The sequence below is a fragment of the Aphis gossypii genome, chromosome 3 (genome assembly GCF_020184175.1).
Source record: "Aphis gossypii isolate Hap1 chromosome 3, ASM2018417v2, whole genome shotgun sequence".
Lineage (NCBI taxonomy): Eukaryota > Metazoa > Arthropoda > Insecta > Hemiptera > Aphididae > Aphis > Aphis gossypii.
In genome coordinates, this window is record NC_065532.1 from 28,308,179 (window position 1) to 28,442,713 (window position 134,535).

General features: G+C 31.3%; 1 protein-coding gene and 1 long non-coding RNA gene across 3 annotated transcripts; both read left to right on the forward strand.

The window, feature by feature from the left end:
• The first annotated feature begins 22,246 nt into the window (after positions 1-22,246).
• LOC114129680 (zinc finger protein interacting with ribonucleoprotein K-like) lies at positions 22,247-110,260 on the forward strand. Of its 2 annotated transcripts, none has more exons than XM_050202858.1 (8): positions 22,247-23,072; positions 55,630-55,771; positions 56,032-56,187; positions 64,509-64,820; positions 65,674-65,843; positions 79,520-79,689; positions 105,649-105,732; positions 109,591-110,260. In XM_050202858.1, the coding sequence occupies exons 1-8, from the start codon at positions 22,860-22,862 to the stop codon at positions 109,592-109,594; spliced, it is 1,251 nt and encodes a 416-aa protein (XP_050058815.1). In that variant the 5' UTR covers positions 22,247-22,859; the 3' UTR covers positions 109,595-110,260. The 2 variants fall into 2 exon arrangements, with proteins under 2 accessions (XP_050058815.1, XP_050058814.1); XM_050202857.1 differs by having other exon boundaries at positions 22,248-23,072; positions 79,520-79,685.
• Positions 110,261-117,742: 7,482 nt separating this feature from the next.
• Positions 117,743-123,523, forward strand: LOC126551279 (uncharacterized). Its single transcript, XR_007605151.1, has 3 exons — positions 117,743-117,878; positions 118,107-118,213; positions 123,297-123,523. It is a non-coding gene; the product is annotated as an uncharacterized LOC126551279 (long non-coding RNA).
• The last annotated feature ends 11,012 nt before the right edge of the window (positions 123,524-134,535 follow it).

Here is a 134,535-nt window from a genome sequence, read left to right on the forward strand (position 1 = left end):
TACGCACCAATAATACGCGAAATAATAAAATTTATTTAATTGTAAAACATTTTGATATATTAGGTATAACTTAAGTGGTGTTTTAATTAAATCAAAATGATATAATATTATATTTTAATAGCACCTTTCGAAATACACGCTGACACATAAGTACTAAAGTACATAAATACCTGTTGCAATCGATATAAAGACTAAATTTGCCTGATTAAACACTGTATGACAGCTAAAACATCAACCGACACCAGACCACTTATCAGAGGTCTAAATTTTGTCTTATAAAATTAATATCACGTTCATCAATTGTCATCTGCTATGATCGAACCATAAATTATCAGCATTGTGCTTTTTGAGATTTTTGACAATAATTGTAGTATAATATAATAATTATTTCATTGAAACATTTAAAATAAAATATATTTAGATAACTTTTAGACTATAATATGGTTAATATGCATAAAATAATTAACTTAAAGGCTATGATCAAACTTTCAGTTATAGGTAATAGGACTAATTTTGATTTTTACGATATTTTAATTATTAAGCACGAAATTTCTGAGGATTTTTTAACGGTAATAATATTTAAGGTACTCATAACTTGTTTGATGCTTACTTAATTAAAATATCATAAAATAGGTATATAAATTACTAACACCGTAACACAGATAATATCCTTATCTATAAGTTTGACAATAAGTCAATTCCCTATAAATGTGCACTTTCGTTTTGAAATAATTATTATTTTAGTAAAAATGTTTAGTTAGCTCGAGATTACATTGGAACTTCAAAGAAATTAAATCTGTTTGTGAACGTGATGTGGGTATAGAGTTTTAATTAAAAACGATTGGATTGGATTTGTATCATCAAAACTTTTGGAATTTATAATCTATACATTATAATTCTACTTTACTTAAAACTGTTTTATATTGAAGAACATAAATGTTTAAGATTTTATTGTAATATGTTTAATGTTTATATAATAAAGTATACACAGATTTATTGTGAAACAAACATCACTATCTTAAAATTGGAAACATCAATTAAAAATGTAAAACATATGAGTAGTATGAAATTTCATATTTTACGAAGTATAAATATTTTGAATAAGTACCTAACAAAATGTTTAATTAAACGGGTCTACTTATTGTACCTACGGGATGATACTTCAACAACAGAAAATTTCGAAAAGTTACATATTAATTATTGAAATAATGAATGTTCACTGTTAAATTATAATAACCCCATATATTAATGTTTGTGTGGGTAAATTATTAACTCATGACCTCACAATCCTCGTAGAAATATATACCTTGTCAGTTACATTTTAAAACAAACTAGTGTGAGTTTATTTATATAATATTCATTGTTGTTTACCTTGTTTATGATAATTTTAGTTACTAAAATACATTTTTACTATTTATCTGCTTTATATAGTTTAAACGTAATACCGTTCGAAATCTGAGTGAAATGTAAATTATAATAGTTAATAATAATTACAATTATAAATACATATTATTTTTGTTTAATAAACAAAAAATGCAAACAGGAAAACACTGATACTCTGATAGTATACGATTTTTTATAATATTATATTTTATAATTCTATACTATAATATATTATATTATTTATCCATAATGCATGTGAAATAGGTTGGCAGTGGTACCCGGTAGGTACTATTACACTAACTCTGCTGCCGGAGCTTATTTTTGGAGACCCGTTTATATAATGTTATCAGTCATAACTCATCATTGACAGAATGATTGCCCTTGAGTATAAATCTATGTACATAAATGTAATGAATAGAATATTATGTTGTGAACACATTATAAGTCCTTAAATTTTAGTCAAATTATTAACTGAATTAAAAATAGTAGGTAGTTCGATATTAATCTTCATTCTTCACATTCTTAGATTAATATTATAGTCTTACTGTATGACAAAAAAAAAATTCAATAAAACTCATTACATAATATGTACCGTTGAGTAATAATTTAGTGAATAATCCCATTGATGTATTACTTTATTATTGTAGTAAATTAATTGTATAAGAACTATACAATGTGTCTTAAATCGTTTTAAAAAATATTATAATAATTATTATACTTATGTACTTTTATTTTGGTATATTTAAATTATGTATTTTATTTCAATGTATATGATTATTTTTCAGTTTTCTAGATACTTATAATGCCTTTTATATACCTACTCAATATAATAAATAAATAACTCGATGGATTTATAAATATAATTTTTATATTGCAAACTTTAAAGTAGGTATAAAAAAAATTATAATAAATTATAAATAATACTTACAGAAATGATGTTATTAAAATTAATTCAAGTTTGTATCATATTGATCAATGATTATTTTACTTTCTTGAATTATTATTTCTTTAATAAAAGTTTAAAACTATCATAACCTTTTGCACTTAAAATTTATTAAAAAGCATTTTTTTGTTGTTGAAAGAACTACATTATGAATATTATTTTTAATGAAGATAATATAATTTTCTAACGAATTACTATATGCCGTAATAAAGTGAAAAATATGCACATAAATACATAATAAAACCCTCTCAACCGTGTGGTTATTGTCATGTTTTTTTTATATAATATATTTACACCATATACTACAAGAAAATGTCATATGTAAATTAAAATATTATAAATACCTTAAAATATAAAATAATTTTAGTATTTTAGATTCTGGGTGCACCGAGAAATGTATTGACTTCACAGTGATGTTCTAACAAACAAATTTTATTTAGTCATTTAATCGGTACAAGGAAAGGATTAGAAAAAATTCGCGTTCGACGTAATAAAAACAGATTTAAAAAATAGGATATAAATTAGTAAATCATTGTGTTAAAAAGTACAGTTTAAATGACCAATTTACCAACAATCAACGAGTTACTACGATTAATAAACAAACACTGTTTCGTTTTCACTTTTCAGTACCATGCTTTTTGTTTTTGATATCGATTTGATAAATTTACTTTTGTAGTATTATATTATTGTTTACCTACTTATAAACTACAATAAAGGTAATAAAATGCCCTCTAGTTTCTGTTGAAGTAATATAATATATTGTTATTATTGTATTATTTCTTTTTTGATCAATTAGCAATAAATTCACCTACAGAGACAAAGTTTAGATTTAACATAATATGTTTTAACCACAAAAATATCGACTCTTATATAATACGTTTACCAATTTATTACTATTGTATAATACAACTCACAGCAGGAAGGCATTACGGGAATTACCACAGTCAGAGAAACGATTCAAAAATAATGTTTCTATATAAATATTATTATTAAAGATAAAAAAAAAATCCGCAACAGACATGATGTTAATGGCGTTTAAAGTAGACAGAATTTAAAAAGTACCTATATACTTATTATGTTATATAATAGTTTTATCTATATTGGTATAATACAACAGCAGTCGTTTTGTTTTCTTTTTAAACATAAACGACCGTTTCGACCGCATTATTTTCATTGAGTATTTACATTTTACACATTTCCACACGCATACTTTAGTTGTATACTAAAATGTATAGGTAATAACAGTACATAACAATAAGTTTATAACACGATCAGCCATCCAGAAATAATTTAAGATTTGAAAAAAAGACGCTGATATATTATGCTATTATACAAAGTAATCGAGTCAGAGACCAGAGTTAAGTAGTGGCGTCGTTTCTCGTGTCATTTGCTGAAAAGAGGGTAAAATTGTAATTGACCTCTTAATTCTTAAACTATTATTATTAATACATCAATTTTACTACTTTTAAACAAAAACATCTACCAAATATAAATACTAATAAATTATAATATGATCCATAGATACCTTCATGACTACATTCAAAGGTAGATATTAACTAGTTTATAGTTAAATGTTGTTTTAGTTTCTAAACAAAACGATGAATGTATTGGTTTTACAGTTATGAGTATTGTTTTATTGTGTATGTATATTGTATATATATATATATTTATGTACTTGATGTAATAAAAAAAAATACTTTTTCAACATCTGAGATGCTTTTTAGTAAAAAAAGTTGAATGTATTTGGTACTTGCAGAAGTAGATTTTTATGCAAAACAAGAATTCAATTAAATTTATTTTTCTTAACTTTATACTATATAAAAGAATAACTGTATAAACTCAAAATTGTCATTAATATTTTCTAAACGTGATATTATTTTCAATATATTTTTTGATATTAATAGACATTTTTTTTTTTTATTTATATAATATAGTATAACTATTGTATTTGAGTAAGAACCTTGACAATTCAATACAAAAATTCTCGAAGTTATTTTTACCTCAAATTCAAAAATATATATAAATATACAGTGAATTTTTTTTTATGAGTATTTAATAAAGTGCAAACTTTGATAATATGCAAATACATAATAACGATAAACGATTTATACTCTATAAATTTTTGTTATTATTTAAAAATCTGCTAATGCAAACCTGTTGGGCCGAGCTTAAAATGATAGTAGAGAAAATATCACTTTTTGGTGAATCATCCTCAACTGCACAACACCACTGGAGTATATCGACATATCGTATGTATAATCATACCAACGGCTCTTCGAGTTATTTAGAATTCGAAGTGACAGTAGATAGTGTATAGTATATCATCATATTACACATATATCACAACGCTGAGTCTGCGTGTTGTGCCTTGGAAAATGTCTACATATAATACTTGCCACAAGACCATCAGTTATTGATCGTATAATAATCGTATAGTGTAAAGAAATATCAAAATCTTATAAAAATCATCATTCACATATTTCATGACTGATTTCACAATAACTATAATAATATTATTGATACTGAATCTCAGACGGATATGGACAGGATCCCGCAGAGATTATCAGCCGAGCAACAGAGATTTAATGTAAACATTACCGAATGGTAACAATGGGGATTGAGGAAGATCCCGATTTGACCAATATTAAACACTATATAAAAACACAAAATGAATTTTGGAAAAACGTTGTAATAAACCTAACCTTACCAAACTTTGTATTTTGTACATATTAACTGCAAATTGCAACAAGTATTTCAACCCATTTGGACTAATTTCTAAAATAGCATTTTCCTTCCCATTTTCTACAGGTGTATATGACTGATAAATAGTGTTAGAATGATTAAAAAGTTATGCTAATTTTTCGTTTTAAAATAAAATTTTCCATTTCCGAATCTCCGATATTATTACATCGTTTTTGAAGAAATTAATTTTCGTTTTTTTTTCTTTAAAAGTTGTATTGCACTGTCGTGATTTTGACAAACTGCGAAAGCTTAGTACACATAGCTACATCCCCGCACATAGAAGTAGAGAAGTGCTTATGAAATAATGGAAGATAATTTTCAAAAGAGTGTATATACACACTGTGTTGAACTGCAAAATCATCTTTATATAGGTGATTATAATTTGGTCTAAACGGGTTGTTTTGAAATCGGTCGATATTTATAGTCACGTGCGTGTGTGTGCAGAGGGTTTATGCGGGTCTGTGTGTCGGGCGGGGAGCACAAGGGTGGATTTATGGTGGCGGATAATCGCGTTATCTGGGCCTATGCGCGATCGTCGTCGTGAAAGTGAAATCGTGGAAAAAGGCCGACCGGGAACGCGTGCGCGCGTGCCAACGATCATCACGGCGCAACGCTGCTATATATTATTTTACATTATGTATTTTTTTTTTATATTATTACGACGCAGTTATGTAGGCTTGGGCGTATATCGATTTTGGCGCGCGTGTCCGACCACTACACGCATTATTATACTATAAAATACTACTACCGCTACTACCGCCACCACTACCACCCTCCATCGCCACTACTACTACAACAATTACTACTACTACTACTACTACTACTACTGCTACTACTACTGCTACTACTACTACCATCACTACTACACTACTACTACTACCATCACACGCCGATGCTGCTACTGCAGACTGCCAACGCTCGTGTAGTACATATATGTATATATTTACAGGTTGTTGAGCAGATATATTTCGCATGAAGGAGCTGCAGGCACATCGTTCGATAATTTTTATAGTTTTAATAATAATATAATACAATACAATATACTACCCTTATTCGGGGGGAGAGGGGCGATATCGTGTATACACGATCGGTTCAAGGTCGTGGGTTCTGGCTATCGATGGAGGTAAACTTTAAACAACATTACGCTCTGTCATCTGATAAACAACTGAATACAAAATATTCCCTAACATATAGTAACAGATTTATCTGTTAGTTAGTAATAATGTATCGCAATATATAGTTTCATGTCCAATAATATTGCAACATATTATTAATTGTCAGACCTATCCGAGTGACGCGCATTTTGTTGGTGGACTGGCCACCTGTAGGCTGTGATACTAATGCAAAGTAAGCGTGAAGACGAAAATCCAGAAGCCGCAATAAACATAAGAAGGTATTCATATTATAATATTACAGTGTATGTCAGGGATGAGTAAATTAAATTTACCAAAAGTCTAGTTTTGAAAACTTAAAAGTACCACAAAACCTTTTTTTTTTACTTCTAAAAATTTTAAAACTTAGCACGGCCATAGGCCAGATAAAAAGGGGTACGTCGGCCACCTGTTGTTTTCGATTCTTATAGATGACCTATATTATAGTAATATAGAACCTATACGCGTAAGGTCACGACAACAGGCAAATCTATATTATTATAGTGCACAACCATAACATTCGGTTTTATGTTGTATACAATAAATCAGAAACAATTATGAAATCAGCAAAGACTAAATAAATCGTTTAGTTCGAACAAAACGTTATGCGCAATGACAAGATCAAGACAGAAGTTTCAATCATTTCTGCTTTTTTAAACTTAACATGCAGTGGGTGACAAAGAGACTAAAGTTAAAAAAAAAACCGAAAATTACACGCATAATGTATACCCTCTTTTCTATGACTATCTACATACATTTGAACAATATTACAAACAACGTAAAATTGAAAAAAAACATAAAGTTATCACGAAAAATTCGTTTGAAAATATTAAGTCGAGTAAACACGTATAAGATATACATGGGTATTATACGCATGCAATAATTAATATTATATAGTACTATATAATAGACATAACACACACACGCAGATCGGCGGCGACCTGCCCTTCCGCAAGTCTACGTTTCATAGGCTCGTAACATAAATAACGCGCGGTGACCCTAACCCATATAAAATGCAACAACCCTGACAGTCGCGGGGGGGGGGGGCGAAGCACGGCGCATATAATATCGCGTTGCGGTATATTTGTATAGATGATTGGTACGGCGATGAGGACACAGCGGAGAATATTACACTTGATATTTTATATATATATATTTCGTATTGTTTATGCATGCCGACAGTATACACATCACTGACGTCCGGAGAGATATCGAGAAATGAAAAAATAATAATCGCCTAGTTCCTGTACATAATACCTACGCGGTCCCGTATCATCGTCCGTGTCCGTCCGTCGCCGTTCTCGTCCGAGCCTCGGTACGACGGCGGCGCGTGCGGGGGGATAAAATACAGAGGATCGAATCTGACTTTTGCGGCGGCGGCGACGACGACGGCAGTGACATTACGCGGCGCGTTCTAGTGCACTCGGCGAAATCAATATACGACATAACGCGCGCGCGGTGGCTGCGTGGCGTCACGGACTTGTTGCTACGTGCGCGCGCGACCCCTAGCTGGTTAGCTGCGGTACGTTATATACCTATGTATAACGTATAATATCGAGCCGCCGCCGCCGCCGCCCGGCCGCGTCTCACCCCTTTCGATCGCGCACCCGCTCCCCGCGGCGATATAATATTTAATACCGTAACGACGATATTATTCGCAGGTTAGGTACATTATACGTATAATATAATATTATTATTATTATTATTATACTCTGTGCGACCCGGCGACGACGTTATCCCCGACCTGCAGCATTGTACCTGTATATATATATAATGTATGTGCGCGCGCCGTATTACACGATTATATTATTATTATGTACCTGTCCAGTATATATACATACACGTGATAAATATATCGACGCAATATAAAAAGTAATAACGCCGTGTAATATCGTCATCGCGGACGATTTTAGGTGCATCCGCCCCGACGGCTAGCCAGCGAACCGAGTGTTATCGTATTTTGTTATTTATTATAATATAATGCGGCCGCGGGCCAGGGCTCTATTGGCCGCTAAAACGTATGACACTCGCGCGCCGACAAGTAAATAATATACACGTTATATAATACGCATTATATACGCTTTCGAGAGTCGCGCGTTTATATATGTAGGAATATAGCTTTTATCCCGTCATCCGTCTGCGGCGAGTTATGTATATGTATTATAAAGTCTCTTCGCGATATACGTTTTCCACCGCCAACGCTACGACCACTTGTCTTTTGTAATTCGTTTTACCCTTAAAAAATTTTTTGTGTACCTACACAATACAGTCTTAGGGTATAAAAAATGAAACTGTATACATATAATATTATACACTATTTGTATATACGTTTTAACGACAATAATTATTATTATTGCGTGATGTTATAATATTATAATATCGAAAAATATATATTCAAAATATTTTCGAAAGTAATTATAAGCTGTGTACTTTCAAAAAAGTAAAAATTTATAAAAAATAAAAAATAAAACACGACGTAATTCTCTTGAAATCTTTTGAAAGCGATACATATATTTTTTTTATTTTAAGATGCTAAGAGTGATTCGCTTTGTATAGCTGTATGCATGTATTTTGATACTCGATAGTACCTAAATACAACGCTTATATTCATATTACAATATTAACAATATAGAAATATAGTTTTTAACGTATACAATTCTTTTTTATTCAAGCAATCGTGCCTTGTAAAATAAATTATCGAAGTATACTACTCGTATATTATTGGATAGCATTAAATAAAATTAAGTAAGATAATTTTATTTTATACTAAGTGTACCATTTATAATTTTTCGATAAAATGAGTATGGTTGTATGATCTTATTATTTATTAATAGGCAAAAGTGTTTTTCAATTATACAAAAAAAAATGTCAATAATAATTAATATTATTTATGCCAAATGAATAATCATAATGTTCAAGGAAAATAATGAAAAAAAGTTAAATTTTTAAAAGTTTTAAAAGTTTTATAAAACATAAAATATGCTTATAATTCAAAATTAACACATATTAATAATATCACATAAAAAATATTGTCTTATTGTACATGGTGTAAACATTTTTATTTTATTTTTTTTAAATGAAGCCATCAGAGTGATTCTTTTTCGCACGCAACCATTATTGTATAGTCTTATAATATTCCGCAACGATAAACAAACCATTGTTGGTTATTGATATGAAACTATATGAGAGTATGGAACCACTTGAAAGTTAATTTGAATTATTATTTAAATGTAGGTATACACCAAACTAATTATTTATCTATCTAGTAGTATATTTATTTTTTATTTGTTTTTATAAAATTCTATTTTATTAATTTATATAATATGTACAACTGTAACATGTAATATGATGCCATGAGCCTACATTCGAATTTTTCTCAATAAATATTTCTCTACAATAAATCAAAATTAAACTAATAAGTATTTTCAACATTTGATATAAACTGCATTTATACTATCACACCCTTAAAAGTCGTGTAAATGTAATTTTATTAATATATTAAATCAGCGATTTCCAAACTTTACACTGTGAGTATTTTCTTAGGTCACCGTGGTCTAAGACTCATAATAAATAATTCAAAATTGTATAGAATTTTACACCAGACCACCGTGGTTGAATTTGGTCCAAAAATGGGTATCAAGGAAAAAAAGTTTGAGAACCATTATATTACATTATTGAATGTGTAGGGCAGATCGGAAATATAACAATATTATAAATTATAATAAACATAATATACAATATGAAACATAATTAAATACTGGAGATATTGATGACCTGGATTGGCTGGATTGTTAAGATGGTTTGTCTGGGGAGTGAGATTAGGTTAGTGAGGTGGCACAGCAAATGTCTATAATAAAACTCTATAATTCGTATTAGTTTAAGTAAATATAACCTAAACCTAGTAAACCTTGATTTTTTTCATTTTTGGTAAGTGTGTAATATTATCTTATATGATAACTGTCATCCACAACAAAGCTATTTTACATTATTATACGATTTAAATTTACAAATAAATGCCATAGCCCATAACGGTAAATCGTACATAGGTATTACTGAATTAGTTGAACATAAGTAGATATAGTGTGCTCGACATTAGATATGCTCCTATTATAACTTCATACAGCAGAGATAAAGTAGTGGTGTGTTGATAACAACTGGAAAATCTAATTACGATTTTAATATTAATGTGTCGGTAGTTGTTGTTTTAAACTAGGTACTGTACATTTACCTAATTACGGTTGGAAATCATACGAATAAAATAATTCATTCTAACAATGACCTGGTGTGGATTGCAATACAAAACACGTAATAAATTATATTTTTTTGTTTGTAATTAATAATTATTATTATGCTAAAGTTCAAGGGAGAATAATATAACGGCCAGTGACCACTAAGTTCAAGTACTGTTTCGATTATTCATATTACATTTAGATTTTTTTTTAAGTACATTGTTTTTAACGAGTTTTTGTTTTTCGTGTCGTCAATAGAGCTGAATCGTTTAGAGTTGGTCGTGACAGCAATACGTGCAACTTATTAATTCGCTCGATTATATTATTTAATACTGACAAAACCGTAAAAAACGAAATCGAATCATTTAGTGAAGTGGTATCCGAGGCCGAGATTCGGCTGCCTCGACATAATTTCTACGAAGGCAAAAAGCCTGCACTGACACATTGTGGTGATGGTTTAACCGGGAAATGGATTCCGGAACGGATGCAGTAACCATGAACACGGATAAACTAAGACGTCGGTCATTGTGGTATAGCGGGCGGCGGACAAAGAAATTCGTAAAGCGCATGATTCGCTGCGCATAGTCCGAACGTCTGCTATTGTGGAGGTAACGCAGTGATGGCTTGTATAATATATACTACAGAAAATCTATATAGGTACAACAATAATTCTATATTGTTATTCAATAATTAAATAATTCTACAATGCTATTTATTACGCGTATTATACTTAATACATTATTGTTATTATTAATTGTATTTACTAGTAATTTAATATATATTATTAGTTTATAATTTATATTATGTAGATATTACGTTGATTAATCGTGATTTAAAATAAGTAATTTTTAAAATATTTACATAAATATTCAATACTAACAACGATGAAACCTCTTTATATTAGGTACCATAATATGGAAGAATTGAAATTGTTAAGGTGTATGGAGGATTATTATTTCACTTATACCTACCAGTTATACCTACTTATGATGGCAAGTTACTCTTTTGACAGTATTATTACGTTTGCTAAATGTTAGGTATTAATAAAATTCCCCTTAATCAGATGCTTTATCTCTATATAAACAATGAACACCAGTACAATGTTTATAGTTATGGAATAATAATTACAAGTAAAGTAATTATTTTATTATTGTACCTTAAACTCAAAAATAATCAACTTACTATATAAATTTATGATTGCCGAATATTTGTTATGAATTTATCCTAAAAATGAACAAAATGTCTTTTTTGTTTATTTTATTACATTTATTATACTTAGATTTATAAAAGGATATGCAATTGTATTAAAATATGGATAATTAAAAAATAAAAATTATGTAGCTCTACTAAATTAAAACTATATTAATCAATTTACTAAATTTTAGTGAGCCATATATGTATTAAAAAAGTAGCATATTCGACAATAACAATTTTCATAAAAAATAATCAATACCGACCAGAATCCATTACAAACATAGTTGTTACTAATTATCTAAAACATATTGTTTAAACATAAATAAAAAATAATATGTTAGATGACATAAAATAATTTATTTATATGATAAAATGTATTTGTATTGTTTAACTGTATTTCTTATTAAGAATATAATAAATTATAAACAGTTTTTGAAAAATTTAACTTTATGGATATTCAGCAAAATAAATTTAGTTATAAACATTCGTCGAAAACGATGTATATTATACAATTGATATAAGATACTCCTTATATAGCTTTTACACTAGTTCAAAGCAACGATGAAATCGACCACAGTTTCAATCAACATAAATTTAAGGATTTTGTTGTACGGTAAACCATATTATATGACTTGTTATTCAAGTTTTGTATTTATATTAAACTATACTAATTTATTATTTTATCTCTACACAAACGTTTTCTTTGATATAATTCAAATATTATATGGTACATGAATTAATATTTCAGATTATTCCTAGAACACTATATCAAAATAGTGTTGAGTAAATAATGATCGCTTACTGAAAACAACTAAATATATTACTTTTTAAAATTTTTTTTTATCTATAAATGAATTTCAAGTTATTTAAAAAAAATCTTATACATTAAGTTTTTTGATTATTTTTTTCTTATTTATAATTTTTTAAAGATATAACCCTTTATAAGTAAAATGCTAACCATCAAATGATAATCTAATACATTTAATAATACTATTTTTGGCCATCGATAATCCTAATATCAATAAATAATAAAGTCATGCCAATAAATTATAAGAAGAATTAATACAATCGTATGATAAACTGCCTCTTTTAATACGATATTCTAATTATACACAGTACATACCTTAGGAAAATCTCTAAAAATACCCTTCAAAAGTCAAAATTCACACGCCTCGTTTTAACACTTTCTCATAATCCCATATGATGGATGGATTGTTTTTAATTGACAATAAAAAAAAATAAATCACAAAACAATCAAAATAGTATACACAACTTACTAATCTCAAATTCTTGCTCATAGTCATATCTAATTCTTTTTCAAATCATAACGTCCACACTGATATCACTTTCAAGAAGTCACTAAAACTGCAATACTTCAAACTCAAAAGCCGTTGTCAAAGCACTATTCTTCCCCATTCAAAACTTCTATAACTTCAAAAATTCTCTCAGGAAAAAATAACAAGGGGAAATGACCCCAAGAATATTATATTACTAATTATTAATAGAACACACATACCCAGATGGCCACATATCCTTTTATACTAAAATACTGTTAGAATAAATTACCTGAATGCGACAGTTGTTCCTCTTCATTAGCTGTTTATCACCCAATGTTTATTGTATTACACATATTATTAAATAGATTGTAAACGTTTTTAAATAAAAATTTAAAAAATACGTTTTACCGGGAGTCCGATACGATTGGTTGATGGATTACTGCAGTGCAACTTGTTGCAGAAATCTACTGTAGAACTGTGCGTTTTATAATTATTGTAGTGCTAATGGGGTGAACGACCGAACCGAAATGAATACTTAGAATTGAATATTGTGATATTTTTAGATCGTTGATTAGTTTTCGTGGAAAATCGTCATATGATGACGTGAAATACTCGGAAATTCCAGTCACGTCTTTTGGCACCCGAACATTGTATATTATTTACAAATATACCTATAATAATATTCAGTGGCCAGATTACAAAGAATTCTTCTAACGATAGAACTCGCAATTAAATCCGATCGCAACAACAACCGTAATTTTATAATATTTACGGAATCAGATATAAAACTATTTAGCACTAAATAGTTTAATAAGCCTATTTGGATTTCGAATAGATTACGCGCGTAATGTAAATTAGACAACACAAGAAAAATGTTTTTGTAAAGAATTGCAAACGTATACCATAATATACTTTTCATATTATTATGAATGTTATTGAACTGGTTAGCGGTAATGATGGAGATGAGTACTGATCATAATAGTGTAAAATCGCCCTACGTATAATATAATATTATATCAATTTATATTACATAGGTACTAATGGTACTACAGGCATGATAATATTAATATTTAATAATGATATAAACGACGTTCGACTTGAAGTATAATAACTGATTTAAGTATTATTACCAAGAAATGCCATCGTTGTATGGTTCCCCGAGATAAGACTTTATGTAGAACTGTAGAAGTTTGTTTTACTCATAAAGTCATAACATTCATAATTATTATTTTCACGCTGCAAGTAAGTCAATTGGAAATTTTAATGGTTTACTAGATGACATTATAAAATTGATCTTGTTATTTTGAAAACGAAGAATACTTTATTATTCCTTGACGTGTATCTGGTAAATAGGTACCTACCTACTCACTAAATACATAAATAGTGAAAATATAATAAATAAAAACCCCTTTTTGTTATTTTCTAACGGCCACCGGGATTGTGACCGCACATCACATAATATATCAATATTTGTGTTATTATATTATTATTATTATTGTTACAGTATGCGATGAAAGTTATTGATTGTAAATACGTTTTCCTTATATTCTTATATATAAATAGTATGACGTAATATCTTTAATACAGCCTAAAATTGTTATCAAATCTACTTATATTAGATATGTTAAGCTGTAAAATATATATTAGATATATATTTTTCAATCAACAGATAGGTAATACAAAAAAAATATTTTGTTAATTGTTATTGCTTCTCAAGCTTTACCGCATAGGATATAACTAAAAACGCTTAAAGTAATGTGATAATAAGCCACAGAAAGTAGGATGGTGTAGATTAAGTTAAGGTAGGTATCTTTAAAAGCGATGGCAAACATGGTAACTGGGTTCATTTTTAAAATGATATTTGTTCTTGAACTTCGGATAAACCACCCAGTAAGCAAGCTTAGGTTAGATTAGATTATAATATTTCAATCCAGTTAAATTCCATTGATTCACTCATAATTCAAATTAATTTATACTAAAACATATAAACATTAATATGCCATATATATTTGGTAGCGGTTTTTATAGTTCCTGAAACAAAATAAATACCTATAGCTATAACAGTTTAACATTGTGGTGTTTCATAACACATTTGAAAATTGTTTAGACTTTATATTTATATGTTTAGCGTGCATATTAAATATGTTCGTGTTAAAGCCAAATTTTTTGAATTCAACACTGTGTTCACACATTTATTTTATACAATAATTAAAACATCAAACATGCAATACCATTTTAAATATCGTCCATTAACTATAGGTTTTTTAATTTGAGCTACAGTTGAGCGTTACAATGTGTGGCTCTATCTAGCGGTAATATTAAAACATTAATTTTTCTTTAGTTTATCTAACAGGACATCTAGTACTTTTTCTCATTTGATTATTTGAATAATATGTGATTATAATTAATTGTATTAAATATTAATTCTTATTGAAAAATCTAATTGATAATATTCAAGCAAAGCAAAATAATAGTGACATATTGTATAAAAGTCAACTTCATTTTTGAAAGTAGAAAAATTGCTGAGGTATTTGAGTTTACCGATTTCATAACAAAAGAAAAATCTGATAAGTGTACTAGTAGAAGTTTTGATTTAAATCTTACAAATTTCTAATTAAAACTTTCTTTTTCATTAATGTCATTGAAAAAGTTTGGATACATCTTTTCCTTTAAATTACGGTACACTTCAAAACCACCCAATCGTATAATACTTTATAAACTGTGTTGAAAATATTAGCAAAAACAGTTTTAGTTTATTGTGAAAACTTTGCACTAATTTTATACACGGATATGTGACTTATAGGAACATAAATGTCGTACCTTATATAGTAATAATAAAATCTATTTTTTTCTACACAGGTACAATTTTTTAAATAATTAACATTTTTTTATTCTTTAAACTACGAAATTGTATTAGATTATTAACTGGGTTAGAACTGAGTTAATCGCTGATTATTAAATTACAAGTTATCTCTTATATGTGTATGTATAGGTGTCTGATATTGGACAGCCAGTTAGTTAATCTTAGTTCATGATTAAAATGTTATCAATTAAATTTGATAAGATGTGGTCATTTATCGACTAAAGATACTTATAAACTTTCAATAACATATGTCTTTGTTAACTAATCATTGAATATACGATAATCAAATAACCGTACTAATATTCGGGGCGCATGCCCACTAACACGTTTTGTTAAGATATAATTTTAATGGAGTTTTTAACCAGTGTTGTGTGCAAAAACTTTTTATATATATTTTTGTTATGCCGACAATTTTTTGATAGTAAATATTTTAATAAAGCTGCACGATTTAGTAATATTTAGTAAAATAATATAGTTAGTAGTATTACCTACGGCATATAATATAATTAAACGATTTTAAACATTGATCTATAATAGACAACTAGAATGGAACACGTAAGTAAGCTTTATATTTGAAAACTTGATTATAGTTTACTCAACAAATGACGTATAATAAAAAAAGTTGTCTTAAGTTTATAGTGTTGGGTGATCTACGGGGATAAATATAGGCCACATATAATGCACACACGATTTGTGGTGTTTTGAAATACGGAAAAACAAACCTTAAAAACATACCTACACTATATTTTTATAAACATAGTGTCATAGTCATATAAGTAGTTATATTTACATTTGAACAAAAATAAGTATAAACTTTTAACTGTGATATTTCGTTATGGCAGTCATATATTAATTTAAGTTGTGTTACCGAGGTATTATATAGATATTTTAATGGATAATAAAAGTTTTAAATTTATAATTAATGGCTTTTTGTATAACTGTAAAAATGTTTTTTTCGTATAAATATAATATATCTTACGTTGTTAGACAGCGTAATATATTATAGGAAATAGAAGTACATTATTGTAACATTTATAAAATATTCAATTGAATTTGGGTGGAAGACCTCATCGTAATTTCATTCTTCATAACAATATTGTATTATAATATTATTCAAAGATGTATCCAGAATATTCACGCTCCAGTGCTGTTTTCTTTTATACCTCCTACTGTACATATTTACCATACACATTTATTAAATGTTGAGTTGGAACTTTTAAGTATATCTATATTTAAAGTCTATAAGTATACTTAAACATGTTTTTTCACATGATTTTTGAATTTCACAAACAGCTATTTTATTAAGGACTTATCAAAATTATTTGTGTTTGAATGACGTTTGCCAAATTTTTTTTCATTTAAGTTGGATTTCCACTACATCTTGTGGTGTCACATTCTGTGTATTTAATCATATGTACCTATAGGTAACAGAATGTCAGTGACACGTTACTTATAAATATTGCAGAATATTATATTTAAAGTTAGACGGCACAGTATATTATAGAAAACAGAGTTAAGACTGACAATATGGAATATATTTAAGTATCGTGATTATACGTGATTGTGTAAAGTGCTGTACTATGAAAAAGCCTTAGATAAACGCGGTCATCACCAACTTTTTATTTTGCTTTTGTTTTAGATCTTGTTGATCTCATCAGTGTTGATCTCAATCAATCATTTTTACATCTGTGTCCTCAAATATAAATCAATAATAGTGGTGGGTAGTATGAAAAAGTTGCAATGAAACGAATATTATACTTATGCATATCATTATTGTTACAATTATTATTATACAAAATAACATTACCATAAGTATTAAATTAGGTACTTAAATTAAACTATTACAATATAAATATGATATATCTAACTATAGGTTTTATAAGTTGTTTCTTATATATTATTAAGTATAAATTAAACAAATTAATAGTTATACACGAAAGTAAATCAATATGAAATAAATTATTAGATTCCATTACTCTGTTAATAAAAGAATTTTGACCATAATTGGTAGATTGGAATGGTACACAAAAAGTATTTGATTGTCGAGTACTACGATTAGAAATCAGAAAACTAAGGTTTGAAAGTAATTCTGGATAATATAAGTTTGACCATTAAGTGGTTTAAACAGTTTAAAGATAAAACAGAGATCTAATCTTTTCCAGCGATCCTATGTTTAAAAGGGATAACATTAGTTCGTAAGAAATGGGAGGTTTGTGTTGAATGTCACAGTTAAAGGATACAAATCTCAAAAACTGATTTTGTATCGGTAGTTCTATTGAGTACATCGGATCTACTCTAAACTAAATACAGAGTTGTGTTCCAAAATATTGTGTTATTGTTTATATATAACAGTAACATATTATACACACATAGTTTTATTAAATTATTAATTAACGCTTAACCTAGATAAAATAGTTATGAGAATACTTAAATATAGAATTTATAAATGAAAAAAATATATATTTAGGTACATTAATAAAGAGGGTCGATCGAGATTTACATACGCGTATATATATAACTTACACGCGTGTATATGGACGTATGATGGTATTGTATAATGATGACCACTCTTTGTAGTTAATGCCTAAAAATAGTGTCATCTTCAGAATTTCAATATATTAGTATATTTTATTGAATAAATAGTCACACAAATGCATATATTATAGACATCTGTGATTATATATTGTTATGTCTCATAAACAAACTATTCTATCCACTCGGACTGTACCCATCGACCATCGTCCGTATCTCGACCAGCGCACTCTCCTTGCGTATGCCTCCGGCTGTGGTTATGATGTGTAATGAATGGTGTAATATATATTCATGGTAATATTTTGTATTTCCAATGCAATGATTATATTCTTAATTAATACTAAAACCTATTTCTTACTCCTTAGTTCAGCTAATAAATAAATAAAAGCCTTCAATTAGTTCAGTTGAATTAGGGTAAACTTTTTACCATATAATTAAATTCTAATAATCTAATGCATGTATAATGTATTTGTACTTAGATGCATACACACATGATATTATAATTGATGTATATGTGAGAAGGTAGTAAACTAGAGTGTAAATATATATTAATATACAAACAGTAAATGATAAATTATATTTGTATACGATAAAATAAAAAAGGTGAATACGAGTACATTACGCGTACGCTCTATTTTTATATTACTAAAGTATTATTATTGAGATCTTTCTGCAGATAGTCGAATACGTTTAAAAAAGATTTTCAGTAACATGCATCGTAAAAACTAATATTATACACTACTTTTATCATAATAATATAACATCTAACCATTAAAATAGAAAAAATAAATTGCAGTAAGGAAAATGAATTATATTATTTAATAAGAAATAAATCGATATTCATTACATATATTAACTTAAATTATTAAAGTACCTAATAATATAAACGTAATGATCAATATAGGTGTAATATAGAAAAAACCAATTTTTAATAACTAGAAAGTATAATCTTAGTTCATAAAAAATGGTTAAAAAATAGTTATATTAGGTATATGTTAAAATGTATAATTATTTAATAACGTTTTTGTCTTAAATAAGTCCATGTAATAATATATTATCAAAAGTGCCACCTGGGGCGATCGTTTTCCTTCTTAATACGTCTCTGATTTGATCATATTTTGTGACATTATGTTCATTATTCTCGTCTTATATATAGTTACTCCTGCACTACAAAAATGCTCAATCCTCTTTTATATCCTTAAATAATGCATTTATTCATATTCTGATTATTAATTAACTATATTTCTTAAGCATATATATTAGGCACTTATCAATCACATTTTTATATTCATACTAATATAGATTATTTATACTATTAAATAGTGCACTGGTGATACAAATTATTGTGATCTATAAATTGTTAAATACATAGATAATTTATTTTTAAATTTTGATCTAAACATATATAATTTGAACATTTTGAACAAGTAGCTTCAAGGTTATTAAAATTGTTATATAAAACTGTAGAAAAATAATAGTTTTTAATAATAATAATATACATAAAATACAAAATATTATAGGTAGTTGAATTAAATATTAAGTTTATTACTTTTTTTAAAATTACAAAATATTTATGGATATAAATAAATATAAATTATACTATAAATTTCAAGTTGTCATAATAGTTAAATAGTATAGCCATAATCGACATGTATCTTCAATAAATCCAAAAAAAAAATAAATCCAAACCTATATGAACATATTTTCAATACTATACTATGTTAATTAACTTAAAAACTACGATTAATTTCGATTTAAATATCAAAATTTCAATGAAATCATAAACTTAATAATTTATAGTAAAAATATAAAAGTTTTCGATGAAAAAAAAATAGTTTTTATCTCTACAAGATACTGTTTTAATAGTATAAAAAAATAAATATATAAACATATGGCCTTTAAGTAGGTAAACCTAAACAATTTAAAAATGAGAATTCTAATTTTATATATTTGTAGTTTATACTTAGTATAGATACCTATTACTTACTATAATTACTTACCATGAAAACTAAATTACTTATACCTACAGAAAACCTAGCTGTTATTAAAACTTATATTGTTTTACATTTGAAATTAATACAAAACAAGGGTATTGACGCATAAACCAATGCTCATTTTGAGGCTAATAAAACGTTATTGACAAAATTATTGTAAAAGTAATTCACCAAATAAATTCAAAAACATCTATTGATAACATTTATTAATCTTTAATTTATACACCTATAGTGTTTATTTATTTAAAGCATTAATGTAGACATTTAAAGCTAAATATTTAAAAAAATTTAATAGGTAATCTACTAGATATACATACCACAAATATGTTATGTCCATAAATAAATGTGTTCTTCCTCCAAGTCATCAGTTTCTAAAATCATAACTTTATACCTATATTTATTAGTTTATGTTAACTTTACATTGCTTGATCTTATTGTAAAAAATGATGTTTACAGGTTGTTCAATTGCAGACAATTACAAATATATTATATATATATACATTATACGTATATTATTTTAGAAAAAACAGTGAAACACTATAATACCCATAACCTATAATATATAACATTATTATGTTTAAACAGTTAGAAGCATTCATAAGTCAAAAATATAAAAAGTACTATCTAATTATTCTAATTATTAACTCTACTGCAGCATCTCGGCGTGAATATAAATATTATTTCATCCGGATTACTTCTCGTCGAAATTATACAGATTATTGCGAGGTATGCCTTTATAAAACTTATATAGTTATTATAGGATGCTAAATTGATTCCATAATTTAATTTTTTTATTGATATTTTATTTTTATGTTATTTTCTTACTAAAATCTGTAATACCTATATAGATATTATTATTTTTTTTTTTTATTAATTATGACTCAGCAGCGGTGATGGTCATTGGCTGATATTTGACAATTATCTTTTTACATAGTTAACATTAGTTAGGTATTAGAATATTTTTACAATATGCAGATTTTCAATATTTATCATATTTATAAAATTTTGTATTTGCTTGATTGATGATACGTTCGGATCTACAGTGACTATGGTAGCTATAGAAATTCTGGAATTTTGTATTCAGTTCTGGCAGCTTCTGTTTGTCTGTATTGGACGCGCGAGTATATATGCTTAAAAGTCTGCAGATGGTCTTCATGCAATATATTTATCAATAAGGTATAAAAATGAAAAATAAAAAAATAATAATACAATATAATACATCGGACGCGAAGTAGATATTCCGTTATACTAGATATTCGATCTGTCGATTATTTATTTACATAACTGATACAGTGATTTGTGATTTAGCATAGAAATGTAAAAATATTTATTACGGTACATAATATACTATATACACGCCTATAATTCGGAGATAATATATAAGTGACCCGTAACGTAGTTATTCGCGTATCTATATATATGTGAATAAGACGTATTGCCCACAATCGCAGGAGATTTGTTGAAGTTAAATTAGTAATCAGTAATAATTATACTTCTTATTGTACCCCCACAGGTCGTAGGTACGTTTACCTAAAAAAACGGTGGAAGACCAGAAGCGATCGCATCCACCGAGATCGTTACGAGATGTGCGCACGAGGCGTACCTATAACTTTTTATCGCGCTGTAGGTAGGTAAGTATGGATAATTCATATATTATATTAATTAAACCTATATATATATAACATAATAATATCATATTTGTATCTATATATAGGTATCGCGATAATGATAATATCGTGTACCTACGTACAATAATAAGCGCGCCACCTCGGGCGCCGGGAGAACTCGACCGCGGCGCGCGGTTGGCCGAGACGCCGGCAAACCGGTCGAGGCCCGTCGATTGGCCCACCGGTGTCCGCGCCCACATCTTCGCCGTCTTGCCCTCCGGGGGTGGGGAGAGGGTAATGCCCACGTGCTCGCTCTTCGGACGCCGCCGCGGCCTTGCACTTCTTCAGTAGTCCGATAGCCGGTCGACCGACGTCTCGCGCGCGCGTTACCTCCTCCTGCAGACATCGCCGTTCTTGTGAAGTGGTATAGCCGTTGTTATTATATCATTATTGTTGTTGTTGTTGTTGTTGTCGTCGTCGTCGTCGTCGTTGTTATTGTCGCAGTGTGCGTGTACGTGTGTGTGTGCGTGCGTTCGCCAGTATAGCCGTTGCCGCCGCTTCAGTATAGTACGATTGCAGACGGGTTCGGTCAGTCACCGTCGTTTGTTTTTTTTTTTTGGTTTTTTGATTTCGGTTTGTTTACAATATTATCCGTTCATAACATAAACTCACGATAATAAGTCTATGCATATATATATTCTGTAAAGTATATTATTTTATATTATTGACAAAATATAACATTGAATCGCACTCGCACGGGACGAAACCGCCGCGCGTGGACATGGGACAAATGTTCGATTGACCGAAAATAACGTTTCCGGCCCTTCCGCCCCGCGTCGGTGCACCACAACGCGTTATTAACCTGATAAACTGCGCCTCGTGCGATTTCATATACGACACACAAACTGTACGTTTCGGTTTTCGGATCGCCGCACGCCGACGACATGGAAACGTGCGTGCTCATACCGAAAGAGCTGTCCTTGCAGGCGGTGCCCGTGGCCAGCGTGCAACGATCCAACAACAACAGACACCACGTGGAACCAGAGATCACAGTCATGACCAACGTCAACGTGCCCAGGGGCACGCTCATCTACCCGTTCCAGGGCACGGTTCGCATGGACAAGCTGGACGTTTTCTCGTTCCTGGACGACACAGACGTGAGTGCCACCTATCCTATATAATATAATATACTTTTACTTAATACGTATTAATATTATACGTAGGTACTATTGTGATATATGGTATGCTCTCGCTGCGATTTAAAATAAGTACCGATCACGCAAGCGCGCGCGATAGGCACGACCGCGACTGCACTACTGCAGACATTTTAGAGGACATTTTTCTATACCTATATAGGTAGGCGTTATTTAGGTATACTGTTTCAGTTTTTTTTTCTAATCTGTTTACGACGTTGGACGTTGATTATTAGTTATTACTCGACCTATTTAAGATTATAGACTGAAGTAAAAAATAAAAATAAGTTTATTGTTTATAATTCTGAAACATATTTTGTAAACTCATTATACTAATTTATTTTAAATACAATTTCCATTTTCTCAAATAAATAAAAATGATCAAGTCGTAAACCAGCAGCTATTGTCTATATGGTCATACCTATTATATAGGTATTTATAAATCAATTATAAAATATAAAATAATTATCTATAATTAAATTTTATATGGACAATTTCATGAATTATCTAAAATTGCATTTTTTTTTTTTTAATTTAAACACTAATCAATATTTTAAAACATATTAAAAAGAAAAAGAATTAATGAAAATTGTGTTATATAATTGTATTTTGCATTTGTATGCTGCAAATTGATAGGTACTCTCTGATGATAGATTGATGGGATCTTTTTCTCCCATGGGCCGTGACCTCCTAAATGGCACAGAATATACGATAATATGCTTATACAATTTTCGCGTAAGTTCATTGGAGTCGTGCCATTATTGTAAATTAATATTGGTATTAATTATAATTATTAATATCGTAGGTACATGTTAGTCGATACCCGTAACTAAGACCGCGTACAGTAGGTAAAATTATGATAGCATTACAAAAAAAAATTAACAAAACTAATACAACTATTGATATATGTTAGATGTCGTGATTATATTATTGTTCATAATTTATCATGAATTCAATATTAATTAGTTTCGTATTACCTACTATAGTTTATATATAAATACGGATATCGTTGGCCGTCTACCAACATCACAATCGGTTCGCGCGCACATTATTTGCGGTGTCATCGTCGCAGCGGTTCGGTGCGTTTCTCTACAAATACAGTTTATCCTAATGTAAAAATTATCACCTTACATTTAATACATTACAAGTAATACGTATTTATAGCGTATCGTTCCCCTATTTGAGTACGCGGTCATGGCGTTGTACACACACGGATTCCCCGTGATTAATTGGCCGTGGGATATGCGATGTTGATTCTGATGATGGTTGATAGAACAATGAAATTAATTTTAACTATAACACGCAACAAATACATTCATATATTATAAAAGTACATATTCATACGTTTAAAATGATTTTTTAAGTGATTTTCGCGCGGGGCTGGCAGCTGTATATTAAGCTGTTGTTAAAAATATATATTGTTACGTAGTTATATCTTATCTATATTCTTGATATATATTATGTATATTCGTAGCGGTATTGTAACATATTTTCACTATTTTATTACCCATGTATTTCTATTTACTTATATTACATCTTATCGCATATGGGTGCAATTATTGATGAGAAACGACCGAGGAAATTTCCTTGATAAATCTTTGTCGGAATGTATTGTCTATCATCGACCATGGTGTGACGCAATGTCATCTTATTGTGCTATTACTTACCTACAGTTTTTTCTCATATTAAAAGAAATATGAAAAAATAAACATGTGTTGTTTAACTATAAATAATATATATATCAATTGATTGATTCATGAGGAAACAACCGCGCAATGGCATTGTTGTGGTTAGAGGCGCTCCCATTTAAGCGGAAAACACGTTATTACCCGTTCATCGGAGACTTAAACGGTGGCGCACTATCATTACTAACGAGTCTTCAAATAATATCATAATAATATAATGATGTAAAATACAATTTATTACTATATTATTTTGATAATAAATTTCTTGTGTATCTATAATCATTACACAAAATGTTATTAAAATAATCCAGTTTTTTTTTTTTTTTTGCATTGAGATACTCTCATTAGTAATGCTTCTTTTAATAAAATATACGCATAATATCAGTAAACGAAGTGTATTAAAATTATTATAATCGTTTATTCATCACAAATTGTATATTTTAAGTTATTAGTTATAACTAATTATTCATAGTATGCATATTTCTTTAAGGAATATTATATATATATATATATACCTAAATGTTATAGTGATGTATGAATAAAACTCGTTTTATACTTGAAATTTTAATAAAAATAAATAAATATTTTTGAATCATTTAATTTTTTTTTTAATATTTAAGTACACACAATTCCATTTATATTTAAGTAAAAATTTAAACAGATCAATTAATTTCAAATGACAAGGTAGGTATAGGTACTGGAATATTATTATAATTATTTACAATTATTTTTATTAGGTACCAAAAAAAAAAAAATCCAAAATAATAATATAATCTGAATTCCTAATATAAGTCTAAAGATTTAACGAGCTGTTGAAATATTTATACATATTCTCATAATCATAAAATATAAAACATTATTCTAATAAAAGGTAAAATTCTTTATTATTAATTAGTCAAATGTCATAAATTTACATAGCAATAGCCAATATTATAGTTACTGAATATAATTAGTTGTATTTGGACATTTGGTTAATGTATATACCTATTATTTTTATGTTATAGTTTCCTAATTTTAATTAGCCTTTTAATTTAGGCATAGTTATTTCATAGTAAAAAGAGAAATTTATATTTCTATATATGATTTATCACATGGGTATTTTTATGTCGTCTTGATATAGAATTAACAAACTAGATATGTATATACCTATGTACTTAAAAAAATGTTTTCTCACTAAAATATTCTTTCGTTGTTTAAAATATACTATATTATAACTATAGTTACGCTTTAGTGTAGGTATCAAAGCATTTAATCCGTTAAAAAATCGCGTGATGAGCAATTTGAATAAAGCACACTCGCCCATATTATGTACATATATATATATCTGCAGCATATTATAATTGATGTGTACATCAAAATAAAAATGAGAAAGAAAGCCAAAATTAATTTTCCCGAAAACAATATAGTAATCAAGGATCTAGATGCGCGTGTTATGTGTGTTGTGTGTGTGTGTGTGTATAGTTATATGTATAGTTAACCAGCGAAATCTTACCAGTTTCTCATAATTCTCACACGTGATTACTGTTTTCACGTGTGTACACACTCCGGTGAAACCGCGGCGGTCATTGTAAACTCGAACGAGCAGTACCAATGTATTTTTTCCACCAGAAATACACGTAATTATACTCGACTTACACGTTTATGTCTTATGTGTCCACGTGTGTGTATGTGTGTGTGTGTGTTGTGTTTCGCTTGAGTTCACGCTATACATAATAATATATAACAGGTTGGTATATATTAGCTTAGTGCCTACTGTAGCAGGTACATGCGCACATTAGGGGAAGATCATTACTGAAAGTGTTTAATTCTTTTATCTAGTTTTCACACACAAGTTGCATAGATATTAATTGCTCCCCGCGAGGTTTATTATGAGACTGCAGCACTGTGAATTATTATTATTATGTATGTACGGCTTTCAACTCATGTGTGGCCCCGTCGCTGCCGCGTTGTTATTATACTTCCCGTACATTACATTCCCACGGCAGAATGTTATATTTTTGTCTTCTTCATTGTAATCGCGTATATATACTCATTATACATATACCTATGTGTGTGTTTGTGTATACATATAATAATATTATGAATCATAAAATAATTACAATTACACGTCCGCGTGTGTTGTTAATTTGCGCGGGTTGTCGGACATTGTTTTTCGACCAGTATAATATAATATAGGTATAGTGTTATGGGCTCAAAAAACTACACTCCTGTTATGTATAGGTATACATTATCTTTTTAGACATTCGGCAGAACTTTAACCTTATTATAACTACATAATTTTGGTCTTGTGTTTTCTATAAATTTCATTGCCGAACCAATAGAGAATGATGATTGGGATGTAATTTATACACTGCACTTTTTTTTTAAATGTTTAACATATTATTTTATAACTCTTTGATTCTTTGTCTATAAATATAGACTACCTTTATAATTTTTTTTTATATCTTGTACGATAAGATAGATAGGTATATGTGAGTCACTTACAAATAATAACATATTACATATAGTTGTTATGTTATATTATGTTAATTCTTTGAATTTATTCGTGATACCTGCCTATACTAATCACAATTTTTAATTGTTTTAAATTTGATTCTGCAGTGTTACATCCAAACAGTATTCACAATATTATAATATTATATTTAGTGTTATACTCGAAAAGCTTGTTTCTCATTATCCGTTGCACAGATCGTATAAATATTATATATATTTATATACATTGTGGTGTTGTGGTCAAGTGTAGTAGTGGTGCAGTTCGTGGTGATTGTCATCGGTTCCGGCAGCCATTAAAATACATCTCATAGATCGAAAATGGTCCAATTACCTCGGTATGGCACATTATTATATGTTCATGGCTATATATAACATATCGGATTTTTTTTCGTTATTATTATTATTCTTTTTTGTCGATGATCCTCGTGTTCTAAATATAGTGTGTCTTCCCTGCGCACGCGGACAATGATAAAATACAAAACACAACAAAAAAGCCGCATTGACTCGAATGTGCGTGTGTGTGTGTGTATGAGAGGTTCGATTTTTCACGGTCGGTTCGTGTACACTGTTGGCACGTACCGACACGCCACGTTTACTCGCGCGACGATCTCCCAATATACCTACCTACGTTGTTGATAAGAACGCAACTGACCAGAGAATAGAAAACATCACTAACAAAAAAAATTAAATAACACAGAACAAGAAAAAAGACTTTACCGTTTCCATAATAGTTTTGATTTTCTTCGTTGAAAATAAAGATGAAAAAAAAAATTGAGTAAAAATGTCGGTATTTTCCGAACGTTTAACTTTTTTGCCCAATATCAATACGCCTTAAATATATGGTATCGTAGTATATATAATACCGTGAATACTACACTCAAACAAAAAAACTATACGAGTGATATTTCTTTAGTGATATAGGTAATAATATAATATATTCATCTTACTGCTATTTTATAGTAAAGTATAGTTTGATACATGCAAAAATGGAGAGCAAAATTAATCAACATAATGTGTATAAATGAATATGTAAATTAGGACGTTGATAAACACGTTGTGCTGAACATTTTTCATACTGTTAATCTTGTAGTATAATCGTTTAATACATAAACTATATACATTGTAAATGACTTATAGGTATACGCTCATAAGAACATTTTTTTGTATTCATCTTTAAAACGTACGAGTATAAGTTATACATATTATTTGCACACAAACCATTTTTACAAACATAATATATAATATATTAAGACTATTTTTTTTTTTATAATAACTACCTATATATGATTTCATATAAAAGGTACTTTTAGTACTAAATAACATAAAAGATACATGATGAAAACTTTTATTTTTCCTTTATATTAATATAAAAGATAGAATAAAAATTTAATAACATATTTTAAATTCTGCATCTGGATACGCATCATAGTATAAAATTTAAAAAAGTACTTTTAATAGATATCCAACTATACATATTATATTTATAGTATACAATAGAGGGACACCCAGTATATCATTTGTCAGTTTTACTTATCCTGTGGACGCGTAACAAGGAGAAAACCAGATGATCTCGATTCGGATCTCTAGGAACATACACGTGATTCGTTCTCATTAAAAAAAACCAGTCCGACGATTTGTTTATTGGAGTAAACGACTGATTGTCATTAATCATTGGATTTCTCTTTGAATAGGTAAAGATAAAAAATGTAAACATTTTGATGATTTACTCGAAAACAAATCATTACAAAGGAATCTTTTGATAAAAATTTAACTAATTTAGTTGTGAATTAGTATAACAAGTTATTGAGTTAATTTATTTTAATGTATAATTCAAAAACTATCGATAAAAAATAATAAGCTTGAAGTTAATAAAGAAAATAAAGGGTTGGAGAAAAAGAACCACAATGATGATGTTGCATATATATATTATTATAAGATATGTTTATACATTTAAGTATCGTGCAAAGATTTATGATTTATTAATCATTTTATTTCGCCTAATGTAATTAGAAATCTTAAAAATAATATAACCAATATAAATAAGTACTATAAGAATACAAATACATTTAAATTTTATTAATAGCTAATAGTTATAAATTTATCTATCGAAGTAACTGCATCCATAATATTATATTATAACAAAAGAAATCTATAAATTGATTACATCGTTATTATGGTTTAAAATAAAATCAATAATATTTAACAACAATATTTTGTAACGACCGAAAAAATATACATTGTTTTTTATAAATCAATGCGCCCGCAATAATTATTCATATAGATTCTTCATGACTAGGATAGGTTTGGTACAAATTATTTAACGAGGGACACCAAATAACGAACAAAAACAAATAACAACTGATGCTTACTCACAAATATAATAATAATAATTTATTTATTAATAAGCATGGATGAAACAAAAATAAATAAATATACCGCGATACTCCCATACCGTTTATAATTTTCATATAATACACATACCCTCTTCATATACACATACACACATAATACGTATTATGTACGTATAAACCGATTCAATTTTTTACTCCGGTTTCATATGGTATTTTATTTATTTATTATTTTTTTTATCGTCTAATTAAAACGGGCCAAATTGTTTGCTTTGTGACTGCGCGCCGGTGTGAGTTTTAAACGCTGAGTAGACACAAGTGAAAACAAAAAAAAATCGCCGCCATCGCCGCCGCGGAATGCGTTTTTTCGCCGCTTCCAAAAACACATACCAATATACGTGTATTTATATTGTATATATATAAAATATAGGTATCTCTATAAACTAATATAACTGCTTATAACTATCTACCTATATGTACATAATATTATATACATTCACCTATGTCCTACACCCTTCCGCCGATCGCGGCGAACATGTTTTTGTCACACGGACATTCTTTCGCGGATGCGTCCGTGTGCGGAATTCAAAAAACGTTTTACCGGACCGGGCCGCGCGTAATACGTATCTCACGCGGTATGATATTTTTATATTTATACACATACGCATGTTATTATTATGTATACAGAGGGCGGCGGAGCATTTCGTAAATCGATAATGTTTTTTTTGTCGTCTTCATTTCTTTTCGGCTCACCTTGGTGTTAATGGGTTCTTCAACCGCCACCGCTGCCGCCGCCGCCGCCACCACCCGAAATTCCACCGTGTTTGCGCCTTTTCCGCAACCGCCCAATCCATGCGTAGACAACGATGATGTGACCATACTACTTGGAGTCTGTCTCTGCTCGCTGGACCGTTTATCTTCTCTGTTACTGCCGTAGTCTATATGTATTGTGTATATATAGTGTTTATATACAATGCGTGGATGATATAAGTATATTATGATCATATAATATTACATGTTGCTACAGTGCTCTGGTCGTCACGATAGCGGTCACCGCTCGCACTTAACCACCGACTCGTGTATGAGCATAGTATACGTATTATTGTATGATCGCTGCGAAAACCCTCAGCGGACACTGTGCCGCAGCAAATAAATCATATGCATTATAAATAGTACATACCTACATACGAGGAGACGATGACAACTCGTGTGCGTGTGTGCGAGCAAGGGAGAACCGGGCCAAGTGATGCATGGAGACACGGTGCGTTCATACACACAATGGCATGTGATAATATTGTATACAAAGCAAAACTTCGGCGTGTTATGAAGTACACGTACACACGCTCATGCAAACGCATACGTACACGCAAAGACATACACACACACACACACACACACACGTTTATTATATAGATCGAGAAACTAAGTGAGAGAGAGGAGACGTGATATAAAGTGTAGTCCACGTGTGTATGTTATATATATATATGACGCGTGCGATGCTGTGGAAAACGGCCTGTGCACAGAACAAATCATAAATAGCTGCCTTCCTTCGGACCACACCAAGAAGAGAGACATTCCTATACGACCTTAACGCGTGCGTGTGTGTCATCGTACACGTCGTAGCCTCACAGTTGTCTACTCACCTCCGTATACTTTTAATATAAATCAATATATACTTATATATACCTACTTTTATTTATAGGTAGGCTGCAGTAGACACGGGTGTTGGCTCAATTTAAGATCGCTAGAAAACCGTTATTACCTATATATTTATATATCACGATGATTATGAGTATATGCTTGTTTATGGATAGTGGACTAGACCGGGCCGGAAAAAAACCAGATGAGAAAGAGATAAAAAAAAAATATAGAAAGAGAGAGAGAGAGAGAATATTAATTATTACTTTAAATACGTCCGGCAGAGCTACTGTACACCTATATTATGTTATAACTTATAATATTATGTACGATGTGACGACTTTGGCAAGATACAAGCTTTCGTGAAGCTATACCGCCGAGAAGAGTTGTAACGTGAGTATGTCATGTACGTAGACTTGTCAAAAACTATATAGTATTTACGTAATATGCATAGTGCGTGTAAAAGAGTAACAGCATCAAAATCACAACATATTATGCGTCTTGTTCAAAATGCCGCTTGCGCAATACAACACCAAAAATACCGATCCAAACATTTTTTCTCTTACCACGGTGGTTATAATATTAATTCGTACGCATACACGTATAATATTATAATGATATGATGTGGAAATACCGCCTAACCGCTTTTGATCTCTGCAGCCGTTGCGCCGTTATTACAATAATGTATATTATGCACTTGTCGTGCTGCTGCCACTGCAGGTGAATTGAATTTATAATAAATGCAGATATATACCATGATATTCAATCGCGGTATGAAAAACATTTTGTTTATAATATATACGATATACCACTAGGCATCACAACCATTCGCATTATATCTTATAATTATAATATATACTCGATGGCCGATATCCAACAAGTGTGCAGCAAGTGCAGTGTTGCAGCGACGACACACGATATAGATTTTAAAAAATCTGTGTAACTATATAAATTCACATATTCATATATATTATACTATATTTATTATATCATTAGTTATTGTGACAGCAATGACGATGATGCGCTATAGTATATAGGTAAAACATGACAATATAGTAGGTACCTAATGCATATTGCCGCGTATAGTTTCTATAATCATGTACTCGTATCATCTGATTGGTATACATCTGAACCTAACAGCTTTAAAAGTTTCACCACCTTTGAAAAAAATCAACGAAGCCTAAACTAGACTTATTTAGATTAGACATAAACAGAATTTATAAAAAATTAAATTAAATTGAAAAACAATAAAATGATGTATACTCGATGTCAGTATTGGCGGCAGATACGCCCGACGAACAAGAACAAATAGAGCGTAGTGTATAATATATTATAATAATAATATAATACCGATACGTGTGCACCTATGGTGTTCGATTCATGAGAGGATTCTATTCAATGGCCAAGGGAGTGGCAGGATTTTTTTTATTTCGTTGAAATGACCATGCACTCGCGTATTACTTAGGCATATACTCATACTCATGTACCTATACCTATATATATTTATATATAAAAGGTAGTAGTTCGAGATGAGCTGCCGCGCGTTATGTAAATTATCGGCAAAGAAAATGAAAAAAATAAAATAAAATAACGGCTACCACACTCACTCGCGCGTATATATACATATTATATAAAATATATAAATAAATAAAAGAACGTATTATTTTGTATACATACATGATGTATATTTTGTTTATATATAAATACCGTTTAATGTATATACTACATAATAAAAAATAAATGGAAAGCCGCAGACTGTCAACAGCGCTGCACAACACATTATAATATATATCTACCCCCATTATAATCGATTCGTATCCGTGATCTTTTTTTGTTTTGTTTTTTTTTTTTTTTTTATTGTATTTATATATAAACTGCGCCATAATAAAATAACATAATACCTATATAAACACAAACAGACCGTTGTTTTTGGTCGATTGGACCTCATTAAACGCCACTACCGCCGCTACCTGTAGTCGATTTATTTTGTTCTGGTATAATTAAAACGCCGTGTCGTTCCCGCGAGACGGGCGCCCGCCCTCGCCCCCGCATACACCGTCAGTACTGCCGCTCGACAAGAACGGTTTTTTCTTCTACTCCTTTTCGTTTTAATTAAATCGGATTTATTCGTATTCGGTTCGGTGGACATGCGCGGTTACCATAATATAGTTATAGTCGGTAACCCATACCTAGCAGCCCCATAAGTATACTCGGGCATACAATAATAATATATCCTATAGGATACCCATTATAATATTATAAATTATAATACATACCTACGGAAGATATCACTCTGGTCGATCCACATGCTTACAGAGGAAAACAGGTTTCGACGTAACAATAATAATGTCATAACTCCCTGAGAGTTGTTTTGTTTCGTTATCACGCTCGTCACTCATCTGTTTATTCTGCAATCAATAATAATATTATTATTCTTATACCAGTACTTTGATTATGTCAAAATATTACCATTTTTATAATGGTTACCGAGAAAAGCCACTGAATTCCGGTAACTCGTGGTCTACGGACGTGATTATTATCTAATACAGTGTGCGATGCACCTATTAATACAACCCGATCGGCCGATGATGTGTTTTATTCATAGCACTATCTTATAATATTATGCAGTACTGTAGTACTCGGTTTCGTGGAAAATAACAAAACAATGTTAAGTAAATGATGTATAGGTACCTATATTTTTTACGGGCACGTTTCTGACGAAAAAGGAATTCAATCGACACCGACTCGTATAGCCGAAAAAAGTTCTCAGCAAGGTGTCAAATATCCATTGCGTAATGCCGTACAATATTATAACTAATCGGACATTGACAAGTTGTTCAATAATAATATATAGGTACCGTACGAGGTATAATATCATCGTCTATAATCTAACCCGTACATTTTCGATAATAAATGATGTCGTTTCTAAGACCACTTAAAAACAAATACGGACTCGAATATTATCGACAGGAGCTTAACCGCTTAACAGCATATATACGTAAACCATCTACATAAACATATAATAATAAAAATAATAAAATACATACGTGAGCGGCATTATTCTTTTGGTATTTGTACGTGGAGATCAATATGAAAAAATCAAACAACTCGTTAGTGGAAATGTTAAGTTCACTGTTTTTAATAACAAAACATTATACAAGTAAACTTTTGTAAAAGAAGAATTTTTAGAATTTTAATTTGATAAATTGTATAATATATTAATCATAGCTTTGAAATTGATGGTCTGATTTCTTTTCCTTCTTTATCATAACCTTGGTTATGTTACTTAACCGATTATTAGTTATATACGGTAACAAAATATAAAAATTCAAAATAATATATACCTAGGTAATAAGTATATTGATTACAAAGTTAAACCACTGTTGCCACGCATAAAAAAATATTTATTATCTTTGATATAATATTATGTTTGTCATGCATTACTCATATTCTTTTCGTTTTGTCGAATTGGCAGTTGGCAATAGTGTCATAATTTTCTCAATCGATTCTAATAATTAGTCGGCATTTAATTTTTGGCAAAAATAGCTTTGTGTGAAAACGATCTTTCTGTAAAAATATCTCGAGTTGATTAACAAAATGTATTAATAACAGTTTCTTTGAACCGCATTACTCCGTACTATTAAGCTTTCAAAAGAATCTTTGAAAATGAATGTAATTCAAATTTCAAATAGCAGCTGTAGTAATGTTTTATGGTGATCGGTGGCGATGCAGGTAAGCTCTATATACAATAATATAATATATAATTCATTAAATCAAGTATTCTAGTACATTTAGTAATAAATAATAATTATATTATCGTTATATAGTAAATGTTAACTTTATGGATTATGTTAATGTAAAACAATCGCCCCTGGTTTTTTTTAGACAAATAAATATATAATATTTGTTTGTCAAAAATGATCACTGAAATACGTCTCTCAACTATAAACAGTATAAACCTCTACATTTTTATATGTGTAAGTGAATTCTAACTTCAACTGATGGAATTATATAGTCAATAGTTAACAATATATAATATTTATATATTAATTTATTTTAATATTAGAAAAAGCCCCGGAATTATCATCATTTTCACGAAAAAGTCAATATATGTAATGTTTTGTCTACGACAGAGTCGTCTAACGAAATCCTGTTTTTTAGGCTATTTTAAGGAGAAGTCGTTAGTCGCATATCTAGTTTTGACCTCGTGTTTTATAGAGGATAAAAGATAATGTTTTTATTTTTAATATGCCTATGCATATAATATTGTAATAACGTGAATCACTTCGAATATTTTCGTACACCACCACGTCCGCAGTGCCGTATATACTTAACACGTATCTGTACTTTACATTAAGTTACGATGTACAATATACAATATACATATTTTTATTAATTTAATAAAAATATTATTAACGAGTCGATTTATTCATTATCGGGATCGATCAATGCCATGTCACTACCTCGACGCGGTGAACCTGCATCGCGCTCGTGTCCGGTCAAAGGGGCTCCGCGCGTCGTCGACCGCCGCAGTAACCGCTACCGCTGCTGCCAATGCCAATGCCAATGCCGCTCGCCCGTCGACCATCGATCATCGTCGGGCTCTCCTTCCGCGCGTATATTATACATACATATTATAGGTACACTTTATTATTGCTGCTATGTCGTCGACGAATATGCAAATATTTCTATAGTGTACACGTATATAAAATGGCGTATAACAGTCACGTTAATTGGTAGATATACGGCGTCGTATATGCCTATATACAATAATAATACATATATATATATATACCGCCGTGCCGATCGCGTTCTTAATTATTTAACTGCAGACCCCATTAGCATCATATATTATATTATGTATATACGATATATATGTATAGGAGTTATAATACATATTATTATTATTATTATTATTATTATTATTATTATTACCTATAGGTACCTAATATATATATATATATAATGCATATACATGTTCGTATGTTCGGTGCCGTTTGTATTTTATATGGTGTACAGCTTGTAACAGCGGACGGCGACCTCTGTAAGTTGCAACAGCGCTGGTCGCCGCACATATACCTACCTAATAATAATAATGAAAACGGCTGCGGTCGATTTTCTTTTCTCGTAACCTCATCAATTACCAAAGCCACCGCCCGATTGCAATATCCAATCGATATAATATTTAATAGTCTGATTATCGTATCCGGTTTACCGCGCTCATATAATAATATGTCGCTGCTGTGTCTGCTGCAGGTACAGACGCTATGGGAAATTCAGTCAACGACGTTTATAAATATTATGTATTATCTGTTTTATCGAGTTGCTAAATATCCCAGACGATCGAATTTCAAAAATTCGCGAATAAAGTCAAAATCGTTTTACTTTTAATTGTTTAAGTATGTATACATCGATATGTCTGATCTGTATATTGATATAATATTGTAATAAGTAATACACGTTTCATTTTGTCTACCGATGAAGTTATTTGATTGATATTAACATATTATGCAGTAATATAAAAATGTATAATAGCCAATAAAACCGTGCAGCCTATGTAAAATAATAACGTCTTTGAACGCGACGACTATTAGCAGAGATAAATAAAGAAAAGTAAAAACCTAATTGACCATTCCAGTAGAAATCGTAATCACATCGTATATAATATACACGAGTACCTATATATATAGTTTAAAAACTGGAGTATGGCACATTGTCCCGATGACCTATTATTGCACCGTAGGTAGGACGGTTGGAAGATGCTTACAGAAAGACGACTGTAAAAAAACATTGTATAAAAACCAAGAGTATATAATATATACCTAACTAGTTTTGCAGCGACGTGAGTGGACTATATGTGTCCGAGCGTAAAACACCGTGTTCCATCGCAGACGCTGCAGCATCATCGGTACATTATCGTCGCCGCTACTGTATCGGCTTTCTCTTGTCCGTCGTCGCCACCGTGTGTGTACCTATATGCGTATATAGATGATTAGAACGTTTATCCGTGTATAAATGTACGTAGGTTATGGAAACTGGATCGAGTGATTATTGTCGTCTACTCGCGGCCGGATATCAACTTAGACAACCGAAGGAAGTGCCGACTGCTGTTTGCGTCTGTGTGTATAATACGATGTGATATACGTATATATATATATATATTATAACGTCATACATATTCTCGCGGTCTGATATATATGCCGAGAAGAAGACACAAAGAATGTCGGAAGCGAAATCACTGCACAAGTGGCCGATTGGCACGTGCCTTAACCAAACCAAACCATTTCTATAATATTAATATAATATAATATCGTGTCTGCACGTGTAGTACATATTTTTATACTTATCAATAATATAATAGGTTTAATAGGTATAAAATACGCATATGAGGTTTGGCTGTGTCCTACTAGTTTTTTTTATACAAACATTTCCTAATACGGCCAGTACGTTGTTTCGGGTTATTATAAGTGCACATATATACCTACTAGTATATTCTGTATTACTTGTCACCACCAATGAAATGAATTCCAATATTTACTTTTCATATAATTACTCAAGATAATATAATGTGTAGTTTTTTTAACACCGTTACTTATCATTATACGCATTTCTTATGTCATCTTTGATTAAGCATCTATATTCATGAAATATAAAATAATGTACATACCTAAACAGATTTTAATCATATTATACGAATCGTCGGGTGATTATACGTATGTGTATATTGTTTAAGTTTATTTTTCTGTTTTATCGTCGGCTGTTGCTATTATTATTATGCGAAAGTCCATTCAGCATTAGAGTCCTTCATTACGCAATATTTTTATACGAGTATGTGGTCAATATGTTAATATATAGTATCTTCCATTGTTCTGTTTGAAGAAAGGTCATTGAGAATGAAGTAACACAGATTACATTTTTTTTATACTTCACTTATTGATTTACGGCTTAATTGGTTCAACTTAAGAAATACGAGTAAATTAAACGACTTGTTTTGTAAGCTGTATAATAACCTTAAATGACTTTGAAAACAATTGATTACTTCAATTTTTTTATTTACAAAAAAAATTATTTGATAACTGTATTATTAAATCATAACTTGATCACTGAGTATTGCACACAATTTAGAAAACCCTGATATTATAACATTTTATAAACTTAGAGTACAGGCGTATTTTAATTCAATATTGAATAATTTAATAGTAGACATTACTTTTATACTTAATGGGAAATAAAAAATATGTAGGTATGTTGGTACCGACACATATTTTATGTCATCTTCACGTGTCAATGAAATCGATAAATTATATGTTTGTGGTGATATATTTTCACTATTTCTCAATATTTCATGGAATTTGCAACGTTACAGTAATATACACACTAACAAATATACAAGAAATCATAAAATATTATCTTGATACAAAGTAATTTAACCTTGTCAATTTTTATTTTGTGTTTCACTTGTAAACCGAGGTATTATGGATCGATTAAATTGAGAGCTATTAGTGGACGTACGCTTGAGTCTAAAATACATATTATAATTATAACTTTTTTTTCATCTACTGTTTGTGGGTTAATATATATAATAATGTATAGAATAATGGATTCGGCTGTTTTTAGCCACCAGAAAAGCGTGCCTGGTTGCATTACACATTATATGTATAACCGGTGTGCATAGTTGGTCACGTGAAAAATGACCTCCGAGACGTACATACGACTAATTATACCGGGGACTGAGGAATAAGTTTAGACCGCTTACCCGGTAATTACATTGCTGCCGCCGTCGACGTCGCCGAGAGTAAAGGAAAAAACTTGGAAAAGCAAAATTACCCACTGGTCGCCGTCATATACTCTTGTATATCTGTGTAATCCACTTTACTGCCAGGTGCCTTATGCACATCAGGAATACATTAAAAATGGGATTAGGAGTATAATATATAGAAGACACGTATGAAAGAAGAGAAGAAAAAAAAGGTATACGTTGTTATTATTCAAGTAAAGTGGTCCGTACAGGTCATTCATGACATGAAGATAGGTCCGTCGGTATATGTATATGTATAACACGCCCCAGGCGCGTTATACTGCAACGCTTGGCGTAGTGCTGGTATAGTAGCACTCCTACTTCTTCCCCGTTCTCTCCTCCATAAGTCAACCACCGCTGTCGTGTTATTAAGTGTTATTATTATTATTCTGCTGGGAGACCCCTTCGGCGGGGCTGCGTGGCCACTGAACGTTATGGTAAAAAAAAATAATAATAATAATAAAAATATAAAATTACCTGCGAGCCCCTCACCTGTCGCGAGTGAGATGAAACTCTCGGCAAATCTAGTTTTTTTATTATATGCCTGTACCTATATATTATGCGTATTCGATACGGTCTATATAAACGTATATATATATATATATAATAAATCCAACACGTCAAGCATATTGTATATCTGATAAGACACCCGCGGTGAATCGGTAGCGAAACTTATCAGTCGACGCTATACGGCCGCCACCGGTAATAACCGTAATTATTGTACCATACTATAATATGCTGCTGCTGTAGTGTCCGATCGCGGTCTTGTCTCAGTCGTCAGCAACTATACGAAAACGGAATAGAAATAACAGCAGCAGCAGCAGCAGCAACATCGTCTAAACATATTATATACCTATGTCGAGAAGACGAAATCTGGAAAGTAGTCTACTAATTATCGGGTTAGAGAAGGAATAATATATGTAATATATATATGTGTGTATATGTATAAAGATGATAGAGAGAAAAAGAAAAAAACATCAGGATTTATATACGTCTCAAACCGGTAGTACTCTCAGGCTCGTATTAACATTTCGCCTGGAGGCTGTTGCTTTTAATAGCAGGACAGACGCGCCCGTCCGAGTAAAAAAAAAATATTCCGTTCATTTTATATTCATTACTTTTTTTTGTCTCATATACAAATTTCCGACGGCTTCTGTGCGTGTGTGTGTGAACTTTGATTATCGATTTTTTTTCTCATTCCATTCAATGCATATAACTATATCGCATCATTGATGTTTCTGTGAGTTTTGATTATAAATATATACATATAGGTACCTATGAATAAGCGCTCCTCCTCTAACGTATAATCAGATAACAATAATAATCTTTCTATAGAGGTATATTTAAAACATTATACATACGTAATATTACACGGTCAGAAACCAAATTGTTGGATGCAGACTACTAGTAGTAACGCAGAGTTTAATAATAAACGAATCAGCAGTATAATACACTATATTATTGTCATTAATAAAAATATAAATTGTGTTTCAATGTGAACACGGGCTTTAATATTACTCAGAGAAACGTGCAGCGCGTAGTTGGTAAAACACGTTTCACCTGTTCATTAATAATATTGTTGTATATAGATGCGATCGGTTTTTATAGTAGCCCGATATATTCCATCATATTATATGACTTCCAGCTATTATTTTCCACTTACCGCGTTCAGTATATCTTTATACTGCGCTCGTACAAGTGGTTTATATAAACGCACCACACCGAAATATTCTAATAAACATAAATCAAACCGTAGCCTCGCTGTTGTTCTTTTTTTAATCAAAATCATTCGAACCGTTGTGTGGTACGTCCTACTAATTATTAGTAGTGATAGGGATACAAATAAAATCATTTCCAATAGTTGATGTGCATAAAGTAATACGGAAAATATTTCGGGGAATGTTATGGACACGTCATGGCGATGATCGTCGTATAAATCATTATAGGTTTGGAAATAATATGTACCAACTACCATAACCATAATGTACATTGTAGGTGGAGTAATGCATATACTTAACAAATATACACTCTAAGATTAATATTATAAATATTCATTAGTGCTTCTTTTATTTCGGTAAAGTCATAAAGTACGAAAAAAAAAATAATAATGATAATAAATACAAATGATGCGTATAATAGAGTAATATAATAATAATAGACTTAACAAAAGAGTTACATATTTTGTCGATCTTTTATTCTAGGATAGACCTCTGTAGTAGGTTAGCGGTAGGTATATTTAACGCATATATTGAGCTATGAACTGCAGCTGTCGTTTTCGGAGTTGGAAAATATGCGATTCTGCAATCGAGATAGAGATCACCGTGAAATAATAATAATAATAATAATAAAACAAGCCTATAAAATAATAAAATATATTATTATATTCCGTTCTTATCCCGCACGATCGTTGAACGCCGCCTATATATAATATCTACCGGGTCCATCTGCACAAACACACACCGAGATGCTCAGATGCGTTATCCGACCGTTTACAAGACGCGACCAAAGTTATTGCTTCGGCCGACGGATTATCAGTAGAGAACCCTTCGTTTATATACATAATATATATACGTATTGGCGTTTGTACATTTGTGTATGTGTGTGTGCGTGTGTAATAAACACCGATAGCCGTATAGTTGCCGCCGTGGGAGTCGACTCGGCTGCGGCGGCAACCAGTATACATACAGGGCGCACAAATAAAACGTGTAAATATTGTATATTATTGCGTTTATAAATTGTTTTAATAAAATACCGATTGGCTACCGCAGATAATGTTTGCTTTTTTTATACTCAACCTGACCGGCCGGCGACGACGGCGGTGTGGCGGTGGCTGACAAATAACGACCATAGGCCCCGTGCAACGGTTATTGCATTCGCACACACAGACAAATAATATTATAATACTGCAGTGCACCGGCGTACTACTGGAAGGTCTAATTATATTACTACGTTATATTTTAAAACCTTTTAAAATCTATTTTTTTATTTTTATCTTTAAAAAAAATTTAACTCACCGTATATTACTATTATGTTTATGTACAATATGTTATAAGAATACGAACTTGGAAAAATACATTTAACCTGCCTATAATACACGTCTTGCAAACCTATGGGTATATCGTACGTTTTATTGCGTATTTACAATTTATTGATAAAAAATTATTATCGTGAGTCTCTGTGTATCATTACCTACATATTATAACATCGGATACATTATAATACTAAACATTCCGACACCGACTTTTACGTTTTACTTTTATTCTGCCGTGCTAAATATTTTTTTAATAGCTTTTATAATATGAACGTTAGTTTTCAAACCGATTTTTACCGACAAAAATGTACGTCTATATACTAATACAGTTTTGCTGGTGTACCTAAAATACCTACATATTACCTATAATTTACGAATCAATAGTTGAGAGAGAAGTTTTTAATACTTTATTTGTATTTTTAGTATTTTCTGATAAATACGACTTTGGAATTTATATTCGTTATATACTTATATATTATTTATTCTATACGTCTATATGTATATTACATAATATGATAGTATTAAAATTGTATATTTCAAATTATATATAGAGTATTATTTACTATATAATTCTATCCTTACACACAAATATATTTTCGGAAAGGCGTGGTTATACAATATCGATATAGAAATTGAGAATAAATTAATTATCAAATTAAACGAGATATATATTGATTTGGTATTTGGTAAAACTGCTATATGGAGACTATAGCATAAGTTCAACTGTTTGTTAACTCAATTTTAATACCGACCTTGAAATTAATTTTACATAATAAAATTGTATTATAATATATTATTTACTTATAATTTTTTAGTTTAATATTGAAACGAAATAATACATTAAGTATAGTGAATTAAAAAAAACAATCTGTTGTGTTTTACCTACTTTTCATTTGAAAATGGAGGTGTCATAATACAAGAAATTCTATTTTATAAATTATTACTAACACAACTAATATTTTTGTAATAATAATGAATTATAAGCGCGAGTCATAAGAAATATCACGTTTGAAACCCACCAGTTTTCCGCATAGTACTTATCCCAGTATCCCACCATACGTCTATTAAAACGTATCATTATTATAATTATTATATAAAAAAAAAAACAAATACAGACGCAATAGTATTTTTTTTTCATTTTTACAACAATATAATTTTGTTCGTATAATCGTTAAAACGACATATTTATCGCATCTCCCCGTACCGGTGTATAATAATTGCAGCACCACCAGCAGCAGAAGACGACGTATGAGAACGTGTTTTATATAATGTTGTATGTATATCACCTAAATTCGCGTTCTAAAGTTTAATACAAACGGTTGCATTTAGGTCTATGTAATATATATAATATATATTGAACGAGATATATGCACGTGAGTTTATATTATAATATATGTTTTTTTTTAACGCTAAGCTCTTGTCAGGTGCCGATTGTGCCAGCGGCTGCGTATAATAATAATAATAATATAAAATGCAGTATACGTGTATATAAGTATGTACATATGCTCCTTATATATACTGATAAGTCCCGATAAACGTGTTTGTCGAATCAGCAACGGCAGCAGCTAGCAGCGGGTAGAACCGGACCGTCGGATGTATCGCTCCCGGGTTACATTTTCAAACCCACGCCGCACGCCGCTGATCGCGTATATAATATTATACACGACGAGTACGTTATGATAAATTGAATGTAGAAAAAAAATAATAATAAATATGAACGAAAAAATGTATACCTATACATGCACGCCAAACAGTTTTTAACTGCCTGTTAAAATTCCGTTGCGTGGCCTATGCACACGACGCTTAATTAAATAGCCCGCGAGATCATTGGGCGTGACCTTAACTATAATATATTATAAATTACTATCGCGTGTAATCCGCGCGTACAACGAATAGGTACCTATAAGATAATATTATAAAATATAACTGCTATGAATAATATAATATATAATATTATGTATATCTATATTCTATGTATGTGCACGCAGTATCCGATACTGAATTCAGTCTTTGTAGTAGGATAACATAATACGTTATATCCGGTCGTTTGCCGCGTGGTTAAAATACCATTACAGAGTACTTATTTAAGATTTGATTTTTTGATGTTTTCAAGAAATTTAGCTAGATTGTAACTGAATATCAATAATGTTTAACGGGCGTTTAATGTTTAGGCTAGAACGTGAATCCAATTACAGTCGTTTAGGTACCCTTGTAAGTTCTACACTTTAATTAACCATTATTTATTTTATCAAAATTCAAAATCATAACGGTATATTTTTAAATAGATTTATGCCATTATTTTTATTCGATTTATATGTTATCGCCTTACTTATACTGCTCAATGATCGTGTCGAAACATTATAACATATTATATTGTTTATAATTATATCATCAGTTACTTCCATAAAGTTCAAGTATTTCCATTTTCCATGAAAGCTCTGTCGATGATTAATTTTATTGAAATATTGTTTCTTGATTGGTAGTTCGGTAAAATATATCCCTGGATTATTGTAATATTCTGTATATCACTTATATGAGAAAATTATCTACTTCAACAAATCCGTCGTACCTATAAAGATGTGTATCTTTAGTGGCATGTAGCGAGTGGAATATCATGCATAATATTACTAATTATATTATAACGTATATGTATATACCTAATATAATGATGACTTATGTTTTGACCGAAATGAAGCGATTACGAAACGCCAACTACAAAATGCACACAATATTATTCTATGTATATTAAGTATATGCTTTTATAACATGTTACATCTCGTCGATCAGTCTGATAAAAACTATACGAATAATGATTACGCGGAGAAAATTTTTAAATGATTGACGCGATCGCTCGCGATGGGTTTTGCTTAATAGCTTTCGGCAGACGTTTTCTTAAACGCAGCGCGCGCGCATTTAACCATTATGGCCCATCAATCATACAATAATACTCTGTATAGTGGTATTATACAGTCGTATATTTATATAGGAAGGTAGGACAACCGCCAGTAGTCGTCGGATATAAACTGAATGCTTATGCCTTATAGTTATCGATTCTCTATATCGTGGTGGCGGTCTGCACTCACAAAAACATATTGTCAATACCCGCGGCACAGAGGTTAATAGAAATAACAAGAATTTGAATTTTTTCTGTCTCATTAAAAATATCGGGATTTGTTGAGTAAAATTTCAAAACAGATCTATCTATAATAGAACGTGCATTATTAGTCTGATACATATATTTTATTTATTTACAATATTCTATAATACACGTAGGTAAATAATATACGACGTCCATCGACGAGTGTATGCATGTTAAGTATATTGAAAAATATACATACGTATAATATAATAATAATAATATAAAATTGTCGTCGTATTATGTTCGCACGATGTGTAAAATGAGTAATGATGTTTAGTATTATTAAGGTATTAAGGTTCATCCGTCTGTCGGTTGGTAGGTCGGTCCGTATAGGCACTAGGCAGCCACTACTAGGCGGCGAACGACTGACGTCGTCTGTTAATTATCAACTGCCGCCGCCGATAAATTGAAATTGCTTCTATCGTCTGGTCGCTGCTATTATTACCATTATAATACCCAGCAGCTACTATTGCGCGCCTGTATTTATGTATATTATACATTTATACGTGCGCGCGTATACACACACACACAAATAAATGCGCGTGAGAGAGCCGTTCATCCGCTGAACTCGTTTAAATTGCTCACAAATTGCCCTCCGGACAGAGAGCTGTGTGCAATTTCGAGCACCTCGTCTCTTCGCCGCGTGCTCACTGTGCGATGTATATTATAATGTATATTTCACGTTTATTTTTCTTCTTCTTCTTCTCCGCCCATATCCTGGCCACTCTTTATAATATAGTTCGACGCGTGATACATATATATTTACAATATATAATAGCATATCATAACAAAATCATCATGTATATAATTCCATTCTCGTTCACCGCATTGCTCTCGTTGTGTCAGGTTCTGATAACGAAAAGGTAGTTTTATGAAATTGGTTTTTATTTTTTATATTTTCATTTCAAACCGTGGTCGTGGGACGGGGAAGGAAAAATAAAACGCACTTAATTTTCGTGTACGTGTGCAACACAAGTGCCGAGAAACGAGCGTCACGTTCATAATGCTGCACACACACCACATCTTCGACCGCAGGTGAGTGTTCACGGGCACGGTTAACTACCTAACTTACCGGCGCGTGGGGTTTCAATTGAGCCATTGAGTATAGTATTTTTACGATTATTATTTTTTGAATTTGATATATTTATACACAATAATGTGATTACTTAATCATTTATTATGCATATAAACTTCGACGCCAGTATCCATCCCTTCGTAAATTGTATAAACTCATTACTGTTACTTTTTATTTCATAAGACCCTGTAAATGGTCTGTGCATAATAATAAGATATGCTAGGTATTATATTATGCTATTTTATAAATGTTATCGATAAAATGAACAGTTATCGATTATATATGTGCCAATGACGCTTTGACGCATAAATCATGCATCACGTTCGATTTTCAAACAGTCCGCAACTTAGGTATTTAGGAGTTAAAAATCAGTTTAATCGTTTCTATTTTATTTTATTATTTGTAATTGATCATATTATATAACACGTACACATTTACATAATATTTAACTTGTACTAAAGACTACTATAAATAATAATATATTATTATTGGGTAACATGAACAATTTAATAATTAATAGACTAATCTAAAGCCACTGAATTATGTTTGAGGAATTATTACTAGTAGTACTATTTATTCATTGAATTGTTTAGTAATAGTTCATGAAACCTAGTATGCGGTTTATTATCCTGATTTTTAATATATTTTATTTAATTAAATGATATTCAATGGTATTTGATTTACATCATACTACAGGGTTTATACTCAAGATTATAACCTATCCTTCAATAATTCAAGGTGGAACATTTGTAAAAAAAAAAGCTACTAGTTGTAGTAGTATACTGTTATTAATGGTTTACAAAATTGTAACTAAATTAAATCAAAAAATATTAATACAGTTTAAAATATATATAATATATCGTCCTATCCCATAAAACAAAAGTAAAATAAAATAGAAAATCAATTAATAATAAACATGTTTGAAGTTAAAAGCATATACATGTATAAATGGTAAACATTTTTACATCATTGTTTTGGTGTAATAACAACTTTATGTAGACGATAGAGTGTATATTGTATAATATTTATATTGTAGTTATTCGTCAAGTTTGGTATTTACGTTAAAAATATATTATATAGATGCCTATGGATATCGGAATATATTGATATATTGAAAAATACAAATTTACAATGAAGTTACCTATATGTCTTACCCGAAGGCGTTTAAAACGGTTTTGATATGCTAGTTAGGAGTATGCTTAAAATAAAAATATGTATGTTTATGATGTATAATATACAGTATTTATTATATATCCTATTAAGATCGCAACTCAAAAATAATATTACTCATAAACATTTACTCACTGATTAAATCGTCAACAGCCGTGCTTATTGTCGATGAACATATATAAATTAACTCTCTCTGAGGATTATAAATATTATGCCTGTAGCTGTGGAGTAGGCAAGTGAAATTTTTAAACGTATTTTAGTATATGAGCGTGTTATTGAAGTATAAAATATACACCGAACTAAATTTGATAACTAATTATCATGGCCTGTGGGCCTAGAGCATTGGGTAGACATATATATAATATTTGAAAAATAAGTTTTATAGTGACTCAAAACCAAAATTAAGAACCAACATTAATTCTATGTAAATAATAAAGCAGTGTAAAGATTGATAATGCAATAAATTCCTGGTTAAATAAATAATGTTAGACTGTTTTGAATAATTTTCGAATATAAATAAATTATTAGATAAAGTCGTGTATACAATATTTATTGATTTGTTCATTTTAATTTGTTCTATGTAATCATTCAAAATAAAGTTATGAGTTTTTTCGATGAATAATAATCACATAATATCTATTTTTCTTGTAAAACGTGATTTTATACAATAAAAAATATAAATGTAAAATACATTTTAAATTATATAAACCACATTGGCTGGCATGTTTTCTATTTAAATCACGAAGTTTTGTTTTATAATTTAGATTCGATTAATATTTACGAACTTGATTTAATCAAACCTCACATAAATTGAATTATTTTTACAGTACATTCAAGAATTTGCATTTTTAAATAGGTATACATGTTTTAATACCAGTGAAAATTTATAAGCTCATTTCGTAACACAATCGATATTTTTAATATTTTTGTTTAGCATGTAATTATATAATTTATAAATTCAACGCAAATAATAAGAAATAACATTAACAAATAATATTTTTGTTGAATCAGATTTACATTTTAGTGTGGCAATGTAAATTGTGTAGCAGTACCTACGTTTTTCTCAACACTATTGCCAAATAAAATTATGACATCGTCAACATATTATTTAATGTCAAAAACCATTTATACTCATCAACAATAGTTTTAGTATTAAGGTTTTTTTATATTATGCACAAACAATAATTATTGTCGCATTTATTTCGAAATGCAATACAATTTCTAAATAGCCAATAGACGTCATTAAAATGTATTTACTCTATAGAAAAAATATGAACATAAATTATTATACATTTATACGAGTATGTTTACACTATGGGTGATGTACATAATATTAAAATAATACGAATTACGTATTTATCATTTCTTGTCTAGTCAATAACATTTTCAACTTTATAAACTCTTTAAAACTCAATATTGACACGAATGAAAATAATATGATATTTTCTTGAAGTCATAATGAGTATGTGAACATGAGTAAATTAAAATTGTTAAAATACGTATAATTTATATAGTATTAATAAATATTATCGCACTTACTTACATAATGTATATAAAATATGCTAACATCTATATCGATATCTTATAGTAAAATGTTTATACAGTACAAATGATGGGGTAAATGTAAATAATCGTTGAAAATTGTTCTTTGAATTGAGTTCTCCCAGTGCTCTTATTAGGTATATTATTGTACTGTTACAAAGTTTTATATATTCGAGCGTGATGTTATTTTCACGGTGCAGAAATCACTAATGTATCCTATTGATGCTGCCCATGATGGTGTTGTTGTATAATGTATATAATACAGTTGTAATGTATTTACGGTTGGCCGTCCCAAATGAATGCAGGGTCTGAAGGCGATCGCGATTAAATGAGATAGTTTTGTTGTACTCAGTCATCCGGTGGGTCACGCGCGCTCGTCAAATAGCGCGTAACCACATCCTAAAACGCTCGCGTTCTTCTAACGAGAGTCGCGCACGGTCCACAACGACATAGTCGATATGTGTACGTTAAAAAAAAGAAATATGCAAATTTTACTCGTGTGTTAAAAAACAAACAACGGAAATTGAGATAAACCACATAAAAAAATAAAATAATAATAATAAACGAATAAATAATAAAAGCGTTCTGCATGGAATCGCGAGTGAATGCGTGTATATATATATAAACATAAGCATACAATTTAATATTATAATAACGTATAGCCATGTATAATTCGGTACAGGTATAAACTATGTATAATGTATATATATAATATGTACGTTCGGTGCGATGATCGGGGAGCAAAATGAATGCCGCGAAGGCGTACATAATAATAGAAGAAGAATAAAAAAAATACCGTCCTCAAATCGGAAATTGCGGGATGAACATTATAATGCATACCTATATATACCCCGCAGAAGCGTTTAACCATTATTGTAGAACAAACATCGGGCGATGATAGGTACGTGCGTGAAATCGCTAGAAATCTTGGGTGAAAAAACAACGATGAATCGTGCTTACCTATATAGTTAGATTATTTTTAGGTAATATATATTTTGTGTATATTTATTAAAACGGTAATTGTGTGCGACAGGGATGTATAAAACTGCTTTATCTCAAGACAGTGGAAACTTCAACGACCGGAACTGCGCGGAGATCGAAGCGCGTTAGGTTTTTCTCAGTTTTCAAATTAGACGTAAACATTTAAACGGTATTATAATATATATGTATAATATATACATAAGAGTATAAGACGCACGTATTTCGGGTGGAATGCGATTATTTCCACGGTTAAATATTATTTCAAGCTTGATTTGTTTTCTTTGAATTAATAAATAAGAAAAAATAAATTATCATTCACTTAATTTATGTCATTCAATACTGATTGACATCATTATATTTGTGTAAATTTTTATACATTTATATACACCTGATATTTCCGTTAGTAAAGAATAGTTTAAGAGTTAATTAATTTTTTTTTTTTCACAAATAATGTTAAAAAAAACCAATACGCCCAAATATTATGCAATCTACTAAAACGTGCTTGTTCTTGTTGATACATATTATTAATTTGTTGACTATAGAATCAACTATGTATACTCTTGAATCTTAACAGTCATAATACAATCTATAAATTAAAGACATACTATAATATTGTGTAAGTACAATAAACATAAATAGTATTCTAATACTTTGAAATCTAGACTATTCTGAAATTTAAAAATATAAAATTTTAAATAATATGTTTACATATAGCTAATATATCTATCTTTCTATACTTACTATCTGTATTTACTTGAGCAAATCATTTTATTAGAAAATTCGTTGTGCCGTTTTGGTTTTTTAAATCTATATAGTAATATAATGTAATAACATATTATATGTAAATGGACTAAACGTCTGTATGCATTTATTAAGTGTCAAACTATAACTAAATTTAATCAAATCATTATAACATATAAGGTTATAAAATTACAACAGTAACACACACACACATATATAAATTATATATGATGGTAAATAATAATCAGTTTTCAGCGAATATAAATTTGATTTATATATTCACTAGAACTTGTACATTTATAAGATATTTTCTTCAGATTGTATAATATTATATATTATAAAATTATCTTGAATTTTTTTAAAAATTAAACGGTACCTATTTCTGTTAGTGCCTATATGTGCATGAATATTTGAAATATTTTTATAATTTTAACAAATGCATAAGCTGAGATACCGGTTTATAAGGTATAAATTATTATTGACCGTACCATGAGTTGGTACTGACGTAAAAAAAGTCGAATTTACAGTAATTTGTCATATCGCTTGGTGTTTGAAATTGTAGAGACAGTCATATTCGAGTAAGTAATATTTACTTAAAAATATTATAATATTCACACGGCGTTATTATTCCTCCGAAATTCATTTGAATACCAGTTTTTATATTTCAATGCACTGAACTACACTCATAAATATACTATAACAATATTGTATAATATCCGATAATATTTCGAAATCGTAATATCAAGATATCATAGCTACTTAATAGTCTGTATCCCGAATTTTTTCTTCAATCATATTATGAAGTTGTAGATAAGTACAGTAGGTCCTATCATCAATCCGTATATACAATAATATTATCCTATCGTACACAAAACTGGTAGTACATTTTGTACCACAAATGTTCTACGCCCGAGTACGCCACATTGTATAACGATCATACAGGACACAGGTACTAAATATATATAATGGTATATTTTTAACAAGCCGGCCGTAGTCGGTAACGACGTTACAAAATCAACTCCGAAGTTTGGAACAATGCGGGTTTCTCACGACGATTAATGTGTATAGGTATAGGTACCTATGTCATGTGAGCGTTTGCGTATGTGTTTTAAATTATTTTTTTTTACTATATTTTCTTTCTTTTGCTGCTGCATTGTTCTCAATAATTGGGACATCGTGTCTCCTTCGCCGCAGTATATTACACCGCAGCAGCAGCCTACTACAGTAGACTGCAGCTGTTATTATAATTTTATTATTATTATTATTTCGCAAATACGTTCTCATCGCGTCCGATCGGAAAACAATATTTTATACTAACCAACCAAATGAACGATGCTTGGAATAGTGACATACGCGCCTAAGCATAATAATCTATCTATTGTGCCTAGTACGATGACGCGTCTTCACAACAAACGTGGAACAGGTGCTATAATGAATTATATCCATGAAAATCTGTACCTACTGTGGATCTGTCTTATCCACGGGGTGATGACTTGTGCAATTTGCCTAGGTAAGTGCTCGATTAAATTGTATACGGGAAGTTTATAATTTATTTATCCGTATCGAGATAATCGTAACCGTATACAAAATATAGATTTAACGTCATGCATACGTGTAGGTACAATGTAATTTAAATTATATATACCTAATCGTATTCGAATACATTTCGACGTATCGAGGCGGGAAAAAATTTAAAAAAATACGTAAATATCAATTATGACAAACTTCAACGAACACATATACATAAATGTATTATGCATATATAAATATGTTACACTAGTCCAATTAACACGGAACACGCAAACGGTTCAGATACCCAACAGGTTTAATGGCAACAATCCGTACTGAATCTATACTGCGTATAATAATATATATAATAATATTTACCTACGACAATAATCCAAGATTTTTTTTTGCAATTTTCGATCTTGTGACGCACACATTACCTAGTTGATTGATTCTACGTATTTCAGTTGAGTCAATCGAGATGCATGTTTTTCGTTAGAAGTTGTTTAACGCTTTCCTGCTAGTTTATACGATCGCGTTGTAGTCAGAGCAACATCATCAGACTCCAGAATAATATAATATCAGGACGGGTCTATATCTGTACTCAATAATAATAATATTATTAACGGTGAAACGGCCGGCTATGTAGGGTGGCTGGTGATAGGTCATAAGGCGAGTAAACATCAATATAACCGCCTGGAGCAGGTTCGTGAATATTTATCTCTCTATTGACCCGTCAAACTATTATTATATAAGTACCGGAGAAAGAGATTTGTGTACGCACGTAAATTCACCACCGCTCGGTTTTCCGATACTTGTTATATATTTTATTTATATATTACCCCAGTCGTAAATCGTGACAAGGAAACATCTCGCAATGTATGATTGAGTTTTGTTGACGAGAAAATTATTTGCACCGATGACGATATCGCGAAACGCATTAATCTGATGTTTAGCATTAATTTTTATTATACTCTTATAGAATAGATATGACATCTAAATCATACATAATGAATGAACGAAAACTAGGCGTTTCTATACTTAATGTAAGTGAGACTCTGTAATCAGAATCAAGTCAAGATTCAAATATTTTGCACCTTGAGCAAGTATTTTTCTTGTCATTAAAATATAAATTGTAATCTATAAACAAAGGTAAATAAATACTGTAGAATTGTATGTACTTAAGAAACTTCCACCCTTTGCACTCATTTTCTTACCCAGTTCTGATTGAAATAATGATCGGGTAGTCATCAATCTTAACTCTACAATTTGTCAACTGCTGCTAGGTATTAAGTGTGTTGCACTGTAATATTATTATCGGGTGTCCTTTATAGTGTACGTCGTATTAATTATTATACACAGTAATCTGATTGAATATTGTTCGGTGAAATTATATAATATTTATATGCGTTATCCAAAGCTATGTGTCTGTACTACGTTATGATATATATTGTCGTGTGTTGATGTGGTTTATTAGATTAAATTTTTTTTTTTAATTACAATTTAACCTCGTGTTAAGTTTTTATGGTTTCTTCATGTACATTTTCATAATATTATTATAAGACTTCGTTAGCCATTATCTATATTATATTATTATTACACAATGATATGCTCAACGCTCAATAATATATAAACTAGATGATTTTAGCATATACAGTATGCAAAATACAATATTATACTTGTATGTATATTATATATATATATATATATATGTTTAGTGTAATTCACATGCACCTAACTACTCGTTCTATTACAAACTCGCCAAACTAGGATAACCGCAAGTTTAACGGCGTATCGTTCGTCTGGGTTATAAATTATCGGTTTATTATCTCACCGTAGATAATGATCATCGTGCGCAGCATACGTGTTAATTAATTGGCTATTAATTGTTAGCGTGTGCTGCACATTTTGTCCGTTGAGTTGCAATGCAAGCTTAAAATCGTTTTGTAATTACCGTTTAGACGTTGTTATAGGGAAAAAAACCAAACGTACTCTAACAAACAAGAAAATTATATTCAAGAAATCTTATAATGTTATTTTTCTTTCTGTACACATACAACGCCTTGACGCTTCAAGTACACCGCACTGCATATTTGTCGCTAGTCCGTTATAATTGCATATTCACACCCAATATACATATAAATACACCAGAGCTCGCGCGTACATGGGGTGAACACCGTCGGCAAACGTATCGTTTCATCAAATGGTCGGTTGCTGTAAATTATTAGTCAACCAATTATAAAAAAATCACTATCCACCGATTCAAGTAAGATTTGTTGAACGGATTTTCTAAAAGAAATTATTCACCATCATAATATTATCGTCGTTATACGTTTTTACCTCACACGTATAATGGAAGATTTATCGGGAAAAACAATTACAGAACAAATGCAGAATTAATTTCTATACTCATAAATAATATATAATCGTATATATATAGTATATACATATATATATATATTATATATATATTGGTTCATACCACAATTCGATCGACAAAGTTTTCGATAAGCGTTGAACGGCGTCTAATAAACGATTTAAAATGCATTTGAAACTCGTTAACAAATCTCTTATTATGCGCATTTCCATTATAAAAACATAAGAACGATTTAACATGGAGAATCGATTGTGTATTATTATTATTACTTTTTTCGTTTGCAACTACAGTAGTATCGTTTTTTGCACTTTTAATATTAATTCATTTATAAATTAATGAATCTTTTAAAAGGTTTTTATTTCAAACCAACTCTATATAATATAATGTAAACGTGTTATAATAGCTGCAGGAAGGTCTCGACTCTCGACTCTAAACAGAGTACAGCGCACATATACTATTTGTACATAATCTATATACATTTGATTCCTAAGGAATTACTACTTACTAGTTTGTTATAATTATTCATACTTTAAATCAAAATTAAAAATTGATTTACAGTAATCAATAAACACCTAGTATTAAGTGTGATTTTTTCTCTTTTTATATGCATATATTTTACTATTTAAATATTTTTTATTGTATTCAATTGTTTTAAACTGAACTCCGTATGGTTTCACTTTCTTTTTTTTCTATTTAGCTTTAAAAATGTTAAAATCTACCGTATTTTAACTAACTAATAAGTACTCTTCTTACTCCACGATACCTAGATATTGGTACTGTGCTAGATAGTCCTCAGTGAAGAGTAATTTCTAGTAATACTTCTTATGTTTTGTTATACCACTTATTATTTTCTTATAACTAAAATAAATAAATACTAATATATATATATATACATATAATCGTTATCCTAACGAATAAATTCGATTGGACCAGCTTCTTATAATATGTATTTCGTTCACGAACCTAACCATATACGTGTGCGTTTCGATTGTTTCAGATAAGGCACAGATTCGGTTGCTACGACCAGGTGACCGAGGTGAACAGACTCCGAGTGCGTTATTGTAATTGGGTCCGGTTTTTGAAAATCACGCAGCACCATTCCGAACAACATGTCAACGTATTGGGAACCAAAATAAAAGGTACACACATCAACAACCGGTTCGATATATATATATGTTTTTATTTCACCGAAATACGTTTTTATTATTATTTATTTTTATTCATGACGATTACGCGATTATATTCGGGTATCTTGCTGAACCTGTTCGGGATTTAACACCGTGTGTGGATTTATGGTCGGATCGAGAGTTCGCGCGTGTATGTGAACCGAGACCAAGAACCGTCGTGGTTTCATTGCAGTTATTTTTTTTATGATTATTATTTTGTTTTTCCTAAACAGGCGAACCTATGTACGAAGTGATCAAAAACATACCCGCTAACACAGAATTGATCGTGCATTACCTACCGGAACGACCAGAAGAGATATTCTTCATGCCTGCCGTCCACTATTTAAGAAATACATTGTACAGACGCACGATGGACACAATTCTAGAAGGTAAATTACTATATTATAATTATTGTAATAATCATTACCATCATTGTTGCTTATAATGCCCCAGTCGTAGATTGAAGTCTCTGCAAAGCATAGATAGTACATACGTCGTCGCGCGTGTCTCCTGGGTCATGCGAATGCCGATGATAGTCGATAACGCCAGCTGTATTTATATAATTATTATTTTAACGCGAACCGCGATCACCGACTTTTAGTCGATACCAACTTTCCGAAAGCGGTGAAAATCGCGACGTGAATTCTTGACCTTCCGATAAGGCCGACGGTATTTGCAATATTTAATCAATCGTGTTTTTCTCGCGAGTTTTTCTCGTGCATTTTTTTATGCACATTTTTCGTATACTCATGCTCAAGTGCATATATAACTTCAATGCTCCATTAAACAGCTAATAGTTAGTCTGTTCACCTGATCGGTGAACGTTTTGATTAGAATACATAATTTTATCGATACAATTCGAAATATCTGTTCAAGTTATAGCGGCTTATTATTGTTTTATGCCGTTTTTAGTTTTTACTTATAGGTGTCTCCAACATACTTTATATTAAATGGGTTTAATGTAAAGCAACGATCGTTGCTTTAAAATTATCGATGTTTCAATGACATCTATTACACGCAATAATACGACTGCTGCGATGCCATCACGTTTCTAGAATTTTTACGACCAAGAACGAGCAACTGCTGTGTCGGGACGTCACGCGATCGAAAGCGCGATGGTCTGTTAAATATTATAATGCGATATATTATATTATTATACGTACCTATCATAACGTGCGGATCGTTATTATACATAAAAACGGCGGTCCACCGTCGGCAGGCGATCCCGAGCGCGCACGCGCGTTGAGATACGATCTTAATATCGTAGCGGGAATTTTCGATTTTTTGGAATTGACGTCGTCCGCACGCACGCACGCACACTCGAAACGATCTGGGTCCGGCGTCAGACCGATCTAGATAAAAATTACGTCGGACCGATTACGAGCGTTCTCATGGCGGCATCGGCGGCGGTGGCGGGAACGAGCGAATTGCAATTGTCAGTAATTGAAGTCGGTATATAGGTACCTACCGTGTATAATAATAGTAATGTAATATATGCAAATGGCCGACTAATTGAACCGCGGCGGTCCTTTGCGCGGGATCGCGCCCATCGGTGGTTTTACGCGAGCGCGGACAAACAGAAGCCGATCGGAAGTATTATTATGATAATATATTATACGTGAAAGGCGGCGGCGGCGGCGGCGGGGACGACGACAACGACGACAATAATTACATCGGGATCGCGATACACATATAAACATATACATATATATGAATGTGTATAGGTTAGGTACCTATACTTATAACTACAGAGATACGCATAGTTTTATATTATGTGTACGCGCACATATAGACGAATAAACGAACACCGGCGGCGGCGGAAAACAATGGGATCGTCGGCGCCTTTGAGACCCGAGGGGGACCCCGCCGGAATGCCATATTTATCTCTGGCGGCCGCCACAATATATAATATCGCCAAGGTGACGCGGCGGCGACGGGGCCGACAATTCGGTGCATTCCGTCCGGTGACACGACTCCGCCATTATAACCAGCCGGCAGCAGCCCCAGCGAAGCGGTCCGATTGATGCACGCGATGCATTTTTGCATTTTATTCGTACATTAAATGCAATTGTCTCGTTGCTCGTCGTAGTCCGCCACAATGGTCGTCGTTCGTTGCATTACACCCCGCTACCACCTCCACCACAACCACCACCACCCGCAAACAACGACCGGACGTTGTCGAGTGCCTACACACACGCTGGCGGGACGATCGTCGATATATAGCGTGATTTATCGATACCTAAACCAAACTATGTATGTACGAGTATAAAGCCGGTCTGGGACTTTGTGCTTACCGTGTTACGCGCGACCAGGTTACGATTTAATTTTTCGATCTCGAAGATCGCTCGCCACGAGCGCAGCGTATTTGTTCTTTCAATATATTATAGACTCGTCTCCACCGCATGTCGTGATCGTTATATGCGTGTAGGCCGAGACACATTTCGTCATATTCGTACAATATTAATAATAATGGTAATGACGTACAAATCGTCAGCAGTGTAATTTATACGATTCCAATATTATAATATTATTTCGAGTTGTCAATAATACACAACACCGCCTGCTGCGCGATAATCGTAGAAAGTCATGTAGATATAGTAGATACCACTATTATACATAGATTATAGATACAACGCTGAACGCGTGTAATTTGTGGCTCCAGGATTCATATAAAATGTAATATATTTTTACTCATATATTATACCCATGTATACTATGTATATATTATTCATACACACGTAGTACGTGTATGTGTACGCAGTTGCACACGTTGAACGTGTCGGTCCAATTAAAACTACAGATCACTTAAAGAAGAAATGACAGTTCTTCAAATAAACACCATTATATAGATATTATTTTTCATCCGTTTCCAATAGTAATTACTTTATAAAAACGTTTCACCTTGTACAAGTTGCTGTATACACGTATCCGGATGCCAGAGATCTTATTCCTGTACATTCTCATTTGGTAGAAATAATCTACTGTCTCTGATGTACAGTGATCTTATTAATAATAATAATACGAATTATTAATGCAAAATAGCAATGGACTCTGCATAAATAAACAAAGCAATCAAAATGTTATCATAATAATGATAATTATATTATTCGATACCATGGATTGAACCGTAACGACAATATTTCCGTTATAGACAAATCGTGAGTTAAGTCAGTTCGATATAATGTTACGTAGCTACTGTATTTTAAACTGACAATTTAGATATTCACGAGCACTGAGAGAGAAAAATTATAACTTTATTCATTCTGCAGCTTCTTGTGTCCAGAAAGACCAGCCGACATGGCAGGCAGCTATTGTGACGGTCGTCGTGAATCGAGTCCACGTGAATACTGTACGCAACAATAATAATATTATTATACGCTCAGCATATATAATATATAATATAATATACGCAGAGTGAAAAAAAAAATTGAAGAAACGCACGCGCGTTCCGGAGATCTATACTCGAAGGTCCGCAGCGTGTCGGTCCGACAGTATTTTTTTTCCCCGCTGAAAGGAATCGGGTTGGCCGCCGCACAAAAGAAGAACGGTCCCGTCCAAAAAGTCATTGCAATAAGGAGTTGAGTTCTCCTTTCAATTTCAAAACGTGACGTCTGCAATAATGACCCACAAATGCGCGGGGCACACTTCGTCGGTCGGGCCATTGTCTCGGGATAACACCTCGTTTCGTCAATCTCTAAATCTCGACACGAAATCAGTGGCACCGCGTTCCTCGTGCCACCTCACCGCCCCGCTAAAACCACGCGCGATCGTTTGCCACCGCAGGACTCGCGGGTTAATCTCCTAATTCATTCTTCTCTTCGTTCACTACCATCATCACTCGGTCACTGTGCTCGAAAACGGGAAGAACTACACGTCCACTCTGTATAATATTATACTCATATTACACACACACACACACAGTGCGACTATAGTATCGACTATTGTAAACAAGAGTGGTGTGCGCCTTCAACCGTGTGCGCTATACGTGTGTACCTATTTTTTTTCATTTATCTCTCCTCTCGCGGGGCCGAATCTAACAAGCGTGTACATTAGGCACGCACGAGCCGCGTCCGCATCAACAATGCATTACGATTTCCCTCCCAACTCCCCCCATCCAGCACTCCCCTCATCCACGCATCACATCGACGGTCGTCTTGGCTCCCGAACGGTTGGACCGGCTAATTACGTTTGGTGACTGGAGGAGAGGGGTTCATGCTCGTGTCCGCCAGACTGGCGGAAAAACGGCCGACAAACTATAATATTATAATAGCTGACTCGAAATGCGAGTTGTTGTGAAATACTATACATAGGTATATATATTTATACATCGACAAACACACGAAATAATAGTATTATATTATACACAGCCGCGGCGAATCGCGTCAATATTATACGAAATCGTTTTTAGATCGACTATCCTGTGCAACATGTTATAATGGATAATATATATCACATTATTTGATACTATATACTATATTTATAAAACTTGATATAAAAAACACATACCTACACTATGCATACGCCTCCACATCTATTATAGTATGTCGATGATACGCGCTCACGACGTTACGAAACGATTTCGTTAATTACGTGTATCCATATACTGCAGCTGATGATGTGATTAACAAACGTGTAACAAATATTCGTTTCATTGTACCAACGATTTTGAACGATTTTTTTCCAATCTATAACGAAAATTGTATAACATAAGAGTTAAAACAAACCTCAATAATTATTTCGATCGCCATAATCATAATAATATCATATTATACTCCTTTGTAAATACTTTATTTATTTACTTAGACATACGTCTTTCCAAATTAACTGTTTTTGGAAATTGAAACAAGTCTATAATTATTTTGTTCTGTCCACTTAAATACGTTGTATAATATACTTGATTATTTTCGTTATTGTTTTTTGAATGATTTTTTTTAATTAGGTTACCTGTATTATGTATACCTACGTACTATTCTAATGTTTTTATTAATTTTATGTATGCATTATATTATATATTATTCTTTCCTCTCTTTATTTTTTTTGATTTATATAATCGATGTCTCAATGATATTAACATAGTACATTATTATGACGTTACCCACGTTCAAAAAAGAATTTTCAAGTCCTTTAATTTTGTACACACGTACATTTTTTAATGAGTAGGTACATCACCATTGTAATAACGAATACTACTAGGTACTTTTTTAAAATTAATTTATATATTTGTTTGCTTAAATCTTTTAAAGGATCTTGTTTATTGTGGTGATTATCTATTAAAAACGAACGCAGTCGCCGAAATTTTCACATTGATTTTTCATATTATATTTTGGTCCATCATATGTTAAAGTATTGAATAATCCCGGTAATTCTGCGTAATGCGATGCGACAATCATAAAACTATTGTTTCGAACAAGCGAGGTCGCTCGACGACGTTTTCGGAGCGGTGCAGCGTGGGCCCAGAGATTGACACGGAGTGACCTTGTCCCTAGCCTTATACGCCGGTACCATACAATATGTTATATTATAATATTAAAACGATACGTCGATACGTACGTCGTCCTGTTTACGGCTACTTGAATAAATTAATATCGCGTAAAACGGCCTCGAACGGCGTGTGAATAAAAAAAAAAATGCGACACTGCAACGTTATTGCAGTATAATAATGCGTTTATCGGCTCGATACATAATATTATATTATATTACCATACATACTAATAATAATTATATTATTTATATTTATATTAAATATACTATACTGGACAGCGTAATACATGAATACTGAACACATATACATGTTGCATTGAGTTTTCTTAATAATGTCGTATGCGTAAATACTGTAATATTATACGTAATAGCATAATAGGTATACAACATTAACGACAAGCCTCTGCATCGAATTTGTAACTCACGGATCCCATCTAGTAATCGATGTGTGCAGTCAACATACTATAGATAAATATAATTATTATATTATTATCTAACTTGGACACTCGTAAAACGTGTGGAGAGATAAGGAGACGGAATGAAAAATCAAAATTGAAAATATATCTAACTATACGGAATCCCGAATGATATACGCGTGTACATCGTGAGAGTATATAATATACGTATGATATTATATAGTAGGAAAAAATGGAGACTGAATACGGTCGATACGCGCACACACGCTTACACTCGAACACATATATGTACATGTCCAAAGACCAATATCGTTGTATAATAATGCGTACGGTTTGTCCATTGTTCTGGTGGCTATTGGTGATTGTACGGCGGCGACAATATATATACGCGAGTGTTATATATTATTATTATTATATATATGTGTGGTAGACACTATTATACATATACATATACATATATATACGCGTACTTGCGTACCTACGTACCTATACCCCGTAGCTGAGGCGGTACTCATTTCCAAACGGTAGCGGCACGTCCTTCTATTGTTTGGCCGCCACCGCCCGATCGTCGTCGGGCGCGGGTATTGTCCTCAACTCTTCTCATCCCCCGATCTACTCGTTTCTCCGAGATGGTGACACGGACTTGATTTGCGTCCGTCTCTTCAATGTACTTATACATATATATATGTATGTGTGCATGTGCGGGAATATAGGTATATGCACACGTACCTATATAGGTGTATTATATACGCGGTGGTCGTCACGCGAGACTGGGACGGAGAAAAACCGAGCGGCGTATCTACATATAAAGTATAATGTATTATACTGAATGCATAAGCATGCAACATTTTATATCGGAAAATCAACGAATCGCCTAAATAATTGCCACTACCAACCAAAATCCTGAAGAATAAATGATGATTTACGAAAATCAATTTTTTTTTTCTATAATGTTTTGAGATAACAAAATAACATTTTTGTGTAATTACAAACAAAAAAAAAACACCTTAATCTTTTAAGAAAAAAATAACAATTTTTATTTGTTGTTGGTAAGGTTTGGTGAGAGATTGCGTGGAAAGAATGCACCTCCGATGAACCATTTAGTCTACGCACGCCCGTCATAAGATGATAATAATATTAATATTATATAGTATGCATATATTATATGATGTACCATGTAGTTATAATAATATCCATTTATATTATAATACCTATCTCCTGATCTAAGAGCATGAACGAGTTTTTTCGTTCTATTTTTTTACGATTGCTATAGGTATTACGTGCGTTTTCAACGTGCGATTCAGAAAAATATATAATAATGTGAAAAATGAAATATTATACAAAAATAATAACATAATATAGTCGCACACGAATACGCGCGTCACGTACGACGAGCATATAAACCACTTTATGGTAGGGTTGTTCGAATACGTCGTTATTATAATATAATATACATTTTATCGTAACTATCATATAGGCACTATTGAATATTGATAGACTACTATAATAATCGGCCGTCATCATATTATATAAATATATAATATTATGTTGAACTGAAATATTTGTGATTGTACCTATCTATCGACACCCAAATACATTGGCTACGCGATGATTGTGCGTCCATCTCTTGGACCATCACTGCAAATCTGGTGACTACCGACCACTATATGCATACAACTGTGCATACGAAGGTATGTTTTGTGGGAAGTGGACTGGAAATGTCATTAATTCGACGAACGCGTATCGCAACTCGTGATGGATACTGAACAGTTCCGTTATCGTAGCAGTATAAATACAGTTTTCGGGAACAATACAGATGATTTTATAGAGCTTGGATATCTAACCTAACCTCTTCTATATAATACATATTTACAGTGCCATCGTCGGACGCAACGATTGCCTTACATAATTGTATTGTACGGTTGTGAGGCGAAATAACGTACGCGCCTATTCAAAACGGAAATAATCGACAAATTGTCTTCAAATCAGTGGCCTGATTTTGTCACGGAGGACAAACCCATCTACCTAGATATCAAAAAAATATACTCCTCCGGCCAAAGCGGACATATATCGACGACGTGAAAGCGCGTATATCGAATCGCGTATCTACGTATACACTGTACGGGACGCGACACGAACCGTTTCCATCCAAATACGAATATAAATTGACTCTCGTACGCCGTACGTACCTATATAATGTATGTATAGAGTAATAATAATAAGCAACAGAATATATACGATCGACTTGGCGAGATTATCGTTTTAATTGGAACTATAACGACAGACGAGACTACGGTGCCACGGTGGCTTTTGCTCTGGTCCGCACGGTATAATAATAATAATATAATCGACCGCGGTATAATAATATTCACGTCGCCGTAATCACAATGTATCTATACCTATAATGCATATTGCGTAGGTACCTATAATAATAATATATTTTAATAATGACGCGAGTCGAATCTAATCTAAATATATTCAAGCACAAAGTCTATTTTACAAAATTTTATTGCAAGAGAGAGCAAAAACAACATTTAAATGAACTCGCTTTTTATATTATTTATAAATGTGTATTACCTATACTCTGATTTATAATTTAGTATTAAGCTACACAAATTGTGGCGTCATGAAGACTATAATATTAAGCATGTATAAGTAATCAAAAACTGAAATTTGAAAAAACAAAACTTTTCAGTTATTGATGCTTTTTACAACACACCATAGTCACTCGAAATATACTTATAGTACCTATCCTTATACAATATATTCAATTTATTATCATCAGATATTTTTAAATTATTTGATTTTTCCAGATTCACCGTTGGACTTATCCATGTCATTACTTTCCCGGGCGTTTGGCACGTCTTCTGCATCATCAGCGTCTTCCCCACCCAGCGGACTGGACACGGACGAACGCAAGTCACTGTCCGGTGAATCATCATCGGCTAACTCTTTATCTGGCGACACAGCATCGCTGGACCACAACGTAAACATGATCGTGTGTAACACAACTCCGGTAAAACCGAGACCATTCCGTGGCGAGCGCACCCTTCTACCGTGCGAGGTCTGCCGCAAAGCTTTTGATCGACCGTCGTTGCTCAAGAGGCACATGCGTACTCACACCGGTACGTTTATACAAATTATTATGTATCTCTGTATGATTTATTTGATCTAAATACTGATACACTAATTTATATGTTAATTTTTTCTGGTTTTGTAACATTTTACCTGCATGGTTTTCATTTTCCTGCTATATGGACATGTGGTCAGTGTGGCGCTCTGAAATATCTGCAATTGCAGCTGCTAAATTTAATTCTTTTATTATTGAATTGTTTGTATTTTATATAATTAATATATTCAATGTTCATATTCATTAATATAAACATCATACCCCATTCTATATTAATATAAATCACATAAGATAAAATGACGTATTTTTATATATTTTATATACATCATACATTTATAATAATAATATCTATATTTCCATAAAATGCACGTTATTATAGGTATATATCATTATTGATGTGCATTTAACGTAATAACTTAACGCATACCTATAATAAAATGTGATCTGAAGATAATTTCGCTTTCGATTGAAAAAAAGCAAAAAGCTGGCGCAGAAAGCTTATTACAACAACAACTCTGGCAACTTGCGTATATACAATAATAGTATACAACTGGTTTATAAACATCGGCGGTTACGATAATCTGTGTTGTTATTTCTTAAGACCGAATGACGGTGTTTTTCTTCTTATTATTTACATTTTTTTATTATTTTACTCAACTCACTCTTATATTCGATTCCCACGGCCCGCTGCTTAGATCAAAATCTAAAATCTACTGGATTCTGTTAACAACATTCAAGCGCCAATATAACACTCAGTATTAAATATGTAGCTAAACAAAGTGTAAAAAATCGTTTCTTATAACATTATAATACTGTCGTTTTATAACCAACGTTTTCTAACTCTGCAGGTGAAAAGCCGCACGTGTGCGCAGTGTGCAATAAAGGTTTCTCCACATCGAGCTCATTGAATACTCACCGGCGAATCCACAGCGGTGAAAAACCACATCAGTGCGGAGTCTGTGGAAAACGATTCACAGCTAGTTCTAATCTATATTATCACCGAATGACTCACATAAAGGTAAGTCAACTTAACGTTTTTTTATTTTAAACTAAAAAATGTTTTTTTTGTTTAATATTTTATCCTCATAAAATCATTAGAATCATTAGAAATAATATTAAAACAAATTGTCCATCGATATATAACATTTTTTTTTTGACGCTCGCTTAACGATGTTTATTAGATGTTTATGCTATTCAATAGTAATATTATATCCATAGTATACGTATATATAATATAGTTTGTAGTAGAGCATAAATTACCCAGTTCGGCCATTATAGAAGGCCAATAAAACCAGACCGTTGACCTCTTATTATAATGACGTCTCTAATACGATCCAACACATGAAATTGTTCACGACAGATTTTTTTCTCCAAATATTATACACCTATTAAAATCGTTTATTATAGCTAGTCAGCTATTACTATATATCATATAGTCATTATTTCCGGTGAATGTTCCATTTAAATTTGGCTTTTAACTGATAATAAATTGAATTCTTGTGTAAACTATACAAATTTCAATAAATAAAACTTAAGTTTTAAAACAGATTCAATTTTGATATCTTTAAATCAAAATATTGTATTTATAGTTTTTATTATACATCATTTTAAACACGTATAACTTTATTATCATATTATTATCATAATTGTTTTAAATATTATACAGTTTTATATATTACTATATACCTGTTAATAACACGAATAAAAATATTGATAAAAGTGCGATAATCAATCATAATATTCGAACAGTGGCTCGCGGTAGAATCGACTTACACTATAACGTTTTTAAGAGTCTCGTCGTGTACATATAATAATAATCGTATTATTAATATTATTAACATACCCATAAACCGTCGGCCGGTTAACAACTAAACCATCGTGACTGTAATACAAGAGAGGGCTAAAGACAGGATCCACACCGCTTCGGTCTTCCGTATATATGTGTGTGTACTGTATATTATATATATACATATATATGACGTTTTTAATGTTTTAAGACTCACGCAAGATTATGGGTCTTTAATAATACGTCTGAACCAGTCTGTGGGGCATACAGATTATTATTATCTCTGTGCGCGGTGGATTGGTTAGTGTATATAGATTTTTTTCAAACTCAAATAATTATTATACACGGAATTAAAATTAAAATCGTGTGGAACACGTAACACCGAGCTACTTATTTGTGGCCAGGTCTCCGCGCGCCGAGATGGTGTCCGGATACTGGTGGTTCAGTTTCGTGTTTTTTTCTTATTTTATTATTATTATTATTATTATGTGCTCGCAATTTAAAAAAAAATAGTATATATTAGTATAATAAACCAGAATGGTTTTTAATATTTCGATCAATTTTGTCGTAAACACGAAGGAAAAAGTGGTTTCAACGTGACTCCAACCTTTATATTATTAGATATATATTATTATAGTGTGCATTTGGTTGTATTATAGTTTAAATTTGGAACCAAAATTCATCTCGTATAACCGGTTGACGGCGATAGGACGTATATTATATAGTTGCTGCACTCATATACAACCACTCATCGCAGGATCGGTTGCGATTCTCTTCACTTGTGTGTACTGTCTAATATACTAAATACGATATATATATTATTAGACATAACTACGCGTCGATCACCTGATGTGTGATCATTTTCCTGAAATTGTTGGTATAATATAAGTATGATATATCAACGGTGAATGAAATATGATACAGGTATAAAGTGACAACAGCGTCACGTTTATGGTTCCACACGAAAATCATTATTGTGGGACAAGATCGTTATTTTAATTATTCATTTAGAAATGGCTAAAATCTCTAAACTAAGAGGAAGAAATGTAGAAGAGAGGAGAGTATGGTGGCTCTACAACCTTAATTGAAATATGTACTAAACTTTTACCTTTACTGATTCAAATAATTATCTAACTTAAAACCCCATAAACTCTAAACGTATTCGGGTAGTATACGCCGTATAGTATAAGCTTAAATTCATCCCGTGTAGCTACCTAATCAAGAACTAAATGTACCGTAAGATCAACTTACAACTGGAGCACAGTTGTTACAGTTATAATAGTGTTGTACTATACTATTATGTGTATACGTTTTGATGCAAATATTTACATGTACCTGTTTAATTATCGTAATAGTATACTGCGTGAAAGCAGTAAAAGTAGAAATATTAAAAAGATAATTTATAGCTAGCACTATCGATTCTATCAAACATGAAAATAATCCAAACAATATAACACTCAATCGTCTCGAACAAAAATATTTGCAACTCCACACAATATTATCCACAATATTAAATATTCTCCAAAGAAACAGCGAACGTGTGCATTTTTCTGAAACACACATTCTTATGCAGAACGAATATACACGCCATTAGCCAATGAATATGTATCGACTTAAGTGGAAAAATAAAATAAATTAAAGACCGATCGAATGGAATAATGAAAACATCAAAAATCCGTCAAACAAAACATATCCACCACCGGCCATCTCTAATCGACTCACACTTGACAAGGTAACGTAGGCTATAAAAACTGTTTTATAAGTAATATTTTTGCAATAAGAAAATTAATAACTTACATAGAATAAATTTAAAAATATATCATTTAAATAAACATTTAAAAAAAAATTGTTTGACAAAACAGATAACATTTTTCTTAAAACGTAGTGCGCCATACTTCGGGTCATCATTATGTTTCATACCAATATTATATAATATTATGTGCGGATGGCGACACAAAATTGAGTTGATCGGGAATCGTTCAAAATCGAACTTTAAATCGAAATTTGTATTTATGATATTATACGCGTCAAAAAAAGTACCTAAGCGTAACAATCAAAAACGCAAAGTTCCATAAATATGTATAGGTATTATATTGTGGTAATGGTTACTAACTAAACGACTTCGTGAATTCCGGTCTCGCGGCCCATAAATTATTATTGTTATAATCACCTTACAATATGTATGGGCGGGGAAAACACCGGACTCGAAGTCGACGGCGGCAGATGTGTCGACGGAGTCGGTACATTATATTATTGTACGCAATATATTATATAATATATTATAAATGCGCCTTGGACACGCAACGCGCAGTGATAAAATATAATGCGAACGGCACGCCACACGACTCCGCGTCAACAATAATAACGACACAACGATGTATTATTATTGCAATTGGTGATGTGAAAAAACGGTGATAATTATTATATTATTGAAAATTGAAATCACCGTATTAATTGCTCTATGTGTACGTCTATACGCGTGTTGAAAATAAGAACTGTCAAAGGATATCGCGGCTGGATTATCACAACAATGTTGGGTATTAATTTGAGATGATAAATTAATGTAGCCCCAATATGTAATTGACAAGAACATATAGCAGGTTAACTTTGTGCCTACAATGAAATATAACAATTCTGTACAAAATTTTATTTTTCAACTTACGACTTCAGCACATCATTAAAATACTTCAAATAACAAAAAAAATTAGATGCCTGTAATAAAACTTATTAAAAATGAAGTTAAATAATAAATATTTAATATTTTGTATCGTCACAGAATAGTTCTCGAATGCTACAACTAGCCAATAAGGCAACAAGTAGAATAAAATTGGAAAAATCAACGGTATTGATTAAATCCAAAGCACTATAAACTGTGGTGAGTATGCTTAAAAAAAACCATCATCATAATATACTATAAACGCAGAGAATAGAAGGGATCGTGATCGATGTATTGTTATTATGTTGTAATGCACTTTATGAAAATCGATTGGCGCGACGTGTTGTATACACTTGTGCCGCTCATGGTCAGAGCGCCGGACGGTCGTGCAACATGCGCACCTTAATCGCGGCTATAAAAATATGATCATCCCGTGCGGTGTACCACTGCAGCTGTGTCGTTTCTTCTCCCGCCACAGCAAGTATCTTACTACACCGCACTCACTCGCCAGCGATGACTGTTATCCGCCGTGGGAACTGCGAGGGTATTTATATTTATACACATATACATGTACAATATATATACGATGTTATCCGGACCGTATCGCGTCTTATCGTTGTCACGTATCTCCATCGTATATTATATTCGGGTGCAAACTACGGTTGTATTTCGCTCGTGGCGAGAGGGGAGGGTGAGCAGCTGATGACCAGCACACGACCGTTTCTTCGGTATTTATGAGGTATATATCGGCTACACATTGTAAGCATATTATATGTGTGCAACCATCTCCTTCGGTCGCATACGCAATACCGTGGTCACCGTCCACCGATATCAATAACAATAAATATCAATAATAATAATAATAAATAGGTAATATTATGTACGAAGTACCACATTTACTATAACCGTTATTACTGCTGTTGCACGTTGTACACATAACCGCGTACATTTTATATAGACATGGATAAGCGGCAATCGGTGCAAAGGAGAAAAAATTGAACCACGAGTAATACGATCATGGTGAATGCCATATAAATGTGCATTATGGAAAACGTATAATACGAGTCAGGCAATCATATATTATATAATCGTACGACAAGATCGCCGGCGAGGAAATTCAGTGTGACCGAAGGGAACGAGAAAATTCTCGATATACAACGATATATCTATGGTAAAAAATCATTTCAAAGATGTCATTCATTTGAAACAGAGCTAATAATAAGAAAAAAATATTACTAAATTGTAATCGTAGAGTCAATACAGAGCTGTCAAGTTTATTAAATTTGATCGGTAACAAAGCGCTTACCGTGACCTCAAACACGCTCGTATTATTTGCGTGTATTATCTTATCACATGATTATCATAAAGGTTTATAGCGGTGATAATCGATTTAATTTCCGGAAATTATAACCGGACGTCTTGTTGGCGCTAATATCGCGGGTGTGGTTGAAGGATGTACGATTCAGGGGTTCCGAGTCGAAGTCCGTGACGACCAAAGGGTCGTATATTTTATATACATATATAGAACACGTTCTCCGCATTATAGTTAACTGAAGAACGACATCATTTTGTGCACCACCGACAATCAGATAATAATAAGTAATAAATATACGTTTTCCTGACCACCATAGTCGTCTATCCATAGTGTACATACTCGTGTATAATTAATATAGTGTACATATATTTATACAATTGTAGGTAAAGTGTCGAGGTCAAAAACCAGCGAACCGAAATACACAATGTACGTGCATAACACGCATAGTAATATATAAAACTGGTATACGTAAGACGCGCGGGAAAAGAAAACGAGACCATATGACTTCCTGTATATAGGTACGAGAACACTAGGAAAACGGTAGCCACCAGTGCGCAGCGTAAGAGTGCATTGTAGTGAATCTACCCTCGTCCGGCTTGATGCCCGAACGACACCTGAGTGAGGGCAGCAAGAAGGCTTAAATAAGAGGCGTTTTTCAAGAGACGAAAAGTTGCAAAATCATCGTCGTCTATCGTGTGTGCAGTGTCGTCGAGTGCAGCAGACGGGTCCATTAAGAAAGAGGAAGAAGTGTACAACTAAAGTATTCATGTATAATATATATATACATGTACAATATATACGTGTGGAGGCCGTCAGAAAAAAAACACTAATGACCGGCTTGCGGTCCGGAGGAAATCGTAATTTGACGGCGCGGCGGCGGGCGGAGCGCGTGCCACTTAAACGCGAGCGCGCGCTCGACAGACGAAACCGATTGAATTGAAAACGATTATATTATTATTATATTATTTATTCTATTCGAACAACAATCGTAGGCTGCTGCGTTGGACTGCCGCCTTGTGCGTATAAAACTATATAGTATAATACGCGTATGCATACGACAGTAATGGTGGAGGTAGGGATGAGACGTAGTAACAAAACGTTTCCGGCGTTGATGCAGTAGCGTCTCTACGAGACTCTATAATTTCTAATAATATATACGCTGATAATAATAAAAATAATAATACGTCTATACCTGTATTACATTTATATAATAATATAATACAGTCTTTATAATATACTACGTCCGTCGACAGTACTGTAGAAAACACAATGCGGCGTCGTCGAAAACTACGAAATTGAAATTGTTAAATTCTCGCCATTCGTTTCTGTTCCCGACGTACTAAATACTCGTATTTATTCATCTACTGATTACACGCATTACTTTTACAATAAATTGCATTATGCAGACACAACACAGCAACTACTTGACTGTAGTTTAAACTCTTTCAAGCAACAATTTAGCAGCTCTCCGTGGCAATTCACCTGAATTTATATAGTTAGTTCAATATTAGTTGAATAAAATATATTATGATCGTTGGTTACAACAACAGATTGTTGAGCTGTCTCCATATACATATTATTATAATAACCTATTATTACCTAAATTTATTAAATTCCTCGTTACAGTGATCAAACTTGAAATATTATCACGATTAAATTCGGATTAAAACGTGTGGGCTCCCGATTCTTTGCACTGTAGGTGGGTATATTATATAAACACGCCATATTAACAATAAACATACATATTATGCCGGAAACCAGATTAACGTTTTATTATATTTATATTTATAAACAATATATTAATACCATAATATGCATTTTTTTATTTCTTCCGGATAGATCATTAAGTTTTTTTTTAAAAAAAATTTTTTTTGGTACACAAACTGTTTAAATGTAAAATATCGATTTTGCAAACTTAGACATATTTACATACGCTATAGATATTTCGTACTCAAGACAATAAAATTTGATTATACATTATACATTATTATCTTTCCATACTAAACATACCACTCAAAGATAAACCACTTATCTGGAATCGAACAATTCTAACCGACAATGCTATAATATTATAACGTAACCGTCTGTATCATATATATATATATTATACATAATACCATACCTAGCTGACACGCATATTTTTGTCAGGTGCACCTCGGAGCAATATTGTTGTAAGTTCGTATTATTATTTCTTTATTTTTTTGTCGGCCAACTGTCGCGCAACAATACCAGAGAAAAAAGCAATTACATCACGTGCGTGTTATTTTTTTAAGGAAATGACTGTGTATCGTGTGCACTCCTATGTATATGTGCTGGGCGTTTGAAGAGCAATTTCCTATTTCACAAAACCATATGGCGTTTCCTTGTATATATGCGTCTATGTGTATGTGTACGTCTTAGTCGGGGCGCTGGCGGCGGATCGTAACAATCGCTATTATCTTATTCTTCTACTTCCCTTCAACAATAAAAAGGGTTTCTGACAGACCGGAACCCCGTGAAAAAAACACATATTTCTTGGACACGGTCCGAGAAACAATTCTCACAACACCCCCACCCTCTGCAGGCGAAGCGATCGGCAGTGATGATGACTAGACTCACGTGCAAACGGATTGCCGATTTATATACGAATATAATAATATAGATAGGTAGTAAGTACAGAGCACATAGCCCGGTGTGCGGCATATAATATAATATCAGAAACGTATGAGCATTGGACACATTTCACCGTATCTAATATATCGTTATATGTGTATACATATATATTGTATACGTATTGAATATATATTATATTCTTCTAAATAATAATATATGCGAGAAAAAAACATTGGCTACGGTGTTTCGATCTCGTTAAAAAGCGAAAAAACCCGTTTGTAGCCGGTGAATAAAATTCAATGTGAAGCGCATTTTCATTCCTCCAAATCTTTCGGTGTTCGTCTGTTTTGCGCAATAGTGTATATTATTTTGCCAATATCACATGAAAACATTATTGTTCCAACCTAATATATGTTATTACACTATATATGTATATATGTATTATATGTATTATATATATATATGTGCCGATAAGGCGATATATTATACAAGCATACAGTAGACACCCACCTACCATATTTATCAAATTAAATAATAATATATTCTCGTGTAATCTTGTTCGCACGACAGGAATGACCGATCACGGTATAAAATAATTTACATTTTTTTCCCAGCCACTTCGAATCGTTTACGCGGCGTTTGATATTTTTAATCAAACGCGTGGCTGACGGCGACGACGACAACGATTAGAGACTGTACATAATAAACGCGTGTGTATAATATATTATTTTACTGTGAAAACAGCAAGCGACCAGTTTTTTCTCCACTCTTTTCCTACCCTCCTCGACGATCCTGTAACACGAGATTTACCATAAATGCGATTTAAAAATATCCGCCACCCGATAAAATAATAAGTACGCCATCATAAAACGAGGTAGATAAAACAAATCGATGCGACGATCCAGCACAGCAGTAATCATTATTTAGTATAATATACAACAAAAAATATAATAAATGCATATAATATATAAGCGTAAAAAAATACATAACGAAAAGTAAATAATAGTATTATGTATAGTGGCAACCTATATGTGTCCATAAAGACTCAGAAAACGGTGCATGACGTGTCTAGAGTAACAGAAGCTACAGTTTACTGACATAATTTTATTATCATGCCGTATAATAAAAAATGTATTTAATAGTCAGTATTATTGGTAACAAGTAAAATTATTATTTCGACAATCGGAATTTGTCTACTGATATCGTGTTATTTAAACATTTTATGATATACGTCATAATTGCGTGTTTATAAAGTATCATATATTGTGGCGGTGGCAGTAATCTGCTGTGTACATATATTATATTGTAATAATAATATAATATATATATATAAATATTGTACATTACACGTTCACCATATATAGATATACCATGAAGGCTCGCGCGGCCGATCAGAATTGATTATTATTATGATCATTATTGTACAGCGGCCTAATAGTGAAAACATGTCGGATCAGCTCCCATTTGGTGTTGTAGTGCCCGTCGTCGTATTGATCGTTTTACAATGGGAACAATGGTCTTGCGAAGGGTTCTCGCAGAAGTCGTTTTCAATATGATTATGATTATTATTATTTGAGAAAGACGCGCGGTCTGTACGGTTTCTTTGTGGCTCCCTCCTAGCTCTTCGTCCGCCCCATATATGAAAAGAAAACATTATTATTACTATATAATATGCATGCATTGTTCGCCTTTTGTGCGCAGCTCACACCCTTATACATATATACATATACATCAAACTCACAAGTATATACATATGGTTATAGGTACCTATACTATAGTACTATACTTATATATATTATATTGATCGAATAATTACCGGGCAAGTCACAATTATTAAATTATTATTACAGTTCTTCTTATATATGAATATATATATACAATATAGTAATTCAGGTATTCGCCTTGTGTTCTGTGGACGGGAAGAGTCGGTGGCGGAGAACAGGTGGCGTACCCTTACGATTCGTTCCGACAGTCGTCGCCGGTATAGTACTTTATTCATATGAACGCCGTGTTTACCTCTTACATAATAATAATTATGTATATATATATTGTTGTACGAACGTATTATGTTCAGCTATAACGTTTCGTCCCCGCGCGTTTTCTTCATTAACCGGCGGCGGTCCGTTATGCTTGAAGGCGACCGGGATTGCTACAATAATATATACGTATAATAATAATATTATACACGCGGAGTCCCGTCAAACATAGTATTTGGGTCAGACATCCATTAGGATCCGGCATCACTCCACACCCAATTCCCTCAAGTTACGTCTGTTTCAATCAAATTACATGCGTCCCATATGGATGACGATGATGATGATGATGATAATAATAATAATAATAATGACGAAGACGATGTGTATCTATCCGAATGTACCTACTAAAAACGCTTTTAAATAACTAAGTGCGTATCATACACACGCATAAATGCAAATACACGGAAGCTGCGTATATAATATCAATATGTTTACTATAGCATAGTAAATTATTTCCTTATTTCATCGTTGTGGTACGATGAAGCACTGTTATTAAAGTGTTTACTATATAATATAATTAAACAATATCAGTTATACGCGTATATCTATAATAATTGTATACAACAATAAAATATATTTTGATGTATAGTTTCATGTCAAAAATATTTGACGTCATTTTTGATTGTATAGTATATAGGTAATAACCTGGCAACAAAAAGACTCCATTGTTAATATTATTTACCTACTGAAGCAAGACGTTAAGCTGCGCGCAATCATTGAAATCGTTCGTTGCAAATACAACGTGAACGATCGCGGATAATATAACATGGATAATATAACACGCGCGTCGTTATTTTATATATTAATTAAACAAGTAGCAGGCAGCTACATCGTTATCATGTACACATATCTACGTACAACGGGTACCGAAATATATATATATATATATCAGCTGTAGTTATACATTTATATATACCTATAATATAGAAGACTTTATTACGTTATTTTTTCTCAGCAATAATAAAATCCTGACTATATTGGACCATCGACTCGAAGACTCGTATCGTTGCAAAACAATCGATATTAGTGGTACCTATACTTGGTATTGGGTATTCCTCATTAGTAAAAAAAAAGAGGAAGAAAAAACGCGTCATTGTATTGTTGGGCGAAAAAAATATCAAAAAACCAGACCCGGAGACTTTAACGATGGCTATAGCTACAGTGTTTTAGCATACACAGTTCTATAATATCTCTGCGTATAATGTTCATGTGTAAATATATATATATATTATATACGTTATACACAGGTAATTTATATAATTTATTGCACGGTATACCTAGTCGTGTACCATTCAGACCCCGAATCAATCGAGAGGTTGGTTTTTTTCCCTCGTCCGTATAATACGTATAATATAACATCAAGCTATATATATATATATGATGTATAATATACTTCAACCTCCAGTAGCCCGACGATACCCATCGTCTTCGTCAATGGTCGGCAGCCGGTTTGGTCGGGTGGTTCACGCGAACTGTGTAGGATATACTCACACACAGTCGTGTTCTATTCGTCGTATATATTCGTAATGTACAAACGTGTATCGCGTGCTGCACGAAATAGTGGGGAAACGTGTATATATAATTTAATAAATATATATCTATATTGGTATATTGGTATAGTCGATCGAAACTTCCGATTATTTGAGATTGGACTTGGCCGACGTGAGCGAGCACGTTAGAACGGTACAGCAGTGGATAAAATATGAAAAACTTCCATTCAACGAATAATCTATAAATATTAAATAAATATAATATTATAATACATTTAATAAAACTGTTGTAAAAATCACGTTCAGAGCAAGACGTGTACCGCAATCACGGTTATAACGAAATAATATTATTATACACTACGTAAGAAATGATAAAAAAAAAACAATAATTATTTTCTTTTCTTTTTCGTTTTCTCGTTATGATTATTATATTAAGTGTGTATAACACGTGCATATATATTCGTATATATATATATATTAAGTATAATAATACGAGCGCGCGTCAACGTAATATAAATATAATATACGCTCCGCGTGACGTGCAAGAAAACCGGTACGCGATGATGGAAACACGCAAGTGCCTATAATGTTTCGCGCTCCAGACTCCCCTAGGCCGGATGACCGGTGCAACAACGGCGGCGGCTGCTTCTGCTGCTGCCGTAGATGTTATGGCCATCGGGTCCGTGTCGTGCGGACCTCTCGCGCGACCTTGGCGTGCGCCGAACAGGTGCCGACTTAGCTATTCTCCTCCTCTCCCCACCCCCAAAGCATCCACAACTTCACCAGAAATTAATTTTTCCCTATATTCGTATGCGCGAACGTATCTCGACAATCAGCGGAATAAGTACCTAATATAATTATAGTATAGTAAATACACAATATTATTACGAGGAAGATATATTATACCTCTATCACTTTCCTAAATGCGTTAGTATAATATGTAAATAATAATAAGCCATTTAAATTATATTCGAGTTTCTACCTATTTAAGTTCGTTCGTTTTAAGCGTCGTATCGTCAAAATTTGCCTACGCGCTGGTATAATTTAATATTGTAATAATCAAAAGAATCGCGCGTTTCCGTTTGATATAGGTAGGTACACCTTTTATCTTCCTATATTTATTATATGTATTGTATTTGTAGCCGAAATTTTGTTTTTTCCTCTAGCTGTGTATTTATGGTGTTATAACTGGTACCTATACGTAATATAGATACTACTACTAGTGAACAGGTGTTTGGTGGAAAAAAAAAATAAATACATTTGTTTACTAATTAGGTATGTATTATAGTGACCAATGGTTTGAGAGAACACATAATATAAATAATTATACAACGATAATTTCGCATCGTAGTGTGTGTACGTGCGCCTGTTTAGTATGTGCTTGATGATTCGCAAGCTACTATAAAATGATCACCAGTTTCCCGGGTATATAACATAATGAGGACCAAGATGCGCTTAAGTCGTACCTCATGTATTCATCGTGTGGTTAATTGAAGATTGAATCTTATGCTAAAACAGTTGTAATTTTAAGTCTAGCACTTTTCTTTCGAATTGCGTTTATTACGTATCTATTATATCAATAGCGATCGAGTCACAGTCTTTTTCATTATTTGTAAATATATATTACCTATTACATCAATAATATTCTTATAGATGAGTCCGTTATTTTCCTAAAAACTAAAATTTGATCATTATATTTCTTAATAAAAAAACACAATAATTATTTCAGTACACTATTCATGAATAGACGTAACTATTAAAATAATAATTACCTAAATTGTGTAAAAAACGACCACTTTTTTTTAATTTGTACTGCTCGTGGGCAGACACAACCTCCACGTGACTATTTGAGAGCTTACTCCGGCATATTTATATCCATAGACTCCGCGCGTATCATGTAATATTATCATAATATATAACGTTGCGGAAATATTATAGTGGTGTATATTTTACGCGTAGTCGATTGTAATAATATGACTATATGAGACACGCAAAAGTGCAGAACGATGTATACCCAACTGTATTATAGTACCTATCACATGTTTTAATAGATTATTTTACCCACGAGACCGTAAAATAAATCATTTCGGAACAAACCGTACCTACCTGTAAAACTATATAAACAGTAAAATATAACACTGTATATTATAACGAACATTATGACGCCGCGCACCACAGATAAACCGCGCTGCCGTTATAGTTTTTATATGATGGCCGATAGGTGTGTGTAAAAGTAATATTAAATTATTTATTATTATTGTCCAAACTGTGGAATGACCGACGCCCATGGACGCACTCAAGTCATAGTAGTCTTTCCTCGTGAATCACGTATTTGTATTAAAATACTATATCGTTGATCGTTTTAATTTTTATCGTCGGTTGTTTTACGGGTCAATCAAAATTGCACCCATGACATTATTATTATAATACTCGTATAACCAACCCAAAGTCCGGTGGCTGATGTTTACGATTCGAAATCGACGTCTAGGTATGTTAAAATAATAAATCGCGCAATACCAGTATAATAATAACCATATATATAGGTAGTAGTCGTCGTCGTGGCGACGATCGGTTTTATGACCTAGACGGTAGAAAACGATTATTTTGTATTTAACGTCCTCGTTGAAAACTCAATTAATATCGTCCGTAAACGACCACAACACCGTCCATCGGACTATATACCTATATAAATAATATAAGATGTAGAGGAAAAAATTAGAAAATAATTGTGTATACGTGTGGCTGGTTAAACCGATACATTATCATTAAATATTAATATTATTATTATTATTATTATAACGTTGTGTGTTTGTTTGCAGGAGAAACCACACAAATGCACACTATGTGCCAAGTCGTTCCCGACGCCTGGTGATCTAAAATCTCACATGTACGTCCACAATGGATCGTGGCCTTTCAAATGTCACATTTGTAACAGAGGTTTTAGCAAACACACCAATCTGAAAAATCACTTGTTCCTGCACACCGGTAAGTGAGTTGTAGTTTTTATTATACGTTTTTCTATTTATATATTAGTCGTAATCATATGTTTATTATTTTGCATACATATGTATTATATAAGTATACTGATACTAACAAATTATAATGTATACCACAAACAACTATAGCGTCAACTACCAGTACGGTATTAAAAAAAATATTAACATTTAATTGCTCACATATATAATATTACTCACGAGTTTAAATCAATAATTATTATCGATCTATAATAGTACTGAACATTATTATAAAACTCATAAATATAATACTTATACTCTCTGCATAAAATAACCATTTTGGCGCACCCAGGTTTTACAGGGTGATAATATTTTTACTGCGAGTCATTCAATGACTTCTTGTTAAACATTTTAACAGTTTCTAAAAAAAAAAGTATTTTAATCATTATACACTATTTTTTATGTGCTGGATATAGTAATATTTTGATTATCATTTTTATTTTTTATTTTTGCATCTTAACAGACTGAGTTTGATTATAACACTATTTTTGAAGAGCTAAAACTGCTATTGTTATAATATATTTGTTGTGGTTCTAAAAACATTTAATAAAGCAAACTTATAGATAATTTTATGCCATTATTTAATACATAATACTTTTGTGAGATAGTAGTCATCATTGTCAGATATATTATATTAATATGCACCTTGCACCTGTACTAACATTAAGATGAATATTGCCCCCGTACATACTAGTTGTATAGAAATATTTTCATTATGTCAGAGCCAAGAAGATCGTATGCCGAGGGCAATTGGTATTTATATTACGATCATTATTATCATTTTTTTTTTTTATTTCTCGACGGTTGCTACACGCATATATAGTATATATTTATAACATAACTATACATACCGTGCCACGTTGTCCAGGTAGGCGATCGTCTCCGTCGTCGTCGCCGGATGGACGGGATTTCGGGGATCCGATGTTTTTTATTTTTATATCTCTTTAATCCCGCGTGTTAATGGAATTCGTGTTTACGCCTCCCATCGCACATACACACACGTGCGGCCTCGACAGAACTAGAGACTTCTCCGTTTGTATATATGTAATACTATATATACTCGTACATAACGTATAGGTAGGAAGGTATTAGGTAGACAGGTATAGACGGTAGGTTGATAGGTATTTTGTACATGTATATAAATATATATGTATGTGTATGTGTGTGTATGAGTCTGTGCTTCGGGGCTGCCCCAAAGTGATATGAACCTGGTCCACGCCGCCACCGCCGTCGTTTTTAAATTATTATTACGGTGGCAGCAACAGTAGCTCGAGCTACAGCGCCTGTTGATATAAAATATATACATATATACTGTGTACACTATAGGTACACATAATATGAACCACTAACGCGAAGGCTCTGTGGATGCCGGAGATAAAGGGTAAGAGAGAGAGAGAGAGAGGATGGAGTGCGAGAGATGCACTTTCAAACGTGCTCGTATCAGCTACTGGACTTTGAAGGTATTATGCGCTCGGGTATTGGTCGTATTAATATTATTATTATTTTTTATTTATTGAGTTTTCTAGTTAGTAGGGTCTACTATTACTATATACCACCTACGACTTGCCATCTTTGTACTGCTGCAGTAATAATACATTATGATTGCACTCAATCTAGCTGAGTACCCTGTTTATGTTTTCACTTAACAAAATATTAGTACAGCACGGTGGTTTGTGTTTAATAGGTATCCTATAGTCCACAGTGTTATACTATTTCATCTGTATTCGTAAATGACCATATTATTAAATATCCTGGCAATAAAGCTACATGTGTGAAATTAAATATATAAATAAGTATATTTGCTTGTTGGGTAATATCGAGACGAACTAAACGTTTTTTTGTTTTTAAAACTAGTTAAATTTTAATAATTTATGATTTTGCAACGGTGCACTATTAGCAAATTAAACTATTCGAGTAATAAGCAATATATATATATATTGTAGTAAGTACACATATTATATTCATGAACGTATGAATAATATAATATGTTTTATAATACGTACGTAAATAATCAACTATTTTTATTTAAGCGCGCGTTACTAAAAATTATTCTAACGCCCTTGAGGCTAATGATTATGAGACTTATATACTAAATTGAGTTTTTTCTTAAATAATATTATTCATATACGCTTAAATAAAAATGACGTTTTTGATTGTATTTAATCATTACACATTACGTATTACACTAGAAACTATATTATAATAAACTATAATAATGTTGTAGGTATCGAGAAAGAATTTTTAATTTCAATAATATAATCATTAAAAATACACTCAATCTAATTTATTTTTATAATTTTCAAATTATAATTTTATATTATGTCGGTATAAGCATAGGTATTATAGTGATTAATATTATATTTACACGACGGTTATGTACCGTCGTGATAGTATTTTTTTTTTTTTTTTTTAACAATCGTTGTAATTTAGCATAAACCTGTAGTATTAATTAAATTAAATTAAATGATCATTCCAATGTTTTAATAGAGTTATACACGCGTCTCACATCGGTTTTATTGTACTTATTTATATAAGTTATATTGTAACAAGTGGACATGTTTTTACCTACTGTATCTACGATAACTGCTACTGCTGCTGCCGCCTTAAGTGCTATTTCTGCTATTAGGTTATTTCTTCATATTATTATTTCTTAATCGCATGCAGTATTGATATAAAAAAATATGCGCATTTATTTGTATGTATATAGTATTATACACATCACGTAATAATAGATTCGATAAATAAAATAATCCATATACGTAGGCCTTATACAATAATAGGTGCGTTTCCTGTACGTATAGTATATATTACCTATATAATATTAATATATGTAATATGTATACATTATACATTATTATGTACAATAATAAAATACGTCCGATCGGTTTGAAACATTGCGACCATTTTTACAACAGGTGTTATTGTTTTTTATTTCTTGTTATTATTTATTGGGTTACGTTATATTATTATTATCATGTTATATGGGCGCGTGCCTGCAACCAGTGTGGTTGACAAGTCGGAATGCAACGTGGCGCGCCAACAATTATATTCTATATTATTATTATTAGATCCACATAATTCATATAAGTATAACTTATAACTTATAAATATTACGTAGGTAAACGCGCGTTTTATTATTGCATTCGTGTATGTGCATATAGGCTCAGTAGGTACACATATACACATAACATTGCGGCACTCTGTATATAAATCGTATTACTGGTAGGTTACCTAGGTAGATATTATAACACTTGCTTGATGCGTTTACGTTTACGTTTTTATTATCATAGAATGTGTATTGATAATTTTTTTCAATCAACGCAATTTTTTTTTTGCCATAACATAATTGCCCTTCGGCCACCATCGCCGACGTTGTGTACATATTGTTTATATATCTATATGTAAACCTAGTTATACTGTTGCTGTGGGTACAAGCGTTGCACACCAAATACCTATCTATATTATATGCGGAAATTTAGACCTTGACACTGGTGTAATGCAAACAGGCGCGTGTCAGCTTTCGAGGGCACGCCGGTAACGTTTATACCTGTGTACAAACATACATTACCCGACTGTTGCACGCTATATAAGTGCACGTAATAGCTTTGGCGTTTTGCGTTCAAACCCGTTCTTGAACTTGGACGAAGAATATATTTTTATCTCGCTCGGTCTCTCTTATATTTTGAAATCGAATTTCAATACGCTATATCCATTGATTATTATATATTATACGTTTTAATATGCTTGTATTATATCGAAGCTAGTATTTATTATACTACTGTTATATAACTTAAATTTGAAAAAACTTGACTATGAAACTTAAGCCTATTAGAGTTAGTGGATGTTTAAATTTTTAAGAATCGTATTTGTGTACCATATGATTGGTCTTTTATTATTATTATTTTTTTTTATCCTTTTCATTGGTGCTCAGTGATTACTAATATTACTATCTATAAATATTATATACTCGCAATCCCATTTATTTTGTATATATTTCTGGTATCTTTATCTTTAAATTACCGACGTATATATGAGACTTTGGGCTAGTTTTTGAAATTCTTAAATGGTTACTATACGAATAATCGACTGATTTTTATGGTGTCTCACTTATACTGTTCATTTGTTCTGCAGGAATACACGTCATAGTATATACATTATACAACCATTCTCACTAAATTTGTCTCATAAAATAAAGACTTCTACAACTATCCACGGGACGGGCACATTTATATCCGTACTAAATAAATTAAGCCGTTAACGGTTATATTTTACTCGTTTTTCCTGAATAAAATAGTTTATTCGCTTACTAGTATTACTGCAACAGGGCTATAAAACCCAACCAGTTTCATAATTAATAAAACAAAAATATATACTACTCACTAAAAACACTATAATATATTGTTTTAATAGTTTAAACGACAATTCAATTCAATTTATTGTCTTCTTAATTCCCCGAAGACCTACTTGTTAAGTAGAACGTTGTCACTAAAACAATAATATTATAATACCTGAAAACATAATATTTATGTTAGATATTTAATATGGAGTCGATTGGTTTTATTACTGATTATTGATTAATTATATTGATACTACACAATTGCTATGGCATACAAATACGTAGGTATATGACTATATGAGTATATATTTTTTTGTCTATGACTAATATACGTAGTGTGACGAAATTTATCTGCGCGCGCAGTCGTGTAATTAATAATTATTATACTGTAATCGTTAATGTAAAATTAAATATAGTATATAACATTATTACATAATGTTAATACTTGATTTCGCTAAGTAATAATATGTTTATCAATATGATAAAAGTCACAATACAATTATTAAAATTAAAGTAAGCCAAACACAGTTTTTATAATTTGATAGGTATCTATTGATTCAATCTTCAAACATTAAATATGTATAATATTATTTTATTAAAATATAAATTTGTTTTGACGTGTTCTATCACGTTGTATTCTATCCGTTACAAAGTATACTTAAATAATAATATGTGCAACTCACAACTATTATTTTTTATTTACTATTATTCATTAGGTATAACTATTGCTGCGATCATTAGATCTTACGTTTATAATATTTTTATTTTCTTACAACCAATTATGGCAAACGATGCGTTTAAGTAAATGTTGCGATGCACTTTAATTTTTTTTTTTAATTTCAAACGTTATTTAGTATTCTTCGCCCCCTGTGGATAAGACCGTCAATGATAATATACAATTCTCGATAGTCAGGACAAATAACCGTATCATATACATTTTATATTATTATATAATATATTATAAATAATATTATATTTCTTTCGTGACTTTCGATTTGATTGCACCACCCTAAATACAACGATGTATATAGATGCACTTAATGTTTTATTCTTATACCGAGTTTTCTGTTTCAATTTACTTAATGATGTTCTTTGATTAAAAAAATAAAAAAAATGAAGAAGTAAAACACTGCATACAACTAACCGTTGGCGGTTGCAACGCTCTTATATTTGACGAGAACGCGATCGTATCCCGCCGCCGTCAACAATGTACTTTATCCCCCCCGCAGAGTTGCCACTCCAACAGTAAATCGTGTAATTCCTTCTAAACGTTCCTCGAAGTAATGTAAGAAAAAATAATAATAATAAAAACACCGAGCAAAAAGGTGTCTACAAGATCATTAATCTCGCAAACACCTCGGCGACTCGAAACAAACCGTACTGCAACCCGGTGCCGTGGTATCACAATATTATTATATAATACTATTATTTTTCAGTTGTGTAGATTAATTGTAATAAATTTTGAACAGCAAGAAAGTATCACAATACCATTCACTTCAAATTCTTTTTTTAGAAATAAGTAAACGAAAGCTTTCATCTATATTATGCTGTTGAAAGTTCACTAGTTTACTTGCATATTATATGTATATAATTCAAAATAATAGTAAACGCGTTTACATACAGAAAGCTAGTAACCAATACGTCACGCAATATATTTTTTTTTTTGCTTTTTTAATGGATGGATTTTAAGTGTTTCTAAAATGTTGTATTTTTTGATTGCCTGGATATTTTATTGTAGATAAATAACAATAATTTAAATAATCAGTGTGAACATACAAATTGTACAAAATAATAATAATAGTCAAAAAAAAGTATGTATAATAGATACCTACTCATACTCACCAGTCAAGTGTTTGAAATAACTAGTAAAATATATATTTGAATCGATAAGTATCCAACTGCAAAAATAAAACAAAATATCGTAAAAAAATATTATTGTTTTTTTGTAAATAAACATAATTACTTTTTTAACAACTCGCATAATATTATGATACGTAAATATATGTTTACACAACGCTCAATAATTTAATTTTAATAACAATTAAACATTGTTATAATTTATATTACTATATAATTTTACTATGTACATTATACGAATCACGTAACATTATAAATTAGAATATTATAAGCAGTCTACAACTCAGAATTTACTGTATTACCTATATATATATGTATAGTATTATTAATTTATGCATCCATGCGCGCGCTATGTGTGTTCATTTAAACCGATTTGTATACTTTCGAGATGAACAGATTTAGGTTTTGATCAGTATTTTTTCTCTTTAGAATGACCAATTCTTTTTATATACATATATACATATTATACACATACGCATGTATTATAATATACTATATAAGCGTCTCAATTAAAAACGAAACCGTGTGTGTGACGTGTGAGAGAGTATATGTGTAATATCCCACGAATTTCTCGTAATCTTAAATCGGAATATCAACGTATACGAATAAGATGATTAAAAATGAGCGTACCATTAAAAAATTATCGTTTCGTCGAACGAAGTATGAGAAAAAACAGTGGGTAACAGACCGAACGTCTGATACGCATATTTTCTATATTATAATATGTATTCTTATACATTCTATGAAGTGGTAATGGAGAAAGCCTAGATTTTCTCACTGAACTTTAACATTTCAAGATTTTTTTCGTATAATGTATATTAAGTATTTTGGAAAATAGAACTTTTTCACCAGAATCTTAGCCCAATTCTCTATTAATAATTTAAAACGTGTAAATGTACTTATAACAATTTTGTGCTTGTAATAACTTATTAATTATTAGGTATCTAATATAAAATAGTATATAAATTATGTGCCTATTACCTACCTAATATAATAATATACACAAACTATTGTCGTAGTATCATTAGTATATTACCTACTATGCAAAGCTTATAAAAGTGACAAAAATCAGAACTATTGATCTATAGGCATCAGATATTTTACAAACTTTTAAAAATGTTGAAAACTTTACATTGTACTTAAAATTATTATAAATACGTTGCCTATAATAGAGTTTAATTTATTTTTTAATCATATATTTACTTGGCATTTTAGCGATCTCCTGAAACTGGTCATCGGTCCGATCTAAAATCCCCTTTTTCCCCGTTCAACATTATTATTTCTTACTATTTGTATATAATCTCACATATCGTGCGCTCATTCCAGATATTATAATATGATAGTGTAACTACAGTGCACAGCAATTTTATTGTATAGTTATAATAGTTATATAATCATAATATAAACAAAAGCTCAGGCAATACTTTATAATATTTAGTATAAGTACTATGCGATATTAGCCGGTCGGTGGCGACGATGATTTACAACCGGTTTGCAGGTTATAATATTATTATTTCCCATTAGTCCGAACCGTGCCGCTACCTTACGTACGCGCGTTAGTCCACCCGTCACCTTCTGTAAAGGTAATATCGCTGAACTTGAAACTCGTCCGTTCGCCACCGTATGTGCAAGTATGGCTGTATATTCATAAATATACTTTATATGATAATAATATAATATATAATATTATGAATTATATATATATTACTCCTAAACTATGGGTACTGTACCTATTTATAATACATGTATTAGTAAATATAGTGTAACATACATAAAACACGACCGTAAATCCTACCGGACACATTTCCATAATATTATTAATTATTATACACTGCACACACACGGGCGCGCAAGGAGTTTCCGTATCACTATGATATATATTCGTGTATATTATGTGTGGTATAGTCATATTAGATAGGTAATAATATAATATACGTTTTCGTGGGAAAATCTACGTAGGCGCCATCACATTTATTATATTTTCACACCAAATTAATTAAATAAATACAAATCGAATATTCATTTTTTTTTTTATTGGTCGTGTCACCGCCGTGCAAGTTTTTTTTTTATTATTCGTTTTAGTATTTTTATTTTAGTTTTTTTTTTTTTACTACTGCTCGCGTATACAGGTACATAAAACCATATATACCGTTCCCGTGAGACGCGCATAAATAATTACGGAGGGAAAAAACGAAGACGAGGAAAAAACTCGTTTTATATAACTTCTTTTTTTCATTTTTTTTTCTTACACACGCGCATGTATATATTTGCGTTATAAAATTTACCAAGTTTATTTTTGTAATCGTTATCGACCGTCTTACAATATATTATAATATACCTAATTTTATAAAAATGTCATCGCTTAGCTATTTTCGTCGAATTTGCCATAAGTGCTTTAAATAGCATAAATTATAAAATATCATACATTCATACAGAGTACAAAACATTCGCGTAAAACAAATGTAATAGTTAAAACACTTAAAACTATAGCCCTGCTTTGCACCTCACAAATATATCTATTTCTATCTTATAGTTTTATTATATTGATAGGTATTATAATAATAATATGATACCGCTATATGCACGCGACCTACTTGCATGTTATTTTATTATCATTTATCGGAAAATCGGATGATTTTACTACTTTTGACACTGATCGACGACGACGACGCAAACGGTTGTTTCGTCACGCCAATCAATCGTCACGGGACGACGGTGGCCGCCACATCGCTTTGTTGTTTTATTCGTCCAGGTAAAACAAATTATAACGTCTATAAAGAAAAAAAGGAATCATTGTTATTTTGGGGTGTTCGTGTATCACGGTGTTGGCGACGGCGGCGGCTGCCTGTCCCTACGCTTCATTCAAAAATTAAAAAATATAAAACGTCGGATGTTATTTTTCACCAAATACATACACACCTCACGTATAATATTATTTTATGTATAGAATCCGACATTTCGACAATACCGTAATTTCTGGAACAAACAGATCACCGCGGCAGATGTTGCCGACACGAAACACAATTATATCATATAGTATATAATACCTATATATAATAACCAGCCGAGACTGAGAAATTTTTCACGAAATTTGTACTGGTACACCCCACCTACTGCAGGTAGTAATAATTTTTTTTCTCGTTATACCTTAAAATATACTTCGAGTGACTCTGAAGAGGGTGAAATTGCGTGTACGTAATAATAATCATAACATTATTTAATATGATATACGTATAGCGCAGTAGCTAATGGTTGTTCCATACCCGCTGCACCGATGCAGCGTGGGTATTATAACACGATGCTGTAAATCTATATATTGGTCGGAGAATTACTATGAGGTGCACCGTGCACGTATTGCACGCATTGTACCTAGGTCAAAAAACGCGTTTCTACACTGAACGCTCGTGTTATATTATTATTACACAGACTATGACGTATATATTATGAGCTCATGTTATACATACATCGCACAACTAATGCGCGTGTGGGAGACTCATCACATAATCGACAGTCGTGTCTTAAGGGGAGATGTATATATGTATTATGTACGCGCATTGGTAGTAACCGGATTTTTTTCGCTTCGGGTAGTAAGTAGTTCTTTTTGTCGTTGTTATATTATCATCATCGTCATAATCATCATCATCATGTACCTACAGTATCATGTATACCTGTATATCGTGTGCTTGGGTTTATATATGCGCGCACTATGACGTGATGATGTGTATTAGCCACGGCCATAAGACTATACGGACCGCGCGTCTTGTAATAATATAATAATAATTGAACGCGCCGCCACCTTTTTATAATATAAAATAATAAACCACGGTGCAGTGTGTATTGTACCTTATGATGTGTTTGTGTCTGTGTGTAGATACACACGCACACACAAACCAGAGCCCCCCCGAGCATTATTAAACTAAGACGACGGAGGCATTGATACGATGGTGTAGCCTCCGTGTGAGCGTTGTGCGCGCGTATATAATAATATAGGTATGGTATATGTGTATACATTTCGTTATTTCGCCGCTGCCGGCGGCACGTTGCTTACCGTTTTAGCCGGCGCCAAGACCGGAACGATTGTATATAACAATAATAGTAATAGTAATAATGTATATATGATGAAAAACACTGACTGTACTTGCATCACGTCGTCGCCTCGGCGGATCATCCGAGTATTATCGTCATTATTATATATCGTTATTATATATACTGTACATCATCTGCAGACAAGTGCGTTCGAAGACGACAATATAATATAATAATAATTATTATTATTATAAAACAACAATATATTATTATTGTGCGATCGTCTCCAGACGCCCTAAGGACGAGATTGTACTTCGTCTCACTCCCATCACGGCGTTATACACGTAACCGCATATATTATAATATGTTTTATTTGTTATAATTATTATCGGCATTAAGCGCTACCGTCGGTTTGTCGCGAAAAACCAATATCAAAGACATTGGTCTTTTTTTTTACCGCCAGCGGTACTAGTGTACTCCTGCATTATGTCTAAGTACGCCGTATGTGTGCGATTTCACGTGGGAACGTCGCGGTCTTCGTCATTTGTCACCGAACCCCTTCGTTATCCTACAGGACACATTGTGGAATGCAGTATAATATTATTTTCAAGCGCTTGACTGCGATGCGTAGTAATATTGTGGTTAATAATGTTGTTATTGGTCACAACGGTAACGTTACGTCTTTATGCATATCGAGAAACCGTCGTGTTCTCAGACTCATGTTAGTTCAGACAGGATCTACCGACTCCTTCTCTATCGAAAAACAAAACGATAATTCTTTACCTTCACTTATTAATAAATTTTTATAAAAACTAAATTATTCCTGAGTAATATATTTTTTCCGATCGAATGCATTGATTATTCGTTTTGTCGTCATTACTTAATTGGTTGGTACATGCACGCGCACTGCACATTGCACGCTGGAAAATGACCCATCTCGACAATTTCACGTAAATGGAATTAGCAAAACAGGATCTATAAATAGCTGAAAATCAATATTTTCTGTTGATAAAATGGTTCACGTGCCGCAGTGTTTATTCCGGTCGAAATAACGCGACGATAGTTCCGGTCACTTTACATTTATATATATGTATATAGCGATATAGATACACATATCTATATTATATTATATTAAATACAGATAAATTAATGTTTATGGTGTACCTACCTGTATTGTATACAAACATATTTGATAGGTTTTCCGTGGCAGTCATAATAGCGGCTATTATAATTCGTTATCCTCTCGAACACGGATATATATATCGATGTAACGGTATAATACATATATATATAGATTTCGGAAAACGTTTCGCCGATGAAGAGGTCACATCGCGCATCGCGTCGAAACAAGGATCTGGTCGCGGACCATAAAACGACTTGATGTTTTCATCGGTAGTATAAATTCGATATTTTACGGCCGCCATTACGCCGGTCATAACCATCATAATAATATATAGGTATGTGTCCGTGCAGGACCGGTCGAACGTTGGTTTTCTCTGTACACGCCGTCTTTTTGACCGACCCTTTAGACAACCGGCGCACTCTCTCTCTCTCTCTCTCACTCTCTCTATCTTTCCGTCTTTAGTATATGAACGTTATATTATAATATTATTGTTGCGCGAACGCATGTGATCTATACTAGCAAGCGCTCATGGGAACCGTGTCGTAAACGTCAAAGACTGCCGGGCAAGATCACTGTATATCTGTATAATATGCATTCGATTAAAACGAATAATAATAATAAAATATTATATTATACGTGTGTAATAATGTAATATACCGATCATTATATTATGGCAAAATACATATTATAACTACGGGTGCCTGCGTCGCCCGGCAAGGAATTTCAGAACGACTGTACACGCGCGCCAACGATTGACCGCGGGGCCTCCGGGTCCGGTAAACCAGTTGACATGTCGATACTAGTATTATAACGATACGGTCTTCTCTTCCACTGCGCGTTTTCGTCGTGAGGTCGTGGCTGCCGACACAAGTAATCGAATCAGGCTGGCGTGCATTACTGACTATAGTTGTGCGATCGTCGTATACGATTATCGTTCGTTAATGTCGACGAATCGCATTCTAGGTCGGATATCATGTTTCGGTATTATACTCAGTCTGCGGTTCCAAACGATCGCTATGCAAGGGGTATGCGAGTGCGAGAGGTCCCGGAGACCGGCTACTGTATATTGTATAATATATAGGTGTTACTCGACAATATCTATATTATAAATTTAGGGCTCGGATTTCATCAACGCATTTGCATTTTTTTTTCTGAAATACCTAACACAATATTTTCCGAGTTACAAGTATATTTTATGTGCGCTTATGTGCACTTATTATTCTGATAACAAATTTTTAATCTCATTTCTTGGCATATGATGAAAAAAAATGTTTTTAAAATTTTTGTTTCAAATTAAAAATCACACGAATAAAAACATTTCATAAATTGTATTTATAATAAATTCAACGTTAATCAATCAAAATTTTTTTATAAAATATAATAAGTGTTTTGTGTAATATTATAAAAAAGAAAAAAGAAAGATTATTTCAAATTCCCTTTTTTAGAATTTTTAAATAAATATTTATTTTTACATTAAAATATTTAAATATAATAAACAATAACATGTTATTATTATTATTATTTTGTTATTTTGATTGGTAGGTACTTAAATTTAAATAATCGCATTAAAACTATTCTTTATACAATTTTGTTTATAGATTTGAAATAAATAACACTAATAATTCGATATTATAATTTTGTTTATTTACCATCTATATTAGTATTATACCCTTAAACCCTTAAAATAAGTTGAATACGAATATTGTAGGAATCCATATGATATTGTTGGTACTATCGTTAACCCTTGCGGAGACCACTGGTCGCCGGTCGGGGGTATTTATAAATAGTAAACAAATTGAATTTTGAAATCTTTTGACAATATGACAGTTTTTGAAGATTTTACCGATACGGTATAATAATATAATTTATTGTATGAACAATGAATATTAGTGTTCAGATCCGTAAAAAATACGTAACCACGAATAGTATATACAATAGTAGCCCATGTCTACATAACCCAACACCGCGCCGGGGTGGCTTCCACAACGCGTTTACGCGTACCTATAATATAATTTATAATATGCAAGTTATCGAGATTTTTCAGTGTATCTACGAGTGTACCATCAGTATTCAATATTATATTTATAGTATATTATTTTATAATAACGTTGGTCGGAATGAGATAAGAAAAAAGGGTTGTTACTTTGGTAATATTTCAATATCGGTGGATTGTTATACCTAACTCATAACTAACCAAACGAATTTACCGGGAGACGTTTATGTTCCCTCAGTTTAACTTATACTATACCTACAGCGTATACACTTGCTCGTGTAATATAATAGTATAATATTATAAATTATAATACACGCGCGAACTGGTCTTGTTAAAATTCGGAAAGTTATGACTCCTAGCTGTCGCGCTCCTTCACTGTGTTACCGTATCAGCTGCAAACTGCGAAGCGGTCGCGTGCCTGAATCGCCGCGCCGCCGCCGTCTTAATAGCATTTTTATTTTAAATCAACGGGGACAGGTGAATAATAATAATATATTGTAAAGGTAAAGACGATTGCGACGCGCCGGGGCAGGTGCCTCTGGTCGGCGATGGCAAGTGCAGTGCAACCTAGATTAGTATCTCTCTCTCACCCCACTGCAGTGTATACGAATATACTGTACTTAAGCGGTATCTTGTGCGGCCCCGAACCGCTAGTTAAAAATGCGTCCGTCCACAATTATATACGGTCCTTCTTTTTTTTTTTTGCCCCGTCTCCTGGATATTATTAGTTTTTACTTCACCACCGTCGCCATTATTTATATCTCGTTTTTCTCGGTACTTAGATGTATATATATTACATGTTCACCGCTGGCTATTATACATAGGCGGCCGCCGGAGCACCGGTGTCGTCTCTCTATCCGATGCAGTTTCAGATATTATGTGTAATATTATTATATATATTTATTTATGGGTAGTGTAGGTACGCGTACTCGGTTGAATGGATTAACATTTTTTTCCCCATTTTAACGATCTATACTCGTAGATACTACGGCAGGTCGCACATCTTATAATACGTATGTTTAATAATAATATCACCTGCTCGGGTTGTAAAAACAAAACTGTACGCTTGTAGCAAATCGTAATAATATCGCATCAGGTGAATAGGTCGCCATTGTGTACGCGCGTGCTCGTATTCGAACAAATATACATTACAATTATTTATAAGATATACACGTCCGGTTCCACTAAAAAAAAAAATAGTATAGGTACACATTTATATTTTCATTAATAAAAAGTGTGAAGCCTCTTATTGCTTTGTCCAGCGTTTTACTGAAGTTATCTTTAGTGTTATACGATATTATATGCATACATTACATCATCGATTAATTAAGACGAGTGTCCGCTATGCAACGTTACAAGAAACGAGTTGTTTTTTCAAGTAAAGTTGTATAGGTACATTATAAAATTCATTTAAGTTTAAGGCATTTGCCATTTAATCCTTTTAATATCATAATACTAATGAAATTTAAAATGAGATTGTAGGTACTATATAATAATAGTATTATTTAGGCATTGCTTTTTATATTATACTATAAAATCAACGGTATTTCGATATTTCGGCGTTCGATATAAACCATTATTGTTACAAATTACAATATTAGTTAATTAGATACCTATACCATATTATAATTATACAACTGTATTGTTTTTAAATCTGTTAATAAACACTTTTGCGACGGTAAAGACTTTGCTTCTAGGTCGGTCGCGTTATTTTCGAAATACAACGAACCTGACTAATTATAATAACTGACATGAGTTATGAGTTGTATATAATGTTAACTATATAGAAGAGCCGCATGCATCAGTTTGACTGCGAATCATGACCGTATGAAACCGCGTGGCCGTATATTTTATATACACTCTCCCGATTGCCAATATAATAACGTATTCACCTCGTTGTTGTTATTATTATTATTATTATCATGTATAATATGTCATTACTATCGCGTGTTATAATAACACTGTCGTTGTAATATAATTTAATTGTGGTTTTCGGTGGTGACGAAATTGTCGAGCTTCATGCCTTCGTGGTAGTTCATTGTGCGAATATAATATTATATATATACTAATATATTATTGTATGCGCAACTAGTACGAAACTGTAAAAATTAAATTAAATAAGTTCATCGTCGTGTATAATATTGTACAGAAAATATGATAACTTTAATTATTACGTAATAATAGTATTTTACCATGATATTGTACCCATCAATTGTTGATAAGCAGATGATAAATTATGATGATTTTTATTAAAAAATACCTAATCGATAAACGATTACATTCTGACCTTATTATTATACTTCAATTATATTTATACATCATAAAACTATAATTTTCTGAACTTTTTTTTGTCATGGGGTGGTGAAACTGGTGGGAGGGTTGGTAAACCAAAAATAATTAAATAATGATGTACACATTTTAGAAAACACTGCACGCTCTATGGGAGCATGATGTTTTGAACACCATTGAAAGTATTATAATACACATAAATAAATCGGTAGAAAAACCATAATATCAAATTGTTTTTTTTTATCGTGAGCAGTTCATAAAATTGTAATGAGTAGTGTTTTTTTTATCGGTACTCGATCGGGTTGAAATTGAATAATTAATAAAAAAAACGCTAAAATCACTGTGTATAAGTATTAAGTATAATACAAACCAAATAGGCCCAAAAGATTCTTCCCCCTTGTCCTACTATGCTGAACCGAGGCTACTGTGACCGTCATCCGAGAAGGGCGTCGTATTCATAAGAACATCTTATGTTATAAATACCTAACATTATACGCTGCGCGGTAGTATAAAATCAACAGAATCAAAGAACGAAATATACCAACTTATACCTACTCTATTAGAATAATACGAGTTCGTGACCAGTAGTAATATACCATGTTAACGTACGGTATACCCGAGTTAAAACGCGTGCGTAATGATATCGTGATTATGCATTTGGGTATACTGAAGAAGGCTGCGTACTCGCGAGGAGGCGCCATGCACGCGTGATGCTGTACAGCGACGGAGAGTTGTGGGGTCGCCCGATAAAAAAAAAAAAAAGAAAAGAAATTCAACCGTCGCGCCGTTCGGATTTGGCGAGTTTGGCGGTGCAATGTAGTCTCGATCTCGATCCGAGATAAGCGGGGGGCTGTTGCACGTGGCTTATTAGCTCAGCAGCGTGCTTATTTCTTTTTCGATTATTACCTATACGTAAAGATCGTCAGCAATATCTTTATAATTATTATCAATGTCATCTACGCATGTATCTATACACTGTACAGTGTACACCCTATGCACACATACAAAATTATATTTAGTTACCATAGTGAAATTGTTATATTATGATATATGGTTTGGTAGGTAGGTGATTTTCACTCTCCTCATCATATATACGGAGTGATCTTATTTAAATGACACTAATTAAAGTTTAGTCAGTCATGAATAGATTATAATTTATCAACTGCAGCTTTATTGAGGTGCACTTATACATATTTTTCCACTAGAAACGTTAAACCAAAATTGTTTGAAAAAACTACTCTGATAATAACGATCATAAGATCCAACATAATAGGATATCGTCATCAAAATGTTTTAACTAAAATAGATATTTTCGCTGAAATAATACGGTGGTAATTACACCAATCACTTTGTAAAGACATTTATTTATTTCCATAATAACTTGTTAAATGAATCACTCTGTATAATTTTGTATAGTTATCGTTTATACGTGTATATTATTATAATAGGTACAACTAGATGCAATCGACGACGGCAAATGAAATATTATTCGAATTTTTGGTTCACGAACCGGCGCGCGATAGTCGTGTCGGGTATATATGAGCAGCATAATATATTATATTAAAGCCGTGTGTTTTACCGCCCTCGCACACCCCTCTTCAACCCGCCACAGATCAACCGTCACCTGCGGAATGCCCATGAACAATATCTGACGATCGAATCGTACACATATATATTATAAATACATAGGTATAATGATTTATATAGATCGTTCGCGTTCGCGTTCGGTTCTTTTTTTTGTTTTGTTATCGAAATTAATTCAAAAATATAAACAACGCAATTACAGGTATTATTATTTCGCCATGCATCGATTGCTATCGCGGCAAGCAGAGATATCTACCTGTATTATAGACCTACCCGTACACACGTCATTGTTACGACTACAGTACTACACATGTATTGTATTATATTTTATAGCAGTTGTACTTTGACGGTACGGCAGCGCAAAAGTCGGTCATCGAGTGCCTTATTTTCTACACTCTCGAAAAGTTAGCGCATGTATATTTGATATTATGAAAGTTAATTATAATAACATTATTATTATTTTATCGAATAAGAGTTGTGCAAAGATAGCCCCAAAACGACTTCTTAAGACCAAATAAATAATAAACTAATAACCATACAAGTACATTTTTATAATCTATATAGGTTATAGGTAGTAGTTCGTTTTCTTAACTATATGGATCGTCGTGTATGTAGACATATTATTATAAATTTACGAAATTTGAAAAGTTTTAAAAGCTATAGTGGTATAGGCATGTTATAAATTGTTTTGTTATTTTATACGCGAAGGACTCTGAGAAAATGATATTAAACAGTGTACGTGGGCGTGATGCGCGTATATTATTATTTTTTCAAAAGAATATTAGTTGCAAGTGCATCGTTGGCAACTTCGTCGCGTATGTTAATTATTTTGACAAGACGATCGTTCTCGTATAGATCAACAGTTTATTTTCCGAAGCGATGTTTTTATTAATCTGTACACGTACGCGAGGGCAGACGTCCGCAGAGAGTGTGAGTTGTCGTTGCTGCGTATTATAATTGGCTTCGTGTTGAACATGTCCGCTTATGATGTACAATATTATCTTTATTATTATTAACTCAATATTTCTAGTCGATGTGGCCCAATAACTGCAACGTTCCGATGATAAATGGCCAGATTGGTTACCCGCGGGATCCCACAAAACTACAAAAGTATATACCGATTACCGGGTTGTAATAAGTCGGCGGCGGCGGGTGGTCTATTGCGGCCGACACATCGCCGTCACTGACTCTTAAGACAATACAATTAATAAGTAATTTTTAATTTTTGTTTTCAACAACACTCTCTCCACGTGGCTGATAATAATAATTATTGACGATGGTGAGTATTACAATATTACTATGGCTATTATATAGTTACCTTATATACCACGCGAAACGGAGATGGTAAAAAGTCGGTTCATAAATAATAATCAACGCAAGCGTGATTTATGTATACATTTTATTTTTCGTTTACAGCGCGTAGACCGTCTTTGTTGAGACCAATTTCGGTAAAAATCGTTCAAAATGTGCGCGCTGTGTTCGGAAAATCATTTAATTGTGTATCGCACCATTGTATGATGGGCAAGACTTAATTATATTTGGTAAAAAATTCTATACTCATATTTCGTTTGATTAACAACTATCATAACGTGAATAAATAATATTATTCATTATCCAGCTGTATATAAGCTCACTAATACATTTTATTATTTTGCATCATGCAGACATTATGAATCTAATGGCTAAAGTTTTAATACGAAAAACGATTAATTGTTTTCATTACTCGGGAGTCAGGATAGATGTTACATAATAGTCGTTTTTGTTAATAATGTCAATAATAATAAATAAATAATAATTTACTTGGTATATATTGTTCTTTCAGCATATCATATTATATAAATATCGTACTGTATTATTATATAGGTGAAAATAAAAACCACTATACGTGGTCTAAATCTGCTGATGCAGGTGCAGAATTACAATAATATGATAATATGAGTAGATTATAGGTATACACCGAGCTTCTTATTTTTTAAAAATAAGTAATATGATTTGAATTCGTATGTATAATTTACATTTTATATATTTTATGGATCCAAGAGGAATCGATTTTCGATTGGTTTGTTACTAGTATGGTGATGAGGTAGGTAACAGAGTGGAACACGAACGATAGTAACCGATACGGCCTGACGATGTCAGTAAATACACGCGACACTATAATATATCGAGTGAGATATTTGATTAAAACGTACGTTTGTAGGTAATATTATTATTATGTATATATGAATGCTGTCAAAACCAGTTTTTCCGGGAGCTTATTATAAACATAATATTATATCGCATGATACGGTCTCGTCGCGTGCCCGGCGATCCAATTGCGACCGTAAAGTCGGTATGATATTATACTTTGATATTTTTATATAATACTATGGCACCTAAATACATTATACGCTTTTTCGACTACGCTATAGTCAGACGTCTACCTGCACATTTAAGTGGCATACGTTCTGTGTAGTAGAGAAAAACTTACATGAAACTCGGAAAGTATGTACCACCTACCTATAAAGTATACATAGATGTCGATAGATTTCATTCGTGGTCCGCCGCGATTTCGTTTCTTTCGTATGCGTATCCTGGTTGATTGATAGGGCAGCGGCGAAGATCGACGCATCGATGACTGTCAATTATTTTCCTTGGAGATTTCCACAGACTCCGATCGAAATCTGGCGATGGCTCGCAGAATGGAGGGAAACGCTACTGAACCACGCGAATAATATACCGTTTTCGCTCGCAATTAGTGGAGACAAACGAAAAGCCCATTTCTGTATTTTACCTATACGTCGGTCATGTGTAACTTGCGCCGGCGCGCACCCTGCGCAATAATTGACGTCGATCTCGTTGACTTATCAGATGGACGTATTATTGTTATATTGTAGCTCTACTGCTGGCCGACCCCTAACGCGATGATATAAATTATCTGAATATCTACTCATATAATATATTATAATAATGATAAATTTTTAGAAAATCGTTCTCGATGTGCGTGAAAGTCGATCGAAATATGTTCAAAAACGCATGAACGATAACATTTTTCTGGAGATCTTTTTACAATGTTTACGTATATCATACCTACTATAATAATATTATGTACTAAGTACTTATTTCATTTATATTATAATATATAAGATCTGTAAAATACAAACTGCAGATGTCAAGCTGGCTATATAATTTATAATATTGTATTGAATTATATATTATAATATTATATAATGCAATTTATTTACTGCTATGCATAATGGCGACGTATTGGTATTTTACAGGTAGGTATATAATATAGTAATAGTGCCTATTATAGTGTATTATTATCATCATCCGACTCGCTGCACTGGGTGACAAATTTGATCTGATAATATTGTGCGTGCGTGTACAGTTGCAACTGTGCAGCAACCTATTATATTATAGCCATGGTGATAACTGCGACTATACAATATTATTACAATAATAAAATATATTATTCTTATTTTTTCGATTTTGATTAATTTGCGGTAACGCGTTTACGCGTTTAGATCCATTACATTATTTAGACCTCTTAGCTGCAACTTGTAATTCAATACATATAAAATATACATATTATAATATATAGATACCTGGAGGTCCGTAGTTATATACGCAGAAAGCTTAGTTTTATCTGATACGATTGTCACCTCGCATAATATGCATATAATAATAATATTATATTATTTCGTACAATAATCGATATACCAAACAGTGATCGTGTGAACATTCCATATATATTATCTACACATAAGAAGTGTGTTTAGCTCACGCGCTATACACAATATCTGCAATAAAATAATAATAATAATATGAACGAATATCATGTTGTATATCACGGTGAAACGAATCACAAATATGTATCCATCAAAAATATTTTTATTTTAACAGATAACAGAATTTTTATGCCAAGCACAACTCATAATAATATACGTACGTATCGGAATTTTGTAAACATTTTCGCGAGAAACCAATCGTTTAAAACCAATTCTCGTGAATGGTGCACTTATGAGTACGTCTAACGTCGTCGTCGTCGTCATACCAATAAGTACGTGAGTACCTATATAGACGGGAGATGCAGGCGCGTAGTACAGCCCCAAAAAGAACGTCTCAAGGGCACTATAGAATTCCATAAGCCGCGCGTGTGACCTTTCCCGGTGTGTCCAAATTAATTTTGAGACTGTATAGTATATATAAAAAAAATACAAACACACACGCGCTCGCGCGATAATAATATAACGTTACAACGTCTAGACCGGTTCATTCTTCTCGTTTCTGTGTCTCGAAATGCGTATAACTTCGTATAACATTATACGTATAGAAACAGCGGCGGGTATTTTTTTTTCAATTTATACTCTCCTCCGTCCGAATTGACCGCAGTCATTTGTCATGTGTCCCAGGCACGCGGTCGACGTGTTCCGTCTTTGTCACAACGATTTCGGTATTCGTCATCGCCGACGCATAACCGTATATACGTATACGCACGTAAAATTGCTTCGTAGTCGATACCGATCGCCGTCGTCTGCTCACCGGCCATATTTTAATACAAGCATAATATACCAGTTTGTTTCTGAACAGTATGTACCTATGTATCATATAATCGTTCTCGGATTTTCCTAAAACCTATAATATTGTCTCGCGCAGGTGTTTTAGGGGATGCTGCGGAACATCCTAACCTAACCAACAGACGACAACGAAGATTGTATTAATAGGTATTAAAACAATACAATTATAATGATACATGAATCGTGAAAATGTTGCTTTTGTGTTATAGCACACAATTTATATTGATCAATATGTGAAATACTGAAATCTCATTATCTAACCGACACATCCTCATAATCCTCATATTTGTCGAATATTTTTGCGCTCGTGAAAAAGATATATACAGACTATGTATTGTTACTTTTTATTATATAGGATAACATATTGCAGTGACAAATCCTACGTATAATATTATTGTTTCGTCGACGGAGTAACTGTATGATATAAAGTATGCTGTTTGTTTTGGTATTTCCTGAATTCAGACATTGTAAAATTACCAAAAATACAATATTGTACAGGATTGCAATTTTTAGTGCGGATTATGTTGGTTTGCTGATTAGCTGAGTAGCTAGGAGAACCAACTGCAGAGCCCTACCACACGTAAGCATATATAAAAACCATAAACTATTTATAATTACACCGAGACGAAATATAACAATCACAACAACAAAAAAAGGCGTACTTACAATTTATATAATATTATGTATAAGTGTGTATAATTTATAACGTGTGAGTACCGGTCGCGAGTATCTTTTAGGCACGAAAGATAATAATAATTACTTTATATTGCAGTTATAAAATAATATATTACGAAAAACGGGAGTGAAGAAGCACGACGACTGGGTAAATAATAATAGAATAGTAGTATAATATAATACCTTCCTATATTATTGTATGCGAGCGCGGTATGTATCTCTCTTCAGTCCTCGTCGTCTACCCATCCACGGTTCGGGGTAAACACTGCGCAGTAGTCGCGTAACCGTAACAGCGAAGCTTGGACAAAACGGATAGAAAAGAATATAATAGATGTATGTATATACGACGCGTCGTATACAGAGCTATTATTATATGTATATATTTATCAATCTAGCAGGAGCCCCGCGAGTAAATTAACTTGTAATTGCCGTCGGTTCATTAACATAAACACGGTCGTGCACCATTCACTTATCTGCCGCTTACATCTGCCCTGCATCCCATATAATATATTATAACAGAGTGAGAGACAGAGACAGAAAAATAGCGATGAGAGAGGTATAATATAAGTACGTGTGTATTATAACGTCGCCGCCGTACACGCTAGTCGGTAGATTATTATTGGCCGGGGCTGATTTACGCGTGACACACGACCCGTTCTCGTCGCCGGGTAATTATTATATATTTAAATATCGTTCATCCTGCACCGCCGATGCTGCCATCCGATGGAATGTTTCTGTTGTCGTTTGTGGTAGTTTAAACTCTACGTATAATATTCTAAGCGCTTCACGGACGCGTACGCCGCACTAACGATTCATATAAAAGTTTTGGAAAAGATTTGTCAACTCTTGGGTTCATAACTGCGTTTGCTTCCCTATCACAACGTATTATAAAATGTAATTTACGATAAATTACAACTTATAATAAACAGTGAGACTGCGAGAGACTTTGACGAGTGCTTCCAAGAAGTCGCGTTTCTATCTAGTTGACTGCAGCTGCTGCAACAAGTGTCTCCTCGCTTTTTGTGAAACCTACCACTCGCACTCGTCCCAACTAGAATTTAGCATCCGAAGGGTGATAACTTATTATTATTGTTTTATTAATATCATGTAAAGGCCAAACACAATTTCAATAAACAGGAACACATCCGTGCTATTACAATATATATTAACTTAGTGTGGTGACCTTAGTGTTGAGTAGGTACAACTCCCAGGAGCTCAACCCGACCGAAACCGATTCGATTTCTTTGCAAAAATTGGCATAACCGATCAGAATCAATATCTATTATCAGGATTGAACCGGTCGACTTCACCAATTTTATTTTAATATTACATAATATGTTAAGCGTGGAAAACCTTTAAGACGGAGAAACGATCTTTGGATTTATTGTCCTGTTTACGCAGCGGCGCCTTACTACGCACACACACACACACACCCTTCAACGGAAGACGTCCCACGCGTGGCTACCGTGGTACCTCGCACGATATCTGCAGAAGATATAGTAGCGGGTTGACTGCTGCGGCTACCGCTGCTACAAATTATGCACGCGCGTGATTCGAAGGCGTCCGCTGCACATGAGGGGCTGGACGAAGTCGTCGGACCCATGGGTGGATGGAGGGGTTGTGGTGGGAGGGTGGTCAAACCCGTTCTCCCCTCGGAATAATAATTACCGTCGTAATTTAGCCATACATATACGCTCTGGCCCGAGCGATCCGACCTGTTCTTGTTTATATTCCTTATATATATTTTTTTATATACATATAGGCACCTGCTATTACACACACACACACACACACACATACCTATGCATAATATTTATTATAATAATATAATATAGTCTATCTTCTTTTTTTTAGCGTGTACATATATAATAAAGTAGCCGTGTACACGTAATGAAACTTTAGGTTATTATCGTTATTATTACTATCGGCCGGTAAACAACCATGGCGTACGTATTATATTACACGCATATAATATTATTATTATTATTGAAATAGTATTACGCGCGTGGAAATAATATTGATATTAAAAAAAACCTGATACTAGCGCTCCATCGGTTTCCGCGTCCGCGGTCGATAATCGAGAAATATACTGGTCGTGTATACGATAATGATGGCGATGATGATGTGCGCGACGGCTGATCGACGAGTGAACGTGAAGAGTTAACAAGTATAAGTGAAAAAGCAAAGTGAAGAAAAATACTATTATTTGGTACAACTAAATGATAGTAATACGGTTATGACTACTTACGAGTCTTATAAAACGTTGAAGCCCTGGATAATGCATATGATATGAAATATATAATGGAAACGAATACATTGGAAGACAAAACGGATAAATCGAATGTTTAGGCATACACGCGTATATTATTATATATAGTTTTTATCATTTATAATGCACTTCTCAGATCTCACTCACATATTTATGTTATGAATATGAGTATAAATGCTGTATACCTACAACTGATAATCTGCTTGTTCACACAGATCTAGTGATTTCTTTATCAATAATTTCATATAGTAGACCGTATTGATACTCCACATTATAAACACTCGTTGACATCGGACGTTTATTTGAAAACCTAATTAAATGTGTGTAAAAAGGAAACAACCAGCTAGATGGTCTTGTGTGTAAGATATGATGGCGTTTTTGTCTACTCAATATCCATAAGTAAATACATTGAAAATATATACCTATATGTGTATATATATTGTGTTATGTGTATTGGTAGTTGGTATTTTTTAATGACAGCGGCAGAGGCTGTAACTATAGTGCCATTCAAAACGACGACGATATACTGCTGGGGGCGGGGCGCAGAAATTTCTTCGCCTTATTATACGGCAACGCAACTGCGTGACGTTTGAATTGAACAATGCGATGTCTAATTAAAATCCTCTTGAAACGATCAGGGCGACAGCGGAGGTTGCAGCGAGCGAATCGGTCCGATCACAAATAATAATAATATTATTAATTGTTATTATTGTAATATACTCTTTCACTTAGACGATCACATAGTCAAACGCGATGACAAATTGTAAAACAGTATTTATTTTTCTTACACACAAACTATCTCTCTGTGCTTCATATACTGTATATTATGTACAAGAGAGAGAGAAACCTATTCCATGTGCTTATTATTATGGTCCACCGCTAAAGGTTTTTCTCGAGGTGGAATCGTGATTATTCTGATCGGGATAAGACGAATCGTCGAATCGAGTACGATATAATATTATAATATATTTTAATCCGGATTAAGATTTTGTCTAGCTATAATATACCTATATATATATATATATACCTACACAAAATAAAATACTCATCGGGTAATATTATCAATTACATTTACTGACATGGTAATAAAAGCAGTCTGTAGGTTCTTCGTAAAGTAGTTAACTTACTATAGACAAATACAAAAATACAAACACGTAAATGATATATAATATTATATCGAAAATAATAGGTATATTAACGATAGTATACTTTGTTTGTTTCAGGGGACAAACCACACGCTTGCGAGCTGTGCCAAAAGAAATTCGCCCTCGCCTGCAACCTGAGAGCTCACATGAAGACCCACGAGAGTGAGTACATATTATCTGTAATAATAACCACATCATCTTAACTCGAGCTCGTCGATTATAAGTTATGATTGCCATCCCCGTTTGCGAATTTGTTCTCTATGTTCAATCTTTAAAATTGTTATAACACTTATAACATTCGGATTGTACAAGGAATGGTAATTTGAGTTTAGATAGGGTCCGCGGTCCGTTACGTAGAGAGGATTGTCCTTACTCCATTTATTTTTTTGATTATTACCTACTTTTTATCGCTGCGTCGACACAATCAGCAATTGTTATTATATATTATATACACATATCTACCCTGTGGTACTCATAATATACTCAGCCGTATATACACGCGTGTACCCATCTTTGCAGCCAAGATTATCTACCGATTCATTAGAGCCAGTAACAATATATATATATATATATAATATAATAATATAGAAATAGGGATCGACGCCGTCTTCTGCCGCGCGCTGCATAACATATAATTTCCGCAACCCAATGTTATACACACGCGTGTAACATAAATACGAGTTACCTGTATTAAAACTATCAGCTATACAATAAAGTTGAGTATATAGGAGTATTATACTTACTATAGTTATATTATATAGTTACACTATTATTATATTATAATTATTGTTATAACTTCACCTCGCAATGATGTAATTAATAGTCGTACGATGTGTTACTACTCGTATAATTTATTATATTTTTTCGTACACAGTGGAAAATTAAAAACAAAAATAAAATATATTAAGCAAAAGTTTTCCATTAAGAACGGAGTCGTTAGAAATGTTCTTAACCATAATACCAATTAATACACTGAGTTGTGAATAATAATTTCCCATATCTTTAGAACGACGATGGGACAAGAACAAGTTTAGGGATTTAGCAGCATTCAAGCAGGGATTTACAAAGAAAGTTGGACTATTGGTGAATTAGAAATTGAAATATTTCTCTGCACCATCAGAAGTTGAAGTAAATTTTACGAAATTTGACGTCACCGTTTTAAGGGTTGCACTGTCTGTGTGTACAAAACTATATAGCTACAGTGGTTACAATGTATATATAATAGTATATATATAGTAGTCCCAAGTAACAAATCCACTTTATCATAACATGATATATATTGCACTTGTTTTTATTTTTTCACATTTAGAAAATAAGAAACCTATCACTTTAAATTTAAAAAAATATCACCCTAGTTGTGTATTATAAATTATAATATTTTATCGTGTTCAAGCAGCACAAACCCGGTATTATCGCGTCCGCGTGCAGTTTTTACGGCAGCTCAACCTGCCTATAATTATATACGTCGCACGTAATATACATGCTTATCCTTTCAGTTAGTATAGGAACTATAATAGTGTATGTTATATATTATAAACTTATTATTATTATATACGATATATTTATAATATATAGAAACGACGATGTTGCCGAGTGTAATAAACGAACGTCAGGAAAGTTCAAAAACTTGTGTGTAATAGTTTTATGATTTTTTTCCTCATGTCTATATATACTTTTATTGGCTGCAGACTATATAATTATTATCATACGTATGTATAATATACCAGGGAGATCGAGTTTTGGCTACGGCCGAAGATTGCTTTTTGATTTTCGATCGACGTACGATCTCGATCGGCGCGGATAAAGCGGAAGAGACGGGCGTGGTCAGTAGGATGTATGATGATGACGATGATAGTATTATCATTATAGGTTATACCTATAACGATCTTCGTATCGAATCTGGCGAGAAATTTGAGTGGCAAGTACACGCGAATATGTTTATTAAAACGGAATATTAAAGTCGATAGAATGACGACGAACGAGAAATACATATACATACATAGGTCCGGGTCGTTTACACATACGCACAGCATATCAATTTATTATATAGATTATCAGACCAATCGCATACAATTTTCTATACGCATTATGTACTCAGTATTATACGCTGTATTAGGGAAATTATTATTATGTAGTGCATATCATCTGACACCGCCAATACATTAAACGATTTATTTAAAATGTATATTATACTTATCAATATTATAACGGATATCCATTGTTATATTTTTAATCCGCTGGCTGCAATTTATAATTTTATATTTCATTATTTAATTGCACAGGTAATTACATAAAATTACGTAACTAATCATAAGATTTTTATAAATTCGAGATTTTAATTTCAAATTATTATTAATTTTAATTTGTAATAGGAACTAAGTAATAGGTAAGATTTTCGTTATCGCTTAATTATGATTTCTTTGATTAGATCAATAATGGTAAAAGCGCATAACTTTATTTTTTAGACTATGGACGGTTAAGAAAACTGAGGGGAAAATGTTATTATAAAAAGGCCAGACAGGAAGGCCAGTTCATATATCATATTTAATCCGACCTAATAAAGAATATATGCTTCATAATCGATATTGTTTTTGTTCATATACGTTTTTTGATATTTTTAGGATTTATTTTTTTTCTTGATAGCCGAATGCATTTCGTGCGTCACCATCATGAAACTTATATCCATTATGTCGCTTAATATATTTTTTCTTAAAACGAATTTTTTTCCCACCGTCACGCTGCCGCCATTCATATACACACTATTTCACTCATGTTATTATTATTATATTATATACAGCGTGTGGGCGTCATTTGCCCTCACGTAAACACACGTTACACGCATTTACGTGCGGCTAAGTCTAAGGCCTATCGTGAAACACCGCCGAAACAATATGTACCATGCACGTTATTGCCAGCAAACGGGGTGTTTCAAGCCTTATTTATACACCGTTATTGGCGAAATCCGTATTTAGGGTATTACCTTTTTCATGAACCGGTCTCATGTGCTCGCCGCGAAAATTGTCCTCGCATTTATCCGTGGCGCCTCTATTTTATTACATCTAAAATAATAGTAATAATACTACCCAAATTAATAGACATCGGCGTACATTTGGTCGTCCCTATTATACACGCACTTACGCCCACCGAATTACCCCCTTTAGGTATACAGTCGAACGAACAGCGACGGATAATTGGCGACCTATAAAAAACACTTAAACCCTTATAATAATATAATATATATAATGCACTATACATATAATAATATATTTATTTTATATAATAGCCGAGGATCACTGAAGGCCCTGTATATATGTCTATATATATATATATACCTATATATCCATTAGACTCTGTCGTTTGGTGGGACTGCAGTATACAATATCTAAAAATGTTTTCCGAAATACCCTATACCTACAAAAATTGACTGAGCAAAATTTGTCAGAAAATATTGAATTTATACACATTATATGATGTATAATTTTGCAGACCACGATTACCGAGAACGAATATTTTCAGACTGTATCACATAAATGTGATCGAAACTCGAAATTTCTAGTATATTTTCTAAATAAATCTGAAAAATAAAATCGCTATAGGTAGTTATTGTGTTGGAGATTTTTTCATGTCAAAGTCGATGAGTAATAATTATACTCTGGGATTTAAAAAGACTGAGAATCGTTGACATGTATAGCGTAGGTCAGAACGAATTTTTTGAGATGAATATAAAAATGTTAAAACGTTATATGTGTACTATTTTGTGGTATTATGATATATGCGCTCGTTACAAAGTTGTTTTTTTTAAGTGTTTCAGTCCTATCGAACCTTAAGTCCTAATTATAAGTCACTATGCTTACAATTACAAAAATATCAGATATATAATAAGGTATATTAATACCTGCTCAAACCGCAGCAAATGTTAACAACGACAGCATAATTTATAATAATGACGTTATCCCGACGAGATCTCGCGCGTAGTCGGATCGTATATTAATATATTTTTAATTTGTTCGTTTTCCGCAGGTGAAACCCAAGAGGAGTGCAACAAATGCGGTAAGGTGTACATGGCACCGGAAACGGACAAGGGTCGCGGCGGCGCGTGTCCCGAGTGTGCTCCGTTATCGCATCAGTCCCCGGCCGACGCCGCCGCATCGGCCGCCGCGGGGAGTTCGCCGCCGGACGAGGAGCGGTCTTACGGCGGCGATTCTGAAGACTGTTCGTCGATGGGATCCGCGGACGACTGTAGCAGCAGGGGTGGCGTGTGAACGGCTGCGGTGACGGCGTGACGTGGGTGGTTGCTCGTCTCCGGAGCTACCGTCTCTACGAACGTCTATCGCGCACCCTTAAAACACGTTAATATATTATTAATTAAAATTTAAAAAATACCGATACGGAAAACCTATAGGTACACGAAAATACGACTCGTGTATATCACATCACACGCGCCGTAGTATACCTGTTACCGCATGTAACACGCCTCGTTGACGATGAAGGCGGCGGCGACGGCGACGATATTATCATATTATGGGTATGAATGGTATAATAGTATCAATAATATCGTCATAAATTACGTGTGCGCTCGATGACGGAGAAACAAACAAAACGTACAATACGCAACAGAGCACTTAGGCTTTTATCGATTTTCGTGATTTTACGACCCGGTTGAACATAATAATATTATTATTATTATTATTATTATAAGAAGAAAAAAAATTTTATGAGTTTTTGGAGAAACAATGTCGTAAAACAAACGTAATTAATGTGTCGGCGCGTATTTTTATTTTTCGTATCGTTCACTCATCATTAATTAATCTGCTATCTGCAGTAATCGCGTATTTTTGTATTATGTATCCATATGTATGTTGTGTTGTAAATAATATATAATATTATTTAAATGTTGTATAACGCTGGGCTCACTGAGCGAGCGTTTTATATATTATTAAAATAAGAAAAAAGATTATTACAATTTACTATTATTACTTATTATCATTATATTATTATTATAATTATTATCTCATCATCGGTTTATATAATTTAAGGAATTGACGTTTAATATGTCTATGTACGTTTTATTTTTTTCTTGTCATAATCCTTAGGTATCGACAATATACTCTGCCACTCAGTTACAAGTTTGGTGATGTTTTGACCGTGATCGATCCACGTATTATAATATTAAACGGTTGATATATATTATTTTTAAGTGTCGTAGCAAATACCTAAGTTCTAAACACGTGTATTTCTATGGAGTTTGTATATTATTATGTATATTGTAGTATTTTTAATTCTAGTCACTTTATTATTATCATCATTTATAATTTTTTTTTTTTTCATAATTATTATTCACTATATTTATATACAGTGTATATTTTATTTGTTGTACATAATATCATATTATATATTATAATAATAATAGTAATAATAATAATAATAATATATATATATATATTATATAATATATACTATTGAGTTAAGTTTTTAGTATTACTCATATGAAGAATCTGTGTTTTGATGAAAAAAAAATGAAAATAATATTTATTATTCACGAGTAAAATATATATATACTTAATAAATGTTTGTCTTACAATACATTTATAATATAATATATTATATACATTTTTATTTTTTAACATAGCGTGAATTTTAGTTACTTACCTATTATCCACTTGCACCGAGAACGTCCTATTTAGTATTTTTATGTTTTCAGTACAATAACAGAAAACGTACCTATATATATATATATGTATTAAGTTTATACATATAAAATAATATATGAAATCAAGTCGGTACTGGAATTCCGCGGGCAAACCGATATTCTATCGAATGAAGTACACCAAAATACACCCGTACACAACAAAGGTCATATTACAAAATTGTATCCAAACCCCGAGATGCGAGCGATGATCCGTACACAATATCGTCATAAATATGTATAATATACCTATAACATATATTAGAGCCACCACGTAGATATAACCAGCCAGACTATATGACAGTAAGTACCTATATTCACCAATGTAATATACTCGTCACGTTTACGTATAATAAGTATGTATCATAATATTATAACGTATAATGAATAATATTACCAGTTTTCGTGTTTTGTTCCCGTATCAGTTTCGAAATTCGAATCCGATCTGTCGCCGGATATATTTTTTACGAGTCGTCGAATCGCTCACGTATACGCTTCAACGATGTAAGCATACTCGGGGGAGTATTATAATAATATTATTGAGAACTAATAATAAGCTCAATTCCATCAATTGTATATATATAAAATAACACGGGTATATATACATTACATTTTACAAAAATTTCCTCTCGAGACGACACAAACGAGTTTCTTTTTCACGCCTTTTGGAGATTTTTATCGGGAAAAATTGTGACTATTATTTTTACTGTTTATTTTATTTTTATTTTAAATTCCACTACAGCAACACATCATCGTCTGCTATATTTTATTATTTTTACTATGAAACACATAATTTTAAAACAAACTAATTATTCAATTTACCATATTATTTTTATATTATATTTTTTGGTCATACCAACGTCACCGCCGTAGAGGTGTAGAAAGAATACTCGTTTTAGAACAAAGGAATAAGGATTAAGGATTACGATCAAAGGAGTACAAGATGCAATCGTAACTTAGTATTTAACTTAAAAAAATAAAATAAAAACGATTTAAAATTAGTAGGTATATTTTTTTTCTAAATGCCGAAAAAATTCTCTGAATATGAAATCTAGCACTACATTGGCCTGAATATATAATTTTTAATGAATGTGAAAGCTCATTATAGTTATATGAGGGCTGTGAATTGAATGCATTAAAACATCAAAAATAATTACCAACATTTCAGTTTAAAACGAATAATAACTCTAAAAAAACAAACAAAATAATTGGTAGTAAAAAAATAAAATATCAAAATTGAATTTATTGTTATATAATTCAAATTTTCTGATAAGAACACTATACATTTGCAATATAAGCTAAAAAATGGACTTTTCTATACATTTACAGGTTATTTCACGATTTTGGTTTTTCTGTTGACCTTCGTTAGGAAGACCTCTAGCATTTATATTCATTGAGAGAAAGAGAGAACAGATATTTGAAAAGCGTACACGTGTGTAGTGTGTACATTATCGGCCGACGAATGACAATTCGACGATATACAGTATAATACGGTCTTACGCATACTAAAAACGGTAATAAAAAATAACCAATATATCGATGTTTAAACGCACACTATTGTGTTAAGTATAATTTTATTTATTTTAGGATTCTATTTTTATTGTATTTCGTTTTTAATAGGATTTCTTTTAAATACATTTTGAAATTAAATGTTTATTAATATATCTTTAATGTCACACTGTCGTAAAATTGCATATGCGATTCCTATAAAATTTATCAATGTATGTGTGGGTATGTATGCTTCTTTTTATGTCAATTTTGAATACAAAAAAATATAATTTTAAGATCCTTTATGAGACCAAGAATTATCAATACAATTGTAGACAATTTCCAAAGTAGGTAAGCTGTTGACTTTTTGCTACCAAATTTCATGTCTGTTAGTGAATTTTATCCCAACTACTACTAAAATATTTTATTGATATATGATTTCGGAAAATCATCTTAAAACTTAGGTAGGTATAATATGTTTATTATAAACCATTACAGTATTTTAAATAATTTGCAACTAATTTGTAACTTTGATAAAAAAAATACTGCAACACATTTCAAACGTCATGAAAAAAAAATATCAAGGCGCTAACTCTGAACACAAAATATCATTAACGGGAGTTATACTATACATAATATAATTGCCAATAAAGATTTAAGAGGAAACCTCGAGCACAATAAATTGAACAGTTAGTATTAATAATAATATTTGATAGATCTGCATAAAATTCTAAAGTAAACACTGAACAATTTACATATTATAATTGTTAATTGTCGAATTTATTGTGTTAAATGAAAATTTGTCCGAATAACACATTTCATTCGAATGGATAATATTTAATATTTATATGACCTGCTTCAGTTTGGACAGACTGTTTTTTAAACACATTAGTCTTAATAACATAAATAATTGGTTCTACATATCTAATCTGCCTAAACATACAGTAGTACCCGAACACTATAATAACCCGTTATATCTGGCACTGAACTTTCTCCCTGGTTTTTTCTCCCTGATAAAAAAATTATACCAACATTCAATCGTTTTTTTTTTTTTGTTTAAATTAATATTTAAAAACTATGATTGGTTATTGAATCAATATAATCAATACTTTTATATACTCGCAAGAGAATTATTCTTTTAGATGATTTTATAATGATAGAGATAGACTAGCTAATATCAACTGATAGCGATTACTGTTGATGTCAACCTCTGCCATTTTATGTCATTCAATATAAATAATAAATATAGGTAATACGTTTGTTTATAACTAAAATTATTTTAGTTAAATAACTAATTAAGACAATTTAATACTACCATACAAAATGATTTCTAAATAGGTGATATTCATAATTCGTATTCGTATTTAGACATAATTATTTAATGAAATATATGAACCTGTCTATTATTTGGTATGAATTAAATAATTTGTAATTTGTTCGTTTTTATAAAGAATTAGGTAGGTACAGGTAATAATAAACTGCACACTATTGGTGATATTAATTAAAATTATCGAACACTTTTTGACTTTATTTTATATTGTAATGTATTTTTATAATAATATAAATTCTATTCGGTATACGCTACGGTTATCACTTAATCAGTTTTACAGCATATATAAATATATTAATAATATTATAACTGCCTATAAATATTGATTATAGCTATGGTATATAATCTCAAGTTCAATAGGTTTTCGACGGATTATATTATTTGGTATAAGTTTGAATTGAAATATATTAGTTTTTTATTACACCAGCAGTATATTTTATATTGTTACCTAGCTAAATATAATATTCTAAATATATTATATACAGAATAATATACATATATAGTGTGTGTATTTAGAGGAGCGGCGTGTTGAGGTACCGGTCTGGACGCCGACAGCGAATCATATTTCATCGGGAAACGATGTAACGGTGAACACTGATAAATAATATAATATATATTTATATTATAATAAAATAAAACGCGATCTATAACGCCTTAATTATCCACAAATCCGATCGTAACAATATTTTAACCGTACGACGCATATAATAACATTAACGATAATGCGCAGTAGTTCGGATCAGACGAAAAACATAAATTTATACGAGTTATTGAACTCAATGCTCATTTTATGTACTATATAATATTATACACTATAATATAGTTGTGCAAATCGCAACACGCTATGTTTCATAAGATTGTTTTAATATTGTATATTATATTTTGTAGGACGGTGTGATTTTATAAAAAAGCAATCGGACTACGCAGTAGTCTGCTGCAGCGGTAGTTCGGAATGCTGTACCTACTGTTATAATAATAATTATTGTGATCTGTTATAAATCGCCGCGATTATAATAATTAATTTAATGGCAATGGGATGATGATGGTAATTGCCATTTTACATTATTACGATTGACGTTTATCTTACTATAATCGCGTGCACATAATATAATATAATGTATAGTACAATAAATAATGTTATATGCTGAATGAAATCGTACCCTTTTCACCCAAAACTGCAGTTGAGATGATATTTTACAAGAGATGATGCAACGTTTCATAGTGTGTTTCCTGACAAAATATGTGAGTCCTTATGATGTGTGTCAACAAAAAAACCCTATTGGTTAAGTTTAGAAGAATTTATTTTTGGCGGACCTAACTCGTTTATAGCAAGATATGCAGATAAGTATATTAAGTTATTTTTTTCACTATCATAATAAAAATATCACTACAAACGAGTACCTATAGTAGCTAGTCTGTTTAAACGAAAAATTTAGTAAATGGAAAACATATTAGAATTAATATTGAATAACAATATTACTCAGCTGGCGTTATAGATATAGGTATTAATTACAGTGTGCTCATTGTAAAACAAAACGCGAGGAATTCTTATAATACCAATTTCAATAGATGCGCTACACTGCATATATGTCCGAATAAAGACCGTTAATTTTTTATTTAATGCAGTTTATAAAAGCATATAAGATATTATACATAATAATATAATATATTATATTGTTTTTTTAAAGCTTACGCTTACCGATTCCCGTCGAACCGGTTTACGAACTTTAAAATAGCCCTAATTGTACATATATATAGTTGATCGATGACATCGAATTGGTGTTATACATTATTATATTTTACAGAGCTATATTACGATTTACTACATAATATAATAGACATAAACGTATGGCTTATTAATCGCCTTTTATTGGAACCATTGCCGGCATTACCTGTAAACTATAAAGTCTCGCCAAACATCATGATTATAAATAATTATTATTTACTGTTATATACAGTAGATAAATACAAATACGTCTTCGGCTATAAACATTTAGGGTGTGTCGCCGTACTTGTGCCCTGCATACCGTCACTTCATGCATCGTCTGGAAAATGGCCAATGAAAAAAAAATGAATACACCTTTTGATTTTTATAATAATTTTCTATAGTCGTTCGAGTACGAAAAAATGTAATATATTGGTTCTTAAAACACTTTTATGATACCTATCGAAAATGTAATAAATCATTTTCAATACCTCATCGAGTCAAACTCTTTATAATATATTATGTGTATGCGATGTAATCTGTTTAAGATCCTTATATATATATATACTCGTACATATATTTCACCGAATAAAAATAAATTTTATTATTTTATCGTTTTTTATCTAAAAAAATAAATAAATAAACTATAAGGCTGCAATAGGTGAATTGAAAAAAATCAAATCAATTATATTCTAATTTTTTTTATTATTATTTACTTCCAGCTGCTTAAAATATTTTACTTAATTAATAATATTTAACAATGTACCTATACTTAATTTGAAAACTATGCAAATGTTCGAATACTTTTATTATTTATTATACAGATAACGTATGCTGAAAAAAAAATGCTTTAAAACAAGATTTTTTATACGCAATAAATATTCTGAAATAACAATAGTGTCGCTTATATATAACTACTATTGTGTCATTCTAATATACCCTATAATATGATATTATAAAATGTGGACTATTTAGAAAGTGATTGATTCTCTATGAGTAATATGATCATTATTTTGCCGGTGAGGTGACAGTCAAGTTTTTATCACTACTATCCTGCACGAAATATAAGCAATGAACGTCTCACATAGAAATGATTATCCTGTACACAAGGTGATATTTTTTTAAGTACCTAAACACTCATTTTTTCAAAAATTAATAACGATTTTTGAAATTTTTTTCACGCGATTTTAAGTCATAACAAACCGGCATTACTAAAAAAATGTATAAAATCGTTCTTTAAATATTTTTTTAAATGACAGAATATAATTTTAAATTAATATATGAAATCATTTTATTTAAATTTCGAATAATTATAATAAATAGATAACAATTATAACTCATAACTTTTGAGTTAAGATTGACTGAGTATAGTGGACCAATATAGTTTGCAAATATTCCCTAACTCCTAACTCTTGGCCCACTTCACTCGGCATATTATTTATGTTTAACATACTAATTGATACTAACACTGATTAAGTCTGTGAAGTTGGCACCCCACTTATGCTATCGACTTTAAACCAGCGACAATATTTTGCAACTCAATTGCAACAATTTGTAACACCAATTTCGGGATTTGGAATACACACATTTTCCAGAAAATTCGATTTCAATTACAAAACCAAATTTTAAAATATAAATTTCAACCCTTCCAAGTTAAAACTAAATCTTTCCTATTATATACATTATACATACTTAGAATATATTATACAGATTTCAACATCAAGTTTGGAACCGGAAATTTAACATTTTCTATGTGAAAAATAATAATAATCTTGTAATATAAAATTTTATAATTCTTTTTTGTTTTAAACTTCGTCACCAATATTGTTAAAATGTCAACTCAAATGTAATCACCGAATATATTCATTTTTTTGGCTTATAACACGATACAGACGTTAGTTAATATAATATCTAGCCTTAATCAATGGCACAAACTTCAAACACAAAATGTTTAAGTATTTTGTTGATTTAAAAAAAAAAAATTAAATAATCGTTAACCAACAACACTTAAATGAAGTTGGTACCTCGACTTATAATAATGAGTTATACAACTAAAAACGTTTTACCACACGACTGCCAACGTTTTGTTATTTTTTGAAGTATGTATAATATAAATTTTAATTTTAAAATTTGGTGTTGCAATTTAAATCGGATTTTCTGGAAAATGTGCGGTGTTACAAATTCTGAAATTGGAGTTGCAAATTGTTGCAATTGAGTTGCAAAATATTGCTTTGGTTTGAAGTCGATAGCATAAAGTGGGGGTGCTAATTTCACGGAAGATTCACACAGATAAATAATTATTCTTTCAACATTTTTTACGTTTTCAGAAAAAATCATTTAGTTTTAGAAAACTGTATAAAAATGTATGCCGGGATTCAAAAAAAAAAAAAAACAAAACAAAACAAAACAAAAATAATGAAATAATGATGAAAAAGTAAGTAGTAAAAATGAACTTTTTCAAAAATTATATTTAGTAGTTACTTCAAATTATTACAAGAAAAAAACATCCATAAATATTAATATTTTCATATTAAATAAGTATTTACATTTAAAACAATTACCTTATCAAAATATTATAATATAATATTATGTGTATAATATGTCTTAAATGGTTGGAATTGAAACGAATATACAGTTTAGGACAAATAAAGCAGTGGCGTATTTACGGGGGGGATATGGGGGATAGATCCCCCCTTGGTATTTTTTTTACTAGTAAGTTTAATAACATTGGTAAGTGTACCCCCCCCCCCCCACCGTCAAGGAAATTATGTTTTCCAACTTATATCCCCCCCCTGGACAAAATCCTAAATACGCCGCTGAAATAAAGCGCTTAAAAATCTATCGGCAAATTCGTAAAACACAAACGATATAATAATATAATATTCATAAAGCAGCGTACCATTAAGGATTATAAATCGAATGCAGAGTCGTAAACACATTTTAAAAGCATATAATACCCATACATACCAATATAATACGTATATATTATGGGAAATCTTCTTTTAAAATCTTCGACCGAAAATTGAATAATATAATAGATATTTATATCGTTGTTAGTAATTCATTTAATTTTCAAACTTGTTTGTTTAATGTGTGTCTCGTTGATTTTTTATTAGAATGTTTTTTTTTAATTTTAACACAACAAATTATAGTAATAAAAGTGATAAATGAAATCCCGGTTTTACGTATAAGAGTGGTTTTATTGGTCGCGCAGTTAAGAATTAATGATTATTCAGATTTTGCGTTAAAAATCATTTTATAAAGCAATAGTAAACGTTTTTAAAATATACGACACGGTAGAAATATTATTCGTTAATAAATCGTGTTAAAAGTAAATTTAAGTACCTAGTAAATCGTCTCATTTTCCATATGTTTGCTTGGCCGTATAAAGGCATAATTTTTTATTTTTATTTTGGGAGAAAATCTAAACTCCAAAGTCATCTTTCTTAAATATGCAATATATATAGGTATAATATTCAGTTCATAGTTATATCAAATATTTAAATACTCAGGTAAAGTATATGCGATGTACCTACTTATGAGTTTAAACTCTAAATACGATTAAATACCTCCATTGTGATAATATTATTGTAGCATTCATACCAAACGTTATAATGTCAGCGCACAGCTGAAGTCGTCAATTCGACGTGATAAAATTTACATTGTTAAAACAACGGTAAACGTTCGTCTAAACTGTAGTACGTGATAAATATTGTAATACTCGAGTCTATTTTTATATATATTATATATATATATATATTGTTTGATGATTTATAGATGTTAAAAATAAAAATCGGAACAACACAATAAATAGCTATAACCGATATATTATTAATTATATGCTATAAAATACGCTTGGCAAAATAATTGCCTATGATTGTTCATAAATTGTTTTTCTCGTTTAATTTTTGCAACAAATAAATCAAATTTGAAGTATATTTTTAGAGTTTCATATATAACTGGTATCAATTGTGACACAAATACACGGTAACAATTGAGTTAATATAATTAATCCGTGGCGTCGAACTCAAATAACCAGACTAAATTATTGGGGAAACAGTGATTACTGATTAGATTCATTAATACTGTGATCTATATAAAGTGACTTTATATAAGTAGTTAAAATGATCTTAACACGTAAACACTTGCTTAATGATTAAAGTATAAGTACAAAAATCTATAGATAATATTCTTTTCTTAAGTTTACAGATAACTTAGTTGAATTCACTAAAATATTAAAACTGACTACATAAAATTGGATCAACTGAGCACAAATATTTTATACTACACCATGGGTCAAAAAAAGAATATGAATGCGCTGATAAGACTTAAATATTATTTTACTTTATCCATAAAGTATCGATCCCTCCTTATTGCCCATACTATAATAATATAACATTATTGTACCAATATAATATTAAGTCTAGTAGATTAGTAGAAGTCATAAACTCATAACTAACTTTTAAATTAAAATATCAATAAAAATCTGTTAGGTTCCATAGATAATATTACTACTTTATTTAGACCTACATAACCTCAACTAATACATTATAATATGAATCTATATTTGATTGTATGAATTAAATTCTCTTAATATTGGACATTTTTTTTTTTTTTTTTTGAAATGAATGATATTGTTATTACAATGAACTTTTTTTATTTGTTTTTAAATACACGTTTTGTAGTAAAAGAAATACTTTAATTTTTAAACATAAAATATAGTATAAATTTAAAATATACTTTTTGGTAGAAAATTGAATGTAATGGAAATAAAATAATTTCAGTACGTTACAAAATAATCCGGAAAAAAACAGGGATTTTTTACAGAAAACAGAATTTTTTTGATGTAATTAAAAACGAATAACTGTAGATACATGCAATTTTTAAAAAATGTTTTTCAGTATATTTTTGTTAAGTATGTCGAATCTCAAGGGGGACAGTAAAAAAAATCGAGAGATCAAAAAATTTGAGACATTGAGTTTTTATCAAGCAATAATTATAATAAAATATTTAATAAATCAATTTTCTTTAAAAATGTGATGTCATTAAATTTTGTTTTTTATTACTTCTGCTCTCCACGATATCTTCCAAATTGGATATATCGAAAAAGCGCTATCTTCTATACTTGTAGTGGTCTCAATAAAATGTTTTTAAAGCGTGTTTAACTTGTTAAATTGTAACTACAGTAACTTCCTCCCCATTTTATGGTAGCTCTTCACTCTCGGTGGAATTTTCAATGTTTTCTGGATAAAATGTTCTCATTTGTCCGTGTTCCTACCGTAATAAAAATATTATTTGTGTACTCAATATAAAGAAAAACAATTAAAATTATATCGAATTACCAAGAGTAAAATGCTATTGAGTGTAATGATAGTTCAAGGGGATTTAGTTCGAGATAGCGAAAAATTCGAGATAGTGACGTTCGACATAACATGAATCTATTGTATAATTTATATTAGCATTTTATGTACATAGAATAATCTTCAAAATATTTTTACTTTGATATTACCTTAAGTTTAACTCTATAATAATGATTTGGTTTGACAATATTTTATACATTAGCTCTTTAATAATTAAATACAAATATTATTTTTTTTTAAACCATAATCAATTACTCAAAGCTAAAATGTATAATTTTATTATTTGATAATAATAATTATTGTTATACTTAAAAATAATAAGCTAATTTATATCAACATAGTGGGCATTTGATAATCAACCATAATATTTCTAAAGTTTAAAAATATGGCATGATAGTATTTTATTGATTACTCCAAAGATAATAATTTCAATAATCATAATTCATTATACACTATACTATAATAGTTTAAATCATAGGATTGAGTGATCCTTCGTATGTAGGTATTATATAATAATATAGCATATTATATTATTAATAGGATAATGTTTTGCCCCTTAACTACCTGCGATGGAACAGAGTTACACGCAATCATATTTAGCTGCATCAATAGATGCGATAAATTATAAATCATATCAAAATATTTAATATCGTTAACGTATTTTACTATTAACTAATAGTAAAATTAATTTATTGGTACGAATGTAATTCAAAAAATTACATTGTAATATAAATCTGTTACAATAGGTGAGTATTGAATGTTGCATAATTACCAACAACAGATTTATGAAGTATTTAAATAATACCTACATACTATTTTTTGTCTGAGTATAAAAAAGTGCCAACAGACAAATTCTGTAAAAAATTTCTAGCATTAGGAAAATAGCTAATATACCTAATGTTATAATATTCCATATTATGATACATCTACTTTAATTACATTTTAATTAATAGTAAGCTTCTAAATAAATATTCTGTTAAAAACTATTAACTTTTTAATAAATAAATATTTTGTAATTCACTCACAAATACAGTTCTGGTTGTGTCCTTTTACTGTCAACACCACATATTTTACGGGATATTCCTTTTCTACACTCCAATCCATCTAAATTTTAAGCTTTTATTAATAAAATAGAATATTCGTTTGATAATCAATATCGAATAATTAATATAGCCCGTTGATATTTTCTTTAAAAAAATTCACTTCTGAACTATTAAAAACTCAAAATTGTCTTCAAAACTTGTTAATAACGGTTTCCAGTTACATCGAAAAACGCGTAAGGCTGACAAAAATAAATGCAATACCTATAAAATATCATGAATGCATCGGAACGCAACGCTCTAACTGGACAAATTGAAATGTGCTTGTGGTTAAAAGAATCTTTTTTTGTATTATTATAATATTATATGTGTATGGTATATATTATATAGGTTTTATGTACAAAACGTATGTGCATGGTTTAAGTAGATTCAACTGTAAATTATTAGGTAGCGTTTTCTCTTCGTGAATTTTTTTTTAACGTTTTTCTGTAAACCGAAGTAATTGTATCACATAGCTGGTAATTTTATATTATAATGCATGTATTGCATCTGCAGAATATTAGGCACGTGTTTTTCTCTGCGATTCTCTATTACATAGATTATAGACAGTAGTCGCTCTCGAAGGTTTACGAAACGAATATAATTATATTATACCCATATTATTATATACTAGTAATATATACAATATTATGTACGGCGGCGGCGTGTTAAAACTGGTTTACTATATGTTTCGTGTACAACTTGTAAAAACTTTATTACAATATACAATATACATATTATAATATTATTATGTCCATCGGGCGTATACGCTGCATACTATATAGGTACCTACGTGCACCTATATAATACGTATATTAGAATATTATTATGTATAAAGAGCATCACGATAGTTTTACAATATTTTACATTACCTATTATATGTTTTCACGAATGCGATAAGTGCCTTCAATATTATACGAATAATCTCAGAGTAGTTTAATGTAGGTTAAAATGTTAAATGACAACCGTTATATAATAACAACTAAATTCTGACAATTAAAACCAAATTAAAAAAAAAAGACAATTTCTAGTTTGATTGGATAGCTTTTATACCTATTTGATTGATTTTTTTTTTCAGGAAAACTGTCCGCAGTCCCATTAAACAATAACGATGAAAAACCTATTATGTTATTAACTGTTGCAATAACGTGTGATGAAGCGATGCGAAAAGACGTTGCCTCGATTAGTTGGTCACACACAAACTATAGGAATTGGACAAAAAATTTAAAATACTCTCACATATACGTATGTTATACAAATGTCATTTTAATTTACTGTACTACTGTACGCATGAATAACGTTGGTCTATACTCTATACACTATAATACTGTATTTCTTTAACCGACTGTCTATTATTTTTATTGATATTCGTATTTTATATACACCATTTCATGCAATACCTAATCATATTATTAGTAAAACAAAAAAAATTCCTACTTATATAATTAGTCTAATAGTTATTCTGAATTACACAATTTTCAGTATTTTAAATATAATAAATAAACTAAATAACTTTTGTAATATCATCAACTGGTGTGATTATGTGTTCGTTCCATACAAGTATGGTAAATTTGTGGTATAAAACAAAGTCATAAATTGCTTATCAATTATCAAACAATGTTTTATTGATTTCACGAAAATTGTTATAATCTGTAATTTTTAATAAGTCATCCGCTCTGTTATTTTGTCAAAACCATTTTAGCACTGAGGCTCTGAATACGGAAAATACATACTAAAATTATGATGAATGCGCCTGGACTGTAAATACAGATATACATATATAGAGAAGATTGAGTAAGTGAACTTACGATTCTTAATTTAATAATATATAATCTATATTTTATTTTAATTGTATATATTTACTAAATGTGTAAACTAATATGTTGTTATAAGCAATCTAAATCATATTTTAAATAATATTAACTCCCTACCTTCCCCACAACCTATGCTTAAAGAAGGTAGATATATTATATCTAAGAGATATTGTATTGTTGTATTTATAATGTGTACAATTTATCTTTTATATTTTATTTAAATAAAAAAAAAAAAAATTATTTGTATTATTATTGATAATTTTTTTAACAGGAAAAACAAAAGTTTTGTAATTTTCTAATGTATATTATAATTTTTGGAAAGAATTATTAATTATTAAAAATTTCCATAACAAATAAAAATAGTAATATACTAGGTATTACCTAGTACCTACCGCAGAATTTTAACGGCAGCGAGTATTCAGCGTATTATTAGAAACATTTATATTTGATATTGATATTAGAAAGAAAAAAATTAAAAATAAGTTAATTAATTCTTAAACAAAAATTCGAAGTTTCAGAAAAAAAGATAAGAATTAGCGTAAAATAATTATTCATTAATAATTAAAACAAAATAATAAAACCATGTAAATTATAACTTGTAAATAATAAAAAGAATTAAATATATTGTATTATTTAAACAATAATGAAAAATATAAAGTCGCAATTCATACATCATACTTATACTAAGCTAAGCTTATTTATAGTACTGGAGACTACGATTTTATTTCAAAAATGTTTTCCATTATTGTTTATTTTATATAAAGGACAATAAAGGTGGATCATCTTTATTTGATATATTTAACATAATGCAATAACTTTTATTCTATCCATTGTTTTCTATTTTTTTTTCTATTAAAAACATCATAACAATTTTAAATATGTTATTTTTAATATAATTATTTTTTATGGTACTTACAAGGATATTGTAAAGAGCGAGAATTTTAAAACATGCCTACAGGCGGCGTATTTTTTAACCCGGTGTCGCAGTTTTCTAATACACTCCAATGTTTTTAACCGCTACAACTTTTTATCCGGAGTATAAATATCTTAGGTTATTTTTACCGAGAGTGGTGAAAATCGCTTGTTACAAGTTTAATCTTAAAATTTAAAAATAAAATAAAATTAGTTAAATATTAATACCAGTGGAATTTACAATCACCAAATTTTATATACGATTTTAAATAATGAATATTTCGATTACATCGTAATGTTTTGCAAGTAAATCGTAAAAATTAATATTGGAGATAATATGTTTTCAGACTAAAGCCCGGCTTAAAATCCAAGCTTTTGTAAGTGGAAAGAGATGTTGTATTATTATCATATTATTATTATGTGGTTTTAACTGTTTTTAACCTGTATCTACTTTTTTCCAAAATAAAAATTTGTAATAAATTTCGTCATAAAACCTAATTTTTGTTTCAGCGCACGGAAGATAATATATAGTTTATAGATAAAAATATTTTATTATTAACTTTTTTTAAAAACCAGGACAACAAAGGCCATTGATAGGTTTTACATAACATATATCAGATAATAAATAGATTATTAAAATTATTATATATTAAGACTATTTTAAAAATGAGGTGGGATTTTGAATAGAATTATATCTTTTGGGGTGGGTTGGATGTGGTGATAAATTTAACTATGGCAGAAATTGAGATGGGGTCTTGATTGACTGCATGTGTACTTTTATTACTTATGTAAATTAGAAAATAGAAACGTATATATGATATAAATATTATTAATATTGTTATTATTTCATTACTTATCAAAATACAAACGCGATTACTGATTATTTTATTATCAGTTATGTTTAATTCTTTATTTTGTATGTATTTGAAATATTTTTAAAGATACTTTTCAAGTACAAAATGTTTTTAAATACTTATTTATTAGTTTAATAAATCGAAATTCTAGTTGTCTTTTAGCCGGAGAGAAGAATTATCTGAAAAAGAAAAAGAGGACATAATATTATTATTAAAGGATTATTATTGGAAGTTAATCAGGAATAAACACTATTACAATGAAGTTTAGAAAGTAATATTAAATAGTCACATAAATTGTGTATTATCTTGGTGGTAATATCAATTGAATACTATTTGTATTATTTAGTGATAAAACTGAGCGATATGTTTTAGAAAGTTCAGATTAGACAAATGTATTAGATTATTTTGCTGGATCCCAAATTTGTAAGCTATACATGAGTTCATGAGCCAACTGTCCAAACTGTTACAAATTTGATCACAATGACAATTTAGTAAAAACTTAAATAGGTTTTTTTTTCTATTCGTTAGAAACCAAATCATATTACCTATGTTATTATTCTTGAAAGAAAAATACATTACCTCCTTTATGGTCAACTAAATCAATATCTTAGGTTTAATTTAATTGTAGTTCTTTTAATTCCCAATCGGTGAACTTTTACCACGATCATATTATATGATTATATATAAAGTATATAGGTAATATATGATTCATATATTATAGGTACACTTAACAACAGTTTTAATTTTAGTATACTCATCTGAGAAGATCTTACAACTAACAATTTGAGAGGTTTTTTTTTATCTCAATCAGTTGTTACAATTATTTTATTTAAACCTAATCAAAAATCAAAATTCTACTAAGTTTTAATGTGCATTTTATTACCTGTTTTACTTTAACTATTGCGACCAGTGTGTTTTCGGTATTATACTACATGAATTTTTATAACGTTAAATTATAGTATACTTAACACTAATATATGAGTACGACTGATATCACTGATATCGGCACCTAAAAATGTTATTGGTTACAGTCTATATAAGTAATCTGCGAGCAAACCCGTCTAAAAATATATGTCCTCGCTTACGACCGAATCGCAGTATTATGGTAAGAAGGAACCAGCCGGTAAGTGGTTTTTAATTTACTTTTTATAAACCAAGATTTGCTCACGAACGTTATCGTAATCACACCATTAATTCGACGAACGTCGACCAGACTATTATAAATTGTAATATTATATCAATACTATTATACACATATTATTACATTATATTATAATATTGTTGCACCCGTATTATAATAAACACATTTTTACTATATAATGTATATACCTACCTATAACCACGCGCTTGGAACACAAATTGATTTTTACGAGTGAATCGAATCGATTTAAACTATTTAATTTGTGTAAAAAATATTTTACATTCGTTTATCGACTTGACTGAACTGTTAAACTGCTAAACGTATACAACGTAATATTTAAAAGTTAATACACATATTTATATATTATACTATCATATAATAATATCATACATTATTTATATTATGTACGAAGTACTCACGTTATACAGTTAAACCAAATGTTCAATATTATTGAATGATAAATAAAACGATATTGGTTACGAGGTTACGTGTTATAATATTATAATATTAATATTATATATAGTTGCCTATTGGTCAATATAATATAGGTAACTTCTAATGTATTATATGTATTACCATTATTTTATTTGGTTAGTATATTATATGCACATGTATATCACTATTATAAATTGTATACGTTATATGTTTATTTTACAGCCAGTATATGTACGCATAAAATATTTATTATATGAGTGTTAAAAACAATATTTTTAATAATATTAACTATATAAATACTGTCGTGATTCAAAAAGTTTCAATATGCCATAGTAGTTTTTATAATATATTCGTTATAAAAGTTTTTATTTTTATTATTTGAGTAAATAAATTAAAGTACCTAATGTGGAAATAATAATCGGTAGGTAATTTTTCAGATGTACCCTTTTTTTGAGTTTCTTGCAAGGCTTTTTTATAAATAAGGAAATTTTGCGCCTATCCACTATCCACATATATATTATATATTGATTATAATACGTACCATATTATATACATGCTATATTAGATAGTGATGTTTAAACAAATCATGTCTATATGATAATATATTATATTATTATACATATAATACACATACACATAAGCACATATTATTATTATAAAATCAATAATAATTTATTAACGTATAAAAATATAATACAATACTTGCGAATATTCGAGACAGTGGAAAAAACAACCGTACTTTTTAACGTAGGTGGGTGGGAAGAGGGTGAAAAAACAACCTGCCGGCTACAAAAATCCCGAGTCACCACTGGATTTCACTCCTAGTGATATTAACATTAATAATGCGTATAGTGTATAAAATAATTTGTACACGTGCAGTATAATATCATACAGACTGCAAGCGTATACCAATAGGCAATAGTACCTATAATAATATATAAAAATATAAATTGTCCGAGCGCGGACGACCTCACGCGTGTGTTCTTATTACATAACAATATTATCATCATAGACGTATTATTTCTGTACGCGTATATCATATCGTGTAAGTAAAAAAAAAAAAAAAAAAATATCGTGAATATATTTATATATATATAGATACACCTACGGGTCGATACACATACTCGTAATAATAATATCGTCGTCCGTTGTATCAGTGCATCCGGCAGTACCGCGGGTGCTGGAAAACTCGTCCAAAACACGAACATCTGTGGCCGCGACTATATACACGCAGGTACACGATATATTATTATTATTATACACATCTATAACGACCCAGCTGTGGTTATTATATGTATATATATATATATATATATATATAAACTACGTATATATAATATATGTAGGTATATACATATTGTATAATGCGCACCTATAATATTATATTATTATTATTAATATTATTATCGTTTTTTTTTTTTTTTTTTGTTGTTTTTTTTTACGTTATTTCTATTAAAAACCATTATTATTAGCGCCCGAACGACGGCGACGACGAGACGTGAGTGCGTAAATTATAATACACTCTCGTCCGTATACTTATTAGTTATTACTCATATTATTTTAATATGTGGTCGACATTTCCGCCGTCGGCGCGACCCGACGATTTCGGGCTACTGTTTAATAATCGCGCGCGGGTCCACTATACAATTCTCCCGCGTATCCGCTGGCTCGATAGCCTGCACACCACACACGCGCGAGCGCACGTCGTCCCCGAGGGGGTCGAGCGGTTTCTGCTGCTCGCGCGTAGTTCTTCGTCGAGGTAGTCATCTTCGTCTCCTCCTCCTACTACTACTCCTCTTCGTTCTCCGTTCAACCAGACACACACACACACGTGATTTTCTACTTGCTCGTGTTTTTTACGTACCTACACGCGTATCCGTATATTATAATAGCTGCTACCGAGTTTATAATATTATTAAATATTATTATATCGATTATAATATACGAGTAAGCCATGTAATTTATCGTGTGGGCCCAACGATATAAAATATATTATAGGTAGTCTGAGTGCCTATGTGTTTGTGTGCGCGCGCGCCCGATCGTTACGAGGCGGACTTAATTAAAGTCTGTTTAATGTTTATTATTATAATATGTATGTATATTTTATACACACTTATATATGCGAGGAACATATATATATATATAGAATATCGACGGGAGCCATTCATAAATTATGTAATACAAAATTCGTATACACATTTAATATCTTACGTACTAGTACCTTTTCGTGAGAGCCGCACATCCATTTTAATATGTTATAATATTATCATCATAACCATATCATAGATTTATACTTACTGATTTATTGATCGTATATACTCGTAAATCCAAAGTGTCTGGCGAAGGCCTCTTGGTATATTGGTATATACCTATTTACCTATAGTATAAAAAGTGGGCTAGCGAGAGTACCGTACTTTTTGAATTGAATGTTTTTAATTCGCAAATACAAAATTTCAAAAATCTTTATTTTTATGAGAAAAGTATTAGAAAAATATATTTCTGGAATCTTAGTGTAACTTTTATTTATAGGTGGAAAGAGTTTCGTATGAATTTCAAAACCAGTTTTGAAAGTTACTGAAAATAGTGCATGTTTTATATTCAAAAAAAAAATATTTTTACCAATAATATAAATTCATTTTTTCTATCGAAGTATGTTGTTTCCAATAATATTTCTTTTACAATTTATAAATGTATAAAAATGTATAAAGAATCTTATTTTATTCTTAATTTTAAATCATAGATATAAAAAGAGAATAGTGTTTATCAAATTCAAATCACTTAATAATTTTTAAAATTTTATTAATCTTGTCATCATTAACATTTTAGAAAACTTAACCGTCATAGATGAAGATTTTATTGAAATATTTAGAAAATTTACCAGCTTTGAGTTTATCCAAAAAACTGACATGTACAGACTGTGCACAGACATGTATAGCTTCGGCTGATTTGACTATAGCTATTGAAATCGGAGTCAGTCGTACGATTATATGCGGTTATTTCCATTAAAAGAAGAAAAATGAGGGAAACAATAAAAATTCGAAGGTATAATTTTATTTAGTTTGAATAGTAATGTAAGTAATGAGAATACATCATAAGTAGTAAATTATAAGCTAACAGGAGAGAGCTGGGAAAAATTCTAGTGTAACGAAATATTTATATTTTTGGGAATTTTTTTTTTTGAAGGGAAGGGTTAAAAAAATGGGTATATTGGACAACTCTGTTGTACCGGGATATTGTAATACATTTCCCCACTGAATTAGTATATTATAAATATTATAACGATAAATTATGTTATACGCTCGTATTTTAGTAAACTATATATTATACTAATATACCTCATACATATAATAATATGTAATGGACTGATTCCAATGATGATGGCGATGCTGCTATTGTGGGTAGAATGGGTAGATAGGCTGCACTTAGTGCCACCGATCGGTTTTATGGAATTTCTCCCCGTCTCTCGGACGAACACCATTATTGTAATGCGTATAATGAGTACACACGCACCCGCCGTGACTGACGACCACTCGTTTTTCGTTTTTCTACAGCATCAATGTGTGTATAATTTATAATATACAATATACATACATAATATTATTAAAACTTCCTATTATCTATTATGTAAATATGAATCGATTTTTGTGTGTATTATGTATGATATACGAACCAAAATCACGGCAGACCCACCAGAAGCTATAAGTGTAGTAGACACCTATAATACCTACACTATATATTTGCATTATACGCGGTTTTATAACAAAAGAGTGAGTGAGAGAGAAAACACCCCGATCGCAAATAAAATATAAACAGAAAATCGTTTTATTTTTTTCCCCGTCCAGCACATTGCACATAAAACCCAAAACTCTACGGGTCCCGATGATAACATTAGGTACCTATACAATATAATAATATACTGGAATATTGCATTAATAATAATAATGAGCGCGTTCGGACAATAAAATATAGTGAACATAATATACGCGCGTGCATTAATAAACGACTGCACAACGGAGCGTAGTCGACGATTACTTTTTTCGATTTCGATCGGTTTCACGCATAATATACTTTTTTAAAGAAACGGCTACTATAATAAAATATATATTATCACGCATTCGGTGTACGCGTTTTGTCATTATTTTATGCTGTTGTGGCGTATCATTACGGGCCGCCAAAAACACTCGATGTTACTATAGGTTAGGTTAGGTTATGTTAAATGCATGCAAATGAAGTGCACAATATAATATAGGTATTATAACATGACGTGCTTAAGCTACATATGCATACGAACGTATAAGTGTATATACTATATATTATATAGTTCAGCGTTTATAGTCGACGTCGCACAACTAATAATATTGCAGCGTGTTCGATTAACTAAAATAAAAATATGTAGCAAACCGATTATGTGATTTCCTCGTTAGGTTAAATTAAATGTCACGAGCGATCGTACAGTATCTTTTAGTTTCTAGGATATAATTATATCATGGATTCATGACGTTACGTGAATTTCGCTGCTTAAATTGAATACATTATTCTTCAATTTATAGTATCACGCGATAGAAAAATGACGATTTCTACTCAAAAATTAATTTTCAGTTTTCTAAAAAGTATGATTTCGTAAAACAAGTAAATAAGTTGACTGCGAATAACATAGGATAGTGGCGAAAACAACCATAATAATGATATAATTATCTATAGCATGGAATGTCGAAACAAAACTCATCCGTAAATTTCTGTATTATAGTTTCATGTCATGTCGTATATATATATACCTACCGATATTATTGTATTATAATAAATAATTAATAAATGGTTTTAAATTGTCTGGTTTTATACTTGTTAAGGTTATAAGGTATAAGCTTGTATAAGGTTGGGATGTACACGTGCGCTGCTGCAAGACAAAGATATGCGAAAAAGGATAAATGCCGGCAATGTCGCTTGTATACTGTCATGTTATTGCAGCATATGGATAAGGTAAGCGTTAGGGTCTCTTAAATAATATACGACTTACATTGTATTATATTGTGAAGTGTGATAAAAATAATTATTTGTCATCAAACAACTGTTCGAAATTGTGAATTAGTTCCCATAAGTACAAATAAGTCATAAATTATAATATACAATTATTAAAATTTGATAACAGTGATTTTCTACTAAAAATTTGGACAAAATCTCCATCTATTTCAGAACGAACTACAAATCGTTGTGAATTATTTGACGGAAAACTTAATTTAGCATTTTATTTATATATAATATATATATACTTTTTTTTTAAAACGCCTTGTTTGAAACGTTTATACAAAAAAAATTATATAAAGATACATTTAAATTAAATTCAACAAAATTAGCCAAAAATAAAAGATAATTGATAAGTAAATAAAAAAATTGACAGCCAAATTTCAATTAAAAAAAAAATATATAAGTGTCGATAAAAAAATTTTGGATGATCAAAAAAACTTGAAAATTTAATACAAGATTCCTTATGAGTTGTTCTTATTGTAGCTATAAAAAAATTAAATATCGTTTTAGTCACAATTTTTTTTATAAGCGTTTATAGTTCAAAGTTTTACGAATTCTGTCGAAATCGCGAAAATTTGCAAGTAATTTTGAAGTTGAAAAACCATAAAATTTTTTGTGTTTATATCTAGGAATTAAAAATAAAACACTACGTTTTCCATAAGTTTTCCTTCAAGTAGCTACAGAGAAAACTCAAAGCATCATAATAGGAAAAATTTTAAGTGCGTTTGAATTTAATTTTTTACATTTAATTACATTTATTTACATTCAATTTTTAAAATTACATACATCAGTTATTTAAACAATAAAAAATGGTCCCTTTTAAATAATATACGTGTACGTACAATTTAAAAGTGCAGTTCTCGATTGTCAAAAATAACTTTATATCAACCCAGAACGTTTTTTATATTGCATACAAAATCCAAAAATCAGAATTTGAATAATATTTTATTATTAAAAAAAAAAATAAGGGGTGACTTTGTTTAGTAGATCGTTATGTATAGTGAGGTTTTACACCACACACACATATCATGCGCAAGTTATAATGCATTAATATACATATATGTATACATAATACATATATATTATATTATGTGAAAATAATATTTCACGTTCGTTGCAACCGTTGACGTTTATTCAATTTAAATATTGAAGAATTCGGTTACGATACAAAAAAAAAGTAATAGTGTATAAAGCTTTAATAGTTTGATATAGGTAATAGGTATAATATATTATGCTCACACAATCGCAATGTAATATATCCATTATAATGTATATACGCGCCTTTATACATTACTTGATCGGCACATCTGCAACAGCACGCATATCATTTCGGAAACGTTTACGACTCGCATCACGATTCGGTTTGAATTGAGAGAAAAAACGAAATCGTACACTGTGCAGACGTAATAATATAATATCATAACAGTGTATTATATATTATTAAACAACTGTAACGCCAGCTGCGCATATAGTATATTGAATAAAACACCAAAGGCCCCGAGGAATAATTGGACGAAATATGCACGATGATAACGAGTGTAGCACAAAACGGTATACAGTAATTACATGGACGTAAGTATCATAATAATATTACGTAGTATATCGTGGTATAATGCTGTACGCCTGTCAAACGATAAGGACATTTTACAATAGCATTTAATAGGAATCGTTAATTGGACACATGTGAAATTGACGAAATATCGAAAAAAACTGAAATTTATAACGATCTACATGATTTTACACCGATAGTTATAATATATATTTTAATACGTTTTCCGTGCGCTAACTATATATACACAATTATAAATTATAACAGCAGTTAGGTGTGGTACAATATATTTTGTATTTTTGAACCATGATTTTTATTTTTATTAAATATGTGTCTATAACAGTTTTCAATTATACTGTTTACTTCATCAATAAATCGAACAGAAAATATAAACCGTTTAAACAGCTTAGGTTCTCTACTCGTAACCAGTTTTTTTTTCATATTCTTACTATTATGTTAAGAGTACATTCTTCATTTTGTTTTAAACTAAATTTCTATATGAATATTAATTCAACATTTCTAGGGATATTAATCAAATTTATCTTTTTCAATTCAATTATTATTTATATTCTTGAATGCACCTATATTTT

Bases quoted from the DNA above. Each gene is read 5' to 3' on its own strand.
- LOC114129680 (XM_050202857.1), top strand. From the start codon at position 22,860: ATGGAAACGTGCGTGCTCATACCGAAAGAGCTGTCCTTGCAGGCGGTG. The intron at 55,772-56,031 runs GTACACACATCA...TTTCCTAAACAG, and splicing joins ATTGGGAACCAAAATAAAAG to GCGAACCTATGTACGAAGTG. The intron at 56,188-64,508 runs GTAAATTACTAT...TGATTTTTCCAG, and splicing joins GATGGACACAATTCTAGAAG to ATTCACCGTTGGACTTATCC.